At 38.1% G+C, this 140,046-nt stretch overlaps 6 protein-coding genes and 1 non-coding gene across 9 annotated transcripts; 2 read left to right on the top strand and 5 right to left on the bottom strand.

Annotated features, from left to right (window-relative positions):
* The first annotated feature begins 1,327 nt into the window (after window positions 1–1,327).
* Window positions 1,328–12,701, top strand: LOC105696033. Of its 2 annotated transcripts, XM_012418171.1 has the most exons (8): window positions 1,328–1,919; window positions 2,819–3,220; window positions 3,401–3,535; window positions 3,825–4,454; window positions 4,524–4,831; window positions 9,543–9,918; window positions 10,393–11,226; window positions 11,968–12,701. In XM_012418171.1, exons 2-8 carry the CDS (start codon window positions 2,857–2,859, stop codon window positions 12,573–12,575), a joined length of 3,255 nt encoding a protein of 1,084 aa, XP_012273594.1. In that variant the 5' UTR covers window positions 1,328–1,919; window positions 2,819–2,856; the 3' UTR covers window positions 12,576–12,701. The 2 variants fall into 2 exon arrangements, with proteins under 2 accessions (XP_012273594.1, XP_012273593.1); XM_012418170.1 differs by having other exon boundaries at window positions 3,825–4,831.
* Window positions 12,702–25,061: 12,360 nt separating this feature from the next.
* On the bottom strand, window positions 25,062–43,544 carry LOC105696015 (ATP-dependent RNA helicase p62). 2 transcript variants are annotated; one of them, XM_012418136.2, is made up of 8 exons: window positions 43,466–43,544; window positions 43,251–43,342; window positions 40,675–40,713; window positions 37,732–38,781; window positions 36,915–37,093; window positions 36,370–36,429; window positions 30,848–31,090; window positions 25,062–27,116 (listed from the first exon to the last, which is right to left on the bottom strand). In XM_012418136.2, coding segments are annotated over exons 2-8 (1,674 nt in total). In that variant the 5' UTR covers window positions 43,253–43,342; window positions 43,466–43,544; the 3' UTR covers window positions 25,062–27,015. The 2 variants fall into 2 exon arrangements, with proteins under 2 accessions (XP_012273559.1, XP_012273560.1); XM_012418137.2 differs by lacking the exon at window positions 40,675–40,713.
* On the bottom strand, window positions 38,869–39,011 carry LOC111673969. Its single transcript, XR_002762189.1, has one exon. It is a non-coding gene; the product is annotated as a small nucleolar RNA SNORA57 (small nucleolar RNA).
* Window positions 43,545–65,514: 21,970 nt separating the features above from the next.
* On the bottom strand, window positions 65,515–88,224 carry LOC105696021 (DEAD-box ATP-dependent RNA helicase 20). Its single transcript, XM_012418150.2, has 5 exons — window positions 88,175–88,224; window positions 87,893–88,014; window positions 84,443–84,911; window positions 81,552–81,813; window positions 65,515–72,559 (listed from the first exon to the last, which is right to left on the bottom strand). The coding sequence occupies exons 2-5, from the start codon at window positions 87,922–87,924 to the stop codon at window positions 71,121–71,123; spliced, it is 2,202 nt and encodes a 733-aa protein (XP_012273573.1). The 5' UTR covers window positions 87,925–88,014; window positions 88,175–88,224; the 3' UTR covers window positions 65,515–71,120.
* A 1,836-nt stretch (window positions 88,225–90,060) lies between these two features.
* LOC105696010 lies at window positions 90,061–113,016 on the bottom strand. The gene is made up of 2 exons (XM_023432382.1): window positions 112,678–113,016; window positions 90,061–90,813 (listed from the first exon to the last, which is right to left on the bottom strand). Exons 1-2 carry the CDS (start codon window positions 113,014–113,016, stop codon window positions 90,418–90,420), a joined length of 735 nt encoding a protein of 244 aa, XP_023288150.1. The 3' UTR covers window positions 90,061–90,417.
* Window positions 106,334–107,282, top strand: LOC111673967. The gene is made up of 2 exons (XM_023432380.1): window positions 106,334–106,574; window positions 106,693–107,282. Exons 1-2 carry the CDS (start codon window positions 106,419–106,421, stop codon window positions 107,005–107,007), a joined length of 471 nt encoding a protein of 156 aa, XP_023288148.1. The 5' UTR covers window positions 106,334–106,418; the 3' UTR covers window positions 107,008–107,282.
* A 7,897-nt stretch (window positions 113,017–120,913) lies between the features above and the next one.
* LOC111673968 lies at window positions 120,914–121,619 on the bottom strand. The gene is made up of 2 exons (XM_023432381.1): window positions 121,236–121,619; window positions 120,914–121,157 (listed from the first exon to the last, which is right to left on the bottom strand). The coding sequence occupies exons 1-2, from the start codon at window positions 121,593–121,595 to the stop codon at window positions 121,065–121,067; spliced, it is 453 nt and encodes a 150-aa protein (XP_023288149.1). The 5' UTR covers window positions 121,596–121,619; the 3' UTR covers window positions 120,914–121,064.
* Between the last annotated feature and the right edge of the window lie 18,427 nt (window positions 121,620–140,046).

The raw sequence follows: 140,046 nt of genomic DNA, 5'->3' as shown, positions 1-140,046 counted from the left end.
AAATTCCTGATTTTTTACTGAATTTTTTGAGTCCATCGAAAGTTTATTTCTTTATCTGTAGCAAAGAATAAATTATATTTTCATTTCCCCCACTCCTGAAATCCTAATCCTTACTGTATATAACTCTGTAGCGTCTCGCTCGAACTCAACGCGCAGGGCGCGTTTCTCGCATCGCTCAACACTACGAGTTTCTTGATAATACTAACGATAAGAAAGATTGATACTGTTATTTTACGGTACGATTTTTATTAATTTTACATTACTTATTAAAGTCACCTTATGGACGGTGAAACAAGTAATGAAAAGCTGAACTCATAATAAAATATTACAAAACTGTAATGTGTTTCGTGCGATTGCTATCAACTGTAAAACGTGCCGAAAAAAATTTGCCTAAAAAACCGTATCCACCCTTCCCCTCCGTCAGGATTTCATCTTGCGACAAGGAACGTTACACCTGACGTCATATCGACTACGTCGAACCATGTTGTTGGGTATCTCCTTTCATCTAGGTTTTATGTATTCCCTACGGAACATTCATAATTTTTTATTAATTTTCGTAGCTTATAAAAATCGTATCTACAGTATAACTCAACTCTCGAGCACCCACTTTGTAATTTTGCCTGTATCATTTGCGGATGAAATAAATGAGGTAAGTGAAGGGTACAGTCAAAGAGGGCGCCACGAGTGTTCTTCCCTTACCATTAAAAGTGATCAGTGTCGGTAAGCGTAGGAAAGCCACCACCGTGAACTGCTGCATGGCATTACCATCACGAGTACGTGAGCCGCCAGCGGCGACTGGTAGATGGCACCGCCATCGCGAGTGCGGGAGCCCCTACCAGAAATTCGTTGCGCCGCCCTTGGGGGCAAAAACGATGAAAGCTTAAGTTCAAAACCAGAGGGCAGCACACGATGCGATCGCGCGCCCTGTCCGTGAGCAATGTCCCAACTCATCTTTGTAATAAACGCCCTGGCTTGGGCTCCGTCCATATGTTCTTAGGTGCATGGGAATCGGACCCACTTGTGTGTTCACTATTGGTATTTATTCAAAACCGCCTGGTCACCACCTTACTAATTCGGTATTAAATAATATTAGGTGGTGAAGACGTACCCAAAGTCAGATTTATCTAATAATATTGAATAAGTACCGACGGTGGAGATTTACAATTAGGCCCGGTTTACAGCAGGTTTAAACCGGATGTAACCCGGTTAAACTCCGGTTAACTCGAGTTGTGGAACCGGGCCTCAGTCGGCTTCAGTTGGATTTACGCAATGCAATAGACATCAATCATTTTGATGAATTCATTATTTATCCATCTACATGTAGCAACACTTTCTCAGAGATTTTAGATTAATAATACGCTTAATTCCGAAGTGAAACCTGGGTCGATAATCACGACACATCAGGGTTGATGTGTCGTGATTATGGCGTATCCCGATACTCGGGTGGGTTCCCGTGTTTCTTTCATAGCATTTCGTAGGATCCCATAGAATCCCTACGATGGCACTTCTTCCAGTCCAGACGTAATATTTACGCTTTTATGGCTTTCTTTTACGGAACAGAACGAAATAAAGCATTAGAAGCGATTACAATTTAACCCATGTAGTGTCCGGGTAAAAACAAGAATCTCTTGAGGATTAAGATTTCCATGTGTCTCGATGTGGTAACCTGTTGCGTCCCACCCGGTCCCACCCACACTCAGCTCTTCGAAATTTAAATCGGCTGTTCCGGGCGTCGGTTAGGAAAGAAAACAAGTGCAAACGTTGGTGCAATTTAAAGGATACAGGTGGACGCGAGCAGGTACAACAAGTGGGTTACAAGTGCAGGAACTCACGTTTAATTGGATATGATTAGATTAACATACAGATTGTATGTACGTGCGTGAGCTTGTTATTTGCAAATTAGATACGCAAAAAATCAGGTAATTTATTAAGTTGTAAAAAAGTGTCAGTGTGTAATGCTGCTAGTGAGATTTTTTTAAGGGTTATTAAGCTACTTTGAGTTTTATTTCTTAAAAGTCCTCCTCGCGTCAGGATTTATAAAATATATAGGTTGAAAAATATAAGGGAGTTAAGGAAATATTTGAGAAAATTTCAGAGTAAGTTATAAAAGAGTTTCAATATCGTAAGGTTATCGATGAGTTCTTTTAAGCGTCACTGAGGATATTCTCTACTTTGTTTCGCAAAAGTGCTTTTCTTTGTAATTTATAAAACACCTGAACTGTAAATTAAAAGGGGTTGAGGAAGTATTGGAGAAAGTTTGAAGAGCATTTTGGAGATAAGGAAAAATAAAGTAATCCATTAGCTTGTGAAAAAGTTTTAATATTGTATTTTCAAGGACTTATCGACTTTGAATTTTGCTTTTTAAGATATTGGCTATGTCTCTAAAATGAAATATTTGTAGTAATGTAAATATTTGTGTTTTTTGGAATCTTTCGCAGCAAATAAATTAAAACTGCTCCTGTAGCGATTTAAGAAACATATAGATAGTCAAATTAAAAAGATTAAGTAAATAGAGGAAATTTGAGGAATGTCTTGAAGATGCAGAAAGATTAAGTGCTTAATATATTTATGAAGAGGTCATTTTAATATCCAGCTAGTTGTTGTAGAATTCGATAGAAATCGGTGTTCTTTGAACTATGTTTCGGGAACTCGCACACCATTCTTGTATTAAACAAATTTGCTGTACATATTGAACTTATAGAATATTACATAATCGAGAAATTGTTGTGTTAATGTTGTAAAATTATGCACCCATGAATTCCATTCTATAAAATAAGGTCCATTCCGTTCTGTTATTTACCAAATGTACAAATTACAGGAAAAACAGGAGTGAATAAATATTTGCCATTACACCCTATGAGAAAAGGAAATGAATTAAACAAAATGAGTGATTCCAGTGATAGTGGTAAATACAAGTGGACACCAGATAGCACAACGCTGTTAGTATCGGTATGGACTGACAAGCAAGTGCAGAAACAGTTACAATACACTACTAAGCCGCAATTAATCTGGGAAAGCATTGCCCGTTACATGAGGAAGAAGGGCTACAATGTCAATGGTAAACAATGCCGTTCCCGAATGAAACAAGTTTTGGTATGTTATCGTGAAGCAAAGAGAGCTGGTACACGAGCAGGTGTTGAGCAGTATTATGAGTCCATCGATAAGGTTCTTAAAACCAAACAAGTGGAACAGATCAATATCAATGGAGTGGATACCGTTGGTGAGAGACTTCTCTTTAACAAAATAGAGATAAATTAGAAAATTGAACATAGAAATTTATTTACATCTGTATATAACACATTGAATATATTTTTTAAATATACTATTGGCTTAATTAGCATTATTTATAAAATATTAATCAACATGATTTTTACATGTAATATATTTTTTTTATATTTAGATACAACGGCAAATGTTAAGTCACCGCCAAAGGACGTGAAGACTAATAAGAATCTTCAAATGAGATACAAGTATCAGGAGCCGATAGGTACTATGTTGCGCACGGAGGCTCTTTCCCCTGCATGGCAATGTGCAAGTAAGTGAAACTTATTTTAAGGAAATTGTGTAATGGACAATTAAACTGCCTTAAGTATTTCTTTACTACATAATTAAAAATAGTCCAACTATAAATTTCATTATTATACCAAGAAATGAATACAGCGAAGATAAAAAAATCTTAACACTTTAACTATAGAATCTGTGGTTATCAAGTTTTTAATCTGCATACATTTATCTATCTGTATAAATAACAGAGGCAAAGATGTAATTTTTAATACTCTGTCAAGTATTAAGTTTAAAAATTAAACTTAAATTTATTCTTACAGACGAGGAAGACTATCCAGACTCCCCAGAGTCCAATGAGACGGTTCTTGCTCAGCCATACCGAGCCCTATCTCCAGTAAGAGATGCAGCAACAAACACTGGACAACAACTTACTCAACCAATCAGAACAACGACTCGTCCCAATTCATTACCTGTAGACGATTCTCCAATACGAGAGAACTACAGACCAAATATGATGACAAACAATCGTTTTAGCGAGATACCTTTCCAGAATGCGGTTCAAAATGTGCAAAATCAGATCATTCAGGAGAATATGCAGCAGAATCAAGCAATGTTGCAGCACAACATCCTCCAGAATTATTTGCCCCAGCAAGAAGTGACGAAACGAGACCCCATTTACCAGCAAAATCTACTCCGAAGCGTAGATCAAGGACTCTTGTACAATCAGATGAGATTAAGACACGAAATTCTCCAGGCAAACATTCCAAACGCAGTTCCGGAATCGAACCTGAGAACACAAAACCAATTGCAAAGGAATGTTGCGACAAATAATGGCGCTATGCCTCAAGAACCGAAAAAGCCACATTTCAGGCAAAATCTATCGGTTGCATTTAAGCAGTATCAAGACACCATTCCTGCTCAACCGTATACCTCGAATGTCAACCAGATGGGTACGTTATCTCCTCGGCATTCTCCAGAGATGTGTCCCAACCTGAACGAAGGGTTTTGCCAATCACCAGGTAACGAGAAATCTCATAACCTCAATGAGACGTATGTTCAGCCGATGCCTACGGAAGAGCCTCAGTTCTTACCAGCAGTTAACGATACTTGCGTCACTACCAATGCTACTTACAACGACGACAATCTTTCCATCGAGTTTCTTCAAGAGTCTCCGACTCCTGAAGAGAATGGAGTTACCAGATTGAAGGAGTCTCCGACAATGGAGAACACTACTGTGCCAAATGCTCCAGCTAGGAAAAAGAAGACAGAGAAGCTGGAACAACTTATGATAAGTGCTATTAATTCACAAAACGAAGTCGTTAACAAGGTAAGTTGTTTGACTACAAGCTTTTGAGTGAACTTCCAATTATTGGGTTTAGTTTTTTTTTTTTAAGTCTAGTAGGTAATCTAGTGTATAGAAGAAAATGAAAATAGTGTACAATAGATATACTTAAATAGCAGAATCTAATTTAACATCTCTCGATTGACGAATGTGATTAAAAAAATTTATTTATTAATTTTTATTAATAAATAATAGTTTTAGAAATACGCCCAGCAAACAGACTCACGTCGTCTACACGTAAATTTAAGGTCACTTATAGACCTACTAACGTCATAAAATGATCAAATCTAATGTCCGTTTTACGTACCTCATTAGGCAAAATGTCACAGCCCAATAACGTCACATGATTACGTTTTCGTGACGTTCCGGTATCACGTCAAGGAAAATTAAATCTAACGTATGTTTGATGCATTTTTGACCAACGTATGGTATATGTAAATAAAATACTACAATACGTGTCAACGTTATTAAAACACAAAAACTTTTGAAACTTTTTTTCAAAAAGCTCAGTATAAGCGTACTCAGTATAAACTTTTTAAACATACAAAATAATTACAATGCAGTCTTATAATAATCCATAGCTCTGTACGTACAATTAGAACCAGACAGGTACTTAACAAAATTACGTTCTATAAGAAATTGAAAACTGGCAGATAATATTCACTCCATTATAAATGACCCTACAATTGTTATAATTAGGTTCAAATAAACATTCGGACTATAAATTATATGGATTTGTATGATGACTGACATTACAAGTTTCCTAACCAGAAATGGATACAAAATGGAAAAAAAAAAAACGCGTATTAATACGTAAATGCGTTCCTCCTTCTCCCAAATAGTCAGCAAAAAATAGTCTGTGCAAGCTCGTAGGTACACATTTCTATCCAAGGCAACATTTAATGGAAACATGACACAGTCTTAAATTAAATACTGCATTTGTACTGATTATATCACTAATTCATACTGTTGTTACAGTTATAACAAATTTGAGAGGGAGTGTATAATTGGTAAAGAAATCCATCTCTTCTTACTTTCATCTAGAGGTAATACAATACACTTAGACACTATATTATCTACTGGGCACGTATCAATATCTTTTCCTAAATCAAAAACTATACGAATGTTTAACAGTTCAGATGAAAAGGTATACTTATATAATGGACGGGATGAATAAAATCCTCTGCCGATAAGCCATGATCAGAACTTACTAAAATATTAAAAATTTGCATCACAGTGTCCTCGACCAAACAGTAACAATCTGCTTTTGAATGAGAATAAACTAAAAATGTTACATTTTGATAATGCAATTTTTTAAACTGTTTGTAAGATAAACAAGGGGCAGTTAAAGATAAAGGACCATTATTGTGTTGCATTGTAGCATTCATTTTGTTTTCTCTCATTCTTAAAACGTTTAAAGAAAATTTGCTTATTTCATTGATTCGATTATACACCTCTTACAAGGGATTAATGATAGACTTTACCATCCATTTAAGGAATCCGAGATAATTTTCAAACGGAAATGAAGAGAAATTATCGAGTGAACCATGCTTTTTAACATCAAGATAAAGGTGACATAGCATGTGCACATTATATATAAGAAAAGCTTTGCCATACATGTGTATGCAACGGTAGACAAAAAGATTTAGCAATTCACCAGCTCGATCACATCCAAATATGGATAAATGTTTTTCAAAAACCATAATCGTAATTCCCGTGTGCAATGAAAGATAATGTTTATAAACTGCTACATCTGAAATATTTTTCAGGACCACTGGACCCAAATAAAGCAAAAACGTACGTAATTCAGTAGCCGTCCATCTTGCTAGTTCTGATAAAGTACGAGGTTTCCTATTAAACTCTACAGGAAAATAAGTTTTGAAAGATATTAAAGATTTTGATATTTTATGAATATCTACGCTTTTTAACCTAACTTGGAGTGGCCCACCAATCCATGCATGCAGTCATTTTCTCATTACACCTAAGCAACAGTTGTACATGTAATCAATGGGAAAATTCATTTTCATCCCTATAGGCAGATTAAGGTGAAGTGAAACCCCCTTCAAATCAGTCGATTCGAATACAACACTTTTTTTTAATGGTATTAGACCAAACTGTCCGAAACTTTAACAGATCACTCCTGATCATCTAAGAATTGTCCTGACACATTTAAAATTGAGATTTTTGGATACAATTTTTTAACTTAGCCCAGACCAGAACCAAAATGGCGTCGAGCTCTCACATTTCGATCAATATACAATTATCGAAGGCTCTGATATGAGAAACGAAAGGGTCAGGACAATTTTACGACAATTTAGAACACTCTGGTAATTGATAAACTCGCATTTGAACGGGATAAAGGCAAGAAAAGTGTTGTATGCGCTTCTATGCCAAAACGATGGTAATACGAGGTCTCGGAGTGAAAATTTAATTGACCTGGTAATCACAGATGGCGCAGGGGGTCCCTCTGCAGTTAATTTGGGCCCCAGAAAGCATGAATCCAGAGGATTTCTGGAGTTATATTCAATTTCTTTATAATTATTGTATGAAAACGACAGGTGGAGTATGCCATTTGGTACAATATCCAATATAATTCGACACAGCTGTCAATATAAAAACGAACGTCGGCAACGTAGGCATTTAGAAAAATCTTCTTTATCGACGTCGATCAAGTTCCTCGACGTGTTTCACTTCACCTTAAGTAACGGAGTTATTCTTAGATGATGATCTTCATCTACTTGTTGTACAAAACTCAAACCTGTTCTAAGAGAGGAATTTGTTGAAATAAAAATTACTCGCCTTTCAAAGAACTCTCCCGATTCGATATATTTTTCGGAGGAAGAGTATCCACTGTACGATTTTATGCATTTTAAATAAGACCTAGCTGGTGCATCGCATATGAAACTATGTATCTTGATTTAATATTTTTGAAAATTATATTCAAAACCCTCTTCCAAAATATGATTTAAATCATTAATAAAATCTTCTAAATAATCTTCTACCCAGTGAACACTGTTATATAACTGTTAGGTAAATGTTACGTTTTCGAAACTAACACGTTATGTAGCATAAAAGTAATGTGGAAGTTAGATGTTAATTATTATTTCCCACACAGTAAGGTAACATATTATGTAACATGTTATATTAATGTTATATCAATGTTGTAATTTCAGTTACCTTAAAGTAATATTAATTTTTTCATACCTTTAATTAAAAAGATCACGCAATTTTATCCAGTTATATAATTTTTTATTTTTTATTATTTTTTGGTAAAGTAATTGAAATTAATTTGTAAATTGTATTAAGCTGGAGATTGTGATTCATTTCGGGGGCCAATATAAGGCTATATATGTCTTTTTAGTTTTGTGACTGACGTAATTGCGCCATCCTCACTTCCACTAGAACTTGAAAAACGGGATGGCTTTCGAGTAATTCTTTTGCGTTTCAAAGGGATCTCTGCTTCACCTTGCAGGTCTGAAGTAGACTCAGCTAGCTTCATTTTGCGACGAGCTTTAATATAATCGTCTGAACATAATAATTCATTAGCATTCAAAACACTTATCTATTGTAAAACAGAAACAGTTACCTGTATCAAAAAATTGCCGTGAAATAGAATACAGTTCCCAAGTCCCTTCATCTGGTGTACCACCGTTTTTTTTTAATTTTTTATAATTATTTTATTGTTTTATTGGCGGCCAAAACACTTATTTCTTCCGCGACGTTAACCATTTTTCGTGGACAACTGCCAAACCTTCACCATCTTTTTCATCGAATTGAATGCCTACAAAAGTCATTTTTACCTACAAGGACACATTTACTTATTAATTTTAGAACAGAATTAGATGTTACTCTACCTAAACATGAAACACGTGGCGCAAGCTAGCCTAAAAAATAAAGACGACAACACTTTATATAATTATACGAAAATATTCCACTTAAAATATTCGCAGATCACTCACCGCATTGAAAGAGCCACACGATTTTAATTCCGCAAAAATGGGAGCAATACTATTAGAAAAGACGTACTTAGTGCGATATCCAACGGTGTCGAACGTAACAACGAAAAAGAGATATTGGCGGGAAACGGAAATTCGCCTGCGCATGATTCGCCGTGATTTTATATACGTGCTGCTACCTATGAACAGCGTCAAATTGAAAACCACTTGAATTTGCATGAACAATAAACGTTGCTAATGTAGGTAACACTTTAAATCTGCTTTTACCCTAGTCGACTTAATATTTTATTCTGTTACTCTACATACTAGTATCGTAGAAAATACAAAATGTTTCATAATACAACTGATGTAATAAATTAGCAAAACTCGCATTATTAATTAAATAATATTTATTTAGGATTATCAAGTAAATAATACAATGTAAAAATACATTTATTAACAACTTTTGCAAGGTCACATATGTCATCCGAATGTAACGCCACAGTAACGTACTATTGTATACATTAAGAAGACAACTCACAAAGGACGTTCAATGTACGTGAAATGTAGAGCATGTGACGTTACCGACGAAGAAATACGAGATAATGACGTGTAGATAACGTGAATCTGTTTGCTGGGACAGTTTTTCAGGCGTGTGTGCTTTGATTTAGAGCAAAAAGTATTTAGAACGAATCCTCTGATACTTGTTATGTTAATAAAAACCTTTCCAAATGATATATCTAATGTAAAAATAATTTCAGATTCTTGCGGCCCAGACGGATATGGTAACGAAATTTCTTGATTTGGATCGAGATCGCCAACAAAGGCTGGAAAATCGTTTGGATCACTTATTACATGTTGTACATACTTCGGTATTGAGCAATAATCAGGAGAAGGCAGCTGAAATAACTCCACCGCTTTCGGAGCCGATGATAACGAATTTGGATCCACCTCCAAAGCCAGGAGTAATCCCACCGAAGCTGGATTTAGTCCCTCCGAAGCCTTGCAGAGTGCCTTGCACCGTTGCAAACAGCAATGTCCAATTAATTAATCAAAACCCAATTCAGACGAAACCAGGAGTTGTCTCTCCTCTAATGAGTCCGAATAGAAAGATGGGACAGATATGGACAAAACTCGGTATACAGTTATTATAAATATTTCATGGATAACATTCTATTACTGTGCAACCCCTTCATTTTAATTTGAATTAATTGAAAATTAAGAAATCTATAAATTATTAAGTACTATTATTTTTGAAATGTATGAAAAGGCAGTCATTTCAATAATCCGTGACTTCATGGACATAATCTTAGTTTTTGAATTGTTTTTTCTGTGACAATTCAATAATCTTTTCTTTAAGGTAAATTTACGAAGGCTATTCTGGTATTAAAAATATTTCAATAGTTACCAGAGTCCAAAATCAAAGTAACAAGAGATTGAAACACGTGTTTCTCTTCCTTGAAGTAAATTAATCGACTTCATTCTAGTATGAAAAATACATCAAGAGTAACTAGATTTCAAATATTCTCATGTTAATAATTTATATTCCCTGAGTTTTCCGTGTTTTTTATGCAATGTGATATAGAACTTTGTATATTTCTGTTTTATTAGGACCGGTCTCGCAGTCACCCTTTGTCAAGGCGCAACAACAACTTGGACTTCGACAGAACTCTAACACAGAGGCTCGTACTCAGTCCTCTGCGGAGAGACGCATAGCAAAGCAGATCGAATTCCTTACGGACACCAAGAACTTAATATTTGAAACGACAGCTTTCCTGGGGATGGAGAGGCAGGTTGAAGAGAGAATAAAGAACTCCAGGATTCAAGAAAACATGAGGGAAGAACTGGCAGCCCGAAACAGATTAGTCACCGACCGCGAACCAACTCCAGCTATGATCCTCACCGCAGCGTTTCTGGATGCTGAGTGTAAGTCTTCGGAAGGTTTGCAACAGAACTGGACCTGGAACAGATACTCATCAGAGCGAAGGGAAACTCAAAACGTGCCAACTCGAGATGTCAAGTTCAACTTTAAGGAGACCGAGGGACAAAGGAGAAAGTTCCGCGAAGACGATTTACTCACCGGTCACGGAGAGAGCTATGAACGCCTTCGACAGCTCAATATTGGACCAGGATACGCCAGGGATCCGATGGACTCCTCTACTCCTGCAAAACCCCCTCGACGTCCAGACCTTCAGGGAGCAAGTGCAGAAGTTCCTCGACAGACCATTCAGCAATTGGCTCAGCTCGTAATGAACAGTGCCAGGTGGCGAAATAACGCTACTGAAGGACAACATGTCCCCTTTGCTCAGACCGTGAATCCTAAGAACGAGGATCTCGTCATCCAAGATCAAAATTTACCTGCCAATCGTATTTCGAATGACAATCCTGTTCCTCGACCTAGATTCCCAGGAGATTCCGAGGGGAACCCCACTACGAAGAGTACAGGTAAATTTGCATTGCAATGTTTAAATTATGTAAAATTAATATCACCACACTTCAAATGATACGAGTGAAGTTGCCCTACACATGTTTATGTAAATTCGAGACTTGTAAAACGGTGACGTGTAGGTAAACGTGACGTCTTCGGAATCACCGTAGGTTTATGCGAGGTTGAATCAAAAAGGTAATCACTTTGAAGAGACGTAAAATTTCTTAGATTTGTAAATATCTTTGATCAAATTCTCTATCCAAATATTTTTGTCGCCTACATCTTATTTCTTTCCGAGTCAACAACTGTATGAAAGTCTATAAAAGTGAATTACAGTTTCAAAAAAATGCATAAAATCTTGGATATTACACTTGCATAGAACAACGTTTCTTAAGGGCGATTATATTTAATCGTTGAGTAGAGTTTTAAAACTACGTGTTTTTCATTTTAATTATAGACATGTAAATACATTGCTCGTCAAAATCTGTAATACCTGAAAATCAATGTTGTGGATTTCTAATAACAGTATACATATATTGTTTGGCTTAACAAAAGAGAACTATGACGATATCTCGGTAACTGCAAGTATTTTTAAGCCAAAATTGGTTCACTGTCTTTTTGTATTATCCTGAACGATATATGTTAGCCTCTGATTTGTACAACTTTTATTCTTAAATTTGCAATTTTTTTTGTGAACAGTATACGTCAATTTAATTATTATTCCCTATCATTAATTCCATATAATCTTGATTTTACAGCACCATGGAGTGGACCGAGTAGTGGCTCTCTGGAAAGATACTCTTACGAAGGACAAACGACAAATAGACACTCCGATAACGCTGGAAAATTATCGAACAATGTCCAACGTTTGTCTTACAACTCCAGACCGACAAACTCGCTTTCTATGGGATTCACCACTGAGATGTTAGATGCGGAAAATCAACCAGAGGTGGAAAATAGGGCCGTGCTTACCAGTAAACAAATTGGTTTTGTAACGAATAATGACAAGGCATCTTGGATGCAAAATATTCGCTCCACAGAAAATGACAAAGGACCTTTCACTGAACTGCAAAAAGTTTACTCGAAGAGAGCCCAACTCGATCATGCTCTTCCATACATGACGAGTAATGGGAATCCAATTACTCCTCAGGAACAGAACATGATTGATCGTTACGTCTATCAATTAAAGGAGAAAGAAGAAAAGGAAAAGGAAACGGACTCTGACAAGGACGAGGAATTCTTGGATACTACAGGGACTTTAATCTTGCATCCCGGACCTTCCAGAAGAGAATCCTTGACTTCCATTGGGACTGCAACCTCTTCTAAGACAGGGCAAACTGCTAGATCTAATTGTGTGATATCCTAAACGCTGCCAAAAATTATCTCCTTTCGTTTAACTTCATTTCATCTCGTTAATTGCATTTCATGTTAAGGGGATGTGAAAGTGGCATCCGAAAGGCCAATCGTTCATGAAACTTTTCTACGACTGGATATACCGAATTGTTTCAAACTTTACAACGTGAACATGGAGGGTATAAGGAAGGTCTTGACATTCATAAAATTTCATATTTTTTATGACAAATTTTGAAAATATCTATAAACAAATTTTTAAAGAATTGAAATGTTAAGGGTGTCAGGACCTTCCTTATAGCCTCCATATTCATATTGTCAAGTTTAAAATGATTCGGTACACCCGATATGGAGATAAGATTTATAAACGGGACCTCTTTGACACCATTTTCACATCATCTTAATTGATATTCGTCACAGTTAAATTCATGAGGAATATTCAGTTAACACAATTATTAATATTCAAAATGTCTCTGTTAGCAAAGTTGTATCTTGCAGGAAAACACAATATTTAACAAATTAAGTGTTAGAAAGATAGCAACTAATTAATTATGAGAAAAGAAATGAGAGCAAGAGTGAACGAACGAAATTCTATACAAATTAGGATTTCATATCCGTTCAAAATGATCACTGATATGATGAAAATAACTTGAACAAGCTGAGCAAACATTCTTGGTCAGTAAAAAAACTTATTAATACGATAAATACTCATAACGCGTTTTCGACATTTTTTTCCCTCTTTTGCGGTTATTACATTTAATGATATTTTGTACTAATTTATTCTCCCAGCAGCTTACTTTACTAAAGATATCTGGCAAATGCAGTTATTTATATTCATTATGATGTCTTGCTGGAAGAGGTTGCTTCTTCAAGTACCTGCAAAAATCGGACAGCTAAATAAATACAGTTATCAAGACACATTACTTAACACAAATAACGCGTACAGAAAGAAAAGGAAGCTAATTGATTGATTATCTGATAGAATAGAAATGAGAAAAACAGAGACGACATTCGATACAAAATTTCATTTTATTTAGATTAAAGGGATATGAAAATGACATCTGAGAAGTTCTTGAAACTTTTCTCCAAGCTGGATGTATCGAATCGCTTTAGACATTACAATACTATTATATTTTATTTTATTATACTTCAGAATATTACTAACTTTAGAATATGGAAACTATAAGAAAGGTCCTGACAACCATGAAATTTCATAGTTGTCGGGATTTTCCTTATAACCTCCACATTCACCATGTGAAATTTGAAACGATTCAAAATATCCAGTTCGAAGAAAAGTCATAAACGAGACCTCTTTGACGCCACTTTCATATCACCTTAATCATTAATACATTGAACATAAACCTTGATTGGTTGAACAGGTCATTCTTGATTGATTAACAAATTGATTTTGTTATGGATAATGATAACACAATTTGCATAAATAGTTTTCTCTTTCCTTCTTCGACTTTCACTGCATTTTATTACGTTTTCCTTAATGCAAATTGTAACAGCTTAGTTTATCAGAGATATTAATACGATATATCACGAGATTTTGTAACCATGTGTAATATCACGAGAGAACAATTGTAACAGCTCTTTAAACTAATTAAAGAAAAAACAGGGTCCCGATTCTCGAATTCATACGAACAACTTTTGTGTACGAAATTGACATTGCTGTATACGACTTTGAAACGTTGACCACCCAGATAGATCAAGTGATACAAAATTTACATCAGGTTTGCCTCATACAAGATCATGAAATAGTGAGTCATGAGGGTGTTGCTTATGAGTCCTCATTTGGTACTCATATCTGCAATACACGATGACGAACCAAAAATACTTAAATATGAAACAAAGTTAAATACATGCAATGTCTCAATGTTTGTACGCATATGTACAGCTAAATTTATCTCACGCATTGCTGATAAACAATTGCAGCATCTGTAGCTCATATTTGAAGCATGGCGTGATAAATTTACCGCAAATTTTTCTTTAAATTTATTGTTTAATATACGTACATGATATTATGTACGTATATTAAATAATTTACGTACAAATACGTATAAACAATTACGTATAAATAATACGTACAATAATATATGGCAGACATTTCATACAGCAAATGATCTGCAAATTGTTTGTAAATCGATTTGCCTCATCATACGATGATCGTGAATTTCAATCTGGACAATGACTCAATTTCTCAATAATGCAAAATTTTTTATACGAATATATTTGTATACGAAAAAAATCCATATAAACTCGAGAATCAACCTCCTAGGCTCCTATTCCCGAATTCATATGGATTTTTTTTCGCATACGAATAAATTCGTATACAAAATTTTGCATTGTTGCGAAGTCGCGTCATTGATGAACATTTGACAGTCGTGTACGATACTATCAATTTTGCATGCGAAAGTTGGTCGTAAGAACTCGACAACTGGGTCCCTGGCAACTGATTATATGATAAGAGTGGAAATGTGAGAAATAGTATAACAATCATTCATCTTGCTATCTCTCGTTCACCGTGAGATCAATTAAAATGTCGATAGTAAACCATAATAATCCGAACAATTCATGATAAATCATGAAATCCATTTATATTTTCATTTTGCGTGTCAAAAGTTAAAAACAATGCTATTCAAAATGTTGAACGGGTCAGAAATCTGTATATTTATATGAATTTTCAGCCAACAGGCCAGAATTAGCAAACCGAATATCTTATTTTATGAAATATAATCAGTAGAATTAAAGAGGTAGAAGATGTTTCTAGCTATAAAAATAATCTCTGAATATCATATCAAATACGACGTAACGCGTTTATGTGTACATATGTACGTATATGTATGCATTTAATGCAATACTGTTGATATTCATCTCATTACATCTTTCGATATTTAAACTGAAATCTTAGACTTCATTAATTAAAATCGGTCTTTTCATAATTAAAAGATCCTTCGATCAGAGATCAACCCAACTTTATTTTATGTTTTCATTCCATTTAATTACATTTACCATTAATGTAGACATACAGGCTTAGAGGCATAACATATTCTGTACACACATTAAGAAACCAAAAAGTTCGTGCAGGTTTTTCATTACAGAGAATTCGACCAAAAACCGCACGAACTTTTTTGTTAATATTTTACTTATATTAATTATCCATATAAATGCACTAATGTACGGTTTTCGTACATCACAAGTAGATTAGCTTTTCAAATGTGCTATTAATGCGAACTCAAAAAAAAGATCTTGCGATCAAGTCGAGGGTTTCTTGAAATTTGTTCTTCAATTTAATAATGTAGGCATAAACTGAATCATGAGCATTTTCATAAGTAGAAAGCAATTAGATGAAAATTTTGTAACATTATAATTCGGTGTATGAAAATGTGAATTATTGGGTTGGCAACTAAATGATTGCGGATTTTGTCGATAGATGGTATTAAAAAATCCGCTATTACTTAGTTGCCAACCCAGTATAAGAGCAGTCAGAGCTGCAAAAGGTATCATAATGATACATTTCTATGCATTCCGAATAATTAAAATAACAATGGAATTATTTTGAATAATTGGATATGAATATTCCGAATTAGATCAACATATGATTACTATTAATATTCTGATCGCGATATTCGTAAAATGGTGTTAAATTTATTACCGATTTATTGTGATCTGCACATTCTAGAGTCATCAAATTTGAATTTGTGTTTATCCGGTTTTATTTAGCAATATTTAAATGTTGCCGCGTATGTTTGAGAGAAACCCCCGAAATTTATTTGTACATTTGCGTAGTTCGTAGGAAAATATGTTTTTGGTACCTTTCAACGTTAAGAGGGATGTTATTCACGTTTATTTAGTCTATTTACTTAGGAAGTACAATTGTCAAGAATTACGAAGTCGATTTGACGAACAGTCAACCGTAAAATTTATTTCAATTTCGATAAACGATTATCCTCGAAATTATTCTACTTTCTGCGAAATATTTCGCGAATTTATGTTATTAATTAATTATAATTAACATTAATCGCTAATGTTACAACGCTTACTTTTGACATGACAATTACGTGAAATTTTTCATTGCGAAACATTCATGTCTTCCGAGAATTATGATTTCTTAAGTTAGGCTTATAATTAATATTGTTTTATCAATTGACAATTATGAAAAATTAATGTTGCATCGCGATCCTATATTCCTGCGACAGCTATTTTTTAGAATAATCCATCGAACGCAATATCACAGGGTCTGTTACATTTCTGCGTTTTCAGTAGAAGAGCTTTTATGATAACGTTACATCAAATCTACATTGCACGTCGAAAAAATGGCTAAAAATCAAGAAAAAACAAAGTTATACACGTCTGATAACCACGTGTACCGTTTAGTATAATGAAATGAGACTAAGACCATATCTCCGTAATTGCAAACGATGACAAACACGTTGACTAAGCCAACCGTGACCTTGAATATTTTCAAATCAGCGTAGCGTATAGCGGATGGCATGGAAAAATCTGAAAAAAAAAGACAGGTTCTCGAAAACGGAACGTACTTTCATTATGCCCAAACATGGGTCTGTGATAAGTTCTCTTAAGGTGAAGTGAAACACGTCGAGGAACTTGATCGACGTCGATGAAGAAGATTTTTCCAAATACCTACGTTCCTGATGTTCGTTTTTATATTGACAGCTGTGTCAGATTATATTGGGTATTGTACCAAATGGCATAGTCCACCTGTCGTTTTCGTACATTAATTACAAAGAAATCGAATTAAAACTCCAGAAATCCTCTGGATTCATGCTTTCTGGGGCCCTAATTGACTGCAGAGGGACCCCTTGCGCCATCTGTGATTTCCAGGTCAATTAAATTTTCACTCCGAGACCTCGTATCCCCATCATTTTAGCATAGAAGCGCATAAAACACTTTTTTTGTCTTTATCTCGTTCAAATTCGAGTTTATAGATTACCAGTGTTCTAAATTGTCGTAATATTATCCTGACCATTTCGTTTCTCATATCAGAGCCTTTTAGAATTGTAGATTGATCGAAATATGGGAGCTTAACGCCATTTTGGTTCCGGTCTGGGTTAAATTAAACAATTTTTTCAAAAAATCCAAATATTTAATGTGTCAGGACAACTCTTAGATGATCACGAGTCATGTTTCAAAATTTCGGATAGTTTGGTTCAATACCCTTAAAAAAAGTGTTGTATTCGAATCGACTGATTTGAAGGGGGTTTCACTTCACCTTAATTGAGAAATACATATTTATCGAATTGATGTGCCGAATTTTGGCGCCGTTCGCGCAGGCTTTTTATGGTATTTGGCGCGATACTCTATGATATCTCGTAATTACAAATATTTTTCCATATAACAATATTAATTGGTACAATATTAATTAATTGTAATTCCATATGGCGGTTAAATATTATTAGTATTGTTTCAATGCCGAAATGTGAACATTTGGATTTGTTGGCAGATTATTCCATTGTAATATGCAAAAGTTATATTATCCAATTATATATATCAAATATTGTAGACGAACCATAACAGAGTTGCGTGTCTTTAAACACATTTGTTCTATATTGTACCAATATATTGAATTTAATATATACTGGGGCGTCGAATACTATTTTGGCTCGATATTAGCTAGTAATTGATAATATCGTACCAATTTTAAATCAAGGTATTACCAATATTCATTGCTATAGGAGTTTTTAACCTATATTGAACCATTATCCCTTTACATTAACCTAAACAATATTCCCTTATTAATCTCTGATTTATGCGATTTTTTTAACGAGCAATGTATATAGCGCTTAAATGTTAGCAGAGAATTATTATGAATTATTAAGAGTATCTCTGACCCATTGCCATAACTAGAAATTTTGCTGGGCAAAACATCTATCGTCGATGAAAATGTTCATTTGTTATGAAGATACTCTGACGTTCGCAATACTAGATTATTTGTTAAAATATCAAACATGATTTACATTGAAATAGAACGACAGAAATTAAGTATGAATATACGTAAACAACTGCAGAATTGTTTACATTGATATATCTTATTGCTCATCTGTTTCGAGTTTGCAATGTTAGATTATTGATTTAAATCGTAAATCAAGTTTGCTATGAAGATTCTTCAATCTTCGCATAAATAATCATATACAGATATATCCACGTACAGATCATATCTCTTGAAAAAACCTTGCAAAAAGGTGCCTTAAATTCCATTTATCAATGCTATCACTGACTAAACACAAAATTTTTATTTAGCACTATTCTCAAACTTTATCGACGATATATGCGTTCATTTTCACAGATGGCTGGTTATATTTTATAACTTTGATAACAACAATTTGCTTGGACGTGCCTTATGAGAAAAAACAAAGTATACGACAATAATTCAAAGTTTAAGCGTGTATTTTTACACATTAGCTTCTTATCAAAGTCTATTGTGAATTACAATTTAATGTTTACTTTCAAAATAGCAAACTGTAACTCCTACAAATGTAAGATTATTAATAGTAATAAGCATAATTTTTCTCGATGTTATTAATACCGTTTCGCTAAATAAGGTCAATTGAGTCTTCCACAATATTACATACACATTTGTTGTTACAAACAATATATTATAACTTGTAAAGTGCCTTAGAATTTTTGTTAATTAAAGTGATGTGAAAGTGGCGTCAATGAGGTCTCATTCATGTAACTTTTCTCCAACCTGGGTGAACCGAATTGATTCAAACTTTACAATATAAATATGAAAGATATAAGGAAGGCCCTGAAACTCATGAAATTTTAATTTGTTAAAAAGATTTTCATAGATATTTTTAAAATTTGTTATAAAAGAATGAAATTTCATGAGTGTCAGAACCTTCCTTAGAGCATTCACGTTCACGTTGTAAAGTTTAAAACAATTCGGCACACCCAGATCGGAGAAAAGTTTTATGAACGATTGACTGTTCAGATGCCACTTTCACATCCCCTTAAAATGTATCTTAAAATAACCCTCAGAAATGAACGAAAAATATTATTTAGACACCACCGAGATAGATAAAGTGATGCAAAATTTACATCAAATTTGCCTTATAAAAGATCATGAAATGAGTGACGAGGGTGTTACTTATGAGTCCTCATTTGGAACTCATATCTACAGGACCCAATGAGAGAACCAAAAATACTTAAATATTAAATAAAGTTGTGTACATGCAATGTCTCAATGTTTGTACGCATATATATATATAGCTAAATTTATCTCACGCATTGCGGAAATACAATTGCAGCGTCCGTAGCTCATCTTTAAGTCATGTCGTGAAGGAAATAAGAACATGGAGCAACATCATATTTAGCTCACATTTGTAGCATTAAGGTGAAGTGAAACACGTCAAGGAATTTGATCGACGTCGGTAAAAAGGATTTTTCTAAATACCTACGTTGCCGACGTTCGTTTTTATATTGACAACTGTGTCAAATTATATTGCGCCATCTGTGATTTCCAGGTCAATTAAATTTTCACTCCGAGACCTCGTATTACCATCGTTTTCGCATAGAAGCGCATACAACACTTTTTTTGCCTTTATCCCGTTCAAATGCGAGTTTCTCGATTACCAGAGTGTTCTAAATTGTCAAACAGTTGTCCTGACACGTTCATTTCTCATATTAGAGCCTTCAGTAATTGGATATCGATCGAAATGCGAGAGCTCGCCGCCATTTTGGTTCTGGTCTGGGCTGTAGACAATCTTTTTTCAAAATTTGGATTGACAAACAATTTTTTTACTTAACCTAGACCCGAACCAACATGGCATCGAGCTCTCATATTTCGATCGATATACAAGTATTGAAGGTTCTGATTTAAAAAATGAATGTGTCAGGATAATTGTACAACAATTTAGAAAATCGTGAAACTTGCATTTGAACGGCATAAAGGCAAAAAAAAAGGGTTTTATGCGCTTCTATGCTAAAACAAAGGTGACACAAGGTCTCGGAGAGAAAATTTAAGAGACACTAAAGTCACAGATGGCGCAGGGTGGCCCTCTGCTGTCAATTAGGACATAAAAAACCATGAATCAAGAGATTTCTGGAGTTTTACTTCTATTTCTTTATAATTACGACATATGGAGGATGCCATTTAGTACAATTCCCAATATAATTCGACACGGCTGTCAATTTAAATACGAACTTCGGCAACGCAGGTATTTAGAAGAATCTTTTTTACCGACGTCGATCAAATTTCTAGACGTGTTTCACTTCATCTTAACTAACTTCATACGATATCCGTAAATTAATGTCATGGGACGATGTTACAGCTCCTCAAAAATGTTTCATAAATTTTCCGTTCATAAATGTCGATTGTGGCATAACTGGCATGCCTCCAGTATGTGGTAAATATATTGCTACAACCATTTATGTTAAATTTACCGCGAATTTTTGTTCAAATTTATTGTATAATATGCGTACATTCATTGCAAACATTTCATGCAGTAAATTGTTTGTAAATCGATTTTCTTGATCATACGATCATCATGAATTTCTATCCGGGCAGCAATTTTTGCACATTTTTTTAACTTCGGATTCACAATGGATTTCCTCCAGCTGAAGCAAACACTGAAATTAAGAAATATTAGTTTTATCTAGTTCAGTAAGAAACACTTTTATTTATCGTGTTAAGAGAGCTTCTATGTAACAATGTGATTGCCATCAACGCCATGCAATATAATTTTTAACGGTGCAAATGTTATATAAAAATAAGTTATCATGTTCAAAATTAAATTATAAGTTATCTGTTCATGTTATCAATAAATGATCCATATATTTTTTCTCCGAAACAATTTGGTATTACTTGGAAGTCTTTTCATGATTTTCTCTTTAACTTAAGAGTGCGAACAGTGTTCCGAAAATAACAAGGAAAAGAAAAACGAATACTGGTTATTTTTGCACAATTTTTGATCTCGGATTGTTTACCAAACAGCCGAAGTGTATTGTTAAAATATAGACTTTATCGGATTTAAGAATCAGATGCTACTCTCGTAGTTATAAATAATTACCATTGTACAATTTAACCGTTAAGAGTGCCAATATTGTGAAAAAACAATGCTTTAATATTATCACGTACCATCGCTGATACAGTTTACGTAAATGTTACTACCAACACCCATTGAGGGATCATTTGAATATCTTTGTTTTTTATAAATAAATATATTTACACGCCATTTACATGTTTTATTTAAAAAAATTAAAGACACGAACGTTGGTAACAGTTATATTAGCAACAGTAATTGCATTATATTTCTTAAATTGCATCCTTTTTGAAAAGTTCATTTAGTTAAATAAGTAACAATCATTAGCTTTACTTTTTTTCTGTATTTAAGTAATCTATAAGTACAATTCGTGCAATTTATATCAACATTAATCATGAAAACGGCAAATGAGTCGAGATTATTTTTCAATGAAGACCGTTTGTTTAAACAGTATGGGTATTTCAACGAGTTGTTAAATATTATTCATCAAAATTTCCAACAATATCACCTTCGGGCATTTACATTCACAGAACGGGTATTTCAGACAGAACAGATATTTTCTAGATTATAAGTCAGACATTATAATGTATTATTCTACGGGCATACAGGTGAATGAACTATTACTCAATTTGGTTGTATTACAGTCAAGAATGTTTAACGGAAAATGTGTTAATATTATTTTCCTTAAAATTTGCTACTTTTAGAATTTTACAATACCTTAGGTTTCGAATTTCTCAGATACATTACAAATGAATCTTGAAACTCGACGCACGCATGTAACACTAATCCGCGTAAATGGAAAAGAAGGGAACAAGAACACCAAACAAATTCTCGTAATGTCAAGGATGAATAAACAAATAGTCAATGACTTTTACCATTTTTATTCTTGGTGCAGTAAATCATAACATATGTCGCTACGGTTGTGCACGCTAAACAAACGTAAATGCAGCAAGCAGCATCGAAAAAGATAAATAACCGACTTGTCCCGCAACGAAATGGAAAAGGCAAGTCATTACGAAATACCATCCCACATTTGCATACTACTTGCCTTTACTAACGTCTTCGCGAAAGAGAAAATTAATTTAAACGTAACACCGAACCATTGAAAATTGCTAGTAAATGCGATCGGAAGCTACGCCACGTGTGCATTGATCAGCTGATCCGGAGTCACGTGGCCGAAATCTTAGACAATGTATAATCTAGACCTCGCACTTCAGTGGAAGGGGGGTAAACTCAAAAGCACTACATGTGCATTATGTACGTACAAAGATCGGACCCAGGGTTGGATAGGGATAATTCGTCACGTAATATACGTATTTTCTACGTGTATATTACCACGTATAATACGTTTATAATTTTCTACGCGAGCGCGAAGTACATTACACCCCTTTATTTCTAAATAGAAAATGATAAATCCCGTTAAAAATGTAATATCAAACATGATTAAGTCGAAAGAATTTTGAACACAAGGGCCAAATTATTTATTCCTTAAAAATACTGACGGGCTTACGTGTAAGCTAAAAGACGTTTATAACCTGGCGGATACATGTATCACGTAGCTGCGGCATCCGCTATATTGCAACCGTAAAATTCTAAACAATTTTAAGCATACGCGTCGAATTAATGTATTATTCCTCAAAAGTATTTACGTGTTTATATGTGTGTTAACCTCTTCACCTACAATATCGTGGAGGGACGTGGTATATCAATCGGGTCAAACGTGTGAGACGTGGAATGTCAATCGGGCCAAACGAAAACAAAACGTATGAGAGACGCGTGAGACTTTGAACGTTCAGCCAAACCGTGAATGGCCCGATGTATGACCGACATTTTTCTTTATTTATGGCACGCGCCATTGGAATTTAAATCGTAAGGCAAGGGATTAAAAGTCATTTATAACATAGCAGATGCCGTATGTATCGCACATCCGCGGCATCCTCCATATTGGAAACGTAATTTACTGGTTTTCTACGATTTTCTACGGTACGCCACGTGGTTTACGTAATGTACGTCAAAAACTTTTAAAAACGCAAAATTACCCAACCCTGACCAGAGTTTAGACCATATATGTGTGGACTATATTGCTCTGCAGTGGAAGGGGTAAATGAATATACCACACGAGACGACTCTCACTCACACACGGTTAAAGCCATTCCGCTTATTAAGGTGAAGTGAAGCCCCCTTCAAATCAGTCGATTCGAATACAACACTTTTTTTTAAGGGTATTAGACCAAACTATCCGAAACTTTAACACATCACTCCTGATCATCTAAGAATTGTCCTGACACATTTAAAATTTAGATTTTTGTATACAATTTTTTAACTTAGCCTAGACTAAAACCAAAATGGCGTCGAGCTTTCACATTTCAATCAATATACAATTATCGAAGGCTATGATATGAGAAACGAAAGGGTCAGAACAATTTTACGACAATTTAGAACACTCTGGTAATTGATAAACTCGCATTTGAACGGGATAAAGGCAAGAAAAGTGTTATATGCGCTTCTATGTCAAAACGATGGTAATACGAGGTCTCGGAGTGAAAATTTAATTGACCTGGTAATCACAGATGGCGCAGGGGGTCCCTCTGCAGTCAATTTGGGCCCCAGAAAGCATGAATCCAGAGGATTTCTGGAGTTATATTCAATTTCTTTATAATTATTGCATGAAAACGACAGATGGAGTATGCCGTTTGGTACAATACCCGATATAATTCGACACAGCTGTCGATATAAAAACGAATGTCGACAACGTAGGCATTTAGAAAAATCTTCTTTATCGACGTCGATCAAGTTCCTCGACGTGTTTCACTTCGCCTTAAACATTTGAAAGTGAGAGGTCCAATGCGAGATATAGGTATACATGATCTAAGGTCGAAATCAGCTGACGCGAAGGTCACGTGGTAAATGCCTCCCGATAAAATCAGCTGATCGGAGAGACCACGTGGTCACAATCTTACAGCGATCGAAGGCATTCGGACTACTTAATATTTAAGTGAATACTGAAATTTAGTTGAACGTTCGTCATCGAACCTTCGGTAGCACTATATTTATCGATAAGAACGTATCGCAGGCGCAGAACAACTCGATTTGTTTACTATAATCCTGATATCATAAGGTGCTATTAAGCATTTACAAGCGTCGAGAATTTGGTCACTGCTACACTTCGGTGCAGATGCATACGTGTGTCCTAAAAAACATATATGAATATATTTCAAATACAGAAAACAAAGATATGCCTTGAGACGTTAGAATTAAAAATAAAAATCCATTACTTCAGAAAAAAACAAAATTGTACAGCTGTTTCAACCTCATTGAAAGTAATATAACGAAACTATGAATCTCAGTTGTAGACACAGCAGTGGCCAAAACCTCGAAAATATTACCAAGACGGAACAGTTCTACGATCGTATCATCCAACAGTGTCCGGTATGAAAGAAGGCTCGAAAACTGACCCACGGAGTAAAATCGAGGGGGAATAAACACGCCATATCCACCTGGCTTTCAATTCTTTTTTTATTCTTGGTACTGTAAATCGTGACATACATCGCTATAGGTGTGCACGCTAGAATCTGCATAAAATGCTGCACACGGCACGGAAACGGGAAAACTAAATAACCGACTTGCCCAGACCGACTACGGATTCCGATTATTACATTAATCTCGAAATGTTCCGCGGACCGACGAATCGTTAAGGGTGAAAAATCAAAATCCGGCGGCGCCGCCGAACGTATCCGAAGGATATCCCCCGCGAGTTCCGAGTTACGCAACGTTCGCTTTTTTTTTTTGTTTTCCGGTGTAACAAGGGTCTGCACAAGCTACGGATTATATCAAAGAAACAGAAAATTCATTTAATCGTTACAAACCGGAGCTGTAGAAAACTGCCCGCGGAACTTGTCAAGCCCCGGTCGAAGAACGATCGGCCGATCTCGGATCACGTGAGTCGTGTCAATCGACCACCTGACCCTCCGTCACTCAGCTGATCCGGGGAGTCACGTGATCGCCACCCATGGAGCGCATACAAATATAAGAGACAAAAATGGTACTCGAAGAGTGCTCAACGGAAGCGATCCGCAGCGCCATCTAGGGCGTACTTTAGCCTGCGGTATCATATCTGGACACCTTCGGTAACATTCAAAATCTCGAAAGTTGCGTTAATTTATCTTCGCTACGCGGCGATTCTATACATTAAACCCATCCAAGTATTGACCGCGCCTAATGTTGTTCAACTTTGATGATCGGACGAGAACCAGCGCTTTCAATACGAGTTATAATCGTTGATCAAAAAGATATCTTCCACCTGTAAACATTCCTGGTTCTTACCGCTCAGGTTTACAACGTGTAGCATTTATCACATCTCTAGTGATGCCACAAATAGAACAAATTTCTCATTGAAAGTAAGGAATCAATTCCTTCATATTTTTCATTTACGTTATCGCTTAAATTTCGCTCGATTCGCAGTGCGCATACTTCCGGAAAGGCTTGGCAGGGGAAGATTATTCTTTTTGTTTAATCGTCTCCGAACCCTCGAAATGTACCATAATACACCTCCTCGATTTCTGTAAGCTCCAGGGTCGAAACCAGGCGACCGCCGACCGGGGCCGCTGCCCGGGCCATTCCATTTGATCCTTGGAATGAATACTGAAAGTTCACGAGAGTACCTTCTCTCTCTCGGGCGTCCCGCCCGAACACCCGAAGATCCGAATCGACTCTTTTGTCGACGCTTTCTAAGCCACGAGTTCCGGGATCGGAAAGATCCCGCGCACCGCGTCGTCCTCGCGGCGGGGCGGCACGCTCTCGCACATACACACATACTCTCTTCCGCCGTATCTCTGATACCTTCTCTACAGGTACTCGACGGTCCTACCAATCCACGTACACATAACACATTTAATCCCAGGGTAAAAACGCGCGCAGCCCCGAGGAAGAGACTCGCGATTTGCTAAAAACACATTCTCTCGGGAGAGGAATCGAGAATTCCACCGCGGACTTTTCCTTCGCCCTCGGAGGGATGCACGCTTCTCCCTTTCCCATCCTTCTTTTTTTTTCTTTCTTTTTTGTTTTGTACTTGATCGGTCGCAAATCCTCGCCAGCATCCAGTTGCGGAGGAGGCGATTCCTCGCTCCTTTTTGTCACCGAAACACGCGGGGCTGGTGTATTTAATACTCGGCCGTGCTTTCGTTCTTCCCCCTCTGTGCGCGCGCGCGTGGATAGAAGAGAGCTCCCGGGGCAGGATATTAAATAGAAAAAGAGAGAGAGAAAAGGAAGGGACACAACGGCGTGGATGATCCTTGGTTACTGTCCGACTCGGGTCGCGCGCCTTTTTTGCGTTTTTCTTCTTTTCTTTTCTTCTTTCTTCATTTCCTACGGATGGCGAGTCGGATCCGGACCCCAGGGGGTCGCGTTTCGCGCGATACCACGACCATCGGCAGCGAGTACTCCGCCGAATCAACTGTAGTTGTTATAGCTGTTGCGTCCAGTGTCGAAGCGCTTGTGCACGCCGGCGAAGGAGTTCTCCCTACCGCGTCCACCGCCATAGCCCCAACGGTCTGGAAAAGCGAGCAACGAAATTAGGACGCGCTCTTTTCTCTTGGAACCATTTTCTCGGAAGAGAAATAGCGCGATGGCCCTGCATCTTCTCAAGATCCACCTACATTTCCACATTTCTGCTGTACGCGAATTAAGGTGAAGTGAAACCCCCTTCAAATCAGTCGATTCGAATACAACACTTTTTTTTAAGGGTATTAGACCAAACTGTCCGAAACTTTGACACATCACTCCTGATCATCTAAGAATTGTCCTGACACATTTAAAATTTAGATTTTTGCATACAATTTTTTAACTTAGCCCAGACTAAAACCAAAATGACGTCGAGCTTTCACATTTCAATCAATATACAATTATCGAAGGCTATGATATGAGAAACGAAAGGGTCAGAACAATTTTACGACAATTTAGAACACTCTGGTAATCGATAAACTCGCATTTGAACGGGATAAAGGCAAAAAAAGTGTTGTATGCGCTTCTATGCCAAAACGATGGTAATACGAGGTCTCGGAGTGAAAATTTAATTGACCTGGTAATCACAGATGGCGCAGGGGGTCCCTCTGCAGTCAATTTGGGCCCCGGAAAGCATGAATCCAGAGGATTTCTGGAGTTATATTCAATTTCTTTATAATTATTGTACGAAAGCGACAAGTGGAGTATGCCACTTGGTACAATACCCAATATAATTCGACACAGCTATCGATATAAAAACGAACGTCGACAACGTAGGCATTTAGAAAAATCTTCTTTATCGACGTCGATCTAGTTCCTCGACGTGTTTCACTTCACCTTAAGGTGATAACGAAAGGCGCTGAGAAATTCATTCGACGTCGATAAATTAAAATTCATCTATACCCTTTTTGTTGGTAACGTCATTTTGAATACTCAAATGGTAATATAAACTGGCGCGTCACGTTACCAACATTTATATTTATGTTGAAGTCTTTTACAGTCTACGTTGATAATTATATGAACCGAAGCGTTCCATATGACATTTTCAGCAAAGTAATAATGAAGAGATCAATGTAAAACTGTCGAAATTCCGTGAATTTATTATTCTAACCATTGTTTAAGACTAACGTCGCCATCTATGATATCCAGCTGCAACTATATTTTCGCTCTACAGACACGTGTTAGCCCCGAGACAAGCCAACAATCTCTTGCAATCGTTGGTGAAAGTATTTTCCATATTTTCACAACTGACTCTGTAATATTCTATTTCTACGGTATTCTGAATTGTTCGAAGTAGGTGATGAAACTCTTAATTTTCGATTACAAATCTCCAAGAAGCGTAAAACATCGAAAACGTGCACGTACCACGCCATGCGGGTCTAGTCAATGATAATTAAATCAATTTTTGATGAAAAATGAAAATTCGTGAGTTTCAAGACCTACTTTAGGGCCTCTATATTCACGTGGTGAATTTTGAAACGAATCGGTACATCCAATTCGGGGAATACATTCACAAACAATTAGAGTTCCTGATATATATAGACTGAATTTGACATCACCTTGAGGGGGCTAATAAGTTGCGAAATTATTGATTAAAGTGGGCTTAATCTTTCAGATACTACGGATGATCATCGTCAACCGTTAAAATTTTCCACTGATTCATCACTCTAATTGAATTTTTTTTTTACTATGCATCTTTCTTTTCTCTATTTGTCTTTTTGACTATGGTGAACGCGTTTGTCGCGATCGATCCGTAGAGCGGAAACATACCGAGAAAAGGCATGATCATATCGAAAGGATTAAAAAGTGAATAAAAAGTCATAAAAAATACATTCTACGAGACTACATTATTTCGCGTTCTACAGAAAATTTGCGTTAAAAATAGTGCATCGTACAGAAGGGCGTAAATATCATTTTTAGAGGTGTAAATTTTGCCACTCACGCGAGACAAAAGTACCTTACCGCGATATGCACGATAACTTTTGTCCGACTCTTTTTGAAAACGAGGCCTTCAAAAGCACGTAGAGCAGTAATTTTATAAAGTATAAGATGCAGATTTCGGCTTCAGATGCGAGATGGTAGCACATTGCCATCGCTTATCGAATGTAAAGTTTTTGTGTATTCACTCGCAAAGAGCGCATGTGCAGTCGTCACCGGCCTGAAAATGGCTGCGCTTTACATCTGCTTCACATGCATCCAAAATTTGTCTTCAGAGAGAGTCGGGCAAAGACGTTCAATAACTCAAAATGGAGAATTTATAGAGGCTGAAAGATTATGATTTTATTATCAAAGTGTACCCGATTCCAGGAGAATGGCAAGTCGGTAACAGAAAGTTAAGGTAATTTTAGAAAGTAAAACAGATTATTTAAGGTGAAGTGAAATCCCCCTCTCAAATCAGTCGATTCGAATAACACTTTTTTTAAAGCGTATTAGACCGGACTGTCTGAAACGTTGATACAGGACTTGTGAGCATCTAGGAAATATTCTGACACTTTCAAAATTTGAATTTCTGAAAAAAAAAATACCTGTTGACTAACCCTTGACCAGAACCAAAATGGCGTCGAGCTCTCATAATTTCGACCAATACATTTATTGAAGGCTGTGATATAAAAAACGATAGTGTCGGAACAATAATTTAGAACACTTTAGTAATCGAGAAACTCGCATTTGAACGGAATAAAGGCAAAAAAAGTGTCTTATGCGCTTCTGTGCTAAAACGATGGTAACACAAAGTCTCAGAGAGGAAATTTAGTTGGCACTGAAATCACAGATAGCGCAGGGTGGCACTCTGGCAGTCAATTACAGTATCGAAAATCATGAATCCATGGTGATTTCTCAAGGTTTACATCGATCTCAATATAATTATAGCACAGAAACGACATCTGGACTGTACCAGTCTGTACAATCAATACGTGAGAAAAACGTTAATATACGTACAACTGTCGCAACGAAGATTATTATCCCAATTACATGAATCTTTTTTTTACCGACGTAGATTAAAGTTCTCGATAGGTTTCACGTCACCTTAACCATTTAAGGTGAAGTGAAACACGTTGAGGAACTTGATCGACGTTGATAAAGAAGATTTTTCTAAATGCCTACGTTGTCGACGTTCGTTTTTATATCGACAGCTGTGTCGAATTATATTGGGTATTGTACCAAATGGCATACTCCACCTGTCGTTTTCGTACAATAATTATAAAGAAATTGAATATAACTCTAGAAGTCCTCTGGATTCATGCTTTCTGGGGCTCAAATTGACTGCAGAGGAACCCCCTGCGCCATCTGTGATTAGTAGGTCAATTAAATTTTCACTCCGAGACCTCATATTACCATCGTTTTGGCATAGAACTTTTTCTACACTCTACACTTTTTTTGCCTTTATCTCGTTCAAATTCGAGTTTATCGATTACCAGAGTGTTCTAAATTGTCGTAATATTATCCTGACCATTTCGTTTCTCATATCAGAGCCTTTTATAATTGTAGATTGATCGAAATATGAGAGCTTAACGCCATTTTGGTTTTGGTCTGGGTTAAGTTAAACAATTTAAAAAAAAATCCAAATATTTAATGTGTCAGGATAACTCTTAGATGATCACGAGTCATGTTTCAAAATTTCGGATAGTTTGGTTCAATACCCTTAAAAAAAGTGTTGTATTCGAATCGACTGATTTGAAGGGGGTTTCACTTCACCTTAACCATTTAACATTAGTATGTCCGTCTAAATGTCAGAAACGAGGGAAAAGCGTAACGATACGCTTCTTCTTCGATGAATACTTACTACGTCCACCGTAGCCGCCACCACCACCCCTCGCAGCCAGTTCGGAGAGTTTCGGGTTGACAACCTGGTTAGCCTCTTGGAGAACGTTAATGAGATCCTTAGCCTGTCGGCTGTTCTGCGGCGTGAAAAATGCGTAGCTGGTGCCAGTGCTCTGGCATCGCCCAGTCCTACCAATCCTGTGGATGTAGTCCTCCGACGATGAGGGATAGTCGAAGTTGATAACGTACTTGACATCGTCGACGTCTAAGAGAAGAATTCTGTTATAGCACATGTTCCATCATATCGTTCAGGTGTTAATTTTTCAAATGGCCCTCAATGAATCGATACCCCTCCCCAAGTCCAGAAACCTGGATCGTGGAGGTCAAGGAATGCAATGAGAGCCAAAAGTATTTCATTAACCAACAGGAGTATTTTAAAAAGCTTTCAACGCTTGTTCTGTCATGTCCGACATATAACAATAAAGAATTCATCTTGTCGGCGTTGATCCTCCCTCTTTTCGGAACACGGAACAGGAGAATCGACAGACAATTTCATTTACAAAGGGACTTGTTTGCGAAATGTCTATACACAGACATTATTCGCAAATAATTCGCAAGATTAAATAAAAGAGAACCAAAGAATCAGAAGAAATGTCATAGCAAACAGTGGTACAAAAATCGAAGTTAACCCCCTTCGGTGACAGCGAAACCATCCGAGATGTTTTCGCAAGGCCTCGACAAGGTTCTTGGTCTCGTATTGTATCTCCTAATCTCTTACGTCAAAACGACCCTGCAAACCGCCGTAATTTGAACTTCCTACCCAGACATGGCGCAAAGTGGATATCGAATTTGGCTGCCTGCAAATGTGACCGAACTTAACCCAATCGCGTATTCTTTGCACATCCCGTTAACGAAACTTTTCCTCCTTGTAAATCCGGTTAGAGTAAGTGATAAACGACAACAAAACAAAAGAAGTAGCATGACCAACTATCACTTCCACATAAAACTAACCCTATATTTCCTTATCAAGTTAGTCAACGGTGACACTAGCGGCTCTTGCGAAAGAAACCAATACTTTAAAATTTTTACGAATGGCTGTCAAAAAATACTTACATGATAATCACAAACCATTTAACCTCCATGATACTTATTAGTAATAAGTTTATTAAATTAGTAATAAGTATCGTTAAGTAAACATCTTCCAAATATTAATAAATAAAAGCGACACGCGCCGACTTTTGCATCTGTACCACATCTGGCACATTCTAATCGCCGCCATGTTGCATAATCGAGTTACACAATTTTTCCGCAAGGATCGCTAGTGTCACCGTCGGTTAATTTGGCAAGAAACACGGGATCAGAATGATCTGGAAAAATCCCCTTTAGTGGGAGTTCCCAGGGTTGGATAGGTATAATACGTTACGTAATATACGTGATTTTTTACGCGTACATAACAACGTATATCTTTCTAATTATCTACGCAAGCGCGAAGTATGTTACATTCTTTTATTTCTAAATAGAAAATGATAAATCCAGTTAGAAATTTGATACTAAACAGGGTTAAGTCGAAAGAATTTTAAACGTGAGCGCTAAGTTATTTATTCCTTAAAAATACTGACGTGGTTACGTATTAGATAAAAAACGTTTATAACCTGGCGGATACATATAATACATCTGCGGCATCCACCATATTGGAAACGTAAAATTCTAAACAATTTTGAGAATAAACATTGAATTATTTTATTATTCCTCAAAAGTATTTACGTGATATATGTGTTAAAAGACGTTTATAACATAGCGGAAACCGTATATATCCGCACATCTGCGATACCCTCCATATTGGAAACGTAATTTATTGTTTTTCTACTATTTTTTTACAGTAAACCACGTAGTTTACGTAATATATGTCAACCTCAAAAAACGTGAAATTATCCAACCATGAGACCTCCCTATGCTACTTTATTCCGCCTAGATACACGGGTTAACCGGTAAATCTCGATCGACATAACCTCCAACCCTGACATCCCTCCGAGTTAATACCGCCCCTGAAGCGTGACAATTTCCTCCCTTTTACAGGCGCCATGAAAACACTAATACAAACCCTGGTAGCGTTCCAAACTCTGTATCGAGAGGGTCGCTAGTGTCAAATCGGTCCTACAGTGAGATCTCGTCCCCATCGAGTAGCGATAGTAGCAAAGTCAATGACTGACCAGTTGTCTCTCGCACCGGCTGTGGTAAGTTGACTATGGAGTTGACGTTGGTTACTCGGTGTAGCACACGACGTGTCACCGGAGTGTCACGTGCTAACCGGAGTCGAATATATCTCCCTTAGCCAACCAGCACGAAGGACGATCATCACACCCTTGCACCACACAGTCGACGAAACTTGCCAAGGATTCGGACAGTCCGTCGACAAGATACATGAGGTACATGTGGTACACAGGTGAGTACGCAGAGGCACATTAGGTTATATGCTTCGCTTGACATTTCTTTCCTAGACACGTGTACTGCATATATATATATATAAATATATATACATTTTTTGCGTTTCCACGTTCGTGTTTTGTTTTCGTTTCTCTAGGCACACGACACTTCCTCAAGTCAAGTAATATCGCTTGCATATATCATCTCTTTTCTAGAACACAGCGGAGTGAGTGAGCGATGGCCTCTCAGCATTTTACTACGACTGGACTCTACGCTCATTGCACACTCAACACCAGACTGTGCACCATGTGCCTCTGAAACAAAGGACAACCAGACTGATTAACATAAATTACAAGATGCCCACACTTAAGATCGCTAAAGATTAAGCCCTCGCAGAGACTCCCCGGGGAGCCTTTGCGAATCGACCGGAGAGACAGAACGGAAAGTCGAAGGATCACAGTTCTCAATCGTTCAGCACAAGCCCTTCGCATGAGGGATCTTGGCGTCTTATAGACTGCATTAGATTGCTTTATATATATAATACAATTTGTTGTTAGTAGTTTAATTCAAAGTGGCATTAGTTGGTTCGATAGTTGGGATAAGTCGATGTATTTCTCTGTCCATGATAGAAATGTCAGTAACTATAAGTGTAATAGTTAGTTAATTTATTGTCTTGATATTATTCCGTTAGGTTCGTCAAATAATTTCTTATTTCAAGTAAGTTTTCTTCAAACGAATCCTTGGTACTTAAAACATTATAAACGTAATTACTTTACTTTATGAAATCAAGACCCTTGGCAGTGGCATTGGCCTGTTTATGTATTACCGTTAACAAACTTCGTTCTTGTTAATCGTTTTAGGTCTTTGTGAATTCAGTTTTGAAGAATAATTGCAATGTCATGTAAATCGTAGAATTCAAGATCGTTTATGTTCGTCTGCTGTGAGTTGGTCTCCCGGCATTAGCAAAACTTATTATTTAAGTGAGTCAACTTAAAACTAAGGAAGTACTACTATAATACTATGAAAGACTGAATTAAATTGCCATCGATTATTAATCCTTGAGCTGGTACGTACATGTGTATATTGATGCACTCCTTATTTTGATAATTAAATATTCCGGGTCAATCCCAAAATTGTTGTTAATTTGCTAAACTAATTACATTCAACATTCCTTTCAGTAACTTATTTTATATTCAAGTTAACAAATATTTAAACAAATTGCTTGAGTACCATCTTATTTCATTTTTGTTCAAATAAATCAGTGCATCATACAATTTGGATCAATGCAATTTTCCAGCGTACTGAATACAATGGGTGCATTCAGAGGGAAAAACAGTTATGGATGAGTTGGGAACATGTTGCGATTTTCTGCTGAAAATGGCGATCAGAATGGTCTGATCAGTAAATATGTTGAGTAAACGTACCCATTCAGCAGATGAGCGCTAACCGATCACTCAACAGTTGTCTCCTCTGAATGCACCATCATTTTTAATAACAAAAAAAAAATGTTAAGAATTCAGTAATGCCAGATCGGCCATATTGAATTTTGACATCAGAGACAAGGAAAACGCATAATATTCCTAATCGATATTTGGCTACAATTTTGATTGCATAAACACTTTCTGATTAAGGTGATGTGAAAGTGGCGTCAAACAGTTCTCAATCACGGAACTTTTCTCCGAACTGAGTGTACCAAATCGATTCAAACTTTACAATATAAATGTGGAGGGTACAAGTAAGGTCCTGAAACTCATATTTCAATTTGTTAAAAATTTGTTCCAAGGTATTTTTACAATGTTATAAAAAATAAAATGTCATGAATGTCAAGACCTTCCTTACAGCCTCCACATTCACGTTGAAAAGTTTGAAACAATTCAGCACAGCCAGTTCAGAGAAAAGTTTTATAATCGATTGACTGTACGGATGCCACTTTGACATCCCCTTAACAAATAAAACTATGCACTTTGATATTATTTCATTCAATTTTCCTTTTGACCATTCAGTAAACATCAAATTCACTACAGTCGTAACGAATAATTGTAATCACATCGAATTTCTCGATTATGTTTATTATGATTGTTGTTTACCCAACCGTAATTCTCTAACTTAAATCAACTTTATAGAAACTAAATTAAACGTTTAAATAATTTCAAGCAAGTGTATGAAAAATAAAAAACCTAGCAGAATTCAGGACTGCGGGCTCAGTTTTCGTATAAGTGGGGGGGGGGGGGAATGAAGGAAAATGAACGGAGTGACTCAGTTCTTCGAACCAACAAACTAATGCCTTCTATTGCACAGGCTGCAAGCTTATGCGAAGTTTGAGAATGTTCAAGGTCCCGAAATTGCAGGCTTCGGAGTTAAGCCGAAAGGTAGCATGGTCACCTTTTCCTGCTGGGAGTACTTCGACTGCAAGAATACACCTTTTTCCTTACGAAAGGCCTCAACCAGCACTTGCAGTGAGTGTCATTTATCGTAACACTTCAAAGTACACTGAAACCTCAGTTTACCGAAGCCCTTACGCAGAGGCACAACTGCTTATGCAAAGTTCAGACCACTACGATAACCAGTTCTATCCTTTGGCTTGATAGAGGTGCATCGAAACGATTAGATCTTCCACATTTATTTACCAAGCAAGTAAAAGTATATAAAAATAAATAATCTACTTTAATCCCCAGGTCTCGATGAGGTCTTTTCGAAGTCCTCACCCAGCATTCGCAACACTTTCTCATCACAGAGGTTTCAATGCATCAAAAAGCCTCTTGCACAGAGTATCGTGACAGCGAACATCAAGATTGGACATCGTGAAACCGTTCGTGCTCTGGAAACTTATGGTTTTTATCCTTCGCAGTAACAGTGGTGTATCAAATCGAATGGATGTTCCGTACCGATTGAACGTATGGAGAAAGAAAAAAGGAATTAACGTATTTGGCTCTTGGATTTCCACTAGTGAGGCATCACCTTCATATTACCAGTCTGTGCTACATCGCCACTCATCCTAAGTCCCCTGACCTGGCCCAGTCGAACCCCCGACACGTCACCTGGCCTTCGATCTTTCATCGTACCAAACTAAACTTTGCGAGTATGCACTGAAACCTAACCCTGTTTCTGTAGACAACTTACCCAGTCCACGAGCAGCAACGTCTGTTGCTACAAGAATCGAACCTTTCTTGTTCCTAAACTCTGTAACAGAAAAATTACAACACAATTAAAATCCTTTATCCCTTCAGTAATTCATTTATAATATAGTTAAATTAAATGTTAAATATCTGGAAAGGAATTTAAGCTAAGCATGCACTTTATAAACGCTATTTTATTAATTAACCCTTTACTGACACAATTGATTTAACAGTCTACTATATCGATAGCTCATAGATAAGCAGTTAAACGATTAATTCAATAAATAATACCCTCTTTTTTCCAGTGGTTATTTTCTCTTATTGGTCCATACGAACAAAATGCATAGAGTTTAACATTGATTGAAACAAATCTTCAGTTAAAAACAGGTACATAGTTGGTGTGTAATCTCGACTTGGAGGTTATAAGACTCTCCGATGGAGAATTCTCGTATCATGAGAAAAACTAGAATTAGCTATTATGTGTAAAACTGAATTTATTACAGAACTATTAAATCTGTGAAGGAAAGGAGACCAAAAGAAATCCTCTACCTCTGAGAACATGATCACGTTCCTGTTGCGATTTGTCCCCGTGCATACACACTGCGGGCCAACCATAGCGACGAATGTTCCTCGTGATGTTTTCTACTTTCTTCTTGGTTTCCACAAAAATGATCGTTTTTCCTCCGTCTTCGTTAACGTTACCGATCTCCTGCAGAAGGTTACCCAATCTGCAAATAGGAAAGAAAACGTACAGGTTAATAAACGGTTTATCCATTCAAATGTTAAAGCATTTGTTCTAGAACAGTCAGATCTTCTTAGAGAAAAGTGTATAGTCAAAATCACAAAGTATCATAAAGAACATATCATCATAAGTATTGAAAATTAAAAAAATTTTTAAATCCAAATTTTTTTAGCTTATCTCAGCTTAAGAAACAAATTATTCGACCTTTCGATGTATGCTTATTGTTTTGCTATAACTTGATGTACTCAAAAATTATTATGGAACATTGTAAAATAGTTGTAGGCACAAATAATCTAGCAATTTAGAGAACTCTAAACCTTGATCAAACAGCATTTATGGATACCTTCCAATATATAAACACAATTGGATTAGAATACACTGTTTTTGTTTAGTTTTGTTTAACATAACAGCTTTGTTTTAATAATTATGGAGTCAGCATTGAATCTTTTCCTATCATAGATTAAAAATACCTCACTTATAATAATTTGAATTTACTTTAAATTAAGCCCCTTAACTGAAAAAAGGGCATTTCTTTAAATTTAAACCATTGCCAATGAACGGTCCCTATAAATTTCAGTTCATAAAAATTAAAAAAAAGCGTCATATCAGGATAAGTTAACTTACTTGGATTCCTTCTCGTTTTCTTGGCAAACATCGACGATCTGAAGAATATTGTGATTGGCAGCAAGGCTGAGAGAACCAATATTGAGCTGGGTGTAGTTGGTAAGATATTCTTCAGCAAGATTCCTAACCTCCTTAGGCCAAGTGGCGGACCACATGAGCACTTGTCTGTCTGGTCTGATCTGCTCAATGATCTTTCTGATCTGTGGCTCGAATCCCATGTCTAGCATGCGGTCCGCCTCGTCAAGGACCAAGTAGGTGCACCTACGGAGATTCGTGGTGCCTCTTTCGAGGAAGTCGATGAGTCTGCCCGGAGTAGCAATGCAAATCTCCACGCCACGTTCCAGATCTCGAGCCTGCGAGGCCTTGGGGGCCCCACCAAAGATGCAGGTGTTCCTAACATAAGACAGCGATCCAAAGTCATTGGCCACGGTCTGGATCTGCTGCGCCAGCTCCCTGGTGGGAGCGAGCACCAGGGCTATCGGGCCATCTCCTCGGTTGAGAGGCTGCTGGCTGTTGATGTGCACGATCGCTGGTAGAATGTAGCCCAAGGTCTTTCCTGAGCCAGTCTGGGCGATGCCCACCATGTTCTGCCCCGACATGGCGATCGGCCAACCCTGGGCCTGAATGGCAGTGGGCTCTGAAAAGCCCTGCTTGCGAATGCCCTGCATCACATAGTCGGGGAAGTTGCCCTCCTCGAAGAACTGGATTGGGTTGGGAACCTTTTCGCCCTTCAGGGTGATTTGCTTCTCCTCTCGGTAGATGTCCACCTCCCTAGGATGACGGGTCTGGACGTTCGGGTGGGGCACGTAGAAGTCCTTCTTGAAGGGCTTCAAGTTCTCGTACTCCCAGTTGGGCTTGCGAAGGTTGCTACCTACTCCGACTCCGTTGCCTCCTCGCATGTTACGACCTGGTCCTCCACCTCCGCCACCCATAGTGCCTCGGTTGCCGAACCGTCCTGCTCCTCCACCACCTCCCCCAAAGCCATTCCTCTGACCACTGATTCCTCGACTTCCTCCATTACGGTAACCACCGGACGAAACACCGTAAGTCCTGAAAATAGAGTGAAAGCTTTTCGTTAAAATTTGCACGTTTACTTTCTGACTCGAGCATTTAACTTCGAGGAATGCTTCAAATGAATTTTGTAGTGAACTTTGAGGATGGAATCCAGACATAATGTGTGTGGACACCGAAGGCATTAGTTCACAGATCTTTTTAATCTACCTCCCACAAGCATTTATGCTCTGCCGAGATTCTAGGCACAGGCATGCCAAAATGAGAGGGGTTCGATCGGTATTTTGTTGACTTATTTTATTGAACACAAAAAGTGACTTCATTAATGAAGAACATTGCATCTGCCAATGTTTTATATGGCCTCTTTCAGATGAGTTAGACCAAGGATATCGAGCAAAACGTTTCGAGTGCAAGCAGCGCCCAAGGCTTGGAATGTATACTTTGCTCGTAACAAGTCATTATCAAACTCAAACTTAAAAGTGCAATTTAAATACTGGAATTGAAAAATGGAACACAACACTTTGTTGCATTAAGGTTCTTATAATCATCTACATCTAATTTTGGTAAGATTTTTTTAATAGTAGTAACATTATTTAAACGCATAATTTAGTACGGTAAATCAAGTAAAAAAACAAATTACATGAAATTGGAAAGAATTCATGAAAACACATTTTTTTTTTATCCCAAGCTTAACAGCACTGCTTACAAATACGCTATACCCTTCTTAAAATGCAAGAAACGAGCACACTTGCTGGCATAACTGTTACTAAAGGGGATTCATATCTACTGATGGTGTTAAAATACCCGTTTTTCTGACAGATACAGACAAAAAATGAAACAGAAATTGTAAATACAGTTTGTTATTATCCATACTTTTAGGTACATATTATCACTTTATGTTAAAATTGTTTTGAAATTTTAAAACCATTTTCTAAGCTTTGTTGTGAGGTATCTCAAGTTTTAGTCTGCATTGTTCACTTTGTATACAAGTTGATAGAATACATAACTACAGTGGCTACTAACAATTGTGTAGAAGCATAATTATCCAGAATTACACTTATCTATGAAGATTTTTTCCCCAAATTTTCCATACTTTAACACGTTGACTGCCGCGCGCATTTTATTTGACTGGTATGTCACCCAAATATGGGTGACGTGGCAATCAACGTGTTAATAATAAGATTTTTTATAACTATTGAATGGTATCGGAAATTAATGAAAAAAATTATTTCTGAACAAGTACTCATCATGATCCTTCCAAAGACAGAATACTCTGGAATAATCCGTCTGCTTGAAATTTTTTACAAACTTCTGACATACTCCAAAGTATGGTTCTTTACAATGGAGCATAACTCAGTGTTTTATATAAGATAATAAATAATGATATTAATACGTATCTGAAAGTTTTCTGGGTACGTATGGGCCTGGTATGGTTATAATAACGTGCTTAAATTGTATTTAACCCTTTGCGGTCGCATTTTCCCAAGATCAAAAGAAATTTGGTGGCTGAGAGTAGACATACGACCGCAAAGGATTAAATGTAGTTTAATGTTTCCTGCATTTGTTTAAAAAATGGGTAGTTTTAACACCATTAATAGATACGATGCCACCTTAAATGAAATTCATTGATATTAGTGTCACAATTCAAACGTTTCTACAAGCTGTAATACACTATGCTTAGGTTGTATAATACATGGGGGGCAAACTGTGCGCTCAAGTACAATGAATAAAATTAATGAAATTTGATTGACACAGAAAAATGTGAAATAAGAAAGAAAGAAACTATTTAAAAGCATAGCCTATGATTCCAACGTTTTTAAGTTAGGCTACCTGGTGCAAATAGGAGCTTTCTCATGATGCAGTGGTACGCAAGAAACGAGCTTTGCCCACCCCTGTATTACAAGAAAACACAATCTGAACTTTAATACTAACCGACGCAAAGCCCCAAGTACACCTGTAAGTGGGCGCAGCCTTGAAATGGAAATAAATCTCAACTATTATCACTCGCCTATGATCGCTTGCGATGGTTAGAGTACCGAGAAGCCTTAGTCATAGCCCTCAAGGTATCCTCGTAACAAAGAAAATTAGTTATCCATGTAAACTTCCTGAATTCTTAAAATAAAAACCTTGATATCTCTGGATTGAAATTTAGGAGAAAACCAATTCAATATGAAGAATGACTACTCTGACAGAATAATATTACCGACTTGGTATATTCTTTTAACAATTGATACTATACACGAGGCTTCAAAGAATTTTTAAATAAACTGAAATATCAACACCAAAGGTAGCATCAATTGGATGTTTCTTGACATCTGCGGATTAAAAAATACATAGACAATCAATATTTAACAGCGAAAGAAACGTTTTGAGGATTCTTCTATTTTACCATCGGGGCTATATGTAATATGTTGTGACAATAAGTATTTGTACATAAGCTTATAATTTTCTTGATAAAAAAATATGAAATGTCAGTATGATGTGCAATGTATATTAAATCAAACGTTAAAGCATAGTATATAGGCATTAGTTACTTTTAATCACTACCAATAACATTTCTATGAAATGAAAGATTAATGCATAATCTTTCAGAAAAGGCTATATGAACTATTTGTTCTACAAGTTGAGAAATTATTAATAACTTGTAACTTGTATAAAAGCACTGAACTGTTGTAATTGAACTTTGATTTAAAAAAAGCATTGCGCCTTACAACTTTCTTAAAACAAAACACATCACTATGAGACTGGAATACATTATAGCACAGCAGACTATGGTATAATACGAGCTGAAAGTTAAAACCTTGAATGCTGGTTTTATACGATACTCTCAAGGAAAGCAGCTAGTAATTTTCAGTACAATAATCAGTGACTGCTCAATCAGATAGTCTTCCCTTCCAAAAAAAAAAAAGCAAACTTTCTCAACATTCACATTAGTAATAGTTTACACAGAATATCTCGGCAATGTTTATATCTTTAAATATCACAGTCACACACCTTTATGATTCTATCCAATTTTCTTAAAAGCCTTTATCAAATAGCAAACTGATTCTATTTCTAATTTTTATACTTCTTTAGTTCCTAAATGTTTCCAAACCCACATCAGTTATCCATGTATGTACACTAAATTCTTAGTAAATATTTTGTTTTCCTCAATATTCACTCACTCAAAAGAACCATTTAAACATTTTTAAACCCTTTACATTTGTAATCTTTAAATATTTGTTACATATTATGTATATTTAAAAACCGATTGCTAATCGTACGTACACATTTCATGAAAACGTTCAACAAATAATAAATTACTTTAAGCCTGAATAATTTCTGTTTCTAAAACTATATGAAAATAAATACAAGTTCAATTACAATTAGTAACAATATTTCTACACGTATGCCTAATACTTGGCATATCGATAAAGAACCAAACAGTTAATCTACCTACATCTCTCCCAATTTTTTATAAAATGCACTATTAGAGATGATAGACTATATTATTTATAATTTCATCCCCTCATATCTACTTAAGAACATACAATACTAAATTATTTGTACTAGATATAGTGTACCATATCAATGATACATGTGTTTATTAATGATGCAATCACATGTACTCAAGCACAATTACTACAAAGGAAAAGAGTAATCAAATGCTAAAACATTTTTTCACTAGAAATTCCTACTCAATACACTCCAAATGTTACAATTTCATGTTTAAACTACATTATTTAATAGTATATTCACCTGTTATAATCATTCATATCCCTACTAAATGTTTTTAAACATTTTAATCCGTTTTAAGTAAAAAAAGGAAACTAACTACACGTTATCTTGTAACATTTATCCTATTTATCTACATTTGCTAACTGCTGTATCTTGACATTTATTTGTCTTAATTTTCTTGAAACAAAAAGGAAATTAAATATGCATTATTATGCAATCCAACAATTAACCATTTTTAGTTAATCATGTTTCCCAAATACTTTACATTTTTAAATGCATTGTAACGAATGAACTCCACTGCATTATTAAAAATCGAAGATAATGGAAACAAAGAATATAATAATTCGTATAACGTTTTGCACAATTCGTATGCGAAACGTTTCGTCCCAGATTCGCGAAAGCGGAAAATTCCATTGCACATCGCGCGTGCAGATTACATGAGCGGGCACGAGCGACAAGTGCTCGAATGGTCGACAAAAGTAACAACGAAGGGAAGCCCCGTTAATAAATGTTGAAAACCCTCGCGTTGCTAGGCCGGGCTAGTAAAATCCGCAGCAGCGTCAAGAAACGGGCGCGGGTCAATAAACCGAGGCACGCGCAGAAGAGGCATCTAGAATCGACTAGAAACGACGGCCAAGGACAAAGATGGCGGCCTTCCAGCAATTGCGCTCGCCAAAGGACAAAGGGTACCGTTATTTCACGAAAAACACTCGAAATCGAGAAAATTAACACGTGCCTCGCTTCAAAATCCACACGCGGCAGCTAGAGATAAATAATTCCGTGATACTTACATGGTTGGTTCTGCTTGAAATGCTTTCCCGATCCCTAAATGATCTTTCCAACAAGTCTTGCTTGCGTCTGCCAATTCAGCGGCTAAAGGTCTCTAAAACGTAACAAGACGAGACAAGTAAGGCGACAGCTTCACTGCGAGGATGGCGAGACGCTTTTCGAAGGATATTTCGCAAATTTCTGGGATATTTGAGGAGCGACGCGCAGCGTGACTTACCTCTGCCGCTGTTAGGGACGGAAAGGCCGAGTCGCGGAGATGCCGGATGTGACTCACCAAACGTCACCCGGATTTGCGATAGTGGGGGGCCAGGGGCTGCGTAGTGACCTCTGGTTGGCGCTCTGCGCAGGAGTAATGATTTTACAAGACGGTGAATGGGAAGGAGCGCTCGGGAGACTGAGATCTGAAAATGGCGGCAAGTTGGGCGACTGTTCTTCGCAAGCCATCAATTTCCTCGGCGTAAATTACAATCACTGATATGTACATATAGTAAACTGGAATGCTTGCCACGCTTAAACGTAAACGGCAAATTTTTTTCAAAGAGAAGTAGATTTAGATGCATTGCATCCTTGTCTCACGCAGTTTAGTAACCATTTATGTGAGAAAGATGAAACGATGGGAGACCTTCATACTATTCCACTTCCACGTTAACCAATCCGTGCGCACCGTTTCTACACTGGATTCCATCGATGGTTTCCTCCTGTCCGCACTGCCCTCTCCGGCCGCGCAGCGTACCAGCGGCGGGAGCAGCGCGGAAATCGAATCGCTCGAGGGGCAGAATGGGTTTCCTAAAGAAATAAATATTTAACAATTAATGAAAATTATTTTAGTATTATTGTGGAGCGTCCTTGACCCACCTAACGTAGTTTTTGTTAAATGATAATTTACAGAATTTTATAAAGAATATAATAAAACATGTTCTATTAAATCTTAACAAGTTTCTTAGCGATTCAATTGTTCTATCCACTGAACCGAAGTTAGAATATTATCTTAGCTTAAAAGAAATAGTTTCTAAATATATATATAGTGAAATACCGTAGGAAAATTTACGATGCATCAACTATCGGACATAGAAACGAAATCGTGATTTCATGTCTCTTATATATTTATGTTCTACACCATTCTTCGTATCCCTCGAATAAATGAACACCTGTAAATCATTAAATGAGCGTGTAAATGAGCACCCGTAAACATAAGAAAGACTTTTCTTATCCGAGTTTTTTATAAACGCAAATCGGAGTAACTCTTATGAATTGATTTCATTCGAAATAGGTATCCAAAACGTAAAACCCCATATCCATTTCATATTTGAAATAAGAACAATAAACTATTATGGATTTCCAATTTTAAATAGATTTTGAATCTATTTGCGTTTGAAATTAAATACTTCCAGAGATATTGAGAATATTAGAAAAGAACCGATCAGAATGATACTTGTTCTATCAACTGAATCAACTCTCGAAAAAGTTAAACACCATGCGTAACTCGAAATAGCCACATTGGCAAAAACAGATGAGATTAAATTGTTTATTTGCATTTTAAATACAAATGCAAGTCCGAAATTACGTGTCCGAAAAAGGCACGGAGAACGAAGGGTTAACATTACGACTAGATGGCATAGTTAATTCGAGACAACATTTTTCGTGGAGGAATTGATCCTCCATTCCCTCTGTTAGTTACTTGATCACGATCGCTGCAACATGACAATCCGCCTTGCAAGCCGCGGAAGGAAGGGGCGATAAGGCCGAGGGCGAACGACTGCAAGCGAGAACGCCGTCGGGAGGCATTAGATCCGCGAGAGAGCAATGGAGAATGGAGCTCCGGTTGGGGCGAGACCGCAGCCCGGAGTAGAGCGAGAGTCTTTCTCGCCGGCGTGTAAACATTGATGCTAATCCGATTATCGGAAGCCGATACCGAGACGCCCACAACAATGAGTGGAAGGCCCGAGACAGGAATTTTGAGAGTGGTAGAGGAAGTCCGGGGCCTATGCGACCCGTAGGAGTAAGAGAGAACGCCACGTCTAGGACCCTCGAGCCCTGAGCCGGCGGCCGAGCCTAGCCGGCCCCGACGAAGGGTCGCCTATTCCTGGTCAGGGACTGAAACCCGGCCGCATGAGTCTATCTTTCAATTTCTAAGTATAGCGCATCATATTTGATCTATCTCACTCGGCTATCTTACTCGGACACACGGCCACTAGGGCGGATATAGAGACAAGTATGCAGTCCACTTACCCCACCGATCCTCTGTCCTCGTGTTACCGCCGAAGTTGAGTGTCGATGGACTTTCGCTGTTCGGATGGCTTACCGTTTTTGGGTGAAGTTCCGGAAGGGCATGCCTCTGAGTAATTAAGAACTTCTTATACTTACTTATCTTGACCCATTGATTGTTAATATGATAGTGGAAATTGGCGCAGTGTCATTTTCAAGATGAAAATGATTGTTAATAATTTTTGCACATTTTGACATTATTTCTCCTTAGCACAGGTATGAGAGAAAAATGTTTCCTAGATAAAAGTTGTTCTCGAAAAAAATGCATCTTTTACGTTATATTCATTTTTTTCTCCACAGCCGACACTTTTAGAGAAAAATGGGATACATTCCTCAATTACAAAAGTGTAATTAACTGTGGGAAATCTTCAAACAGTAAACGAGCTAAAGCCGGGGGGGGGGGGTGGTCAGGTCAGGTTACTTTATATACCTTGGGGTTCGAGGTGGTCGAAGCCTTCAGTCCACGCAAGTAATGGTCGAGGTCGTTTAGATAAGTTGTACTAATTACCTGTTTTAGGAATGTATCTCATTTTTCTCGATAAATGACAGTTTTCGAACAAAAATGTATAGAACATAAAGAATCGATTTTATTCAACAGTTACACTTTTTATTTTTATCGGTTATCTTTATTGAACAATATTAATCAAAATAATGTAAGGCGAAAAATTATTAAAAACTGATTTTACTTTGAAGACATTTTTGTCAATTTTCACCATCATATTCGTAATCAGCGCGTCAAAATACGTAGATATACGAAGATTCAAATTATTCAAAAGTTATGCGCTTTTCGGAACTACATCCCCGTTCTTCTTCCCTTCCGCTACGCGTGTCATGTTTGGCAGAAAATTCATGCTACGAAATATACTGCAATCTACTCCTTCGGGTCACAAAGGCCTCGGAATTCCACTACCTCTCTCAAAACTCCAGTCTCGGGCCTTCCACCCCCTATTGCGAGTGTCTCGATGTCGGTTCCCCGATAAGCGGATTATTGTCAATGTTTTCGCGCCAGCGATGAAGACTCTCTTTCTACCCCGGGCTACGGCTTCGATCCTTCCGGAACGGCGTTCTCCCTTCCTCTCTTGCGGGTCTTATGTCTCCCGACGGCGTTCTCACTCGGACTCGTTCACCCGCAGGCCTTATCGCCCCTTCCTTCCATGGCTCGCAAGGTGGATTGCCATTTTGCGACGACTGCGATCAAATAATTGACAGAGGGAAAGGAGGATCGATTCCTAAGCGAGAACTGTCGTCCCGAATAAACTATGCCGTCCACTCGTAACTCTAACTTTTCGTCGTCCCTGCTTTATTAAGACATGCAAATTTATAAACCACGTGGAAACTGAAAAATGATGAAATTTCAGAGTTCCGTAGTTTAAAATAATACAAATTGAAGGAATTGACATTCTTACAATATGATATTATATGTAAACAAGTTATAGCATATTTCACGACGGTCGAACAGCCCTGTACCACCTCAAAGTAAATTTAAATGGCCAATATTTCGTTATATGAATTTTCTGACAAACGTGACACATTGAGGGAAAAGGGAAGGAGACCAAAAATAAGTTTCCCTTCGTCGGGGCCGGCTCGGGGCTCGAGGGTCCTAGACGTGGCGTTCTCTCTGACTCCAACGGGTCGCATAGGCCCCGGGCTTCCTCTACCACTCTCAAAACTCCTACCTCGGGCCTTCCACTCCCTGTTGTGAGAGTCTCGGTATCGGCTCCCGATAATCGGATTAGCATCAATGTTTACACTCCGGCTAGGAAGTCTGTCTCTCTACCCCGGGTTACGGTCTCGTCCCATCCCGACGGCGTTCTCGCTTGCAGTCGTTCACCCTCGGGCCTTATCGTCCCTTCCTTCCGCGGCTTACAAGGCGGATTTTCATTTTGCAGCGACCGTGATCAAGTAATTAACAGACGGAATGGAGGATCATTCCTCCACGAAAAATGTCGTCTCGAATTAACTATGCCATCTAGTCGTAATATTAACCCTTCGTTGTCCATGCCTTTTTCGGACACGTAATTTTATGACTTGTATTTGTATTTAAAATGCAAGTAAACAAGTTAATTTCATTAGTTTTTGCCAATGTGGCTATTTCGAGTTACTCGTGTTGTTTAACTTTTTCGAGAGTTGATTCAGTTGATAGAATAAGTATCATTCTGATCGATTCTTTTCTAATATTCTCATTTCTCTGGAAGTATTTAATTTCAAGCGCAAATAGATTCAAAATCTATTTAAAATTGGAAATCCATAATACTTTATTGTTCTTATTTCAAATATGAAATGGATATGGGGTTTTACGTTTTGGATACCTATTTCGAATGAAGTCAATTCATAAGAGTTACTCCGATTTGTGTTTATAATAAACTCGGAAAAGGAAAGTCTTTCTTATGTTTACGGGTGCTCATTTACATGCTCATTTAATGATTTACAGGTATCCATTTATTCAAGGAATACGAAGAATGGTGTAGAACGTAAATATATAAGAGACATGAAATCACGATTTCGTTCCTATCTCCGAAAGGTGATGCATCGTAAATTTTCCTACGGTATTTCACTGTATATATATTTAGATACTATATATTTTTTAAGCTAAGATAATATTCTAACTTCGGTTCGGTGAACAATTGAATCGCTAAGAAACTTGTTAACATTTAATAGAACATGTTTTATTAAAAAAACTACGTTAGGTGGGTCAGGGACACTCCACAATAATACTTAAATAATTTTTTTTAATTGTTTTTGTTTATAAATATTTATTTTCTTTAGGAAATCCATACTGCCCCTCAGGCGATTCAAATTCCGCGCTGCTCCCGCTGCCAGTACGCTGCACGGCCGGAGAGGGCAGTGCGGACAAGAGGAAACCATCGACGGAGTCCAGTGGACGTCGCTCTCTCGCGTCCTCGCCGAAATGTGTATCCTCTCCGGCCGGTTCGGCGTCTCCGAGGCGTTTCGGAGTCGCTCGAGTGCGCGGGCGCGGTGATGGCGGCGCTTGACCCATAGCATAGGAATATGGTGACAGCAAATGCCGGGGGGGGGGGGGGGGGAGCTACTGAGGGGAGGGTGACGGGTTTGGTACTTAACTTTGATTAGCTAATGTTCTGCGCAAGCGTAATGACGTAAAATGCGTTCGAAGTAGGTTATGATAAACGTGGTAAGTAGTTATGTATTTTTGTGAGGTTATAAAAAAATAGTTTTTATAAAAGTAAAATGGTGCACTATATTATACCGTCCCGTAAGAACAGGTCGGACTTTCAAAATTGAAAAAAAAAGACGCTTGGAAGTAATAATACGAAAATTACATTTCACAGGTATTAAAGTTGTTTACCGTATTTACAAATGATAATTAGCGGTACTGAGCATGCGCATAAATTTAACCAATCCGATTCAGGCACCAAATCCCCCCGCAATTTGGCTTCACTTTCCTTGTCTAAGACTGTACTTTATGCTATGTCTCTATATTCCTAAGTTTATGGCTCGACTGTGGCTGGTGCGGTTGCGCGCAATTTAAGGTGAAGTGAAACCCCCTTCAAATCAGTCGATTCGAATACAACACTTTTTTTAAGGGTATTAGACCAAACTGTCCGAAACTTTAACACATCACTCCTGATCATCTAAGAATTGTCCTGACACATTTAAAATTTAGATTTCTGCATAAAATTGTTTAACTTAGCCCAGACCAGAACCAAAATGGCGTCGAGCTCTCACATTTCGATCAATATACAATTATCGAAGGTTCTGATATGAGAAACGAAAGGGTCAAGACAATTTTACGACAATTTAGAACACTCTGGTAATTGATAAACTCGCATTTGAACGGGATAAAGGCAAGAAAAGTGTTGTATGCGCTTCTATGCCAAAACGATGGTAATACGAGGTCTCGAAGTGAAAATTTAATTGACCTGGTAATCACAGATGGCGCAGGGAGTCCCTCTGCAGTCAATTTGGGCCCCAGAAAGCATGAATCTAGAGGATTTCTGGAGTTATATTCAATTTCTTTATAATTATTGTACGAAAACGACAGGTGGAGTATGCCATTTGGTACAATACCCAATATAATTCGACACAGTTGTCGATATAAAAACGAACGTCGACAACGTAGGTATTTAGAAAAATCTTCTTTATTGACGTCGATCAAGTTCCTCGACGTGTTTCACTTCACCTTAAGCGAAGATGATGACTGGCTCGCCCATGTACTGAAAAAAACCAACAGAAGAGAATCCGAATGTAGAACGGCAATTCTTAGATACGAACTGCATTTCCATAATGCGGAAAAGAAGCCAACAAGGAATTAACCACACCGCAAAAGTAGACAAAAAATAATGAAATAAGAAGGAAAAACGCAAAAGGTAACAAAAAATCGATAATCTTTCCTAAATCTAAACGGAAACGCGAAAAAAAAGGAAGAGAATGGGGATAGGGAAGGTAATAAGAACACGTCCCCGCAATCTTTAGGTTTACCGTTTTATTTTCTATCATAATACTGTATAACATACAAGAAATGCACTTTCGTGAAACCTACAGAAGAGAATCCGAATGTAGAGCGGTAATCCGTGTCTCTTCCGATCGTCGGAATCGCGTTGGCGATTCACACATAGACTCGGCAACTAAACATAACCCCACTCCCTGATCTTTCGTGTCTCTCCATCTTTACTATCTCTCTCCTTCGCCTTCGTGATAATTAATCCCCCCCAAAAATTCTACAATTAACCTCCCTCTCGCGTGCTCCCCCTCTTATACGGCGTAAACCTCGGCAACGGTCGACCGACCGATCGATCGATCGATCGATCACCATCGTGATCGCGTTCTAATCGAGCAAAATGCGGTGGGGCTTGCATACGGTCTTGCATTCCGTCTCTTGATTACTCATTACCGATTATTCACCCTCCCCTTTGTGTACCTTCGAAGGACGTAACATTGTTATACTCGCATTATACATCTCTCTCACTCTCTCTATATATTTCGTTCACACATTCAGCAAAGGTTTTCGCAGCGATATATTCATTGTTACGTTTTAATATATATTAATAATTGTAATATATCACTTTGCTCTCTCTCTCTCCCTCGAATAATGTCATGGTCAAAAAATAAATATACGCCTCTCGACAGTAATAATCTCTCTTTCTCTCTCGCTCCCTCCCTGATTTTCTTTATTACTTCTCTCTTTCCATCCTGTAAAAACTAATTAGTTCGTCACTGAAATATAAACCTTCGGCTAAACGACCAGGAAACAATTATTCGTTATCGCGCCTCCCTTTTTTCACGTTTCTTTTTATATAGACATCTCGTTGCTCTTCCACCTCCTAGTTTTACAGGTAGAATTCCCCTCCTCACTCTTTCTACCGTCAAGTAGTATATCAAATATAAAAACTTATACATGCTTGCTCTCTTTCTTCTCGTCTTCGAGTGTCGCTCGATATTTAATACAATACGCCCCCTCGGCTTTTTCTTTATTGTTACGTTTATAATATCACTTCATTTATCAGTTTGATTGTATTGAGCAATTATTAATTGTGGTTATTAATTGTGCTCCAAATCAATGCGAAGGCCTCTTTCGGAAAGCTATATTTATAGTTAAGTGTAGAGCGTATATTTATTATCTTTCTCCTTTCTTTATTCAGGCCCGTTACGAAGGCGAATTTTCTATGAAGAAAAATATGTATGAAATTAGACTTTTTTTGTCCGAACTTTGACAGTTCAATTTGATCGATAAAGAAACTCGTAGCGTTTGAGTTTCAATTTCACCGTTTGACTTTTTCAAGATAAAATTAAAAAGAAAATGTACGATTTGGAAATAATTGTTCGCGTTAATTTTAACTATTTTTTTAATGTGGTTTTCAGTCACATAATTTTTCAATTGTATTCTCATGAATTGTCATATTCGATAAAAAAAACTAGTAACGAGAGGTGGCGTTATCTTGCCTCTCTCTAATCCTTTTGTTTTTAACGACCTCTCAGAAGTAAATGTTTAATTTCATGTGGATAGATAGTCAAATTCCATCAATTATCGATAATACCAAACCAGACCTTCATCAAAAATGTTCATACCGGCACAAGTAGTTGCATTAATAAGCGCTTTAAAAGAAGGTTTACTCTTTGAGACTCCAATACGCGGGAAAGCATGAACAACTAATATCACAATTACCTTCATACAAAATATAATAACTTTTCTCTCTTATAGAAATATCCGCCTTAGATCCTGAATCGGTGAAGAAGAAGAAAGAGGTCTTCGAAGATCTGTCGAGAAAACATCGGCACGCATAAAAATCCGTCCCGGTGAATATCGAAAAACTCGGCAGGGTTCCGCGCCAAGTACATTTCGAGCGATACGCGTTATCGACCGACACGTATATAAATATCCGTCTCTCGTCACGTATTTCTGCAGAGACTCGACATCTCATTGTATTGTATCGATACAAGTGATATTATAAAAATTTTGACTAGACATTCGCCCTCCTCGTCCAGTCCGGGCGGAATGTGCGAGAGGAAGCGAGACGACGCTCGTTTCAAGAAAGAGCGACTCGAGCTAGCTTTTTCAACATTTACTCTTCTGTATACTACTCCCGAATTCTGTATATTAATCTTCTAGACTTCGAGTGAACGTTTCAATTCGAACGAGTCGCCACGAAGTGTTTAGCCCGGTCGACGACTTCCCCCTTCCCGTCCTTTGACATTATTTTCGATAATTCATTCGAGTAACCTCCGAAGAGCCGTTTTACGAATCCGAGGAGAAGAGAAATTCCAAGATAAGATTCTCTGATTTGCAAGACAATTTGCGGATACGAGACGGAATCACTTTTACTTCTATTGTGGAACATACGGGAATTTTTGAAAAATTATTAAAATTACTTATATGGCAGAAATGTTATATGTCGAAAGAACTTTAAATCCCTTTTATGTGAAGCATCAAAGACAATTTTATTATATCTCTGTATAAATACTTTGTAGAAATAATTTCCTACAAGGATGTTTGATTTTTACCTTTTCACAGATCTCTCGACTAAAAAATACTTCATGTTGATAACTGAATTTTCCACTTGATCTTTATCTTATGTGAAAGTATGAAATTATTTACTGATTATTTTTTTAACCAAAATCCTGTATGCTCAAGAATTACCGTAAAAATTATGGGAACGTTTCCTGCATCTTTTTCGTCTAGATAAAAAAAAAAAAGAATCCACTTTGATTCATGAAACCCTATTTTTTTTAAAGCGAATTAAGAGAACAAAAGTTTAAACAAAAATACCATCAGCATTTCAGAAGTAATTTCAACTCGTTTGAAATTCTTCAAAAATAAAATTGTTTAAAAAAAAAAATGCTTTCTTTCTTTTCAATGGTCGATTATTTTACTGTTCTGGAAATGAAAAACGAATAAGTGACGTTCCCCCACTCCATTGTCGAAATCAACAAAACTGCGGAGAGTCATCAATAAGTCAGAGATGCAATTGTTCGTCCACAGGAAAAACGACCGTTTCTAATTTCTCGTAAATTTCCTCGTAATCTTGGAATTTCGATAAAAGGTCTCCTCGTCGGCCTCCCGGAGTGTACCTAGGGCTCTGAGAGGATCGAGCAACGAAACGATCGCAACAATTACCCTAATTGCGTCCGTACTAAGACTCACTCGCTGCTTTTCCACGCATACAACCGCGAAAACATTCACACGCGTGCCCCGCTCCATTCTGTAATACGTTTACAACATTACGCGACGACGGAGTGAAAACGTGGAACCGAGAAAATGTGAAGCTCTTCTCGGCCATACTTTTCCAATTCCCCGCCAACTGTATAATAATTACGGGATACATTTATCATAAACGTGTCTTTATTGCATGAGACTCTTGCGAACTAATTAAAGGTTATCGTTAATAAATGATAATTAATGTTAAAAACAGTTAACGAAAATGTAACGGTTTAAGAGAACTACCCCCATCACGAGCCGGGAGTTGCGCGATGGAGGGGAGGTTCGCGTGCGTGCGCAGGATTGTCGTGCTCTAATTGGTCGGCGCAGTGTTGCCAGCTCCAAGTCTGTTCATTCTAGTACAGTCGGGCTAAAATAATAGTATAAATTAAGAAGTTGAAATATTTTCATCAAAGATTTGCCTGCACTTTAAAGAAAAAATAGTAATTCAATATGTCTAATAAGTTATAATATTTTATAAAGTAACTGAAAGCACGTCATAATTTCTAGTTACGGAACGCCATGTGTCGAGTATTATGACTGCGCAGCCCTGCAATGCGTCATGTCACGTCAAGAGCAGGAACCAATCAGAAGAAACTCATAATTTCTGATGATCAGGATGAATAGTTCTAATTAGTCGTTGTTTATTGGCACGCTGCGCGCGCGTAGCAGTTGCAAACTGTCTACTCAGATTGTCCCTTTCGTTGATCATGATAAAATTTCTTCGGAAATAATAGTATAATTCGTGGACTATTATTGTTCGAAAAATGGACAGTACGCTGGACTAGAATAATAGTACAAATACTGTAATTATAGTATGGATGGCAACACTGGGTCGGCGTTCCTTCCTCCGCCGGTAACGGACTAATCACGTGAAGGCGTGGTGCCCGTGGTGGGGGAAGAAACGCTTCGGGACGAGGGAGTCGATTTTGTATCTCCGGTGAGTGTTCACTTCCCACATTTTCGTCTCACGTGAGTGTACCCGATTTTGTATCCTCCCAGTGAAAATGCGGAATTCCTCGACTGAAAGTATAGCATCTCACAAATGTACTCTAGTGAAATTTCCAAAATCGTAAGAATTGCTCCCTTTTAACATTTTTATTTGATTAGAGTTACAAAATCGACCCCAAGACATGTCACGATTTGTCTACATTTCAGAGACAGAATGTCGCAGTTAATCCAATGTAATCATTAATTTAAATATAATTCCAATTACATCAAAGGACCCTTGCAGCAGCATTGAATTTTCATCATTATAATTCAATTCGTTGTTTTTCAAGCGGTTGTATTCGAAATATCCAGACATTTGTAATAATTCAAGGCCGCCAAAATGAAACGTTCACACATCTTATGCAATAAAGACATCTGTATGACAAAACCGTTGATAATGACTCCAGATTATGCCACGTTTCGTCTTCGTAATGTCCTTCGATGCTTCATTTTTCTTTTTTTCAGAGGATATACGTTTCCTTTTCATTTGACAACTTCAAAGTGGCCATTCGGTGTTGACGGTAGATTGAAAGAAGAGCGATGATGCATTGTCTTGGTTCCACGCGACCTCATGGCGTCTTTTCGATTCGGGGGCGTAATCGACATGCCCGTCATTGTTGATAACAATGACCGCTTAATGTACAACTTCATACGGCGGATCCGATCTTAGACTTACGAGGCGCAACTTCACCGGAAAACGTCCTTCGCCCGAACCTCATCTAATTTTTTTCAGAGAATTTCCAAAAGCGGTGGGGAACTAAACTCCTCCCGTTTTCTTGTTTTGTTTTTCCCTTTAAATTGACCAAATTCGACTTCACCTGCACTTCAAAAGGGTTCTAATTTCCCGAAGTGCTTCCGTGGCTCCGGAAAACGATCGAAAATTGAAAGTACACGAGATTAATACAAGAAGAAACCGGAAATGCGCGAGAAAATGACTTCCATGTCGGATGAAGTCCGCACTTCATCTACGTACTTCGCGGGGAAAATCGTTCGCTAAACGCGGACTTGCGCCTTAGGGAGGACAGTTCTTCCCTGCTTCTCTTAATCGCGGCGTTTTGAAAGGTGCGACAGACCGAGACGGACATTGTTAACGTTAATGCTTAACCGATTAACGCAAAACGCAAGTTCCCGCAATTAATGGATAAGTTAATCCTTCTAGATAGTCTTCCTCCTCGAGTTCTTTTACAAAGTTCACTTAAACACCGGCAGTATGAGAAAGATCATACAAATAATCCACAAAGAGGTGCGCTTTTTTTCTTTTTCTTCGTTAAGATGAGTGCACTTCATTTATACATGAAGAGTAGCACTTCGCGGGGTAGTTGTTCATAAACCGCGGGTTAACCTCTATTCTGACTGGCGCTTTCCATGGTGCAACAGTAACGAACCGAGACAGATACTGTTAATGTTAATACTAAACCAATTAACGCAATTAACGCATGGAATCCCTCTTTTACAAAGTGCGGACGGTCAATTCGCTTTGAACCGGTAGTACGAGAAGGACAATTTAAATAATCCGCAAAAAAGTTCACTCGGTTAAGTGAAGTGTACTTCATTGAACAGGCGCACTTCGTACGTGAAACCGCATATTCGATTACAAATGATTTCCATAAGCGCGGCATTTCTAAATCCGCAACTGCGACGAGCCGAGATGGACATCCTCGATGCTAATACGAAACAAATTAACGCAATTAACGTGCATCGTAATTCCTAAGTCGATATTATAATTCGCGCTCAAGCTAGGCGCACGAGAAACTTAACGCAAAAAAAAATTTCGCAATTAACATAGCTTTATTATTACCCGAAGTGCACTTCATTAGTCAATTTCAATCGCACTGATTTCTAAGCTATATTTTTTCCTCAATTGCAACGTCTTCAACAAACCACATTAAACACTGTTAATGTCAATACCAAATTAATACGACATGCAATTTCACGCAATTGAACATACACTATAATTCCTATCCAGTTTGACAAAACTCGCACTTTGGTTCGCTTAAATCGCCGATACGAGAAACTCAACGTAAAAAAATCCGCAAAAAATAGCTATCATTAATTTAGATTCTTCCCTATCAATCGAAGTGTACTTTATTACAAACTTCCTTCTTTCAAGGAAGTTTTCAAAGGTTTGAAATAGTCTTGTATCCGCAGCGTAGCCGAATTCACCCCTAGAATACGCATTCGGATGAATCGGAGCAAATGTTAACCCTTTAGCTAAGAAGCACCACTATAAAGGCTTCTCTCTGAATGACGTTTTTCGATGATTGGTCACTATAATGGTTTCCCTCTGAACGTTTTTTCTGACGAAACGTCATTACAGGGACTTCCCATTAAATGACGTTTTCAACGAATCTCCCCATTAGTGGCTTCCCAGTGAATAACTTTTTTTTCCTGATGAAACCGTCATTATAGAGACTGCCCTTCAAATAACGCTTTCAACGAAACTTCATATTAGTGACACATTGAATGACTTTTTTTCCTATGAAACATTACTATAGTGGCTTATTTTTTAGTGCCATTTTTTTTTTCCCGAAATGTCTGTAATGACTCTCGTTTAGCTGTCAATCAAAGTAACGGGCGAATATCATCGGCTCGCACAGGTCCAAAGAGTAGACTCGCCATAGCTAGATAATTAAGGTGATATAAAAGTGTCATATATACATACCAAAAAGTTTAAATATTTATAAGACTTTTCTCCATACTGGATACACCGAATCATTTGAAACTTCATCACGATCATTATGAAGGCCATAAGAAATAACGCGATGCTCGTGAAATTTCATTTTTCGAAAAAAAAAATTGGTATTTATTTCGGACAAGAACCAAAAAAGACATTTTTCTTTTTTTAAATGAAGTTTCATAAACATCGCGTACTTCTTTAGGGCCTCCATAATCACGTGTTAAGTTTTAGATAATTCAATGCATCCAGTTGACGAAAAGTTTTATAAATATTTTCACGTTTATATATATATATATATAAAATGACCCTTCTTTCATATCACCTTCACCCTTTGTATAGAGGTCTTTCGACATATGGGCGAAATTCATGAATACGTGCAGGCAATATTGGACCAAACATCGGACGCCTTTAGGTGCTCTTAGTGGCCAAAGGATTAACGATGTCGACGCTGAATCTTGGTGGAATACAATGTCGCAAGCAACGCAGTTCCTTCGCTTCGCGAATTAGTCCTCTCGGCTCGTTAGCAGGACGCGCAATTAAAGGTAATATCCTAGGAAATCGGCTCGATAAATCGCTGCGTGTCACGCGCACACGAGAAAGGTAGGAGTCTTTGCAGTACCACCAAATCACTTTCACTTGAAAAATCCCGTCGTCACGTTAATCAATCAATTAAATCGATTAGCGCCGATATTCGCTAGACAAGCAATTTCTCCCCTGCGCGGATAATAATTACAACAGCTGATGACGTGACACATAGAGGGAAAAAAAAATATATATATGTATATAAAAATCCCCTCAGACTACCGAGGCTCTTTCCGATTCCTTTCGAAGGGCGAGAAGCTCGCGGGATTTTCGTTCCCCCTCATTTCTTTCTTCTCTTTTATTCTATTCTCCCACGAACGAGAAAAAAAAAACCGAACGAGCGAAACGACAAGGGAACGACGCGAGATACGAACAAAAAGTGAAGGAAAAAAAAAAGTGTAACACTCTCTCCCTTTCTCTGTCCGTTCCTCGCTCTCCGACGAACGGAGGAAAATAATCTCGCGGTTTTGCGAAAAGGGAAAACAGGATTAACAACAATTCGCACGCGACAAATCTTTCGCGAATCCGAGCGAATCCCCGCTTGCCGATTTTTTGTTTTTAGCCTATGTAGAAAATGGGGCTTTTTCTTATTCTCTTTCTTTTTCCTGTTCTCGATAATCGCGAGAAAATCTCACACATTTGATGTATAATCCCTGTTCTTTATCTTAATCGTACGTGACCGTTTCGGACGTGAAACTGTAAATTGCGACCCAAAGTGCCTGTTTAACTTAACCCTCCATTTTTTAAATTAAACTTAATTAAACGGAATTTTTATCGTATTTCGTTATTAACGTAGGTTCGATGTTTTGCGAGAGTTTATGTTTAAAGGGGATTTCGTAACGTTCCTGCAACGACAAGTGGAACCTAGATTATCATAAATTAACTAAATGTAATTTATGTAGACGAAAAAATCAAATTAGTTGGAATCACCCGAAATAATCCCCCGAGTTTCTTTCACTTTTTTTAATCATTTTTCCTATTTTTGTAACATTTTAGCTACGAAGAGTCACTATAGTAGTTTTTACGTGACACGTTTTTTTTTTCTTTTTTAACAAAGTGCCGCTATAGTGGCCCCTTTCATCATAGACCATATATATCTAGATCTTGCATTACTCCCAAATTTTCAATAAGCACAATAGCTTTAACCGTACGAGTGAGTGGTCAAATCACGTGGTGCACTCGTTTACCTTTTCTACTGCAATGCGAAGTCTCCACATACATGGACGTGGTTTACACCGATCACTTGGCACGCGTACTAAAGGTGTAGTTTTATCGAATTCCCTGTATAAATAATGGTGCACGAAGTTGGTACGCTACGTACTTTTCGATCATATCGTATCAAGTCAATGTACGATCGTTTATCCTGACAGTTCGATAAATCCACGAATTTTAACGCTTATCAAATGATCGGTGTGAACCAAGCCTCGGTCTAAGGTCTGATCGTTACTTGCACACGATGTACACACGAATTTAAACGCGTATCAAATGATCGGTGTAAACCAAGCCTCGGTCTAAGGTCTGATCGTAACTTGCACACGATGTACACACGAATTTAAACGCGTATCAAATGATCGGTGTAAACCAAGCCTCGGTGTAAGGTCTGATCATTACTTGTACACGATGCACGCTAATTCGTGCGGTCGACTCACGCGATACATTCTAGTTTACCTCTTCCACTGCAATGCGAGGTCTAGATATCTGTGTTCTAAGCCCATCATCCCCATGTATTCAAAGCGACAAATGAATATCGTATTTATATAAAATGTTAGCACTCCGAGATCGAGCTATCCCATACGTATCAATCCCAAAAAATCAAAAGACTTCTCTCTGTTAATAATTAACCCCAGAGTACATTACAGAAACCAAAAGAAATCAAATGTTCCGATTGATTAAACGTAAAAGTTCCTTCTGACTTTGGTAAATCTCAATTTCGACGTGACGAAAATGGAGGAGACAAACTAACATTTCTCGAAAAACAGGCACCTCGGGCATCGTGGAATCTCGAAATTCCTAAAAAGAACTCCCCTCTCTTGAGAGGTCCCTTTCCTTCGCGATCCCCATAAAAACATCTATTCTCATTTTCCCACTAAACGTTTAAATCACAGAAAATCAAATCGCGCGTTCTGGCGACTGGTGAAAGTACGAAAAACCGGAGAAACAACCAAAACCAACAAAATCAGGAAAACCCGAATCTATGTGTTTCTCCCGAGTAAAGAAAAATCCTTCAAACAAATTGGCGACAAAACAAAAACAAAGAAAAAAAAAAAAAAAAGCGGAAACTAAAGTCGACCCTCGATTTCTTCCAAAATCCGGAAATGGAATAAAAAGGAACGAACGACGAGAAATTAAATGAAACATCCATTTCTCTGCAATCCCGAAGAGGTTCGCGGATTTTCTCCTCGACCGATCGATCCGGAATATCGGAAGTTTCCTCAATCAAGAGATGACATCGAGAAAAAGCCTAACCCGAGTCCTCTCGCAAAGCTAAAAATACGATACTTTTGACTAGTACCGTTAATGAGTAACATACAAAGTGATCGTGGGCAGGAGATTCGACCGCCGCGACCGACGAATGAATAAACAATTAAATTAATTAAAAAAAAGAAAAAAAAGAAAGAAGAAACACGCACAACGCCAGGGCGGTGCCACAAAAAAACACGCCCTGTAAACGTTTAAATCTCTCCCGGGGCGTGTCTTACGTTTTGAAAGGTGAATTTATCGATTTATTGACTCGCCGCATAGGACGGCAAATGGCGGGCTCGCTCTCACTCGGTTTCACTAATAATATACAAACTGGCGAGAGAGGATTCAGTCTTCGTGTAGAGGAGGATATATATCGCTTTAACGATCGACGCGTTCCTATACGAGGGTAAAAAAGTTCGTGTACGCGAGTATCACAGCGCTCAGTAACGATTAATGAAGGTACAACGTGTGTGCTTAATAGCCAACCCCCAACCCCATCGGTTGGTTTCTCGGCTTCTTCCGACGAGGAAGATCGACACCCAACTCCAACCCCCCTTGAACGCGACCAACAAGAGAGATAACATAAATTGGAAACGTGCCGAGGCTGCCGTGATAAGGGTCACTGTCGACCTCTGCCATTCTTCTTTTTTTTTTTCTTTCGCATTTTTCGAGTGCCTGCCGAATCTTGGGCAAATTCTTCTCGCTCAGTCGGGACTACTCGCGGTAATGAACATCGATATACCTCATTGGAACAAAGACCTCCGGCTGTCTGAATATTCATGAAGTTTTCCGATTTCTTTTCTACTAATTTTTCGCAATATACTTTAAGGCTTCCGAAAATATCTTTCCGTATTCCCGATTTACGGGATTTGAGCAGCGTCGAGACTACTCGCGCTAATCGATAACGACGAAAATAGGGTGTACCGATAATTAGGATAAAGACCTTCATATTTCCGAAGTCGTCCGAGAGGCGTGCGAATCTTTTTCATTTCTGGAATGTATTTTTTCTAGCGGAGGAAAATATCCTTTCGACGGGAGGTTACTTATTCGGGTTATCAAAAACAATCAACATTAATAACAAAGAAATCGTTGCCTTTCCTTATAAATCCACCGAAAATATTCGCCCTGAATTGTTACGTTCTCCCTGCGATGAGGATCGTTACCAAGAAAGATAACTTCAATTTTCAAAATTGTTCAATTTGAAGCAAGAATTTCTTTTCCATACCTATCGAGGTCCCATCTATGACATTCGCAATACGTTTATGCTCGTATTACGCATTGCGTAATTAGCGTCGAATCGGGATGAAAAACGGCAACTTTTCCAAGATTGCCATAAAATTGCGGATAGTCGTTTGAGGTTTCCAGCAACCCTTAAACCAGTGGCCCCGATTAACCGTGAAAGCTGGGTACTTTCTGAGATCACGCCTATCTTTCTCATAATTTGGCGACACGACGGTTTTACAGAAGTAGCATGTATAAAGATTAATAATCGCATACGACTTGTAGGAGGTTGTCCGTTATTCGGGCCGCGTCGCGACCGCGTCCGTTTCTTGACTTAACCGCGTTAACCGCAAATATAAGTCGAGGAGATCGGATAATAGATCCATCGTTCGCCGCTGATACAGTGGAACCTCTATTTTAACGTCGTTGGGCCCGGTTCCGATAACACGGAGCGGGACCTCCGTCGACGCTCCTCGACTCGGGTGTCGATACAGCCGATCGTTCGATTAACATCTACGCTGTTAGTTCGGGTGCGAATACAGTGGAACCTCCGTTTAAAGGTAGCTCGATACAGCCGATCGTTCGATCGATCCTAGATCTACCGAATCCATCGTTAACGGCGTTCACCACCAAAGTGGGGACGAGGACTTCCACCGCTAGATGGCACTAGCATCGAATTCGGTGGGAGGTAACCAAAACGTACTTTCTCGCTCGGATGAGGGAGACGCGACGCACAATGGGCGGTGTTTAGCAACGGGCGAAAAATGTGTGCTTATTTTGCACGTATAGGACTCACGCAACAGCTAGACGCCTCTGGACCAGGCGCCGAAACGTGTGTGACGCCCGACCGCCCGCACACGCCAATTGGACGCTCCGCCTAGAGTCGGCAACGGTTGCCAAGGAATGCCCAAATTCCTCGCGAGAAACCCGAAAATCCCGAAAAAGGTGCTCCACGGGGACAACGATTTTGAGCGTATTTCTCAATCGATCGAGCTCAACGAGTGCTCGTTTTAAAGATAAAACGTTGACGTGTGTTTATATGGGAGCGATTTTCGATCAAACACCTCCTTCCTAGGTAAAAAGGGCATTGAAATTATGTCGTTGCACCTTTTTACATGAAAATGACCACTTATCGAAAATCTCTCCCATATAAACGCGGGTCAACGTTTCATCTTCGATATGAACACTCGTTAAGCTCGATCGGTTTAGAAATACGTTCGGAATCGTTGTTCCCGTGAGGCCCTGCAAAATCGCTGGAGTGGTGAGCGTCCTTAACGCATTTCAGATGACAAAAAGAATCCACATATCCGTACATCCGTAAACTCGAGGTTAACGGGAACACAGTTCGTTTTGTCATTCATAATACCGGTCGAAACGATTGACACCTTGACGGGTAATGATGGTGCTTCTTTTTAAAACGACTGGTTTGGTAAATCTAGCATTCGTATCGACGATGTTATCAGCTGGGATGCGGATACGGTGGACCCTCTTTTGTGAAACGGTCGAGTTCGGGTAGGAAGAAAGTTCGACGCAAGTCGGTTCGGAGTGGATACGATGAAACCTTTCCCAGAGCTGTCGGAATAAAGGAAAAATCCCTATTAGGACGTTCTCTAAGGGAAAATCCTGGGGAATTTCCAGCAGCGCTGACTTTTGTCTTCCATTGTTCTTTTTAGGGTACGGTAATATTCCCATTTTTCACATAGTTCACGTTGCAAATCCGAAGTATTGAAACAACATTTACGTTCAACGCCGTCCTCTGTATACCTAGACCATTATCAAAATCCGATCGAGTACACCTGGAATAAAACGATAAAACTCCCACAACCCTTGCGAGGTTGCGATGGTGTCTTTTCGCAGCGCTTATCTTGGCTTGCAATATCCGATGGACACTTTAGCCAACTCAAATTCTAGCGTTTTCTGCATTTCTTTAATTATTCCGTCTGATCCTCCTTGATTTCGTTTTTCGAGTTTGTCTTCTATGTAGGTTATATACACCAACCACCCTTTCCTTAGAAAGAAGATCAGGATACCGCACACCGATCTATTGGGCGGTCGGAAAAGTCATGACGCATTTGCGTCGCGGATGGCATAGAAAAAATATGTCATGACTTTTCCGACAACCCGATATAATACATGGTCTGGGGGTACAGAAGAACTCATCTCCACTATTAATATCCACCCCTCCCCGACAAGCTCCCACCGCGATACAATGAAACTTTATAGCGTTTTTAGCTGGGCTTAACTATACACTAGTGTTGCACGAGTGTAATGCAACTGCGTACCAACACGGTGTCCGTGTCGAAGAGTGTACGCCCTCTTCGTGTATCGTTACGCCATGGCGGTGTTATCGCATCGAACGAGTTTAAAATAGTAATTGCCAAAAACGAGAAGACGAATGCCTCGAAATTCGGCGACGCAACTATTCTCGTTAATTGTCGCAAGCATTTCAAATTCGGCATCTTCACAAGCCGAGCTTTAGGTGATACGAAAGTGTCATATATACATACCAAATAGGCCAAATATATATAAAACTTTTCTTCAAATTGGGAGCACCGAAGCATTTGAAACTCCATCACAAGATTATGACGGCCCTAAGGAAGGACGCGATGCTCGTGAAATTTCATTTTTCGAAAAACTGTATTTATCGCGGACAAGAACAAAAAAGAAAAAAACATTTTTTGGCGAAAAGTGAAATTTTACGAGCATCGCGTTCTTTCTTAGGGCTTCCACAATTACGAGTTAAAGTTTGAGATAATTCAGTACACCAAGTTTGGAGAAAAGCTTCATGAATGTTTTGACGTTTTATGTACACAGAGTGACCCTTTCGTATCACCTAAAAAATCCAGGATCGCTCGTTCGTGGACGCCGATATGTTGCACTTTTGTCACCCTCGCTCTCTTCAACGGCGATAAAAGTGTAACAAATCGAGGACAAAGTAGTATATCGTCAACTCGAATACGATTTACCGACACAGTAGGCACAACACCGACCAGTCGAACACATCTTATGATAATATTCCATACCAGTGGTGTTCAGCGCGACCAGCTGAAAACGTTATCAGTTACGACCAGTACGTCGCTCGAGCAGTTGGTTTACAATTGTCTTCCTAATTGGCCGCACCGAAATTTTTTACAACGTGAGGTCACGCATTCCACGTTAAATTCGCTCGTAATCGGGAAATTCGCCAAAGGACCGGCCCCATGATAAACATTCCTACGATCGTCCCTCGCGCGCCATCTTGTCTTCCCTCGTGTCTCTCTCTCTTCTCTATATATATATAATATTTGTCTTTATATATATATATATATATATCTATATATGTGTGTGTATGTATAATAATAATAATAATAGTAATCATAATAGTAATCATAATATTAATATGTACCCCAGTCGACAGCAGGTTCGTTATTTTCCCCTCTCTGTGTTCGCGTGTCCGTGTCTATCTCTCTTTCTCTCGTTTTCGCGAGGTTATAACGCCGAGATAACGCGTGATATGACGACGACCATAACTTAAGAGGGATCGATACTTCGTCTCGTAGTTTCTCTCTCTCTCTCTTTCTCTCTTTCTTACTTTCAGCGCTCTATTGCGGCTTTGCGTCGCTGTTCCGCGGCACTTCCTCCAATTTCCCTTTCTTTCGCGAGGATATACGTCCGTGTTGCATATGAAACGGTGTGGAGCAATTTTCCTTTAATAACGCTACATCTTACATATCACAGAACTACGCGTACACCCGCCATCAATGTTTAGCCTCGTTCGTGCCCAGCTCGCCCGTTTTGTATTCCGTTTTTTTTTTTCACGTCTCTTAGTACGGTGTAAACTTTCGTCGACAGTTTCCGACTTGAAACACCTCGAAAGAAGTTTCACGAAGAAATAATCACCTCTTCGTGCCTTTTGGCCCTCCCCTCGCCCCCGAATTTTCTGTACTTTCTCTGTATCGTAAGACCGCAAGAGTACTCTGCACCTCGTTACAACAGGTTCTATCGCAACAAGATTTTGATTAAAGGCAGTATTAAACATTTCTTAATAACAATAGAAATGGCCCTGGAGGTTTTATAAATGCGAGGTAATACTTTAACAATGGAAGAGTTACGTTACCGTGATATGAGAGTGTCATATATACATACCAAAAAGTGATAATATTTATAAAACTCTTCTCCAAATTGGGTGCACCGAATCATTTAAAACTTCATCACGAGATTATGGAGGCCCTAAGGAAGAACGCGATGCTTATGAAATTTGATGTCGAAAAGAAAAAAAAAAATTGTATTTATCACGGACAAGAACCAAAAAAAAAAAGACATTGTCTTTCAGAAAATGTAACTTCACGAACATCGCGTTCTTCCCTAGGGCCTCCATAATCACGCGTTAAAGGTTTCAGATAATTCGGTGCACCCAGTTTGGAGAAAAGTTTTGTAAATACTTTCACGTTTCGATATATATATATATAGAATGACCCTTTCATACCACCTTAAAGAAACGCGACTACAAAATTGCTTTCTTCGCCGTTCTAATGCAAGAAGGTTTATTATTCAAAGTCTCCAAGCTTCGAAATCTCGAGTCGAAGAGAAAAGCTTCTTCGAGTGAAACTTTATCAAAGGCTCGAGTACTCTTACGGATAGGTTTGCCCGGCTTCGGAAACCTCTGCAAAAGAGAAAGACCTCGATTTTCACGAAAGCATGAACTCTACATAAATCGAACACCGACGTGCTAATATTTTTCCAGAAATCTCAGCAGAACGTCGAGGATATTCGGTCATCCCTTTCCTTAGAATTTCTCGGGCGAGCCAGGTGTCCTCAAAAAGTCTTCGATTGATTAGCGCTCCTTCGCCAGGTGACGTTTAATCGAAGGGGGGAAAAAAAAAGAAGAAAAAAAAGAGATGGCCCGGTAGTTTCGCGCCAAGCGCACGAGCTCGACCGAGTTCCTGTACCGCGAGCACCCCGGGGCGACGGAGTCTATCTCGATGGAGGGCGTACGCAGGGTGCGGGAGCCTCCAGTTTTATCTATTTATTTATTTATTTAGTTAAACGCGTCCCTACCTCATTGCCCGTGTTATCGTCGTTTCTACCGCATAAAACTTGGTTCTCTCTTGCGTCTCCGTCGAGTAGGTCGACATACCGTATTTCCCCGTCTTTTAATATTCCATTAATAATTCGTACTTTTGATCGTTACCCGATCTTGCGAAGGGAGACCGAAGCGTGTTCCCGTCAACGCGGCGAGAATCAAGACTCTACCGATATCTTTGAATTGGCATATCACAGTTGGCACGGCACTGAAATTTCGCCATTTAAAAACGTAGCGTCTCACTTTGGTACTGTAGGGTGACTGCTAAAAAAAGAACAAAAGAAAGAAAAGAGGGCAATAAACTGGCTCCTTTGATCCTAGGCAAAGACAAGAAATTCAAGAGGACGCGGGTGCTAAGGAAATCCCGATGAAAACTCAGAGACTAGTCGATTCTCTCGGTCCTTCCCGTCACTGACGAGAGGCAATTGCTTCGATAATATCGATAATACCTCAAGGGGGTTCAACGAGAGCCCAGGCTTGCTCAAATATTGAGAAAGGAGTCGATGCACTTCCGGTGCATGGCATGTCGAAGCCAGAGAACAGGCTTCGCAGGGCATCGCTACGATGCCGGAAGCAATGCCGGCCTATCGAACACTAGATAAATAGGGTACGACCCGAGAATCCGACCATCGAAGGGTGATGAGAGTCCACCATCCAAAGAACTGAGATTTTCAACAGATTTCCCCACACTTGGCTGTGCTGCTTCCAAGCAAGACACAGGAAAAAAATCTGCTCTACCGCGATCCCATCGATGGGCCTCCCTTCGAACTGACTCGATGCTACGTAACAAAGTGTCGTACTTCTTGAAGACTGTCGCGCGTTAAGCTACTGTAAGGAACCATGGAATCGAAGCGCTCGGAGGGAATGCCTTCCCCAGGAACAGATCCTTCCGGAGTCGAAGCAAGCTACGGAAAGCAGGGGTCCTGTCCTTCGGGGCGTTTCCCCTCGAGTCGAGGCTCCTCGAGACAAAAAGGCAAGAGAGAGTTCATCGATGCCAGGGAACTGGCTCGTGCCCTGAAACCATCATCGGTGGTCGGTAATCCTAGTCGAAAGGGTACCACGCAGACCTCCCGATACAGGCAGTCGAGTTTTGGATCGTCTCTACGAAATTCTAGAGGCTCGCTGGGTGCTCAACGGAGCTCGAATGGAGCGCGTTTCCTCTTTGCTTCGGCTCCTTGAGATAAATCGCGGGAAGGAAGTATACGCGCAACGAAAAGGGTGACTAAAAAGTGAAACAAAAATAATAAAACGGTACACATGTACGCGACGAAACAAGAACGAAAACTTACGAGGAATACAATTGACGATAGTCCGTTCGAAATCGCGAGGGTCGGTGCGCACGGCGACTGATTAGCCTCGTCTTCTAGGACAGTTTTTTCTTTTTTTTTTACGCGTCTCGCATACGCGGCCTATTAAACATTTACAACGCGTAAACAATCTAGACGCTCGCATCGCTCTACTCGGACGCAGACAAGGCGACGGGAAACCAGATCGTTCCTTTTCTTCCGACTAACCGAAGAAGCGCGCAAAGGTCGGCCAATTATCGGTGCTGGGCGATCCTTTTTCTCCCTATCTCTCAGGATGTTGTATTTCGCCTCGCGAGACGATTCGCAAGCATCTATTCGAGGCAGAAAACGCGCAGGTGCGGCATCAAGCTGGAATGGTTCAAAATTATTTGACCATCGTTCAAGTCCGTTGCAGATCATTACACGTCTCACCCTTGAGCAATGGAAACGGATTTGTTGGGCACTTTAATATTATCCTCTCTCCGAGAACCCTTTTTCATCTTTCAAATTTATCAGTGAGTATAGAATGAGCATCAAAGCCCAGTTTAAGATTCGAGTAACTTCGAATAGGTTAAATACATTCCTAAGCAGCTTTGTCTAAAGTATCGAAGAGCTGCCAATTGCCCCAAATGTATTCAAATCGGATACCGAATGATAGGATATTGGCCTACCGTTCGTCTCCGATAATTTTCATGCAAATCGTAAAAACATGAGGTATTCCAACGTCTCATCCCAAAACCCGACTCCAAGGAATCCATTGGAATCCTAACTTCCGCCTCCACCGTTAGCAACGCTCCTCGACAAAGACGTTCCACCGGTTAAATCTCGAGTCCACGCACAATGGAACTTGAATTTCTCGAGAAAATCTCTTGCCCAGCACCGGCCAATTTCACGGCTCGAACGCGAAAAAAGCCCGAGTACGGATTATATCGACATTAGATTCGCGTCCGTCGGCGGTCACGTGGTGGTCAGCTGACTCAGGCCACGTGACCGACCATGTGATACGCGAGCCGGATACGCAGGGTGACGCGGGGCCTCTCGTCGCCGCTCGTCGGAGTCGTTCCCCGATGAGCGAACGTGTGCGTCGCACGCCATTAGGTTAATTAATTAATTAATTAATCCCCCGTGTGTCTCGATACAAAAATAAACTCGCGAGAGCTTCGCTCTGGGACGTGCACAGCCATATGGTGACGTGCGCGCGCGCGGGCGGGCGGGCGGGCGGGCGCGCGCCATTCCCTTAGGCCCCCCCTTAAATCGAATCTAGGATAATCTTGGGCTCGTCCTGGGTACTTCCTGCGAGACGTCGGTTAAGGGTCTCGCCGAGGAGCTCGTTAACAAACGCATGCCTCTAATTATTAATACGTTAAGCAACGGTGTGCGCGCGCACTGTCGAGAAGAAGGCTCTCGCGGCAGTCGAGTTTCGGCCGCCCTGGCGAACGGATCTCGCTAAGCGTCGAAAGTCACCCACCGGGTGGCCCTTTTTTCCCTTTTTTTTTCTTCTTTACCGACGCAAGTCGCAACGAGCCCCTCTCCCCGTTCCTCGTCCTAGCTCCTCCCGTTAATTAATCGTTAATATTTGCTCGCATGTTCGTTTCTTCTTCGTTTGTTAAATAACTCGTTATAATTCATGGCGGATTTATCTGCCACTCGCGTTGGGGTCCCTCTTGAGGAGGACCGCATTCTCTGTCCTCTTCCTCTTCTATCTCGCGATTTCACGCAGAATTATTAATCTCTCTCTCTCTCTCTCCCTCCCTCTCATCCTATCTCTTTCTCCATCCGAGTGCGAGTACACAGTGTCGCGCGTGTGTGTGTGTGTACCTCTTAGAATGCGTGTGTGAGTCCGTACGCGAGTATACATGTATAAATAAATTATAAATTATTAACCCTAAGTTGCCCCGCCCTTGGATATTGTCTCCCCCCTCCCCGAGAGAAACACCCCCTTCTATACGTTTCGTGCATTTCGGAAAAGCATACAGCTAGTTTTACGATAGGTTTCACCCTCCCTTTCTCTCTCTCTCTCTTTCCTCGCAGTGTGGAACTTTACTCCCATTTTTTCCCTCTTCTTCGTGTTCTTCGTCCTCTTCCGCTTCCTCTTAATTAATTATTCATCTTATTTCCTCAGTTATACCATAACAAGCACGGCCATGTTTTTTTTCTTTCTTTCGAGAACTAGTATATCGTGGCTTCCGGAAATCGAATATTCAATATCTTAAGGATTATTATTAGAGCTTATTATACCAACGCTAACGTGCTAGTTTCCCTGCGAGAGGAGCCTCGTTTTTCGGAAAGGCAACCCCGAGGCTCGACGACGACAAGGAGCGCGATTGGAGGAGCCATATTCGCGTCGATCTTCGCTAGTTTCCCTCTTTTCCAATAGGTGGAAATGAACACGTCCGATTAACTTCTCGACGTACCCCGAAGTTCATTAGAAACGAGGGAAACCCGCAGACACCAGCTCGTTATTTCATCGATCAAGTGTCCTCGATTTATCTACTTTAATATCTCGAATGACTTCGATTACACCCAATCCTAAGGTGCGTTCGCAATTATGCTCACGATTCGTCCTACCCTTCCGATATAATGTCAGCCTCAATTAATTTCTGCCCTTTCGTACGACGTAACTTCGTTACGAGTCCACCCGGGTTGCTCGACAAAGAGAACTTCAGGATTACTCGACAGTAATTACGATAAGCACCATCCCGATGGATGGCACTGAAGGCATCGAAAATATCGGAATAAACGAGGAAGTGATCACGTTCCCATGGGGTGTAACGACTCGATAAAGTTAGTTACTCATAAAAGTTAGTTATGTGTAACGCAACTCGATACGGCGAGAAACACTACCCAACCCAACGTGGTTCCTCCAATCGCGCGTTAATCACACCTTGTGTCGCATCGTCATCCATATATTAGGACGTTGAACACGAAGTTGTGGATTTTAACCGTTAACCCTTTAGCTACGAGGCGCCACTATAGTAGCCCTCTCTTTTTACACTTAAAGCGACGGATGAATATCGTATTCGTAAGTAATATTCGCATTCCACGGCCAGATGCACCGTAGCCAAAGGGTTAACCCATTTACATCATGGCCCTAAATACGCTAATAACATCATAAATCATAAAAAATAAGTGAACGTTGTATCTCGCGGATTATTACGCGCTTGGTGATAAGTGATCGTGTGCGGATGCAAACGGAATAAAAAAATATGGCCAATACCCACATCGTCATGAACGAACGACCGAATACTTCGATGAATTCCCACCAAGGAGTGGACATCGCCACCCGGCGCGGGTCCCCGTTGGTCGAGACCTCGCGCCGAGTGGCGCTATCTGCCAGGTCGTCGGCGAACCTTCCAGTCATCCCTCGTTCCCATTGGCGGAGACGCCACCTCGAGTCTCGCCGCCTGCAGGGACGCCCTGAAAGCCCCGGGGCACCGACTCCGATCGCGAGGCCGCTCGCATCAAGAAACCGATATAAGGAAAGGTGAGAAACAAAGCAAATAGACTAATCGTTACTTCAAGAACATACTCAACGGCGTCAGGCCGCACTCGACGAGAGCCCGATCCCGCCTGGCGAGGAGATAACGCGAATCGCGTCCCCGTTCAGCGAACGTAGGCCTCGAGCTGCGGCTGCGGCGCGTCCTGGGTAAGGCGTCACTGCTGCACCGGGGTCGGTGGGTAGGGGTATCCGTACGGCGGGACGGCCTGGAACTGTCCATATCCCATGGACTGGTAGGCGCAGGCGTTGGTTGCGGGCGGCGGTCGATTTGCCTGGAAGAACTTGTTGTTCACCAAGCTCTGGATGCCGCTGTCGGTGTGCCCGTTCGGGGGCATCATGAAGGGCGGCGGCATCGAGTAGACGCTCTGGCTGCTCTGTCCGCCGACGTAACCGTTCTGCTGCTGCCGGCTGTTGAAACGGTTGCCCTGGTATCCGTTGGTGCGGTTCTGGTAGCGCGGAGCCCCGCCCGTCTGGTACCCCGTGGCGGTACCGTTCTGATAGGGCGGACTGCCCGACGACTGGTAGCCGTTTTGGTACATGTTGGACTGGCGCTGCTGCTGCTGTTGCTGTTGTTGTTGCTGTTGCGGTTGTTGCTGTTGAGGCTGCTGCTGCTGCTGCTGGGCGATCTGTTGCTGCTGCTGCTGGTGGTAGCTGCTTTGGTAGCCGTTCTGTCGGATGCTCTGGTAGCCGTTCTGCTGGCGCTGGAGCTGCCGGTCCTGGTGCTGGGAGACGTGTTGCTGGCCGTTCTGCCAGCTGTTGCCGGCATTCGGGCTGGAGTTGTTCCTCGGGCTTGAGGACGGGTGGCCGTCGTGTTTCGAGCGGCTCTGGTTCCAACGTTGGCGGCCCTTGCCGTAATGGTGCCTCTGCGAGTTGGCCAACTCGGCCAGCTGGGGATTGATGACCTGGCCGGCCTCCTCCAGGACGGCGATCAGCTCCTTCGCCTGCCGGGCGTTGTTCGGCGTGAAGTACGCGTAGGCCGTGCCCGCGCTCTGGCAGCGCCCGGTCCTTCCTATCCTGTGGATGTAGTCCTCGGAGCTGTTCGGGTAGTCGAAATTCACGACGTACTTGACGTCCTCGACGTCGAGGCCGCGCGCCGCCACGTCGGTCGCGACCAGGATCGCCGTCTTCCCGTTCCTGAACTCGGAGAGGACGTAGTCTCTCTCGGGCTGCGACTTGTCCCCGTGGATGGCGATTGCCGACCAGCCCTCGCGCTTTATCGCCTTCGTGATGTCGTCGACCTTTTTCTTCGTCTCGACGAAGATGATCGTCTTATTGCCCCGCTCGGAGCCGATCTCCCGCAGCAGGTTCGACAGCTTGGACTCCTTCTCGTGCTCTTGGCAGATCTCGATCACCTGCCGGATGTTGTGGTTCGCCGCCAGGGTCAACGACCCGATGTTGATTTGGATGTAGTCCGTCAAGAAGTCCTCGGCCAGGGCCTGTACCTCTTTCGGCCAGGTCGCCGACCACATCAGTACCTGTCGGTCGGGTCTGATCTGCTCGATGATCTTCCTGATCTGTGGCTCGAAACCCATGTCCAGCATACGATCGGCCTCATCTAACACCAGGTAGGTACAACGGCGCAGGTTGGTCGTGCCTGGAAATGCAACGAAACGCGCCATTATGTACCAGCATGAAAAGTCAATTTAGAATTAAATTTCATTTCTTTCACTATCACCCGTTGAGTGAAAATAGCGGTTCAGATCACTTCCGGAGCATTAACATGGATATGGAGTGACGTATTCGTACTCGCATGAACAGCCTAAGGTAAATCTAATAGTGTTTTCAAGGAGATATGAATGAGTTTATTAAAATTTTACTACGTGAATATGGAGGCACTAAGGTAGATCCCGACACTCATAAAACTTCATTTTTGATAAAAAATGTATTTATTTATCTTGTACTAGAACCAACATGGAGTGGTCCGTGACCGTTTTCAATGTTTTATGTTTCTTGGAGGCTTAGAATAGAAAATGAGGAGTTTCAGGAACTAGTTCGAATAATTTAGAATACCGTAGAAATGAAATATTACAGAGTCAGATGGGAAAATATGGAAAATACTTTCACCAACGATTGCAAGAGCTGCTGAGCTGAGAGAGGTGCTGGCTTGTCTCGTGGCTAACACGTATTTTTACAGAAAACATTTAGTTGTAGCTAAACGCCACAGATGGCGACGTTGGTCCTAAACAGTCGTTAGAATAATGAATTACTGGGATTTCGAGCTTTGCATCGATTTCTTCATCATTACTTTACCGAAATGACATATGGAACGTTTCAGTTCGTATAATTCTCAACGTAGACTGTAAAAGACTTCAACAAATATAAATGTTGATAACGAGACCCGCCAGTTTGTTACCATTTGAGTATTCAAAATTACGTTACCAGCAAAAAGGGTATAAATGAATTTTAATTCATTGACCTCAATTAAATTTCTCAGCGCCTTTCATACATCATGTTAACTGGTTACATTGCGTACCACTGGTGTAGAGTAGTACCACAAAACGTGTTCGACTGGTTGCCTAGTGCGTACCGTGCAAGTGTATCATGTTCAGCTTCACAGTGTCGGATTAACGATGCTATTATTCTGCAATCGAGTCCATGCACTTTTACCACCGTCGTAGGGAACAAGTGTGGCAAAAGTGTAACATGTCGGCACCCCTGAACGACTAACGAGAATATTTCCACGTAATTTTCGATTTTCCAAACTCTTCAAATAAAGATGGAGATGTTAAATTAAAAATGTTTGAGTTAGATAACGAATTTTGTCACGTCATTGACGTAAATTTTCAAAATATTTATTTTTTAATTCCTGGTAAATGTAATTTTTAAAAGTTTCAACATTCCATCGGTATGATAGAGCGTAACAATACCTGAAAAATTATGTTATTCAACACGGACATCGTGTTGCTTATGCACCTGCACTCACGCAACACTAGAAAAAGAAAGGGTAGCTCAGGTAAAAACGCTAGAAGAAGACGATATGTCCATCTGTCCACGAACATACACAGCTCTGATTAGAAAGGATGTGGTATGGACATGTCCGAGTACTTAAGGTGATGTGAAAATAGCGTCGAAGAGGTTTTGTTTATAAAACTTTTCTCCCAATTCGGTTTACCAAATAGTTTGAAACTTTACAACGTGAATAGGTAGACTATAAGGAAGGTCTTGAAACTCATGAAACTTCAATTATTTTCAAATTTGTATATGGGTGGTTTAAAAATAGTTTATAGAAAATGAAATTTTGCGAGTTTCAGGACCTATCTTAATGTCTCCATATTCATGTTTTAAACTATGACACGATTTGAGAAACCCAATTCGTAGAAAAGTTTTATAAACAATTGAGCTCTCGGATGCCGCTTTCACATCCCCTTAAGGTGGAATGAAACACGTTGAGAAATTTGGTCGACATTGGTAAAAAAAATTCTTTTAAATACCTACGTTACCGACGTTCGTACTTATATCGACAGCAGTGTCAAATTATATCGGGAATTGTATTAAATGGTATACTCCATGTGCCGTTTCCATACAATAATTATAAAGATATCGAAGTAAAACTCCAGAAATCCCCTGGAATTATGGTTTTTGATGCACTAATTGACTGCAGAGTGCCGCCCTGCGCCATCTGTGGCTTCAGTGCCAACTAAATTTCCCCTCCGGGACCCCACGTTTAACATCGTTTTAGCATAGAAACGCATAAGACCCTTTTTTGCCTTTATCCCTTTCAAATGCGAGTTTCTCGATTACGAGTGTTATAAATTGTCGTACAATTGTCCTGACACTCTCCTTTCTCATATCAGAGCCTTCAATAATTGATAAGCGATCAAAATATGAGACCTCGACGTCATTTTGATTCTGGCCTAGGCTAAATCAGCAATTTCTTTTTTAATCCAAATTTTGAAAGTGTCAGGACAGTTCTTAGGTACTCACGAGTCATATGTTGAAGTTTCGGACAGTTCGGTCCAGTATCCTTACAAAAAGCGTCTTATTCGAATCGACTTATTCGAGGGGATATTCACTCAGGAAATCATGGATTTTAACGCTTAAACATCCTACGGAAATCAGGTGAAAATCACAAGCAGAAATCACTGGAATTCATTAAAAATCACCGAAAAAGTGTTACAATTTTAAGCCCGAACGTCACTTTATTACCGAATCGCATTGTCGTTTATAAAATCAAAGGCAATCGGCTCTCAAAGATGGAAATCGTTTTCTCTGATTTCCAAGTAAATAGTCCCTCGGACTGATTAATGTAGGGACACTTTACCATAAGGTGATATGAAAAGCGTCGAGAAGTTTAATCGGCGTGGATAAAATTACAATTCATCCACACCCTTTTCAGTGGTACGCCATTTTGGATACTCGAGTGGTAACACAGACTGGTGCCTCACGTTACCGACAATTATATTTATACCGATGTCTGTTACACTCTACATTGAAAATTACAAAAATGGAGCACTTCATGTTATTTCAGTAGAATGAATATAAAAAGATCGAAGGAAAACTCAAGAAATCTCTTAGATTTATAGCCTTTGATACTGTAATCGACCAACGGCGCCATGTGATGAATTTAGCGGCATCTACATTTTTGCTGTAAAAACAGTTACAGGGCACACATTGTCCTCACGGAACATTCAAGAATTTCATTACACAAATTTATAAAACATTTCTCGAAACTTCTCACAAGAATCCGTTATGTTTGATTACTACAGTGTTCTAAATCGTACAATCTTCATTAATACCTCTATAATCACATACTAAATTTTCAAACGATTCGGCGCATCCAGTTCGAAGAAAAGCGTCACCTTATTTTCCTACCTCTAGGTGCGTGAAGTCCCTTAAGGTAATATGAAAGGGTCAATCTATATATATCAGAGAAGTAAAATCGTTGATGAAAGTATTTTCCGAATTCGGTGTATACCAATTCATTCGAAATTTTACCACGTGAATATGGAGATTCTAAAGTATTGGGTTGTTCGGAAAGTAATTTCGTTGTTTCCCAACAGAGGACTTAATTTTCTTTTTTACGGCCAAATTCACACTTAAGCCGCATAAACATTATATATTTTGACAGCTGATCTAGCAAGGGTTGCTTGTGAAAAAGTTTGATTGATTCTACGCAGTAGTTTTTGGTTGGTACCCTTTCAAATATGGAAAGTGAAAAGCGGCATTTTCGGCATATTTTACTTTTTTACTATCGAAAAGGTAAAAATGCTGTTCAAGCAAGAAAAAAATGATCCGATGTGTATGAAGATGTATTGACAGAACGCCAGGGTCAAAGCTGGTTTGCAAAATTTCGATCTGACAATTTTGATATTGAAGATGCCCCACGTTCTGGAAGGCCACTTAAAGCTGATGAAAACACAATAAAGGCATTAATTGATGCAAACCGGCGAATAACAACTCGTGAAATCGCTGAGAGATTAAATTTATCGAATTCGACCGTTCGTGATCATTTGAAACGCCTAAGTTTAATTTCAAAGCTCGACATGGATTTCTCATGTTCTTACGGAAAGAAATTTGTGTCATCGCATTGACGTCTGTGATTTGCTTCTCAAACGTCAAGAATATGATCCATTTTTGAAGCGCATCATCACTGGGGACGAGAAATGGGTTGTCTACGACAATGTTACACGTAAGAGGTCATGGAGTAAAAAAGATGAACCGGCTCAAAGAACTTCGAAAGCCGAAATTCATCAAAAAAAGGTGATGGTATCTGTTTGGTGGGATTTCAAAGGAATCATTTTTTTTTTTTGAGATTCTACCGAACAACCCAACGATGTCAGGACAATTCTTATATGATCGGGAGTGATGTGTCAAAGTTTCGGACAGTTTTGTCTAATACCCTTAAAAAAAAAGTGTTGTATTCGAATCGACTGATTTGAAGGGGGTTTCACTTCACCTTAAGCCAGGCACACATCTGAACACGACCGTGTATGAGTCAATTCGAACGTACGAGGATAGACAATCAATCGAAGTGCGACTAACTGCTTCGGATCATTCGACACCCTACCCGAGGCTGTTCGTATGCCATTCGTCAAGATGTCCGTCCATTGCCTCGGACGATTTAAATCGTTACCACGTGCACATCCGAATACGAGGCATTCGTTTGACCTCACCTTGTCTCGTACGCGTTCGTGTTCAGATGTGTACCCAGCTTTAGTCATCGGACGTCGGGACTTAATAAAAATGCCATACTTCACGCAAGGAAATAAAGACACTGTTACCAAAGAAATTCTACAAAAAAAAACAGGCGTCTGTTGTACACCCAACAAAAGAGCTCGATATTTACAAGAACCGGGGCGTTTACGTAATAAATCTAATAGGAAATCGTATAAGGGCTCGGATAAATAGTCCTGTGTTAGCTGTTTCTACCACGTCGCATATATAGTGTCTTCTCTCCATCGCAGCGACGTCACGTGGAACACTAACGCTCGTAGCCGAAATTCGCACAAGTTTTATGCAAGGGAAATCTTCAAGTTGACAGCTTTGCATGTTTGCACTCAAACATGTTGAGTTTGACTATACAACAGCAGTTCCCAATGATAGATTGTGGGATTGACAAGTGTACGACTTTGCCTGCGCAGCCATGTGTGTTTATCAAATATGTACAACTTTGGTTTTTAACCGACTTCCAAAAAGGAAGTTCTGAATTTGACCAGTATTTTTTGGGTAGTTGACGCATAATTTCGTACCGCGTATAGACCGAACTGGACGATTCTTTCTTTGTTTGCTTGAAAAAGAATGTTTCCCCGATGCACGGTGGGTCAATTTAAATATTCTTTTTCCAAAAACATATATTATCTTTCATTATGCATTTTACATCGCAACAAATATGAAACATTAACTTAGAAACTTTTTCACATTTTTCTTTAATCAGTACAACCGTTTGTAATCATTTTGCCGTATAAACATTATTTTGGGGGCGCGAAACATCAACGCGCAACATAACAGTCGATATAATTGCTGGTAAATTTTGGACAGAATTTAGAAACATTAAACATGGGCAATTTAAATGTTATGATTTTATTGCTGGAAAGGAATAATTTTAGATAGGTACAGTATTAAGTAAATATCAATTTTTATTTCAAAATTGCAGGTTGTAGCAACTGCAAATATCATTAACGTAAAGGAGCATTATACACGATGATTCGTTTAACTTGAACCGAACCGAAATATCTTGAGAAATCCGCATCGTATGAAAAAATTGTTCAAAATGAAAATTATTCGTACCAGAGGGGCACTATCCAGGAAGAATATTTCCAACAAAAGTTTCTCATTTATGTATGTAGAATATGAATCTGCAATAAAAAAAGGGGGTTGTCATTTAAGAAAATGAACCTAACCTCACTTTCACCGACAAGAGCGCCATCTACGGTCCGACTGATAACTCCTCTTTGTGTGCCTCGGATACGAATAATTTTCGTTCTGAACATTTTTTTCGTACGATTCGTATTTCTCGAGATATTTCGGTGTCTCAAGTTAAATGAATCACCTGGTAAAAGAACCGTCGGAAATTATTTCACAGCGGCGATTTTTAAATATTTTATTTTATATGTATCATTGTATTGTGAAACAAATAATTTTTTGTTTGGCTTTGTATAAGGATATTTATGTTCTAAATGATAGGATCCATTAGGAAATTACGTATGAGCTATAAATATTAAAGAATCAACTGCTTACGTTTGATTAATCTTTTGTAATTTTTGTTTATATTGTCCAAAATCACATTTATTTCCATTAGAACGAGCCTAATGTTATATGGTAATTTAAGAAAAGATTACGTACGAAGCTGAGACCCTCCAAACAATTTTTAGATTATTGCCGAAAATTGTTTTTTGGCAAAAGAATATTTAATTTGACCCACTGTGCGGTAGTACCGAATACATGTCGTCAATCTGATTATGGAATCCTAAGGTGGATTATTAAAATCCTAAACAGTTAATAGTACACATCGCCATAGATCTAATTTACTACGGCACAGCAGTTTTTATTTAGCTGAGTCACGTAATATGATAGAACTGATGATGAACAAAAACTTTCTTATATAAAAACTAAAGGTCCCAAAAAAAAATCAAGAGAAATCTCTAAAAAGTACCGCTAAAATGTATGAAATAATATTTATCCATCTAGTTTACTTTTCTAATAAAATCTTACCTATGTAGCAGTAAGAAGAAAAAATAAAGTGTATTTCAAGACTGACCATCGGTTTGAAGTCGGCGGAAAAAAAAAAGAAGAACACGGAGGAAAATAGTGACTTCAGGTTTATATTGTACTACCCTCCATTTCTTTCTTTTCGCCCACTTTAAACTAATCGATAGTCTTAAAATGCTCTTTATCCTCTTCTCAGTTCTAGACACACACCGTTTTACCATAAAAATAAACTCCGTAGATAAATATTATTTTACACTCTTTAGAGATACTTTCCATTTTTCCGAAGACACTTCACACTTCTTTTGAACTGTTTCTTTACATGTCAGTCTGTTGGACGATCAGTATATTTTCAATCGAATGTTCCGTGGGACTATTCCTCCGCAGGAAACATCAACGTTATTCGCACTTAAATAAAGTAAATACGCAATGTGTAACCGATACGTGCAACAAATACAAAAGCGTAGAACACGGCATAAGCCAAGTACACATCTGAACACAAATGCATACGAGGCAAGGTGAAGCAGAACAAATGCCTCGTACTCAAAAACAGGGTTGGGTAAATATAATACGTCATGTAATATACGTGATTTTCTACCTGTATATTACAACGTTTTATGCGTCTCTAGTTTTCTACGTGAGCGTAAAGTATATTACGCTTTTCTATTTCTTAACAGAAAATATTAAATCTAACTACAAATTTTATATTAAACAGGGTTAAGTCGGAAGAATTTTGAATGCAAGCGTTAAATTAGTCATTAATAATTTGACGCGTTTGGATGTACGGTAAAAGGCGTTTATAACGTAGCGGATACAAATATTGGGCATCTGCGGTATCCGCCATATTGGAAACGTAAAATTCTAAAACAATTTTGAACGCAAGCGCCAAATTAATTCATTATTCCACACATATTTACGTGTTCACATGTGGCTAAAAAATGTTTATAATCTAGCAGGTGCCGTGTATTGCGCATCTACGGCATCCTTTGTACTGGAAACGTACTTTACTAATTTTCTACGATTTTCTACGGTAAACTACAAGAGTTTACATAATATACGTCAAAAGCCTCAAAAAACGCGAAATTACCCAATGTTGAACCATCTGATTGGAATGAGGCGGCCTGAAGAACATTTGAGCAACATTTAGCTATGGACAATGCGAAACACTTTCTCAAAGGAGTGTCCCGCACGTGGTCAGAAAATAGTTAAAGAAAGGACTCAGAATTCATGACCCCGACCAGGGGGGTCTTCAAAGTGGTCACTTCAGGGTCTGCCATGGCGACGCATTTTCAAGGGATATCGTACAGCTAACAGACAACCCGGACACGCGACTGTACCGCGAATTCACATCGACAAATTGTATTCTCTATCCGTTATATTAGTACAATAAATTGTTATTGTTCTTCTTATTTAAACTCGTGGGTGGTGCAAATTCAATGAACTCTGAATTTACCCGCCAGGAACTTATCTCAGCGCTCATTTTCAAGCAGCGCAAACACCCAACTCTGCTCAGAAGTGTCCGCGACAACGAACAAAATCGTCTGAGGCAATGAACGGACATCTTGACGAATGGCATTCGAACAGTCTCGGATAGTATGTTGAAATGATCCTAGGCAGTTTGCCGCACTTACAAGGAAAGTACCTGAGGTGTCCCCCTCCGATTTTGTTCATTTTTAAATATGTTATAGAGGACTAAAATCTAAGTGACTCGTGTTTTTTTTTTATCAGCGGAAACACTTTTAGGGGGTAAAATGAGGCTTCAAAGTTGGCCGTGCAAGGGGGTGAGTTGGCTGTTTCATATAAAAGCACTCGACCGATTTTCATGGAACCGTCAAAATGTAGGGAATGAAGAATTATGAAGGATGCATTTGGAATTTCTCGAAAAAATTCTTTTTTAAGGGGTGAGCCACCCCTTTGAATACTTCTTTTACCCCTTACGCAAGCAGTAATTATTCTATCCAAATGAAACTATTTTTGTATTGTTATGCTCTATAAATGAACCATGTTTCATTTGGATAGAGCAATTACTGCTCGCGTAAGGGGTAAAAGAAATATTCAAAGGGGTGTCTCACCCCTTAAAAATGAATTTTTTCGAAAAATTCCTAATGCATGTTTCATAATTCTTCATTCCCTACATTTTGACGGTTGTTTCATGAAAATCGGTCGAGTGTTTCTATATGAAACAGCCAACTCACCCCCTTGCACGACCAACCTTGAAGCCTGATTTCACCCTCTAAAAGTGTTTATCCGCCGATAAAAAAAAACACGGGTCCCTTAGATTTTAGTCCTCTATAACATATTTAAAAATGAACAAAATCGGAGAGGGACACCTCAGGTACCTTCCTTGTTAGATTGATTGTCCGCCCTCGTATGTTCGCTTTGTCTGATGCGCGTTCGTGCTCAGATGTGTACCCGGGTGAATTTTGCCCAGAATCCCTCACCTTTTTCGAGGAAATCAATCAAGCGTCCGGGGGTGGCGATGCAGATCTCGACGCCGCGCTCCAAGTCGCGAGCCTGGGGTCCCTTAGGGGAGCCCCCGAAGACGCAAGTGTTGCGGATGCAGGACGACGAGCCGAAGTCACGCGCCACCGTCTGGATTTGCTGAGCCAGCTCGCGGGTCGGTGCGAGGATCAGCACGATCGGTCCATCTCCGCGGCTCAACCTGGGCTGGTTGTTGATGTGCACCGTGGCTGGCAAAATGTACTGAAACCAGAGGCAAAGTTCAGATAGGAAAATCGAATAGAGCAGGACATACATACAGCCACGTTTAAAATAACTCGTAGAAATATTAGTGAAAATAATCCTTTATGTATGCCTTCCTTCATAACATGTCGCACCCTACACCCTACCCCATATATATGTAATGCGAAACTCTACAAAGTTTCTTAATTAATTTTCTATTATAACCTAATCTTCATTTAAAATAATCCTTCGGCATAATTATTGTGATGAAGGTGATACATAAGTGCCAATGAAGGATTATGAAATTTTTTCTCTGCAAACTAGGTGTATCGAATTTGACATTTTTTTTTTTTCGTGAATATTGGAGGCTGCGAGAAAGGTCATGACACCCGTAAAATTCCTTTATTTATTTTTTTATAACAAATGAAAAAGGTTTGTAAACTAATTTAAATTAAACCTCAAGGGTGTTGGGACATTTCTTAGGGTTTCTACATTCACGTAGTAAAATTTCAAACGAATCGGTATGTCCAATCCGGAGAAGTTTTATAAATGAAACCCTTTAGGGTGATGTGAAACACGAGGAACTCGATCGATGTCGCTAAAAAGGATTATTCTAAATACCTACGTTGCCAACGTTCGTTTTTATATTGACAGTTGTGTCAATATATATTGGGTATTGTACTAAATTGCATACCCCACCTGTTATCTTCGTACAATAATTATAAAGAAATCGAAGTAAAATTCCAGAAATCCCCTCGATTCATGGCTTCTGCGGCCCCAATTAACTACCGAGTGACCCTCTGCGCCATCTGTGATTTCCGTGTCAACTAAATTTTCACTCCGAGATCTCGTATTACCATCGTTTTAGCTTAGAAGCGCATAACACACTTTTTTTCCCTTTATCCCGTTCAAATACGAGTTCATCAATTACCAGAGTGTTCTAAATTGTCGTAAAATTGTCCTGACCCTTTCGTTTCTCATATCAGAGCCTTCGATAATTGTATATTGAACGAAATGTGAGAGCTCGACGCCATTTTGGTTCTGGTCTGGGCTGAGTCAAAAAATTATTTTAAAAAATCCAAAATTTGAAAGTGTCAGGATAATTCTTAGGTGTTCACGAGTCACGTGTCAAGGTTTCAGACTGTTCGATCCCGTACTCTTTAAAAGAAAGTGTCTTATTTGAATCGTCTGATTTGAGATGGGTTTAACTTCACCTTAAATGCCACTTTCATATCACCTTAATGCTACACATTCTCGAAAGTAAAAAATAATTCAAGTGCGGTAACTAATTAAGTACAACATATGCAAATGTTACATGAAATATCTAAGTTTCCCTTGATATGATAAATTAGTATTTGTCGCAGACGTAGATATGAGGAGAACAAATGCAACTGTAATGACAATTAATTTGAAATTAGTGCACATTAACCCGATTCTCTTTTGCACATGTGCGTCATATGTATATAAGAACTGTTCTCAAATATTTAGTACATAGTGTAGTATGCAGTTTACACTACGTGCTAAAGTAAATTCGAACCCGACTCCAGCTCAAATTGGACAACTGAATAACACAGGATATACGGGATGTAGTAGAATTCGTTGCCACGATTTACACATCGCTATCCCCATTAAGAGTTTAGTCAAAAAAGTCCTGTACAATTTTAATCGATGCGCCTGGTTAGCAATTTTTCAATTAGTCGTTGCAGGCAAACCATGTATCATAGAAAAAAGTGTATAGGATCTTTGAACTTCATTTTTAACCGCAATGTGGAAATAATGGACACAAATTGTTATACCCTGTATATACAGCATTACATACATTTGAAATAATTCTAAGAAATAATAAACCTGTCGCATTTAAAATATTTATAGCTTGCCCTGTCCGCACGACGGTTGGTCCGATGTATTGATATCAGACGGAATTCAAATTGGAAATTTAAATGAAGCAAGAAATATATACAGCCACGTTTAAAATAATCCTAAGAAATAATGAATCTGTCACAACTAAAATAATTCTAAAGCTTGTCCCGTCAACACCACAATTAGAATGATCTATCAAAGTTAAAATGTGAATTCAAATTGAGAAATAAAAATTGAATCTAAGGGAACACAAAGTAAATCCTACTTTACATTTTGCTTGTAACAGACGCTTGCAATGGATAATTGATGGCAAATAATTCTCATCGATATTGGACAACTAATTAGCTAGAATCCCAATAAGGTTGATTAAGCATTGTATGTCTAATTATGTCTGGAAGAAACTATTTTGTTAACTTAATACCCTCATTAAAGTTAACAATCCAAGGTTAGGAGTAAACCACGCAAAATGAGATTCAACTGGCTAAATGATATGAAATTTGCTTGAAAAGAATATCAAGGGAACTTATATAAATTCACACCCAGATATTCAATTGAAGTATGAAACGAACCCTATTTCATTCTGTGACATTCTTTCAGGCTCATTTAAAAAAGGTTAGCTCGATTCAAATATCAATTCTAACCTAACCTAAAGTGCTTTAAACCACTTCGGCGACTACTCATAATGTTGAAGCCCTTCCAGATCAAATGTTCCTTGAAAAAATATCAGACTTAATTATTTCTACTCTTTTAATAAACAATATAATCATAGCAATAATGTCAAAACACTCACCGCTAATGTTTTTCCAGATCCAGTCTGCGCGATGCCAACAAGGTCTCGACCGCTAAGAGCAATCGGCCATCCCTGGGCCTGAATGGCAGTTGGCTCGGCGAAGCCCTGCTTCCTAATTTCCTCCATGACATAGTCGGGAAAGTTGCTCTCTTCGAAGGCCTGAATGGGGTAGGGAGTGTTGTTGCCTTTGACGGTGATCTCTTTACCAGCATGGTACTTGGTTACTTCGTCGGTGGTGCGTTTCATGACGTTAGCATGAGGCACGTAGAGATTCTTGGTAATGACGGGCAAAGACATTAGTTCCCAGGACGGTTTCTTCAACAGTTCACCAGGCGACTTCTTCTGATGCTGCTTCTTGGACCTATAGTTGTTCTGACTTTGTTGCTGGCTGTTCCAGTAGGTTCCACTCCCGTTCCGGTTGCCAAACTCTCTGTTCCCTCCTCTGGGTCTCAGCTGACACTTGTTGTAACTGAAACATAACGATTAACGATGCATATTATATACCAGTAGCGATAACCATCAATTAATGGAGATATATTGTAACAAAAAGTTAATACATATATAACTAATAACAAATGGTTATTAAATGCTATTGCATAAAATTCTTACATCACTCTGCCGCTATAGTTCTTAATTCATATCGTATACGATTTTTATGTAATTCTTTGCTAAGATTCAAGTAAAATAAGTTAGGTTTCTTCGAAACTGCTATAAATCAATTCAATCCTCTATAATGCCATCTGACTTTGAAATCACACACCTATATGTAAGTATTTTTAAAAAACTTTTTTGATTTTTCTGTCAAACCTTAATATAGTACTTATTATCGTGCTACGATTTTGTAACAGGATTTGTGTATAAATCGTAAATTTGTAACGAAATTCGTCTAAATTGTATGTTTATAACTAAATATTTTGTTAATATTAGAAAGTTAATTTTAACAAATTTCACATTGTATCAGTTTTTCCTTGACGTGACAAAAAATTAGGTTACAAAGGAGACAATATGACGAACTTTATGAATTTCAAAGAATAAACAAAACATTTAATAATTTCTTTTACATTTAATAGTGCCCACGTGAAATTATGGAGAACGAATCAAAAGTAAATCTAGAGATACAATCGAATTACATAATTGTGATTTGAATTGCATTTTCAAATTACTATAATGTTTGTCTGACACAAATAGATTAAGTTGTTATATTGCGTATTCAAATGTTATCCAAAAATAGTTGGATAAATGGGGTCACATTGGTTGAGTAGAAAATGAAACATAAATCTGCCTAGAGCTATGCTTTATCTAGAAACTGGTCTCGACTTTGAATTGTGCATCATTTCACTGCCTCGTCATGCAATTACTCTTTTATTGTGAAAACGTTATTGTAATTAACAAAATAATGACTTTGTTTTAAACACATTCTGAGAGAAATCTTTAAATTAACGTAACAGCATTATAAATCTTTCCTATGGTATATGAGACAATTTTTTTATAATTTAGTCACCTGAATAATCCCAATTCAAATTAGGAAAACAATGAACACTTAACAAAATTATCTTGTATTAAATTTTGCTGCACATACAAAACATGAAGGAAATCTATTAAGTAATACAGCAGCTTTATGAAGACTTTGTGGGCAGTAGAGTTGGACGTTTCCAAGAATCGTTTAAACAAAGGTGTAATTCACAATCTATGTGTATTTATTTTTTTTGTTACAATTTTTCACAACTTAATTTTCAACAGAATGTTTCAGTAGTTTACGTGGTGTGCAGTTTCTGTAAAATTTCCCCAAAAATAACTAAATACAATTAATCTCCTGATTACAACAGATCATACATTTCTTGTTCTTAATAATACAGATTATATTCCGTGACAAATTTATGTGTTTTAACAGGCAATTCTTTCGGAGTTGAAATAGAAGCTTTTAATATTGAAAGTTTCAATTTTATATAAAACAAAATTTAGAGTCAAAAGCCCAAATATGAGACATTCCATCAGTATGATGAAAAACTTCTTAACCCTTTGCCTATTAAAGCACGTAAAGACAACGTTTGATCCAATATTGCCTGCACATTCATCCATGAGCTTCACCCATATGCCCAGAGGGATCCGTACTCAAAAAGTTAATGTAGTTATTTTCTTTAAATTACAAAAAAGCAAGAACATTTCAATGCCGAACAAAAACTTAATTTCTTGAGAATTCGTTTTCCAAGATGAAAAACCAAAAGTTCGCAGCTTCAATATTGCAACAGTATTTATATCCTTCTAGTGAATAATAAAAACAATTAATTTTCAAAAAATTCTCAAGGTAGGTAGTTTTTATACGTATTGAATTGCAAGCATTTCAATGCTTGACAAAGGTTTGTCTTCATTCAAAATGAGATATCAAAATCAAGATGACAAGATCTTAATTCCATTCATAAAATAATTTGCTATAGTATTTTTAATTGAAAATAAATCATGTCTAATTTAAATTGACACCTTGCTTGAAAAAATAACACGATAACTTTTTGCATTATTCAGAATAAATGTCTCCTTGGTTCCTTAATTACTAAATCAAAATCTTTGAAATTTTGGAATTTGAATTAAGATTTCAACATTGATAAAATTTCATAGATACATGAATTTCATTAAAAAAAAAAAAAAAAAGAAGGGACCAAGAGATTTAATAATTTGCAACTTTATTCGGAAATGTCCCAAAACTACGAAGAAAATTAAGATCTGCAATATCGTACCAAAATATTATGTCATAACACCCTGCAAAGTAAACTTGCCTGGCCAACCTGATTCTCGTTTCATTCCCAAGAAAAGAACCTCCTAAGGTAAGAGAAATTTTCCATTCAAATTAAAACACCGAAAGCCAAGATGATTAACACACCAACTCTATACAAAAGAAAACCAGAGAATTATTTATGCACAAATCACTTTTCGTAACAGCTGTGTGATTTAAGTCACTGGTCGGCTTAATAAAAAAGAAGATAACAAAAGCATAGACGTTCAGGTACTTCCTGCAATAATCAAAATAAGATCTGCTATACGTAGATCTTTAAATCGTCCAACTCAAAGTTACAGAATTGGTGCAAAGCCTTTATTAATGACAATTTAGTATAATCGCAGAAACATATGCAAAAAAAAGTCTAAGCTGTAATTTCATCACGAATCGTCCAGCACGTCGAAAGTCATCGAGGCCGACGACACATTAACGAAACGTCGTCTCGCGTTGGCTCGTTTCGCAAACTCGGCCGAGCGTTCGGCCTCCTCTCTCGTCCCCTTTCCTGGCAAAAACGCTCCAACGCGTAACGGAATTTCCCCTCGGTGTAAAATTTCGCGAGGCAAAATGGCGGCGCGCCGTATCGCGACTCCCCGGTACAATGCCGCGGCATTATCGATCGGCTCTCCTCAGCGACCTTGATATCGCCCAGCGGCCCGAATTAACACCCAGAGAATACTCACGAGGTTTGCGCGGGGTAACCGTTGTTGTACATCTCGTCAGTTTCCTCGAAACGGACGTACGTAGACGAGAGTTCTCTCCGGTGCTTGCCTTCAACAACGGTGATGCCCTGCGCCGATCGAACCTGCGAACAGCAGCCAGATCAGCTCGAGAATCTCCTCTGTGAGGATCGAAAACCCGCGGCAAGCGCCGTCGGAATCTCGCCAAGAGAGCTAGGCGCGGTGCTTCGGGACTTTGAAACCAAATCGCGGGACCCGAGACAGAGAAAACCCGGAGAGACTTACCCAAAGGACCCGGCGAACAGAGCAGCAATGGCTGACAGGCGACGGGAAGACGGAAGCGAGCGACTGGTGGCGTTTCCGCCAGGCCGCGGATCACGTGGGCCGGCGCGCGACGTCACGTGAGCCGCCGGCCAATCAGGAGCCGCGGCGAGACCTGCCGGCCAATGGGGAGTGCGACCCGCCGCCGGCCAGCCAATTACGGCTTGCCTCGTCACCGCCGGTTCATCGATCCATCCTCTCTCGTTCCGTGCGCGCTTTCGTTAGCTCCGTCTCCCTTCCTCGCGCGCACCGTCCGCTCGTCCCCTTCCTTTCCCCCTCACGGGGAGCGAGCTGCCCTGAACGGGTGCCCGGGGACCGCGGCCTTCGTTGCCAGGGCGATGCGAGCGAACGCGCTAGAGTTTTCGCGAATTCCGTGCGCGAGTGTGTCCCTATCTCTATATATATGTTCTATGGTTCTTTATACCGCGGCGCGCAACCTGGAGAACTATCGATCGGCCGCGAAGCTTTCCGCTGGGCTGTTCCGATGGACCAGCCAATCGGCGCACGAGGATGGGTGGTCTCGGTACAGCGAGCCAAAGTAATTGCACTCGAGATGAGCTTCACCCGGGCAGCTGAGTACAGGAAGGAACGTTAATTAATGTTACATACTACGAACAAAATTACACCTTTGTCTCGATTTCGATTGCGACTTGGACTGACTGGAAGCGTTCCTACTTATGTCAATTTTCTTTCATTAAAAGGAGATAATACCGAATAATTAAATTTTTTACACTAAACATGACGCAAAAGTCACTTACCATTTTAGAAATTATATAACTTTTTTACGTGTAGTCAATCTTATTTCTTTCTTTCGGAGATGTTTTATAAATATGTGGGAGATTGGCCATGAAGAAATACACGATCTAGTAAAGAATAAAAATTGTGCAATTTTATTTTGAAACAACCATTCCAATTTTCTTCTCCAAAGAGCATATAGTCACTACTTTAGTTACTCAAAATTGTAACATCAGAAAAAATATCAGCCCCCGAGTTTTTTCTTTAAAGTTATCTGAAGGAAAGAATTCACATTATTCATTCATTAATCTAAAACAGCCCAGGAATTAAAGGATAATATTTGACATGAAATTTTGCGAACTGGTAATAAAACATTCTAGGAAGGTTTGACTCCGTGAAGTTGAAAATGCACGGATAAAGAGTATTACATTCCACAATTAGTTCAAATTTGTAAGAGTTTAAATAAATATGATTAAAAGAAAATGTTCTCCATCTTTTTGTGCTTAAAAGCTGTTCAATTTTTAATATGGTTATAAGTGTACTGTTAAAAATATTCATAAAATGCGTACACTTTTAGTACATAAGGTTGCAGTAAAATTATATAAACTCGATGTATTAAAAGTAATGTGAGAGAAATTCACAAAATTTCATTTCTACAACGATCATCTATGACCAATGTTAAAAGTGAATCGAGCACTTGCAATGTCACCATCCACGCATTTTGATAAAACTGCAAACGCAGTTGGTGCAGATAACTCGATTAGTAAAATTAACCTATTCCGACGAATTGTGCAAGTCAAAATATCACCAAAGATCTGTTATCTACATATCAGTTAAATCTGCGCAGATCGGTTTGCGCGGATTCATCACTACTACATATCGTCATGGTCACCTTTAACAAAAACCACCAAATCTCCGAAAAAAATATTCGATCTCAACTTACGAAGCGAACAGATGCGAACAAACAGAAAATTACATATTAGTAGTATAATGTTAAAAAAAAAACTATCGTAATATGTAACATTTTTTTAAAGTCTATTCAGATATAGCATACTAATTTTATAACATTTTGTTTCTATATATTTTATAAACTTCGTACATAAGTGTATTAATTTTCCTGTATAATATTACAACGTTATAACATGTTACAAAATTATAAATTCATTTAGAAGTGTATAACAAATAGGGAGTAGTTCACTTTTTCAGACATTAACTGTAGGAGGCGAATCTACAATCTTATGTATTAAAAGTGTATAAATTTTAATAAACATACTTAACCCTACCAATCATTGCCAACAACGCATTTAAGGGTAAATCAAGAAACTCGGTAGAGTTTCGCGCCAAATACATTTACAAGCATGCGCGATATAAAATACACCTTTAATTCTAATTAACTTTATTATTAATCCATAAAACAGACAAGTTTAATTCGGTAATAAATGTAGATAATAATCGATGAAATCAATAATTAATTATGGTTTCGAGGAGACAGCGGTATTGACAAAGTTCGAAGACAGCACAGAGTGCGACAATGTTAAACTACCTAAATCAGCCAAAAATAATGTTTCATTGATAATTCTTTCAGCAAGTATTCTTTGTTGTTTGGGAAGATCACGCAGTTTCATTCCTACATATTTACCATAAATATCGAAACGATCTTCGACGTCGGGACGTTTTAAATTGTCGGTAACAGTTCTGAATGATTCGTCCGTTAACTCCGAGTTCAATCTTTTTCCAGGCCTGGAACGCAAGACTGGCGTGGATGTGTGTTGTCGTTCCGAACTTCCAGCATGTGAGGAGACTGAACTAATAATAGGCGTCACAGGGATGAATGAGTCCTGTGATTCCGGTGATTCGATCAGTGGTATCTGTAATAACAAAATAATAATGTATACCTTCTTATTTCAGTAACTAAAACAAGAAAATGACTGGAAGAAAATCGCAAGCGAATTTTAACTTTGCAGAACTTTCCGCACTGTCTACATTGTAAACAATAATCTATACCATTAAAAATAGTCTACAGTAAGAAAAATACATTCGTACACTTTTAGTACATAAAATTGTAGTTAAATTATAAATTTGATGTTTTAAAAGTGAATTAGTGTATATTTATTATAAATTTCAAATTTTATATCATGTTATAGTTGGGTCAAATTGGGTAGGAAAATCAATGCACTTCTACCATAAATTTATAACATATGTATTAGTAATTTATAACGTAGGTTTATTAAGTATGTAAATAAAACGTCATAAAATTAGTATACCATATCGTACTAAAACATCCAAACAATTGTATAAAGTTACAACATATTTTAACGGTGTAGGAACTTTTGACGGAAAAGACGTTAAAATAATACAACTAAACAACAGTGGCTCATTTCTGTATGGTAAGAACAGATTTAGTATTATATCGTCAGCACTTGTTAACGCTAATTATCTACATAAGTGTATTAATTTTCTTACACAATTTCACGGAATCATAATATCATGTTATAAAGGTATAAATTAATTTGGAAAAGTTTGATAAACGTATTATGAATGTATAGATGAATACTAATTTACATTTAAGAAATCCTTGTCCATAATTTTACTGTAATATACAGGGTGTCCCATAATAGATAATTAATCTTTCAAAGGGGGAAAGAGGATGGAATTTTGGACTAAAAATTCTTGTTCCATTTCCAGCTCAGAACATCTTTTATCGCGTTATTAGCAATTAAGGTGAAGTGAAACACCCTTCAAATCAGTCGATACGAATACAACACTTTTTTTTAAGGGTATTAGACCAAACTGTCCGAAACTTTGACACATCACTCCTGATCATCTAAGACTTGTCCTGACACATTGAATATTTGGATTTTTCAAAAAAATTGTTTAACTCAGTCCAGACCAGAACCAAAATGGCGTCGAGCCCTCATATTTCGATCAATATACAATTATCGACGGCTCTGATATGAGAAACGAAAGGGTCAGGACAATTTTAAGACAATTTAGAACACTCTGGTAATCGATAAACTCGCATTTGAACGGGATGAAGGCAAAAAAAGTGTTGTATGCGCTTCTATGCCAAAACGACGGTAATACGAGGTCTCGGAGTGCAAATTTAATTGACCTGGAAATCACAGATGGCGCAGGGTATCCCTTTGCAGTCAATTTGGGCCCCAGAAAGCATGAATCCAGAGGATTTCTGGAGTTATATTCAATTTCTTTATAATTATTGTACGAAAACGACAGGTGGAGTATGCCATTTGGTACAATACCCAATATAATTCGACCCAGCTGTCAATATAAAAACGAACGTCGCCAACGTAGGCATTTAGAAAAATCTTTTTTTATCGACGTTGATCAAGTTCCTCGACGTGTTTCACTTCACCTTAAGGTGAAGTGAAATCACCCTCAAATCAAACGATTCGAATACAACACTTTTTTTTTAGGGTATTGGATCGACCCGTCTGAAACTTTGACACATGACTCATGAGCACCTAGGAATTATCCTGACACTTTCGAAATTTTTAAAACAATTTTTTTAACTTACCCCAGACCAAAACCAAAACGGCGTCGAGCACTCATACTTCGATCGATGAACAGTTATTGAAGGTTCTAATATAAGAAACAAAAGGGTCAGGACAAATGTACGACAATTTAGAACACTCTTGGTATTCGAGAAACTCGCATTTGAACGGGGTAAAGGCAAAAAAAGTATCTGGTGCGCGTCTATTCTAAAACGATGGTAATACGGTCTCGATCTCGGAGTGAAAATTGAGTTGCCACGGAAATCACAAAGATGGCGCAAGATGTCACTCTGCAGTCAATTGGGGCCTCAGCAGCCATGAATCTAAGGGATTTCTGGAGTTTTAATCCTATTTCTTTATAATTATTGTACAAAAATGACAGGTGGAGTATGCCATTTAGTACAATACCCAATATAATTCGACACAGCTGTCAATATAAAAACGAATGTCGGCAACGTAGGTATTTAGGAAAATCTTTTCTACCGACGTCGATCAATTTCCTCAACGTGTTTCACTTCACCTTAAAGTTGACCAACGAGACGGTGCCATCAGAGTACGCAGAATTGTAACACGCTAGGGGGCTCCTCGCTCATGCCTTACGTTCCTTCAGAAAACATTTTATTTTAATATGTAAGACTATTTAATAAATAAATAAATAAGAATAAAAACAGTTATAAATTAATCAAATCATTAATTTATAAACAATTATTCGATCAGTCAGTAATTTTTTGATTTATTATGTAGTTGAATAATGATTTTCACATTAATCTTTTAAATCAATTTATAACTTTTTTAATCTTATTTACTTATTTATTCATTTATTTATTAAATAGTCTGACATATTAAAATTAAATGTTTTTTAGAGGAACGTAAGGCATGAGCGAGGAGCTCCACGGCGCTCCGTCTTTTTCGTCAATTTTAATTGCTAATAACCCGATGAAAAATGTGCTGAGCTAAAAGTGGAAAAGGAACTTCTAGTTCAAAATTCCACCCTCTTTCGCCCTTTGGAAGATTAATTATCTATTATGGGATACCCTGTATATCTTATGTATCAAAACTGTATGGATCATGTGAATATTTTTAACAGTGTGCATATGGTTAGTGATTCGCAATTCGTGGCATGTCAATTCGAACAAATTCAGCGATGCGACGAACTAGTACCAAGAGACTCGGCAGAGTTTGTTGCCAAGTACATCGTAAGCAGGGCTGGATAGGTATAAAACGTCACGTTATATACGTGATTTTCTATGTGTATATTACAACGTATAATACGTCCCCAGTTTTGTATGCGAGCGCGAAGTATATCACGTCCTTCTCATTCTAAATAAAAAATATTAAATCTTATTAGAAATTTGATGTTAAACAGGGTGAAGACGAAAGAATTTTGAACACAAACGCCAAATTAATTTAGTATTGCTTAAAAATATTTATTTACGTGTTTACATATGTGCTAAAAAGTGTTTATAACCTAACGGAAACCGTAAACTCGTACAGTAGAGAATACGGATCAAGAGACTCGGTCGAGTCTCGCGCCAAGTACCAGGTACACCACCAGGTGAGACCATGTACATACGACGGTAAAGGCGCGCAGCCGACCGTAGTCACTATACACTGGCCGACTATAGGCATGCAATGGCCGGTCGAATACAGTGGCTCAACGACCGCGACTATTGTACTATCAATATCATTTCATATTATTTTATAATACAAAGAGTCAACGGGAGATTATGAATTAAAAAATGATAACGATTGCATTCAAATCAATTTTAAACGTTTTAAGTCAATTATCGGAAAGTTATTAGCTAATATTAACAAGGACTAAACATAGGAGAGACGTCTTTCAGTTCTGTCGTCATCTTCGCACCACCTTCGTGAATGTTTCCTGCCAGATGGCGCCAGTAGTGGCACCAGTATGATTTTCTTATTCACTTCTTTCACGGCGGATGGCGGCACCTCCTCATTTTAAACAGTTTATTTCATCAGCTGATAAAGCTGTGTCGTCGTCATATGAGTCATATGCAAATAATAGGGTGAGACGTCCGGATTGACCGATTGGTGAATTGAAGATTGTTTCTGGCGCGTTGCGGCCAGAAATAAATATTTTTACAAACAGTTGTGTTGTGAAAATAGGGTAGGAATGACAATTGTATTAATTAAATTAATGTTATAACGATATCGTGATATTGTAATGATCTAATGAAATACAGTTTAAGATCTAAGCTGTCACTTTTCAGGCAAAAGATTTCACGACAGAGAAAATTAAGAATCCTGTTCAACTATTTGAAAATGTTATTTACGGTTAATTATATTGTAATGATAAAATGTTGACTTGAATATTCAAACCGTAAATAGTTAAAAGTCTGCCCGGTAAAAAGGCTTGAATAGAATAGGATTCAATGTCTCACGATTTCAATGTAAAAGTGATGATTTTTCTATTCTGTTGAATATCTGTGTTCAATTCCGGGTATCAATACTTTTATTTTTCCGAAATTACAGATCTATGTTCCGATCGTCAGAGAGACGACGAGATTTTCGCAAGAGCAAGAGTGTCAAGAGAGAGAGTGTTAGAGTGTCAGAGTGCCCGGTCCTGTCGTTCGCATCGTCTTAACGGCGTTCACCACCAAAGTGGGGACGATGACTTCCACCGCTAGATGGCATTAGCATCGAATTCGATGGGAGGTAACCAAAACGTACTTTCTCGCTCGAATGAGGGAGACGCGACGCACAATGGGCGGTGTTTAGCACGGGCGAAAAATGTGTGCATATTTTGCACGTATAGGACTCACGCAACGGCTAGACGCCTCTGGACCAGGCGCCGAAACGTGTGTGACGCCCGACCGCCGCATACGCCAATTGGACGCTCCGCCTAGAGTCGGAAACGGTTGCCAAGGAATGCCCAAATTCCTCGCGAGAAACCCGAAAATCCCGAAAAAGGTGCTCCACAGGGAGACGATTTTGAGCGTATTTCTCAACCGATCGAGCTCAACGAGTGCTCGTTTTAAAGATAAAACGTTGACGTGTGTTTATATGGGAGCGATTTTCGATCAAACACCTCCTTCCTAGGTAAAAGGGCATTGAAATTATGTCGTTGCACCTTTTTACATGAAAATGACCACTTATCGAAAATCTCTCCCATATAAACGCGGGTCAACGTTTCATCTTCGATATGAACATTCGTTAAGCTCAATCGGTTTAGAAATACGTTCAGAATCGTTGTTCCCGTGAGGCCTTGCAAAATCGCTGGAGTGGTGAGCGCCCTTAAATCTACCTTGAGTCCGCCCTAAGGGTGGTAGCTAAAGATGAGCATGGCCAATAGCATTGCAGGAATTTTGTAGGAACTAGGAAGACGAGGATTTCTAAGGACCTAGAGGAGTGGGAAACTATCTCGGGAAAACAGGGTTGTAAAAATGAAAATCTCGGCTTTAAATGAAGATGAATAGTAGTAAAAACGTTCAGTTAGGGTTATTGCAGGATCTCCAAGGTCCAGGAACTTATCCGGTAGTTTTTATGGAAAGAGATTCGTGATTTTCAGGAAGAGGAATTTTGGGTCCGCGTGACTCATAAATTGTCGTTATCTAACACCTGATTTTTCTCTCAAAGTATAATTCCCGTAAGAGGAATATCCCAGTGAACACTGTTATATAACTGTTGGATAAATGTTACGTTTTCGAAACTAACATGTTATGTAACATAAAAGTAACATGGAAGTTAGATGTTAGTTATTATTTCTCACTTGGTAAGGTAACATGTTATGTAACATGTTATATTAATGTTATAATTTCAGTTACCTTTCGCGAGGCCTTAAAATAATAGTAGTTTCATACATTTAATATAAAAAAATAGCACAATTTTATCAAAAATTGTATAATTTTTTATTTTTTATTATTTTTTGGTACTTGATAATAGTTAGATATTAAATGACAAGTCAGACTTTCAACGAAATTATGTAAATGATAAACTATCTGATTTTACTTAAAGACTATTATGATTTCATTCGACTAGCAAACAATTACTGATAATGTATATGCGCGTATGAATTAAAGTCACATTTTTTCATGCGAGTAGTAAACAAAATATGACATATATTAATCTTATGACATTTGACGATGAATTATGACAATGACGATGATGTAATAAAATAGATAACAGCACCGATGTAGTTCTGTTTTGTTACAAATATGTGCTGCATATACACAGTAAAATCAGGACAGTAACATAATGTAAGATGAGAGTAACAAAGTTACGCTACATTTATATAGATATGATAGTAACAAATGTTATGTAACCCGTTAGCTCCATGTTACATAACTGTTAGGTTATTGCGTTGTAACAAATGTTATGTTATTTGTTTGTTTTATGTTATGTAACAGTTAGGTTTAGTGTTTAGTGGGATACTTCTGCTGTGTTTAATTCCTTCTAATCCGGCAAGAAATATCGGTATTAGATTGTTTTGCATTACGTTCAGATATATTATAGGAGTGCCTAATTCCTTCCAGTTCCTTTAAAATATGTGTGCATTCAATGGTCTTGAATCCTTTTTTTTAGAATATAAGTTTATAACTTCTAATTTAAATCAATTCCACTTTATATACCCGAGAGATTAAGTATTGAATTCCAATATTTGAGAGTGGTTTCATATGTATTGCATTCTCCTGAATTCCAAATATAAATTTGATTAAACCTCATGCATTTTAAAAAGTAATAATTAAATAAACATAAAATTTCAAATTTTTTACATGTGAAAGTGAGGAGAAAATATCATTGGAAAGAATTGTAAATAATTGCCATTGTAATTTACGCATTAATCAGTTATCCTTGAAATGTCAGTATACGAAAAAAAAAAGCTTGGTTACAATTATTATAGCGACATGGTTAAAATACTGTGGTAAATGAAACCGCACAACTACTGAAATTGACCGCATGGAATGATAAACGTGACCTTGCCAATAGGTACTGTTCCATGGCACTGCGCTTAAAAGGTGCAGTAGTGATCAACATTTGAAATGGTAATATTGTCTATATGAAGAGGTTATAATAAATACAATAAGATATAAGGTTTAGCTGTGTAAGATGTAGGTGTAGCTGTAACCACAATTATAGTAAGATTTTAAACATTGCAAGATTATTTTATACTTGCTTATGTAATTGCGGAAACAATGGTTTAGCACTATTAGTTTCAACAGAACTACCAGATGCCCAGACTTCTTGGAGGCGATGCAGACAGCTTGTTTGCATATAAGACCTGTTATTATTCCTTACGTTTATGTTTCTATGATCCTACCCCTCCCGAAGGAGAGTATAAAGGGAGGTTATCATCGAGAAACCACCTTTTGAGCATCAAATGGTATTTTACTACTCAAGGTAGAAATGTATGAGAACACTGACAGGAACATAAGTATAGCATACGTAACCCATATGTAATCATAAAAAAACGAATTTTGTTCATTTTTTTTTAATGTGTAAGTAAAAAATTTGTTTCAATTCCACAGAGAGTATTGAGATTCATATTCCTTTGTTCTATTCCTATTCTCGTATTTTTTAATACCTTTGAATCCCGTTCCATTCTATTTTTCAGAGTGAATTAATTGGGATTATATTTTGCCTTTTTCTTTTATCACCAATGGAATGAAGGGCAAAGGAAAAATCAAATATTCACTGGAATTAAAATTTTCAATTCCAATTAATTCCAGCCTTCTTACCGGATAGTTGTAATTAGAAACAGATAGTCGATAGATGTTAGTCCAATGTCAATCATGTATCGACTCTTCAATATTGATAATAGTCGCAAAATAGTTTTCCCAAATTCATTTCATTTACACATTTACAAATGCCTTTATATTTCAGTCTAAAGATTCAAGACCGCACATAGAAGAGCAACTGGTGGCAGGGTTTCAAAGGAAACTGTTCTTAATGTTTACTGAATTCTTGGAATGAAATACATAAAAGAGACTAAATAGGTTCGAAGCTTTCGTCTGTTAATACTTTACCGACCGGAAGCCTATTAATCGGTTTTGCGATACCTGTAATCGCCATTTACTTTCCAATTCGCCGGTCGGTAAAGTGTTAATTACCTATATCATTAAAAATTATGCAAGATTTTCTGTTGACATTGTTCAAAAGGTTGTAGGAGATGAAATTACCGAAGCGAAACCACCGTCAACGAGTCTATATTGTTGTAGATTTACAGAACATTAATTGGATTATTGTCCAAAACCGTAGATATGATCCTCGAGGAGGCGTATATAAAAAATGGATCCATGTGCTCCGTTCTAAGATCCTTGACCAAGTGCCGTCCCGTCCACTGTTCGCAGGGACCGTCTTGGTCTAGCCGCATCAGTTGTTTAGGCCATGCTCATATGTGCTCATAATTATGAAAGTGGCCTAAGTCATATATTTTTTGTTTCGAAATTACATTGAATTGATTTCGTTTGAAATAATATGGCGTGAAATAACTGATAAACTCATTTTTTTTTTTTAATTTTGACTTAGACCACTTTTATAATTATGGGCACATATCTTGTAAACATTCTCGCCTTTCCTCGCCCATGATTCTGGGAATAGGTTCGCCCATGGACCTCCGATAATTTGCCTTGCCTCTTCGAAATATTTCCTTCAAGGTTTGTAACACAATCACATTCTTCCGTTGAGCACCGGAAGATTCGCAGCGAAGGTCCCCGCAACGATTCCAAAGACTTTGTCCGCCGCCGCCGATTTTCCGGTGACATCCGTTATCTCCCTCGTTGCAGGAATCCGTCGGCTCTCGTCAGCCGCGACGAATTTCTGGGAACTTGTCAACTTCGGAGAATTAGGAATCCGTTGGCTCTCGTAGACATCGGACGATAGCACTTTGGAACCTTCTAGAACCTATTTACCTCAAAGCTTCTTTCTCTCTCTCACCGTCAACGATTCCAGGAAATTTTCAACCATTTTTTTAAACAGAGAGGACCACGCATAAAAGGGCGAGCTGCATCGGGATATATTCATTATTTGAATGATCACAGTCAGGTTATGCGGAATAGTGAGAAGCAGTGCGAAGTTGCAGTCCGCACAGAATTGCTTCTGAAAAGCATCAAGGAAGTGAAGCCGTTAATCGAATCGAGGATCAAACGGGATCAGATTACAAGAAACTTGAGAAATCTTCATCTTGATTGAAAGCAAATGATTTTTCAAAAATCAACTAAGTGGGCCGCCTGGGGGATCTTCTACCAACAAAGAAGTTGTCCGAGTTGGAAACTAACGTAGATTATAAAATTAGCGGCATACGACAAGTGTAAACCAAATATGGGATGAGATTGCTGGTAAGCATGGAAAAGAGCTTTTCGGTATTTCTACCGGCAAGGATGGCGAAGGTGTTGAAGGATGACGACGATACTTTTCAAAACATGACGCGTACCGCCGAGGGGAATGAACTTTTCATGTGGTACCTAGGTGGGGACTATAACCATATCGAGTTTCAGTTTTTGGAGTGTGGCGAATGATGTTTGGAGTGTGCCAAATAAATACGCATAGCGGGTTATTTCACTGTTATTTTATTTCCAATAACCAGATCCTTAAGAGCTTAACATTCTCGATCGAACAATTAAAATGCGGAGCATTATGATGCAAACATCGCGTGTTTGTCTTATTTTTGTAACTTTTGCAACGACGGACAATCCAGATCTCTTAACAAGGAAGGTACCTGGAGGTGTCCCCCTCCGATTTTGTTCATTTTTAAATATGTTATAGAGGACTAGAATCTAAGGGACCCGTGTTTTTTTTTATCGGCGGATAAACACTTTTAGGGGGTGAAATCAGGCTTCNCTCCTTAAAAATGAATTTTTTCGAAAAATTCCAAATGTATGTTTCATAATTCTTCATTCCCTAGATTTTGACGGTTGTTTCATGAAAATCGGTCGAGTGCTTCTATATGAAACAGCAAACTCACCCCCTTACACGGCCAACTTTGAAGCCTGATTTCACCCCCTAAAAGTGTTTATCCGCCGATTAAAAAAAACACGGGTCCCTTAGATTTTAATCCTCTATAACATATTTAAAAATGAACAAAATCGGAGGGGGACACCTCAGGTACCATCCTTGTAAGTCAACGATGCGATCGGGTTGTCCTGTAAGCTTCTCTAACCACTTCTTCTTTTCCAATCCATTAACGTAGGTTTTGGTAGCATCTCGCAGAATGCCTCGAAGATTATTCTTAGCTCTCTTATACGGTATGTAGCCCGGGGTCCAAGATATCCGTGAAAATTTCCTTCCAGCTACAAGTTCATGCACTTATATTTGGCTGGAAGACGCTCCCATGGACACGGTGGTTGAAACAGGAACGTTACAGGCTCGATGAAACAGTTATCGATTCCAATGAAAGAAAACATTTAAAACAAACTTATTCGAAGGTTTCTTAAATCCCTGTAGATCTACGATGACCTCCATTTCTTTTTGCAAACTGCGTAGGAGGAATCGATCGAGGCTTTTTATACTAACTTCTTCACGCCACTACTGATCGGATTGTACTCAACGATACGATCGTGCAGGATTAAGAAAAATGCCGATGTTTCGACAGGGAAATTCTTTTCAGTCTCAAATTCTAGGCGAATGTCGACCGGTCTGAACTTGAGGGATTCGTTTTGTTTCGAGCAATCGATAACGATCAGAGGTGCCTGTTCCAAAAATTCATGTTTTCTTAACTGTAGCTCAGGATCCTTACCGTAGTACGATGCTTGAAAGTTTGCGCACATGTCATATAACAGAGCAAACTGTTTGCGAGCAATGTCAAGATTCAAACATCCATAAGGGTAACATTGCGAATTCAAGAAGAGTTTAACATCTCTAACGTTAAAATGATCAAAGTGACTCGCGTTCTTGTCGTTCTTATTCTTTCTGTTCGCCTGGAAACCCAAGACGACGTATCGAGGTTTTTCCAACTGTGTCGACGTCTTGACGGTCCATACGTGTTTCGAAGTGTTGGGAGAAAAGGGTACTGGTACAACTCCCAGGTACGAAAGCTCATTGGAGATGGATGCATCTTTTTCGATAAACTTCAACAATTATGTCTTTCGTCGATCCAAGACCTTCACGTACGGTATCAACCACTCCAACTTCTGAATTAGGACTTTGTATTCCTCCGAAACAGTTTGCATGACCGCATTGGTGTCGCTCTTCGCCCTCGTCAGAATCAGTTCGTGTTTAGCGTTGACGACGGTCTTGCGATAATCCTCCGCGAATCCCAGTATCATGCTCAGCGGTCTGGAAAGATCGAAGTAACCGACTGCATCGGTCAATTTCGTTTGCTTGGTGAGCGAACCGGCGATTTCCATCAATGCGCGTTGATCGGGTGTTAGGGAAAGGTAGCCCTTTATGAGACTCGTGAGACCAACGTTGTTGTTTCGATCGATCTCGATGGCGTTCATTTCATAGCGAATTTTCTCGAAGGGATGACAGATGGCGTTATTGACCAGAGACGTACTAGCAGTCACCGTAGACCCATCTTTCTTAACCAGCTTCCCGTATACGTGTAACGAACTTCTGCTCGGTAGTAAGCACAGGTCTTGGTGTTGAACGGAGATTCGAATCTCATCGCTGTTGTTGAACGTTGACGAGGCGTAAGGCTGGTGCGCATGCGTCTCGCAGTGCGCTATGGACTCATCGAAGATGACGGGCACCCGAATATTCAACGTTTCTTCCTCCATGGTATACAGCATATGAAAACGATGCAACAGCAGAACGAACGTTTTACTTTCCTCTTCCGACGACCTTGAGCCCCAGGCTTATCAGGAACAATTCGTTTTGACGTGTTAACGCTTTGAGAAGCGGTAGATGACTGATTTCTTTTCGGCATATCGGCTTGCTATTATAACCGCTACCGATCTTTCTATTATAAACGATTCCCATTATTGCATGGATTTAACGTGTAGCTTTATCGTTATGACTTCTCCTTGAAAATTCACCAAGTCTCCGTCCTGATCGACTATTCGAAACTGTAAATGATCTATGGTCTTGGTCGCGATCGGTAGGTAAATGACGTGCGATGGCACCTCTATGATCCCGGTGGTACGACCGGGAAGAATTCGTGCATGGTATGCACCTTACGATCGTTAATGTAGGCCCCAGCGGTAATGTTACATTCGACTCGCAAAGCGTTTACTTTGAGAATGGTTACAGGTACATCGGACGTATGCAATATATTGGTTTTCAAAACGCGTGGAGTGAAGCCCAATAGACGATCTATGGAATCGTTCGATAGAAAATTAATGTCACGGTTACACTTAACTTCGCTGCATAACGTATTATTGTTAGGTCTAATGTAAACGAATGAAGTGACGTCATGAAACTATGCACTACGTTTATATAAACTGTACTTATTCCTACGATTTAGTTGCCCGCAAAGAAACTTTAGACAAAAGTGTCCGCATTCGAAAGTATCATACTTCTGATATCGTTCATAATTGTACTCTACACTACCAACACCGAGATATCTCATGAGATCCAAAGGCGGTCGAAGATTACCGAAACTATCGAAATAAACGACTCGATCGTTCGTATTCTTGTATGCGACCCAATATGTCCGGGACCACCTTCGTCGTCGAGATTAACAATCCCCGATTCGTGTCTGGTTGGTCCATCTTTCGGCATAGCGTTCCGCATAAAGACCCCGCAGAAATGCGGTATCTTAACGGCGTTCGCCACCAAAGTGGGGACGATGACTTCCTCCGCTAGATGACATTAGCATCGAATTCGGTGGGAGGTAACCAAAACGTACTTTCTCGCTCGGATGAGGGAGACGTGACGCACAATAGGCGGTATTTAGCAACGGGCGAAAAATGTGTGCATATTTTGCACGTATAGGACTCACGCAACGGCTAGACGCCTCTGGACCAGGTGCCGAAACGTGGGTGACGCCCGGCCGCCCGCACACGCCAATTGGACGCTGCGCCTAGAGTCGGCAACGGTTGCCAAGGAATGCCCAAATTCCTCGCGAGAAACCCGAAAATCCTGAAAAAGGTGCTCCACGGGGACAACGATTTTGAGCGTATTTCTCAACCGATCGAGCTCAACGAGTGCTCGTTTTAAAGATAAAACGTTGACGTGTGTTTATATGGGAGCGATTTTCGATCAAACACCTCCTTCCTAGTTAAAAGGGCATTGAAATTATGTCGTTGCACTTTTTTACATGAAAATGACCACTTATCGAAAATCTCTCTCATATAAACACGGGTCAACGTTTCATCTTCGATATGAACACTCGTTAAGCTCGACCGGTTTAGAAATACGTTCGGAATCGTTGTTCCCGTGAGGCCCTGCAAAATCGCTGGAGTGGTGAGCGCCCTTAACGATTTTCGCGTACTTGAGCAAGTCTGCATCGGTTAACGCCCGGTGTGGTAGTTTTGTTTCAAGTTTTTTAGCTTCACGTGAATACCCAGTCCTTTCCTATAGGGTTTCAAGTATAACCCCTTGTTCAGTGCATTGGCTTCCATCGCCTTGTTATGCCTCGCTTTCCTTCAATTGTTCTTTGGATGCGTTCGCATCGTTTACAGCTTTAGCAATTCCTGCCGCTCCACCAACCAACGCTCCAGCGGCACTGAGACCCGCAAACACGGGAACGAGAAACGGTAGGAAGCCTCCAATTTTTGATGGTACGGGTAGAACGCGCGGTTTACGAACGTTGCGTTTTCCACCCGCTTGTTTAACGACCATCTCCGCCCTCTTGAGGGCAGATTTGATAGCGATGCTCGCATCGTTACTCGGAATCATCGATCGTATCGCCGCGTCGATAACTTTTCGCAGCGTGATCGCTTTAGGCTTCTTCCTCTTGTTCTCCATTCAAAATTTCGAGTTAGCTTTCATTACGTTCGTGACGGTCCAATCGGCCGCTTTCTCAGCCATACTCGCGTCTTTGGCTAAAACGCGATTCCAAGCTTTGTCGGCCAGTACCCTGTCCGCTACCCCTTGCTGCTCGAGATTTCCTCGATTCTTCGCGTAGGCGATGTCCTGCTCTTTGCAAGCAGCGTCGAGGGGGTTGATGCAAATACGTTTGGATTTACCATGCACGATCATATCCACCCTCTGTCGCAAAACCTTTTCAACTGAACGGCGATCTTTATAAATCCGGTATTTATAGTTTTTTTATTAATCGCAAGAGAGATGAGGTTCGAGATACAGTCTTCAAAGTTGCCTGTGATGAATTTCGACGAATTGGCGCGAGTGGAGAAAGGAAGAAAGAGACACGGTGAATTATTACCGAACAGCATACGCGGTATTTTGCGGACCATCCAATTGTGGCAAAACGAACGCGTTACTCACTCTCATAACTCACCCTAATGGATTGAGATTCAAGAACGTTTATGTATATTAAAAATCGTTGGATCAACCGAAATACAAGTTTCTCAAACGTTTACTCGATTCCGTGAATGGTGTTAGATATTTTACGAGCAAGTGATGTCACCAAACGAAGCTCGCCGAAACTCGATAATTATTTACGACGACATAGCTTGCGAGAAGCAAGATAATATTAGATCCTTCTTCAGCATGGGTCGGCACAAAGACGTTGACTGTTTCTTGTCACGCTCGTAATCCTGAACACGTTATTCGCGATAGCGCCAATCCGTTGGCACTCATTAAGCAGGATGAAATGAATCTCAAACATGTGTACGACAAGCATGTAAACACGGACATGACCTACGCGCAATTTAAAGACCTACGTTCGGTATGCTGGAACGATGATAAGTACGGGTTTCTCGTTATCGGTAAGGACAGCGAGCTCGACGGAGGTAGATACGGAACAGGATTTGACTGCTTCATGCGGATAAATAAGCGATCATTGAAGAAATGAACACAGTAGCGTTTTAGATTTAGCGACAACAATATGCAACGCGAAAAATTTCAGGAGCAAAAAATCGCTGTTTGCGATCGCTTTAGCTATCTGACGCAAGATATTTTTGCAAAAAGAATCGAATGATAAAATTAGGTAGGGTAAGTCCGGGATATATGGACCACCGGTATAGACGGACTAGTCGAATATTTGGATGGTGCGTCACAGCAGCGCTGCAGTCGTTGTCAGAAGTTGTTCTTCTTGAGTAGACGGAACCACGCTTAGTTTTGCTCATGAGTTTCATGCGTATTTTAGAAGAAAACTTTGTTTATTTCTTTTGGTGAGTTGACAAATATTTTGTACTGGATTTATTTGATATGTGGTTAAGTTAGTTTAAATGATTTCGACGTAAGATCAATCCTATAACTCAAGTGTATACTTGAGTACAATCTTGACCTAAAATGGCATGCCGGTAGCGTTGTTTGTCTGGACGGGAAACTGGTCCATCTTCCCCCGATAATTGGGATAGATGGACTACTTGAAAAAACCTGGGATAGACGGACCATATCTCCTACTAGGGCTTTACTTTCTATATAAATGGATGTATGGATGGGTGGATAGATGGATGGATAAATGGAAATCGAAAGAAGATGACTGCATAATGATTAAATGTTCTGAACCATGTGAATATAAATCAGACTACCTATATATTCTAAGTATATTGACTATCAAATTTACTTATCCTTTTTCAAATAGTTTATAACTCTACACCCTGATTTAGTAACGTATACCAGAGGTCCATCAATCCCTAGGAGGTGGTCCATCTAACCCGAGTACCCCTGGGATAGATGGACTACCGAGTAAAAAAAAAAAGAAAAAATCATAACTTCAAGTGTGACTAGTGTAACAGCTGGAGAAGTGCTTACAATTGTTCAAGATCATATATACATATTATAAAAAATATACCAAATCCTAGACATTGCGAAATTTCAGAAAAAATGACTTTAAAAAAACATGGTCCAACTATCCCGGACTTACTCTAAAGAGAATATCGAACGAGCGATGAGTGATGTCTTTAAACCGGTAGTGTCCCCACTTCAGAAATTAGTACATGAAACGGAGCGTAACCTTGTCGAGGATGAGATAAAACAAGAAATAAAACGAGATGATGCAGTCGATGAATCCTTCGAGTCGACAAAAGATGGTTTCTCAGAAAAAAAAAAAGGATACCGAAGGAGCGGATAAGAATGACGATTCGATGCAACAGTATCTCGATATGTTACGGTCCAATAAAGAGAAAACTCTGGATACGGTCTATGGTGTACGCAAACTTGCTAAGAATAGGCTACTGATCTATAAGCTTTGAGGGTGATCGAATTCATGTAGAAAAGAAATTACACGTTGACAGAGGTCGAAAATGTTATAATTTCGAATTCTAGGATCTGATGCAAAATTATGGTATTACTCTGTACTCGACATTTAGCAACTTGAAGGCATCGATCTACGAGCGATTCAACCGGACTCTGAAAAGTAAAATGTGGATGCAATTTAGCCTACGGGGCAATCATCGGTGGTTGGATCTTTTATCGGGCTTGGTATCCTCTTACAATAACAGCAGACACCGAACCATTGATATGAGGCAGATGTTACCGCTAAGAATGAGAAGATATTACTGCAACGGGTGTTCAACAATTTTAAGACTAAATCTACGCTTAAACGATCAAAGTTTAAAGTGGGAAATAAAGTGCGAGTAAATAAATTTAGACACGTTTTCAAGAAAGGCTATACACCTAACTGGACGACAGAAATTTTTACGATAAGTCAAGTTAAAAATACGTGACGTATAAACTCAAAGACTATCAAGATCATCTCATCGAAGGCGGTTTCTATGATCAGGAACTCAACAGCGTTAAATATCCTGACATTTATCTTATAGAAAAGGTGCTCAGAAAGCGCGGAAATAGGCTTTTTGTGAAATAGCTAGGGTTTGACGATTCGCATAATAGTCGGATTTGTAAAAAGGTATGAAAATAAAGGGTAGGCAGTTTTATACATTTATTGGTTTATTTCATTCTTTCTGTACCCCCATGGAAAAGTAACGGTTATACCTGGTACAACGATTCTTTTAACGTCCCGCCAACGTAGTGGTACTCTTCGTTGTCGAACTGTGCATACTGTATGTTTCTTGCTTTGAATGAAATTCTAAGTTTTAATTAAATCAGTATGATTTGAAAGGCATTCAAAATAATTGTCAAATGTAATTTTCCTTAATGTGGAGCTTTTAACCCCCTTCGCACGCTTTTTATCTTTACTTTCACCTACAACTCCAAAAGCGTACAGTTTAGCTCGCAATCCTACAAATTCACTCATTACTTTCCCATTATTTTTATCCTTCATTAACCCTATAATTTTCTTATTTACCAATGGTATTCCGTATACGTTATTCGGAGGATAATCGGAAGTGTCGAATCTATGGAAATCGCACTTAATCCATTCGTATATGTCGGAGACATTAAAATGATCCAACAGACTATCCGTGTCGGTATTCAGTAATTTTGCTCGTTCCCCGTATGTCGACTTGATATAATTATAGTGAAAATCGTAAATATATATTTTAGAAATATCTCAAGTAGAGAATCCTACGTATATAGGTTTGTTAAATTTAATCTTTGTACGACCCATTTCAACTATAATCATATCTTCGTCGAATATGGTGCAGCTATGAAAGTTTGATTTTGCAATAAGGGCTTTTGCACCATATCGTCCTTTTCATTTGGTAATAAGTTCCTCATCTTTCTGCTTCCTAATATTCCCTATTGTTTTACCAAAGACCGCATTGTTCATGAGCTTATAAAAGTTCTTCTCGAAATCATTTTTAGACTGTTTTCTCAATTCTGATCTATATATTTTTTTAGCCATGCTGCGTGATTAAACTTTAGAACTCTGTGAATTTTTGTTAACTTCATGCCGAGATTTAAATATTATTCTAAATTTTGTTAATGAACAACATAGTTTTTCTTCGAGAGATGCGTTGTCATTAATTTCGTTGTATTACCTCCTGAGAGAGGAGGTAAATAATGATCAGGGCATGGTGGCAAATTTTTGAAAACGTCTCAAAGTGTTTCAAGGCACTCTATGTCAACCTCGAGGACGTATCCTATAGGATGATCATCGGAAATACTGAGAATGTCAATCTGAGCAAAACTTTCCTCCCACTGCAATGAATTAAGGTGAAGTGAAATACGTCGAGGAACTTGCTCGACGACGATAAAGAAGATTTTTCTAAATGCCTACGTTGCCGACGTTCGTTTTTATATTCACAGCTGTGTCGAATTATATTCGACATTGTACAAAATGGCATACTCCACCTGTCGTTTTCGTACAATAAATATCAAGAAATCGACGTAAAACTCCCGAAATCCCCTAGATTCATGCTTTCTGGGGCCCAAATTGACTGCAGAGGGACCCCCTGCGCTATCTGTGATTTCCAGGTGAATTAAATTTTCACTACGAGACCTCGTATTCCCATGGTTTCAGCATAGAAGGGCATACAACACTTTTTTGCCTTTATCCCGTTGAAATGCGAGTTTATCGATTACCAGAGTATTCTAAATTGTCGTAAAATTGTCCTGACCCTTTCGTTTCTCATATCAGAGCCTTCGATAGTTGTATATTGATCGAAATATGAGAGTTCGATGCCATTTTGGTTCTGGTCTGGGCTAAATTAAAAATTTTTTTCAAAAAACCCAAATTTTCAATGTGTCAGGACAATTCTTAGATGATCAAAGTTTTAGATGTGTCAAAGTTTCGGACAGTTTGGTCCAATACCCTTAAAGAAAAGTGTTGTATTCGAATTGACTGATTTGAAAGGGGTTTCACTTCACCTTAAAAGGTAAGAAATGGCTCATAGCTGCACTGTACAAATTATTAACATCGTAGTACATGAGATACGATTCTTCCTTATTTTCACCGAAATCCTGTCCCATAGATCTGTTGTTAGCCTTGGCATACCTGTTTGAACATTGAGCCACGTCACCACTGATACCTTTTTCGATAAACAGCAACATCTCCACATCATCGAAAAGTTCCAATTCGATACCCGTACACTTGAGCATGGCATCGAAAGCAGGTCTGGATGCAGTATAATAAGGTAGAGAATCTAATTTATATGTGAAGAAGCAGTTACGCCGAATATTTTCAAATATATCAGCTAAAAGTGTAACATCAGTCTTCAGATATAAATCGGAATATTCTCCTAATATTGAATACCGAAAGTGTGCCAGACTTTAGATGCATGTTCGTAATTAGTTTCGGAAATTTCGTCATTATTTAATTTTGAAAAAATTACTGCGATGCTGTGTGGAACACGTTTTTGAACGGGTGCCATGTTTCCTGATTGAAGTGTATTGGCAACTGGTTCCAACATACACTCAATGTCGGCATATACAGCGAACGGTACGCCCCTTGATATTTATAATTCTTAAACTTTAACATTTGTTCCTTCTCATCGAGTAAAATTACTCGACATTTATTCGAATTTACGCAATCTAGTTTATGTTTTTCGAATGAATTTTTTGTTTTAAAATGACACAGGCATTGATCACACAATTTAGTCTCATGCTCTCGTTTAGAAATTTGCGAACTTAAAAGTCGCAATAGATTTTGAATCCAAGCGAAATGATACACGTTAGCATTTGCACCGTTTGAAAAAATTGCCGTTTCTAACATGAGTAGATGAATCGTCTCGTTATCCGAATGTTGTTGATTTAGATAAATCGGTACAATCACGCTACTATTTTTCTCCGCGTTCTATACCTAAATGTTAATTTTCAAATTATTCATCCTTTCAAACTTTGGCACGTCCTTCAAACCAATGGGAAAATTTACACCTTCGTAATTTAACACCGAATTGAAATATGGGTACGAACTGATTAACCCTTTCGCTATGACGGGAGACTATAGTCACCGTACGTTTGGTCCAATATTGCCTCCACGGTCAGACGAATTCCTCAAAGAGGTTTATATACGCGAAGATTTCAAGGTCTTCTAGGATTTGTTTAAACGATAAGACCCTACCACTTGCATGACTAAACCTTTCGCGCGTTTCCAGACTATTCGGATAGCAATAAATGACGGCGTAACGAAACCATAGAGTTAGTATACAAACGGTAAACGTTGAGGTGACATTTGGAAACCTAAAAAATGGGACAATCGCACGGAAGAGAACGAGACACGAGGAAGAGAGAGCAATTTCAACGAGATACAAGGGAGAGAACAATTTCGACGAGATCGGTACCAAGAGTGGGTGCGGCGCTCGGATTTACTTGAAAGACGTATCATTTTCGACAACAATAATTCATACGCAACGGTGAATCAAAATCTACCGAATTCTGTCAACGGTGCGAGAGATTCTTCTAGCAATGCAATTTCGAATCAAGGTTCCAGAAGAGGTACCGGATAAAAATCCGATTTGTTATTGGTTTAATGAATAAAATTTGGAGTGTCTGGGTTTTATTTCTGCAAGGAGAATTATTAATCGACCCAACCCTTCCTTCTGATCATCATCATGAGGAGATAATGGCTGTCGTCCGAAAATCGGTGGGCAAAATTCTTAGAATTGCGATCACCCTTTTGAAAGGTAGCGGCTGCCGCTTTTTGAGGTAAAGGTTCTGGAAGGTTCCAAAGTGCTATCGTCTGACGTCTAGGAGAGCCTTCGGATTCCTAATTCTCCGAAGTCGTCAAGTTCTCAGAAATACGTCGCAGCTGACGAGAGCCGACGGATTCCTGCATCGAGGGAGATAACGGCTGCCGCCGGAAAATCGGCGGATAAAGTTCTTGGAATCGCGATCATCTTTTTGAAAGATAGCGGATGCCGTCGTCGCCATCGCCGTCGACCTATACGCGCGTACCGCGAGTCTTGTCTTTGACCGACGAGAACCGACAAATTCTGAGAAATACGTCACGGCCGACGAGAGCCGACGAATTCCTACATCGAGGGAGATAATGGATGTCACCGGAAAATCGGCGGCGGCGGACAAAGTTCTTGGAATCATCGCGGGGAGCTTCGCTGCAAATCTTCTGGTGCTCAACGGCGCCGATTCACGATTCTTGGAATCGAACGGTGGACGGCGAATTCGTGGAATCGAATGGCAGATGGCGAATTAGTGGAATCGAATGGCGGACGGCAAATTCCAAACCTCAAGGTCGAGGATAGGTGGGTCGTTCGTGGGAGGAGGGTGGGGGGGGGGGCAGAGGAAACGTTGCGTCAACGTTTCAGGGTGATGGGGGAAGGGGGTTTGTAAGAAAGTTAGTTGGAGGGAAGGGAAATGGGACTTGTAGGAAAGGACGGTTGAAGGGAAGGGGAACTCACCCGCATAAGCCCACCTGCGTATGTGTGTGTGTCCGTATACGTGTACACGTACACGCGTGTATCTAGAACCGGCCCAATATGCCTACACGTTTGAGGGTTGCTAGAATGTACCGGTTCTCTATAAGGGTACCCTTTTTAGCGAAGGGAGAGTTGAATCAAAAACCACCATAGATTTTTTTTTGTTTCATGTACCTTAGAATTGCAAATTAAATGTCGTGAACTCAAAAACTTCAATTTTTTTTTAAATCGTTGCAGGAATGTTCTATTCTTCAAGTAGCTTCGAGAATTAGGGGCCGACCCTCGAGCAATCAAGATGTCATGTTTGGTTTGAACCCTCTGCCAAAATACCAATTTCATAAGAAAATTCACTTAAGGTGAAGTGAAACACGTCGAGGAACTTGATGGATGTCTGTAAAAAGGATTTTTCTAAATACCTATGCTGCCGACATTTGTTTTTATATTGATAGTTGTGTCGAATTATATTCGGTATTATACTATATGGCATACTCGACCGGTCGTTTTTGTACAATAAATATAAGGAAATCGAAGTAAAACTCCATAAATCCTCTGGATTTATGGTTTCTGAGACCGTAATTGACTGCAGTGTGACCCTCTGCGCCATCTATGATTTCCGTGTCAATTTAATTTTCACTCCGAGACCTCATATTACCATCATTTTAGCGCAGAAGCGCATAAGACACTGTTTTTGCCTTTATTCCGTTCAAATGCGAGTTTCTCGAGTACCAGTGTTCTAAATTGTCGTACATTTGTCCCGACACTTTCGTTTCTCATATTAGAACCTTCAATAACTGTATATCGATCGAAGTATGAGAGCTCGACGCCATTTTGGTTTTGGACTGGGGTAATTTAAATAATTCATTTGAAAAATCCAAATTTTGAAAGTGCCAGAATAACTCCTAGGTGCTCACGAGTCATGTGTCAAGGTTTCAGACGGTTCGATCCAATACCCTTAAAAAAAAGTGTCTTATTTGAATTGTTTGATTTGAGGGGAGTTCCATTCCACCTTAATCGAATAAAAAAAAGAAAAACTTACCGCCAGTAAGTTATAACTTTTCTTTGGTGCGTAAACATCATGTAAAAAATCATCCAGTAACGAGTACAGAGACCACACGGGTTTGTATACATCTTGAACACGGGATCCTGACACTTTACTGCGGTTGATTTTTCTCTTATAATTTCGGTACGTCTGAAATAAATTCTCCTTCTTCTTCTTCAACGACATAACGTCAACTTTCATCTCCTCCGCGATACTTTTGAATGCATCTTTGATTCTATTTCTATTCTTTTTGTCTTTACTCGAGGGATTCCACAAGCACGGGTAATCTTTCATTTTTTTAATAAAATGAATAGCCTTTTCTTCGGTCCACTCCATTGCGTGCAATCTGTAGCACGAATGCTTGACAACTGAACGATACTGGACGACGCACCACGCACCACGAACCATGAATCACCCATCCACCCAATGCGTCGCACCAAGGTGTCTACACATTGTACATGGTGCATGATTTACGATGCATGACACGTCGGTACATCCTAATTCATCGATGCGACGAACTGGCCATACGCACTATGCGCGGGGTGTGGTCGTTATGCGTGGTGCGTTGGTGCGTCTTAAGGCGAAGTGAAACGCGTCGAGGAACTTGATCGACGTCGATAAAGAAGATTTTTCTAAATGCCTACGTTGCCAACATTTGTTTTTATATTGACAGCTGTGTCGAATTATATTGGGTATTGTACCAAATGGCATACTCCACCTGTCGTTTTCGTACAATAATTATAAAGAAATTGAATATAACTCCAAAAATCCTCTGGATTCATGCTTTCTGGGGCCCAAATTGACTGCAGAGGGACCCCCTGCGCCATCTGTAATTACCAGGTCAATTAAATTTTCACTCTGAGACCTCGTATTACCATCGTTTTGGCATAGAAGCGCATACAACACTTTTCTTGGGTTTATCCCGTTCAAATGCGAGTTTATCAATTACCAGAGTGTTCTGAATTGTCGTAAAATTGCCTTACTCTTTCGTTTCTCATATCAGAGCTTTCGATAATTGTACATTGATTGAAATGTGAGAGCTAGACGCCATTTTGGTTCTGGTCTGGGCTATGTTAAAAAATTGTATCCAAAAATCTAAATTTTAAATGTGTCAGGACAATTCTTAGATGATCAGGAGTGATGTGTCAAAGTTTGGGACAGTTTGGTCTAATACCCTTAAAAAAAAGTGTTCACCTTAAGGTGAAGTGAAACCCCTTCAAATCAGTCGATACGAATACAACACTTTTTTTTAAGGGTATTAGACCAAACTGTCCGAACTTTGACACACCACTCCTGATCATCTAAGAATTGTCCTGACACATTGAATCTTTGGATTTTTCAAAAAAATTGTTTAACTCAGTCCAGACCAGACCCAAAATGACGTCGAGCTCTCATATTTCGATCAATATACAATTATCGAAGGCTGTGATATGCGAATCGAAAGGGTCAGGACAATTTTACGACAATTCAGAACACTCTGGTAATCGATAAACTCGAATTTGAACGGGATAGAGGCAAAAAAAGTGTTGTATGCGCTTCTATGCTAAAAGGATGGTAATACGGGGTCTCGGAGTGAAAATTTAATTGACCTGGAAATCACAGATGGCGCAGGGGGTCCCACTGCAGTCAATTAGGGCCCCAGAAAGCATGAATCCAGAGGATTTTTGGAGTTTTACTTCGATTTCTTGATATTTATTGTACGAAAACAACAGGTGGAGTATGCCTTTTGGTACAATATCCAATATAATTCGACACAGCTGTCAATATAAAAACGAACGTCGGCAACGTAGGCATTTAGAAAAATCTTCTTTATCGACATCGATCAAGTTCCTCGACGTGTTTCACGTCACTGTAAGGTACGGCAACATGCGCATTTATTCGCGTACAAGACACACCATGCATTGCGCGACACTCAGCACGCATAGCGTGTAGGGACTATATGCGTTATTGTTTACAGTGTGATAAACATGTTTTTGAACGCATGAAGATTCTCCATCAACACAGCGAACCACCACGTACTGATGTGGACGCACCAAATTTGAACACATCGACTAAATACATTATTCGCGTACAAGACGCTCGATGTATCGCGAATCACGTACCATTCATAGCATGTAAGGACTATACGCGTTATTGTTTACAGTATGATAAAAATGTCTTTCAGTGCATCGAGATCTTTTGCCAAGACGGCGAACCACTATGCACTCATGCAAATGTATTTCACAAAGCACACTATATCATAGTTACATAACACTGAAATAACATAATATATAACAAAAGTTATTCAAAAAAGACATTGATATTATGTATTATCGAATGATTACCGTTCCGTAAAATTGGTATACAACAGCATTTCAGCTATATACTGCTAGCATAATACATAATGTGCTACCGATATGTTAGATGTATGAGATTTGTTTTAAAACAGTATTATATAATTACATAGGAAATAGTAATACAAAATTTACGTACATGTGACGTGTCACAAAGGCATGTGTAATGGCTATATTGTTGTTTTGAAACTGTTTGGAGAGATCAACTTCAAACGCATCATTTTACAATATTAAAACAATATCGCAATTTTATAACATCTTTTAGAAGTTGCATTCAGACATGGTACATTAATTTTACATGATGTTATTTATACGCTTTATTATGAAACGCTTTATATATATGAATGTATAACATTATATACATTTATTACAGGCGTGTATCAATTTTCCTACACAATTTCACAAAATTATAACATGACGTTATAAAATTAGGGGTTTATTTGGAAATTCATAATCAATGCAAACTAATTCATGTTTAAATCATCAAATTTTCAATTTTTCCATAATCTCACATATTGAAACAGTAGAAAGTTAATGAATATTTTTAACAGTGCAGACTATTTCCGCATAAGGCATCCTAGATTCTTAAAATATTCATAAAGTTCCATCGCTTTTAGTGCATATGGTTGTAGTATAATTATACATTTGATATCATAATCGTAAATTAAAATACACTTATACATTTCTAAATAAATTTATGTAAGAAATCATGTTATGTCTACGTTATAATTTTGAGGAATTGTATACAAAAATGTATGCATTGAAGTACTAAGTTTATAACATACGTGTATAAAATGTGAATAAAATATCATAAAATTAGTATACCATGTCTGAATAAAATTAGAAAAAAATATTTTAAAATTACATTTATTAAGTGAAACACTTTATGTTACAATAAGAAGATCTTTCCCAGGCACCGCACGAAGTACAATATTTGTATATTACTCGTATAAATAAGGTACGGCAAACGTAAAGTGTTTATCATCCAACTAAAATATGTCTTTTGTAAATATATAGACCTATTTTATGTAAATGGCTACACAATATATGTCATAGATATCTAAACGACATATATAGGTATCTATATCTCTTGTACAAAAAAAATTATATATCCACTTTTGATCTGCAAATATCTACTTATTTTTTGCCTCATACAAAATATTTTATAGCTCTGGTAGACATCTACCAAAGGTTAATCAGCATCGTTGATAAATGTAGATTTACTATATCTCTCAATATATGCTTGTTTAATATATGAGCCGTTATTTTTGAAAGTGGTATAAATCCATTTTTTTATACATTGATATATTTAAGGGTTTGCATTTGAATTAATTTAAAAATATTGGCAAACGTTAATCAATTCGGGTGATGTTTTTAGCACTATAAACCTGTTAAATTTTATTATGCAATAATAATTATTAAAATTGTTAAAGAAAATAAACGATTTTTTAGCTCCAAATGGGCTTATACCACTTTCAATAATAACATATTATAAGAAGTAAAAACAAGAGTAAATTTAAGTCCATATTTTTATAGACATTGGCTTTACTGAAATGGATTTTTTAATGTAAATAATAATAATTACAATGAAGACGTGTAAATACACGAATAATCAAGTTTATTAAGAATTAATTTCAGTTATATTAAAAAAGAAGATATAAACAAACAAGTGTAAAATATAATTATTTCGTTAAGATAACTAAAAATAAAAAAATGTATATTTTAAACTTATTTCTCCTTTACAGTTAGCATAGTGAAGTATTCATAGTAAATAGGTGGTATGTAAAGCAGTAAAATCATCATATTGTTGTATTCCTCTCTTGTTATAGGTATTGACGTTTTATACAATGGCAACATAGTAATTTTGCTGAGATGTTTGGGTCTTCCTTGTTTTCCAAATAAAAAAATTACTTTAAATGGTACATTTTCTTCCAGACTAGTTTTGTAAAAAATGTTGGGCATTTCATCCTTTGTAAACCTCATCCATCATATGTTCAACCATTTTATAATTTCTCCGTCCGTATTTTTTTTCCTGTTTGATATTAGCCCATAATTATGAAAGTGGTCTAAGTCCAAATTAAAAGAAAATGAGTTTATCAGGTAATTCACCCCACATTATTTTAAGCTAAATTAATTCATTGTCATTTTTACGTTATTGTCAAAAATGAACCATTAGAGAGTGGTTGTAATTTCAACATTATATGGAATTCATTTAGTGTTAATTATGAAAGTGGTCTACGTAAAAAATTTAAAGAAATTATATAAACATAACCTTAAAATGGCACGTGGCCCTCTTTGGCGCGTTTTTGAACTACACGGTAAGCCGACAAATGACAATCAAACGGTAACAGAAACGACAATACTTTCCGGTCTACCTAACAATACATGGAATTCATTTTGTTCTATTTTGAAAGTGCATTAATTCAGTTGGGCTCTTCCGATTTAATTATTGGCGGAAAAATAATTTAGATATTTTACCACTATGTCCGCGGATAGCGGTTCAGGTAAATTAATGACAATGTACATATTATGTGAATATGTTAATTACTATTCGGATATGATGTGATTTGCAGATATTATACGACCACGTAATACTTCTTTAGATGATTCTAAATTCCACGTTTTGAATCTTTCGCCTAAAAGAGGAAGACCAAAAATATACGAAAATATTAAATTACTTCCATTATACCCCACCAGTAGACCAGTAACGGAAGAAAAACAAAGATATAATGTTTACATCTCTCCAGTTTTTCAGGAACATTTTAAAAATCTTAAAAACTCATAATGATGAAAGCCTAAAATGATAAAAATGAATTACTTTTTAAAAATAATTAATAAATGTTCATGAATTATTTCATTAAAATTATCGTTTTTAATAAAACTCGTAGTTTTTTATTACTTTAAGTCATTTATAGGACATTCAGTTAATTTTGAAAATGGTCTAAGTCAATTCACCCTTTAAAAACAACATTTTCCTATGAAATTCACGCAAAATTTCATATTCATAATAAATGTCCATTAATCAAGACTAATAAAACTCGAAATTAAAATGTTGCATAATGTAAAAATATTATTTAATTTATTCAAATGCAATTCATTAAATATCTCGAAACAAGAAATATATGACTTAGACCACTTTCATAATTATGGGCACAATTGATCTTTTTTCTTTAATGCTATTTCCACAACTCCGAAGTCTCTGTTGTTTGGAAGAAATAAATGACCCGACAATAGAAATTTGTGGTCAATAACATTTGCAATCCTTATTTTCGAATATTTTTGCAGGAATAATATTACCAGTTTTTGTATAATATTTTCCGCCTTTATTTCTTTTAACTTTCCTAGTCTTCTGATTATTATTTTCATAATGTGATCGAAAATTAGTAACGTCGTCTTTGTCAGTGGTTGAATCTGTTAGATTCCAAAATTCTAATCCTCTTCTTAGTTTGGATCAATCTTGAATTAATATTGTTCAAACTGCTTTCATCATCTGAATCATAATTTCGTCTTCTTTTGCTTATATTCATGGGTCTTATTTCTATATTAAAAAAAGTTCCAATATTCCCACGAAAAAATTTATTACTCTTACTTACCAACATCACTATCAGACCAAATTGAGATATTATCGTCTTTTTGAGAGGTATGTGAACACATTATAATAACTGTATGAAATATTATTTATCTAAAACTTTGATTCTCTGCTTTAATAACAATTATATTTAAATAATACTCACGCTTCAATCGGTTAGTATCAGAAACGCAAACCATACAGTAGGACTTGCGTAAGAATACTAAACAAAATCAGTGAAATTACTTCTCACCACATCATCATGGCAATAATACTGTTATCTTCTTTACGATTTTGTTTTTAAGGCACTAGCTAATATCTGCTAAAGGGCAATGCACACTGAAGACGTAATAATCAATAATAATTACAATTAGAAAGTTGTTTTAACTATGATTATTAGAAATGGACTTATTCCACTTTAAAAAAAAATATTTTTGCGATAACATTTTATAGCTAAAATTCTTTTGATTACTTTATCAAGGAATCGTGCTCCATTGAATGTATGATTATAAATATAAAAAGAGGATATCTATAACTTACTAAAAGTACCATTAATTCATTTTTTTTCCAAAAGTGGTCTTGTACTACTTTAAAAAAAACGGCTCATATATTAAATTGTACTCATGTTATATATATGACAAATATTCATAGAACATAAATGACATTTAGAAAAATAAAGACACCGAATGTAACCAAACATTTTTAATACATACTTACTATTTATACCTAAATTCCAACTCGATGAAACTGTTAATTTCGTCCATATTCTGATTTTTTATTTGTTTCCTCCTTGGTTGCTGACAATACATCATGATTTTTAACCACTATGTAAATTATGATGCATTACTAGGTCCATATGAAGTATAATAAACTTATAGTGGACGTACAAATTCGGACATAAGTACAGAAAACTTACATCATCTATGGTATGCATAATTAAAATATCCCGTGAATATATATCATAGAAGTCTAGATAACGTATATAGATATGCAAACTATTGGAGAACGTTAAATTAATAGTCTATATTCAAATTAATAGTTTATATTCCACTTCTACAAACTTATAAAAATGTAGTTACACTGTAAAAAATTGTGTATATTAAATGAAATATGTTAAAAATATTCATAAAATTCATACACCTTTAGTATACAAGAGTGTAGTAAAATTTCGAAATTAGTATTTTAAAAATGAATGGGCATACATTTATTATACATTTCTAAATAAAATGATTTTATACCATACTGTTATAATTTTTAAAGTGACTTTAATTTTATAATTATTCATGAGTTTTTTTTAAGAATAAGTTTACAACAAGATGCATTAAGGTGATATGAAAATGTCATTCTGTATATATAAAATGTCAAAATATTGATAAAACTTTTCTCCAAACTAGGTGCACCGAATCATTTGCCACTTCAGCACGTGATTATGAAGGCTCTAAGGAAGAACGTGATGCTCATGAAATTTCATGAAAAAAAAAAACATTTGTTTATTTAGCCTAGACTAGAACCAAGATTACATTTTTTTTTTTGCGAAAAATGAAATTTCACGAGCATCGCGTTCTTCCTTAGGGCCTCCATAATCACGGACTAAAGTTAGAAATTATTCCATGCCCCCAGTTTGGAGAAAAGTTTTATAAATATTTTCACGTTTTATAAAAATAGGATGACCCTTTTGTATCACCTTAAGTATCATTATCGATCGAAAAGTACCGTAGCGGTCTTCACGAGTGCGAAAAATATTTATTCCTTCATAGGCTTTGGTAGCATCATGGTCAGCGTTACTGCTTCCTACCCGTGAGTCTCGGGTTCAAATTCCGACAATTGCAAAAAAAATTGTTCTGTGTAAAAAAACAGTAGGATTTGTCTGGAATGAATATCGATGACATAGATTAACCGTATATGCAATCTATAGACATCTAAAATATGTATAATACGATATATGTATATATTATGTTTAATATCCGGTTATCTGGCCTTTGAGTATAGCAAGAAAAGATGTTCATTCATATCTATATATATCTTACATACATTCAATAGAAATTGATACACGAGTATATTACGTCTACTATACATTCAGCAGTGCTGGGTGTCATCTCTTTGTGGTAGTATTGACACGCGTTGCGTGAACGTTATCGATATTGTTATTTAATTTTGCATTATTGCCTAAGAAATCAATCAGTGGTTGTATTTCCAGCTTGACGAATTTGACATAAAAATCTCTTCTCGTTATCATTGATATCACATTCCAATTCTTTTTTTGCAGTTAATTACGTACATCGCCTTAATGTATTAAGATCGGCGCAATTTATGTAAGCGTTTTCGTTGTTATCAGGGTGTTATCCTATCAATTAATTTCCCAGTCAGTTACTATTAATGTTAATTTTTGCGTGTCAGGATTCTTACGTATAAAAAAGCCAGTATTCAACCCGTAAGGGCATTTCGTAAAAGAATAATAAAGAAATAATTGATAACAATTCGCTTCATCCGAGAAGTTTCACTTCCAACGCTCGTGGCGACAATGTGCCGATTTTTTTAACAGGCCCCAAATGGCGGCTCCAACTATGGATATAGGCCTTTAAGAATGAACAATATAGATAACGTATATTCGAGTTTCATTGATAAAATCATACCTCGCTTTTATCTTCGCTTACATCGGACATCGATGTCCTGGGTGTTTCTTGATCGTATAAAAAGTCTAAAAGATGGAAATACCACAAACGTGGGGTATACGTCTCTTCGGCTCCGGCACCGAAGGTTTGGGATAATTGTTGCTTTTTCAGTTCCTTCTTGTAGGTAGTTCTCAGATTATTTATTTTCTTCACAACGATTTCTCGGTTAGCATGGGGATCGATCGCCTTGTATGTTTCGATTAGCCTACCATACGCGGCGTCCTTTTTATTGCGATCGTGATAATCCTTCGATTTCGTCATCCAGAGGCAAGGCTCGTTTCTGTACGCTCGAATAAATTCCTCTAGGTGCTCTCGAAATCCGAAATGCTCTTCGCGGAACATCGATGTTTTTAGCTCGATCACAGCAGCTACTACGATCACCCAGTGAATGTCGAGCGTGAACTGAGCGGTCGACGTTGCCACCGTCCACGATTCGATAAAACTGTGCAAACGCAGCTGGCGCGGATATGGCGGCTACACCCGGGACGATAAATCGCTACGATAAGTCTGGGCAAACCGGTCTCTACGAATTTAGCTGGCGTGGGGATGACGCGTACGCTATAGTACTCGATTTAACTGCGCAGATTATAAATCGCTACGATTTATCGTTACGTGGGCAGACACCTTAAGCCTGGTTTACAGTAGTAGAGTCGGTACTCTAGCATATGTTTCTTCCAGCTACTCTACTGTATTCATTTTGGTAGAATAACCGTCTTGGATACACGAGGTCGTATCTAAAGCCTCGTTTACATCGGTAGAGTTACGATATAAGCACCCTGGCATAGGTTTCCTCATAATTATTCTGCACTACCATTTTTAGAAGAATAACGGCCGGAATAAATATGGTTCTCTGAACAAAAAATTTACTTTCTAGACGAAACTAATTTGTGGTAATCTAAATGTTCCTTGCTTAAGAAATTGACTCCGACGAAATTGATAATGGAGAAATCAACGAAGTTATATGTTGAACGATGACTTGTATTAAGTAAAAATAATTTTATGAAAAACATTTCTTGTATAAAGTTGACTTTAGGTACTGAATATATTAACGAAACTTATATCATTTTTTAAAATAAAATATTGTATTTAACTCAAACTTAATACTCGATATAGTTCGTTACTAATGACGATTAAACATTGTTCCAATTTAATGCAAAGTTCGTGATTCGGTGGGGTTCGAGAAAAAACCCAGAATTACCATAAATTTATCAAATTCTACATTAGCATTGGAATGTTATTGATTCATTCAAACTTTTTCGCTGTTTGAAGTGAATTAATTTTTTATTCAAAGACGTTTGTATACAGGAAATCTTCTGATAATGATGAATAAAAGCTTGATGAAACTCTGCTCAAGAAAATACAATATCGTTTAAAATTTGTATTAATTTCATTCACTCAACCCTACAACATATTCTGTTGATAACAGCAAGTCAAAATCTTTTTGTTAGAAGAATTTCTTTTTCTTTTTAGACAAAGTGATTCTTTCAGCCAGGGTAGTTAGATAGAGGCATACTAAATACAGTTCTGTAACAACAATATAATCGTTACATATATGCTTTATAACATATAATATAACGTATATGTTACATGTACATAAAATTTATATTATTACTTCCTACACCATTATATAAAACGAACAATATAACGTACATATACATAGCATATTGGTACTTTATTATATGTTATGTTAATAATATATAATTGCAATGGTGATAGATTGATAATAATGTCACGGAAACCATTCCGAATTATACAAAATAATTCGATATTATATAATATAATGTACTCTTCAAAAAACACCTTCGGTGTAAAAAAAACTTTGCCAAATACATTTTTATTTCCGACTTCAAGTACAAAAATAGCTCAACAATGGAAATCAATTATCTTTGCCAAATACAATAGTGCTTTCATACCATTGAAACTCTAATCAGTTATTTTTCCCAAATGTCATAGTATATTTTGCCCCCACATAATACAAGTACATCCATTCCAAAAAATTTGTTTTGCCTCGGAATAATGTATGGGAAAATGTTCAGTTTTCTACTTCATCTAATAAAATAAAAAATATATATAAACTAAATCTAACCATATAAATAAAATTAGAAACTCAATTTGAAAACAATATTTTATTTGGCGAGCACTAAAATAGTGATGATAAGTCGTATGAGTATACTTCCAGTGCTCGCCAAATAAAATGTTGCTTTCAAATTGAGTTTCTAATTTTATTTATATGGTTAGATTTAGTTTATATATTTTTTTTATTTTATAAGATGAAGTAGAAAACTGAACATTTTCCCAGACATTATTCCGAGGCAAAACAAATTTTTTGGAATGGATGTACTTGTATTATGTGGGGGCAAAATATACTGTGACATTTGGGAAAAATAACTGATTAGAGTTTTAATAGTATGAAAGTACTATTGTATTTGGCAAAGATAATTGATTTCTATTGTTAAGCTATTTTTGTAATTGAAGTCGGAAATAAAAATGTATTTGGCAGTTTTTTTTACACCGAAGAAGTTTTTTGAAGACATTCTACATGCACTATCCACTCAAGTTTACCCGCTACTATCTTTAATATTCACTATGTCAAGATGTTTACATTTTGCTGATAGTGAAATGGTACACATTCTATCTCCGTACAGTACATCAGTAAACTCTCCCCTATTAACTCTACCAATGTAAATGAGGCTTAAACTAAACTCTGCTCTACTTCCTTCGTATGGACGATTAAGCCTGGCTTATATTAGTAGATTTATGGCCGGTTCCACCAACATCGATTAAATCACTGATTATATAACCGTGTGTTAATGTAAACACACAATTCGTTGTAACTAAGGATTAATTCATTAGCCAAGTTTGGTGAAACCGGAGCTTAGTGAGAGACTATAGGGGAAAAAGTGTGTACCTACTATTCCGTTACTACGGAAATGTAAACATCTTGGAATAGTGAAAGTGGAGTAGGGAAGATCGGACAAAATTGTAACTGTTGGAATTATAAACCTGAAGATTGAGGTTTATAAATGAAACAAAAACCAATCTATGTTTAATGCGTATAAAGAGAGAGAGAATCTGGCCTGTGTTTAGTGGAGGGTTTTCAGTAACGATAAGAACCGTTGTTTGGATTAAGAGGCGACGTAGAGTCGCACTTCCGCAAAGAGGGTCCAGAGAAAGAATTTAGTCGTCACTGGTCCTGACCGAGATCAGCAGTTGCCCTTTTGTAGTTAGTTCGCTAGAGTGATTGGAGAAGTAATGATGGGTTCTCTGAGCGTTAAAGAAAGAATAAAGTCTTTGTTAAATTTAGAACAATAAAGTGTATCATTCTCACATCCCATTTCCAATAGTGACAATTTATGTGTAAGAACATTTTTAACATTCATCTCAAAAAGATTTAATTAAGAAAATATCGTGTCATAGTTGTAACTTTAGCAAGAAAAAACAGTCACTTTAAGGTGATATGAAAGTGGCATTAAAGAGGTGTCGTTTATGAAACTTTTCTCTGAACTGGGTGTACCGAATCGTTTCAAACTTTACAATATGAATATGGAAGCTATTGAAAAGGTCCTGACATCGATGAAATTTCACTTTTTTTTTTAAATTTGTTTATTGAAATTTTAAGAAGTTTTCATGAAAAATGTAACTTCAAAGGTGTCTGGACCTTTCTTATAGCCTCCATATCCACGTTGTAAAGTTTGAAACGATTCGGTACATCCAATTCGGAGAAAAGTTTCATGAGTGATTGATCCCTCAGATGCTACTTTCCCTTACTCTTATCACATTCCCTTAACTCTAGGTACCTTCGTTATACGTCATGGAAAAAAAATGATCCCCCCAAGTCAAAGTCGATGTATGTTATAATCTGTACTCGTTGCAAATCCCAATATAATGGAAATAATTCGAATTCTTTGACACAGAAGAACAAATGAACTTTCATTCCACTAATACCTTACAGGAAATCAATAAAAATATATTAAAATAAGGAAACCCTAACCATAACTTATCTATTCTGAATCTTCATAATTATACGTTTCACGAGGAGAATTCCAAGGTGTACCTTACCAATTTTGTTAGTTCCAGCATATTGTTGTAGTACATAATAAATTAAGATAAAGTAAAACACCCCTCAAATCTAGTCTTTTTTTCTTAATTGCAACGAATTATCTGAAACTTTGTCGATTAAACTTCTCAACTGGTTTCATTTCATTTTAAAAATATTAATCAGTGATTCAAATATACAAAGGCAATTTTTTCGTACACCTGTGAGCAAAGTTATAATCTTTCATATGATAGTCACCTTAATCGCCAATAAGAATCGTTTAACTATCGGTTAAGGTGAAGTGAAACACGTCGAGGAACTTGATCGACGTCGATAAAGAAGATTTTTCTAAATGCTTCCGTTGTGGACGTTGGTTTTTATATTGACAGCTGGGTCGAATTATATTGGATATTGTACCAAATGGTATACTCCACCTGTTGTTTTCGTACAATAATTATAAAGAAATTGAAGTAAAACTCCAAAAATCCTCTGGGTTCATGCTTTCTGGGGCCCTAATTGACTGCAGAGGGACCCCCTGCACCATCTGTGATTTCCAGGTCAATTAAATTTTCACTCCGAGACCTCGTATTACCATCGTTTTGGCATAGAAGCGCATACAACACTTTTTTTTGCCTCTATCCCGTTCAATTGCGAGTTTATTGATTACCAGAGTGTTCTGAATTGTCGTAAAATTGTCCTGACCCTTTCGATTTTCATATCAGAGCTTTCGATAATTGTACATTGATTGAAATGTGAGAGCTCGACGCCATTTTGGTTCTGGTCTGGGCTATGTTAAAAAATTTTATGCAAAAATCTAAATTTTAAATGTGTCAGGACAACTCTTAGATGATCAGGAGTGATGTGTCAAAGTTTCGGACAGTTTGGTCTAATACCCTTAAAAAAAAGTGTTGTATTCGTATCGACTGATTTGAAGGGTGTTTCACTTCACCCTAATTAGCTGCTTAGTCAAAGTACTAGTAGGAGAAGGATGGTTTGCAAAAAATATGCTGGTATACTCTATTACTAACTCTACTAATGTAAACCAAGCTTAATCCTTTCGTTCCGAAGAACGTACACATATATAAGGGAGAGTGGGGCAGAGAGGACCGGTGGGGCACAAAGGATTTCGCATATATTTAGGCTATGGGTGTTGCCATCCGTTTGGTGTTATTATGCATTAAACGTCTTACATTATTTTATAAGTCTGTGCTAAAAATTCGTAGTGGTGTCAATACGTTCTGATGCATTATCGAAAAAGCTGATTTTTAAAGCAAATCTTGTAATATTTTATTATTTTCATTGCCTCTAAAACGATTGAAGATGTTTAATCTGTGTTGATTTATTACAGGCATTTAAGGTTAAGTGAAACAATCTACAAATCAGTCGATTTGAATACAACACTTTTTTTTAAGGGTATTAGATCAAACCGTCCCAAACTTTGAGACATCGCTTCTGATCATCTAAGAATTATCCTGACACATTAAAAATTTAGATTTTTCAAACAAATTTTTTAACAGCCCCGATCAGAACCAAAATGGTGTCGAGCTCTCATATTTCCATCAATATACAATTATCGAAGGTTCTGTCATGAGAATCGAAAGGGCCAGGACAATTTTACGATAATTTAGAACACTCTGGTAATCGATAAACTCGCATTTGAACGAGATAAAGCCAAAAAAAGTGTTTTATGCGCTTCTATGCTAAAACGATGGGGATACGAGGTCTCGGAGTGAAAATTTAATTGACCTGGAAATCACAGATGGCGCAGGAGGTCCTTCTGCAGTCAATTAGGGCCCCAGAAAGCATGAATCCAGAGGATTTCTGGAGTTTTACTTTTATTTCTTTATAATTATTGTACGCAAACGACAGGTGGAGTATGCCAATTGGTACAATACCCAATATAATTCGACACAGCTGTCAATATAAAAACGAACGTCGGCAACGTAGATATTTAGAAAAATCTTCTTTATTGACGTCAACCAAGTTCCTCGACGTGTTTCACTTCACCTTAAGGTGAAGTGAAACCCCCTTCAAATCAGCCGATTCGAATACAACACTTTTTTTTAAGGGTATTAGACCAAACTGTCCGAAACTTTAACACATCACTCCTGATCATCTAAGAGTTGTCCTGACACATTTAAAATTTAGATTTTTGGATAAAATTTTGTAACTTAGCGCAGACCAGAACCAAAATAGCGTCGAGCTCTCACATTTCGATCAATATACAATTATCGAAGGCTCTGATATGAGAAACGAAAGGGTCAGGACAATTTTACGACAATTTAGAACACTCTGGTAATTGATAAACTCGCATTTGAACGGGATAAAGGCAAGAAAAGTGTTGTATGCGCTTCTATGCCAGAACGATGGTAATACGAGGTCTCGGAGTGAAAATTTAATTGACCTGGTAATCACAGATGGCGCAGGGGGTTCCTCTGCAGTCAATTTGGGCCCCAGAAAGCATGAATCCAGAGGATTTCTGGAGTTATGTTCAATTTCTTTATAATTATTGTACGAAAACGACAGGTGGAGTATGCCATTTGGTACAATACCCAATATAATTCGACACAGTTGTCGATATAAAAACGAACGTCGACAACGTAGGCATTTAGAAAAATCTTCTTTATTGACGTCGATCAAGTTCCTCGACGTGTTTCACTTCACCCTAACGAGGCCATCGAGAGTGGACGATTGCTTAACTTATCCCAGACTAAAACCAAAATGGCGTCAAGCTCCCATATTTCGATCGATATATAGTTATTGAAGGCTCTAATATAAGAAACGAAAGGGTCAGGACAGATGTATGATAATTTAGAACACCCTGGTAATAGAGAAACTCGCACTTGAACAAGATAAAGGCAAAAAAGTGTCTTATGCGCCTTTATACTAAAAGGACGGTAATACGAGGTCTCGGGGTGAAAATTGAGTTGACGCGGAAATCACAGATGGCGCAGGATGTCACTCTGCAGTCAATTGGGATCTCAGAAGCCATGAATCCAAGGATTTCTGGAGTTTTACTTCGATTTCTTTATCATTATTGTACAAATGTGCCAGGTGGAGGATGCTACTTACAAAGAAACATTCCCAATTGTCCGCCGCCGATTTTATTGATTTTTATATATGTTGAATACAAAAATCTAAGAGATACGTGTTTTTCTTTATCTGCAATGGTCCACATTTCTTGGATTATTTAATGGAATTTGTTATTTCCTTTTCCCCGATAGTATACACTAGCATGTAAGTGAGACTACACACTGGGTTCAAAAACAAATCGATGCAGAGAATATCAGTGTCATATAAACATAAACATTGGATTTAGATAGCGAAAGAACCAAGGGTTCGTTTGTATATAGCCGATGACGACTTGTGGAGTCTGTGACCCTAACTTGCGTTGCTGGTCTCCTGGAGAAGTTCGTACTGTACAGATGGTCCTTCCTCGTGAAATTAAATTAAAGAAATCAAATCAACTGTAATATTGGATAATTCATTCCCCCATTTCCATCAACATTTAAGAGGTGAAACAACCTCCTAACGTTTGGCGAGAATTCGATTTTTACATTAATTTTCGTAGAAGCAGTGGAAGGATTTCGATGAAACTTGGCATAAACGTATTTTGTATGAGGACAGTGAAAACAATATTTTCCAGTAGTGTTACACCACCTCAAGGGGGTGAACACCCCTTCAGGTAAGATTTTTGCGTAATATCTATTAAACAAGCACTCCTACTTAAGTTCCACTTACGCCATCTGATTGCTCACGAAAAATGATGAAATTGGTGTTTTTTACTTTCGGCCAATAAACATCCAATCCATTTATACATCGGTCGAAAACAATGGATATAGGTGGTATGTGGGTACATCCCGACTATCTTTATTGGGTTATATCGTGATCAATTCATTGTACATAAATCGTGTGAACGTGCTAATTCACTAAAATGTCGTTGGTTTTCATAACATTTCAAAACGCCATTATTTATAAACAAATTAGAAAAATAGTTTGAGACGGACATTGTTTCGCAACAGATTCGATGACGATATAACCCAATAAAGATAGTCGGGGTATACCCATGTGCCACCTACATCGATTGTTTTCAACCGATGTATAAATGTTCATTGACAAAAAGGAAAAAACACGCATTTCCTCAATTTTCGGGAGCAATCACATGGCGTAAGTGGAACCTAAGTAGGAGTATTTGCTTATACAGAATACGTTTATGCCAAGTTTCGTCGAATTCCCCCCCCTGCTTCTACGAAAATTAATATAAAAATCTAATTTTCGTCAAATTTTGGGGGGTTGTTTCACCCCTTAAATGTGGACCATTGCAGATAAAAAAAAACAGGTGTCTCTTACATTTTTGTGTTCTTCAACATGTATGAAAATCAACAAGATCGGCGGCGGCCACTTCGGAATGATTCCTTGTTAGCACAATACTCAATATAACTCGACACAATTGTCGATATAAGAATCAACGCCTGCGACGTAGGTATTTAGAAAAATCCTTTTTACCGACATCGATCAAGATTCTCGACGTGTTTCACTTCACCATAAGGTGAAGTCAAATCCCCCTCAAATCAGACGATTCGAATAAGACACTTTTTTTAGGGCATCGGATCGAACCGTATGAAACTTTGACACATGACTCGTGAGCACTTAGGAATTATCCTGACACTTTCAAAATTTGGATTTTTTAACAAAAATGTCTTAACAGTCCAGACCAGATCCGAAATGGCGTTGAGCTGTCTCATTTCGATCGATATACAGTTATTGAAGGCTGTAATATGAGAAACGAAAGGGTCAGAACAAATGTACGACGATTTAGAACACTCTGGTAATCGAGAAACTCGCATTTGAACGGAATAAAGGCAAAAGCAGTGTTTTATGCGCTAAAACGATGGTAATATGAGGTTTCGGAGTGAAAATTAAGGTGAAGTGAGACACGTCGAGGTACTTGATCGACATCGATAAAGAAGATTTTTCTAAATGCCTTCGTTGTCGACGTTCGTTTTTATATCGACAGCTGTGTCGAATTATATTGGGTATTGTACCAAATGGCATACTCCACCTGTCGTTTTCGTACAATAATTATAAAGAAATTAAATATAACTCCAGAAATCCTCTGGATTCATGTTTTCTGGGGCCCAAATTGACTGCAGAGGGACCCCCTGCGCCATCTGTGATTACCAGGTCAATTAAATTTTCACTCCGAGACCTCGTATTACCATCGTTTTGGCATAGAAGCGCATACAACACTTTTCTTGCCTTTATCCCGTTCAAATGCGAGTTTATCAATTACCAGAGTGTTTTAAATTGTCGTAAAATTGTCCGACCCTTTCGTTTCTCGTATCAGAGCCATCGATAATTGTATATCGATCGAAATATGAGAGCTCGCCGCCATTTTGGTTCTGGTCTGGGACAAGTTAAAGAATTTAAAAAAAAAACAAATTTTAAATGTGTCAGGACAATTCTTAGATGATCAGCAGTGATGTGTTAAAGTTTCGGACAGTTTGGTCTAATACCCTTAAAAAAAAGTGTTGTATTCGAATCGGCTGATTTGAAGGGGGTTTCACTTCACCTTAACAGAATTAGTGTAGTAGATTGTTTTGGAGAAAAAGTGTGCTTCCGTATGTAGATACTTTAGAGTTAGTACTCTACTAATGTAAGCCAAGCTGCAGTCTCCCTCGTCGGTGGCGGTCTTTTTCTTCGTGACGAATTCCGCGTGACTCATGGTTTTCGAGACCGACTGAAATTATCGTACCACGGCTAAAGATATTTTACGTTAAAATTAAATATTTTTTATATTAAGTGCGTCTGATCCATAGTAGGGTTGCGGTGAGATAAAGTCGAATAAAAATCTCAATTATTTTAACATTAGGAGGCTGAAGCATTGTGGATAAATATTACTATACCTTTTTTTCTATAACTTTTCCAAGGTACTCTGGACTGTTATCAGATTGTTCTATACTTCTTATTAATGTTTCATTAACTTAGAAATGCAACCAAGGCATCAATTTTCCTTTGGCCCGATAGTAGATGAATTTATCGCGATTTTCCCCTGCGAATTAAAACAAATTAGCAAAAAGAACACAACCCAATATAAAATATTTCCAAGCTATCCCAATATTCATGAAATCATGAAGTCATAAATTCAACGAAAAGCATCGCTCTTTAGTTCTTTTTTGTAATGCAGAAATGCCAAGTTAACATTTTCACAGTCAAATTCGATAGAGGGCAATCTTAGTGATTAATGTTTCAGTTTTTCTAAAGTATTCTACGATTTTTAAATGTTGATACTTCATACTTCATACACTTTGATTCTTGATACAAAAAAGCCAATTGTCAACCACTCAGACTGAAAATAATTAATTTTCTACAACTTGCGACCGTAATAATATTTATCCAGTACCAAACTCGTCGAGAAAGCCTTGCTGTTCAATTCTTCACTCTTCCTACAACATTCCATAACTTTTGTTAACACTTAAATTACCAAGGCAGTTATACGACCAGTTTTAAAATTTGGATTCAAAATTATTCCTCTCATATTATCATTTTTCTTCAAGTGATTTCACTACTTTTCTGATAATATACACAGGACAAATTTGGCATTATCTTTGTCTTTTCCTTCATGAAAAAATCCACTTATTTTCACACAGCCTTATTTTAATGAGTGGTACATTATTCATATGTCCCAAGACGTGGTGGGTGTACATGTGCATTGTGCGGGTGTATACGTGGAGATTTCTTCAGTTCCTCTTTTCCTTCCGCTTAGCTGTGGTGGTAGTGGAGAACACTTCGGTGTAAAGTTAAGGTGAAGTGAAACCCCCTTCAAATCAGTCGATTCGAATACAGCACTTTTTTTTAAGGGTATTGGACCAAACTGTCCGAAACTTTGACACGTCACTCCTGATCATCTAAGAATTGTCCTGACACCGTGAAAATATGGAGTTTTCAAAAAAATTGTTTAACTCAGTCCAGACCAGAACCAAAATGGCGTCGAGCTCTCATATTTCGATCAATATACAATTATCGACGGCTCTGATATGAGAAACGAAAGGGTCAGGACAATTGTACGACAATTTAGAACACTCTGGTAATTGATAAACTCGCATTTGAACGGGATAAAGGCAAGAAAAGTGTTGTATGCGCTTCTATGCCAAAACGATGGTAATACGAGGTCTCGGAGTGAAAATTTAATTGACCTGGTAATCACAGATGGCGCAGGGGGTCCCTCTGCAGTCAATTAGGGCCCCAGAAAGCATGAATCTAGAGGATTTTTTAAGTTTTACTTCAATTTCTTTATAATTATTGTACGAAAACGATAGGTGGAGTATGCCATTTGGTGCAATACCCAGTATAATTCGACACAGCTGTCGATATAAAAACGAACGTCGACAACGTAGGCATTTAGGAAAATCTTCTTTATCCACGTCGATCAAGTTCCTCGACGTGTTTCACTTCACCTTAACACAAAATCCAGTACAAATTGCATAAAATTGCTTCAATTTGCTCTTGGAACTTGCACGCCGCCTTCGGAAAACGCATCTACACGTGTCTGGTATACAAGACAGTAAAGTGAAACACGTGGTAAGGGTTACAACTCGCGCCAGTAAATAGGATTGCTTTCTATTCACTCGATTCGCATTGGAACTTGGACGAGTACTCTACCCCAGTACTGGAATGGCAATTTACACGAGACGAGTAATACTCGGTTTTAGTCACTCGTACAAACAATTTTTACATTTAAAATAATTTTTACAATTTTTTATCGCACAAAAATCTTTTTAATACTACAGAATTACGCAAGGGTGTAAAATCGTGTATCATTTTAAAACTTATTTTATGCTCTTTCTTTCATATACACTGAGCGAGCCACTTTCCAGAAAAATGAAATTCTTGTGTCCAATAGGTCTTTACTGGTTTTGACAAACAAAATAAGTTGATGGGTTGATCGAATTATATTAAGAGAAGGTACAAACAATACTCATTTGTTTTGACTCGTACGAGTTACCGTGTAAATTCACCTTTAGATAGGTCATCGTTATATTTCGCTTTACAACTGTTTTACATGAAACGAGAAAAAAAGAGTGGGAAAACAACCTCTCTGTTCCCTCTCTTTCAATTCTATTGTCTTCAAAGTCTAATAAGTGTACGGGCTCTACATATCCTACGTCCATGTGAGCGTAATGAAATTTGCTCGGTCAAACTGTTTGATTAGAGGCAAGGAAGACTTGTAAGGCGACAGACGAAGAGCCTGCATGAAATTTATACATGTGCATATTTTGTAAAGAGATCATTGCCATCAAAATATGACTTACCCTTTGTGCGATTTCATAAGATTGGCGCGATTATATTCATGCCTTCGGAGATTGCAATTGTTGATGACGTTATTTTCATTAAGGCAGCGGAAAGAAAGAGAGCGACCAGAGTGGCACTCCTTTCTCCCCCCTGCTGTTAGATAGATCGTCACAATATTGGGCCACACAACTGTTTCGTATACAAATAGAATGATAAAGCTAAAAGACAGTTATTTCGTTTTCTTTCTTTTCAATTTTGTTGCCTTAAGGTGAAGTGAACCCCCTTCAAATCAGTCGATTCGAATACAACACCTTTTTTTAAGGGTATTAGACCAAACTGTCCGAAACTTTGACACATCACTCCTGATCATCTAAGAATTGTCCTGACACATTCAAAATTTGGATTTTTGGAAAAAATTCTTTAACTTGTCCCAGACCAGAACCAAAATGTCATCGAGCTCTCATATTTCGATCAATATACAATTATCGAAGGCTCTGGTATGAGAAACAGGTCAGGACAATTGTACGACAATTTAGAACACTCTGGTAATTGATAAACTCGCATTTGAACGGGATAAAGGCAAAAAAAATGTTGTATGCGTTTCTATGCCAAAACGATGGTAATACGAGGGTTCGGAGTGAAAATTTAATTGACCTGATAATCACAGATGGCGCAGGGGGTCCCTGTGCAGTCAATTAGGGCCCCAGAAAGCACGAATCCAGAGGATTTCTGGAGTTTTACTTAAATTTCTTAATATTTATTGTACGAAAACGACAGGTGGAGTATGCCATTTGGTACTATATCCAATATAATTCGACACAGCTGTCAATATAAAAATGAACATCGGCAACGTAGGCATTTAGAAAAATCTTCTTTATCGACGTCGATCAAGTTCCTCGACGTGTTTCACTTCACCTTAAGGTGAAGTGAAACCCCCTTCAAATCAGTCGATTCGAATACAACACTTTTTTTTAAGGGTATTAGACCAAACTGTCCGAAACTTTGACACATCACTCCTGATCATCTAAGAATTGTCCTGACACATTCAAAATTTGAATTTTTGAAAAAAATTTTTTAACTCAGCCCAGACCAGAACCAAAATGGCGTCGAGCTCTCATATTTCGATCAATATACAATTATCGAAGGCTCTGATATGAGAATCGAAAGGGTCAGGACAATTTTACGACAATTTAGAACACTCTGGTAATCGATAAACTCGCATTTGGACGGGATAAAGGCAAAAAAAGTGTTGTATGCGCTTCTATGCTAAAACGATGGAAATACCAGGTCTCGGAGTGAAAATTTAATTGATCTGGAAATCACAGATGACGCAGGGGATCCCTCTGCAGTTAATTATGGCCCCAGAACGCACGAATCCAGAGGATTTCTGGATTTTTAATTCGATTTCTTTGTAATTATTGTACGAAAACGACAGATGGAGTATGCCATTTAGTGCAATACCCAATATAATTCGACACAGCTGTCAATATAAAAACGAACGTCGGCAACGTACGTATTTAGAAAAATCTTCTTTATCGACGTCGATCAAATTCCTCGACGTGTTTCACTTCACCTTAAGGTATTTGGGTATTGGGTATTGGGTATTGTACCAAATGGCATACTCCACCTGTCGTTTTCGTACAATAATTATAAAGAAATTGAATATAACTCCAGAAATCCTCTGGATTCATGCTTTCTGGGGCCACAATTGACTGCAAAGGGACACCCTGCGCCATCTGTGATTTCTAGGTCAATTAAATTTTCAGTCCGAGACTTCGTATTACTATCGTTTTGGCAAAGAAGCGCATACAACACTTTTTTTGCCTTCATCCCGTTCAAATGCAAGTTTATCGATTACCAGAGTGTTCTAAATTGTCTTAAAATTGTCCTGACCCTTTCGTTTCTCATGTTAGAGCCGTCGATAATTGTATATTGATCGAAATATGAGAGCTCGACGCCATTTTGGTTCTGGTCTGGACTGAGTTAAACAATTTTTTTTAAAAATCCAAATATTCAATGTGTCAGGACAGTTCTTAGATGATCAGGAGTGATGTGTTAAAGTTTCGGACAGTTTGGTCTAATACCCTTTAAAAAAAGTGTTGTATTCGAATCGACTGATTTGAAGGGTGTTTTACTTCACCTTAAAACCGGTCACCAGCCTCGCCAGGGGCCCTAGCTAACAGAGAGCGTGACCACGACTCAGTCCAACACTACCCTGATTCCGACCGTTTGGTCCCGGCCTCCGTCTTAAAGTCTCAGATCTATATAATATTGACCAAATATCACCCCTGAGCACTTTAGATTTGGCCCTGGCCAACAGCCTCCACGTAGAAGCGTCAGTTGTGTATAATACTGACCAGATATCATACCTGAGCACGCTACATTCGGCCCCGGTCAACTGCGTCCGCCTAGAAGCTTCAGATCTCGTCTGATATTGACCAAATATAACACCTGATCGCTCTAAACTCGGCTCTGGTCTGTAGCCTCGCCAAAAGCTGCTTTCCACACATACTCCTGACCAAGGATACATGCCGGCAACTTTTGACTCCGACTGACATATTAGATTTTTCGGCCAATGTCACCAAACTCCCAAGTTTTTTTTATGGCATCAAAGGTGACTCATTTCCCTAGACTGCCCATCCCTATTGTTTCCATCGTTTTGGCGACTTCTTCAAGTACCTTAACCCTTTGAACACGGAGCCATTTCGACATATGGGCGAAATTCGTCTGACCGTGCAGGCAATCTTGGACCAAACGTCGGGCGCCTACAGGCGCTCTTAGTAGCCAAAGGGTTAAATTATACGAAAAATGTGTATTACATATAAAGTTTTCATACAAAAAGCACTTCAGTCATATTACAGAGCCAAGTACACAAATCACCTTTACATATCAACTTATTTTACCAGTGGACGTTGACATCAATTTAATATATTTATATGCGAGTTTGAAAATGTTGCTCTTCATTCATGTTCCGATATATAATTACATATGATTAATTGTCATTTAATTCTTTGCGAATACGCGTCTGCAGTGGTGCCCAAAAGTCTTTACAAAGAAAAAGTCCCGTCCGCAAAGAATTAACATTCCGTAAAACATTAAGTGATTGTTTATCAAGTACCACTTGGCGGGCCAATGTTTTTTAATATTTAAAGTGTATATGTATTACGGATAACTTTAACAATAGTACGCATACGTGAAAGATGGATGGATGGCAATGTTACATTAAATCGAATAAGCATTTGGAAAGTTTGTGTCTCCTCTCTATTTAATAGGATACAGACCCGCCAAGTAATACTTGATAAACAATCACTTAATATTTTACGGAATTTTAATCCTTTGCAGTCGGAACTTTTTCTTTATAAAGACTTCTGGGCAGACGCGCATTCGCAAAGAATTAAATGACAATTAATCATACGTAATTATAAATCGGAACATGAATGAGTAGTAACATTTTCTAACTCACTTGTAAATACATTAAATTGATGTCAACCTCGACTGGTAAAATAAGTAGATATGTAAACGTAATCTGTGTACTTGGCTTTGTAATATGATTGAAGTGCTTTTTGTATGAAAACTTTAAATGTAATACATATTTTTTGTATAAGGGGTTCACAGCATTCCTGTACTCGGCGAAGTATTTTATACGGAAGTGTTTTTGTGGAGATTTCAGAAATTTTTGTCTATAACATTAAGAGCGAATATGGTCTGAAACAAATGGTAGGCTTTAAATTTGCTTAAATTAAATACTTCCATATTTAACAAAACAGTAATTTGGTACTGAATATAATTTAATCAATGAATATAATAATTTAGAGTAATAATGAATGAATGTAAAACATTATTTAAACTTCATTTAATGTTTTACATTTCTTTATTATTGTATGGAAGTATCTAAGAAATAATTTAATTTTTCGGAAAAGTACTTATGTAGAGACAGGGACATTGTACATTAGAAAAGTAAAATTGTTCGATAGATAGATCTGTACTAAGCATCGATGGATTGCGTAGCTAAGATACATTAAAATAATATACTATATTTAATGTTACTCTTAATTTAATTTCCTTTCGAAAGGATAAATATACATTAGGTGAAAGCATAAGCAATATTAAAACAGTATGCAATTAATCACTACCTATATCTATGAGAATTGGCAGGAAATGAATATAAAAAAAGCATTGGAAATAGTACACAGGGTATATTAAGCAGCCCATCGATTCACAGTATAAAGTATTTTCCTGTCCATTTACATATTTTTCCTAAAAATTAATTAACTTATATACTGGAAATTTTACATTGTACGAAAACGACAGGTGGAGTATGCCATTTGGTACTATATCCAATATAATTCGACACAGCTGTCAATATAAAAATGAACATCGGCAACGTAGGCATTTAGAAAAATCTTCTTTATCGACGTCGATCAAGTTCCGCGACGTGTTTCACTTCACCTTAATAGTAGGATCAGTGTGCAGTTTCCATCCAACGTCCATGGCTCAATCGCGTTAAAATTTACGAATGCTCGTACTTGTCGCTGGACATCTGCGAACGTTTTTCGTTCTCATTTGTCAGGAGGTTGGAGAATTTTCCAGGGTTTCCCAGGTCGTTCCCGGGTTGGCCGCGGGGAATCCGATCGATAAAAAGCAGTCGGCCAATGGCGAGGCTCGGACGCGCTTAGGGCTGCGCTCTCGGATGCGCAGTAGATGCGCTATCGGTCGCGTGCTCGCGCCACCTCCGGCTCGAATCCGCGCAAATCGATCCAGCCATCCCGTATATATCGTACCTTTCCGACCAAGGATCTCCTTTTTTAAGGGTCAATTATCTTCCGGAGGTGAGCCGTTAAAAAAGTGCCCTCGAATTACACGGAACGTATTAGGGTTAATTCCACCCTTTAAAAGAAAAGAGTGCTTGAGAGAATCTGTTTCGATAAAGGGATTTCCCACACGGTTGAAAAAATTAATAAAATTCATACACTGAACAAAATTCCCATTTAACTTTACACCCTAGATCATTGGTTATTTTGATGCCACAGTTAATAACAGTAAAATTACATTACTGGGTAATATCACATTCAGCATCTAAATTTACACAGAGAATGTATTGTGGACGTACATTTGATATGTAAACATAAAGGGTAATATTACATGTGTAGGAAGCGAAATTAGTGAGACGAATATACTATTAACAAGTCTATATTTTCCGTAGATCTCACAGATGATTAATTGGCTTATTGTTTAAAACTATATGCGTAAGCCTCAAGGAAACGTATTGAAATAGATCCAATTGGTCGCTTCTATGGTTTTCGATCAAGTGCCCTTCCTGGTCACTGTTCCTGGGGACAGTCTTAGTTTAGCTGTATCAGTTTAGGCAATGATCACGTCTTCTCGCCCGTGATCCTTGGAATAGGGCTGCCCATGGACCTCCGATAATTTTGCCTTTGTCCCTTGTGAATATTTCTTTCATTCGGCCTACTCTGACCACTTGGATGTCCTCAACTCTATTTTCTATATCTTGTTGTAGATTATAACCACAAACATTTTCGTGTTACCTAAAATGCAAAAATATATTCAATGGGTAGTAACCATGACGCCGATGGACGCCGCACATTGAAGTGATCAGGTCCAAAGTAGGCGCCAATCTTTTCCCAGAGACCATCCGAAAGGTGTTAATATGAAAACAGGGAAAACTTAAGGTGAAATGAAACCTCCTTCAAATCAGTCGATTCGATACAACACTTTTTTTTAAGGGTATTGGATCAAACTGTCCGAAACTTTGTCACATGACTCGTGATCATCGAAGAATTGTCCTGACACATTGAAAATTTGGATTTTTTGAAAAAATTGTTTAACTTAGCCCAGACCAGAACCAAAATGGCGTCAGCTCTCATATTTCGAAAAATATACAATTATCGAAGCCTCTGATACGAGAAACGAAAGGGTCGGGACAATTTTAGGATAATTTAGAACACTCTGGTAATCGATAAACTCGCATTTGGACGGGATAAAGGCAAAAAAAGTGTTGTATGCGCTTCTATGCTAAAACGATGGAAATACCAGGTCTCGGAGTGAAAATTTAATTGATCTGGAAATCACAGATGACGCAGGGGATCCCTCTGCAGTTAATTATGGCCCCAGAACGCACGAATCCAGAGGATTTCTGGATTTTTAATTCGATTTCTTTGTAATTATTGTACGAAAACGACAGATGGAGTATGCCATTTAGTGCAATACCCAATATAATTCGACACAGCTGTCAATATAAAAACGAACGTCGGCAACGTACGTATTTAGAAAAATCTTCTTTATCGACGTCGATCAAATTCCTCGACGTGTTTCACTTCACCTTAAGGTATTTGGGTATTGGGTATTGGGTATTGTACCAAATGGCATACTCCACCTGTCGTTTTCGTACAATAATTATAAAGAAATTGAATATAACTCCAGAAATCCTCTGGATTCATGCTTTCT

This window comes from Orussus abietinus, unplaced genomic scaffold (genome assembly GCF_000612105.2).
Source record: "Orussus abietinus isolate OABI.00-Male unplaced genomic scaffold, Oabi_2.0 scaffold246, whole genome shotgun sequence".
In the NCBI taxonomy this organism is placed as follows: domain Eukaryota; kingdom Metazoa; phylum Arthropoda; class Insecta; order Hymenoptera; family Orussidae; genus Orussus; species Orussus abietinus.
Note: the sequence above shows the minus strand (reverse complement) of the source record. Positions and strands in the feature narration are given on the sequence as shown.

What these genes read in the sequence shown, in the direction of transcription:
- LOC105696033 (XM_012418170.1), top strand. Translation starts at nt 2,857, where the DNA reads ATGAGAAAAGGAAATGAATTAAACAAAATGAGTGATTCCAGTGATAGT. An exon ending in AAAACGAAGTCGTTAACAAG is followed by an intron (nt 4,832 to 9,542) that starts GTAAGTTGTTTG and finishes AAATAATTTCAG; the next exon opens with ATTCTTGCGGCCCAGACGGA. An exon ending in ACAGATATGGACAAAACTCG is followed by an intron (nt 9,919 to 10,392) that starts GTATACAGTTAT and finishes CTGTTTTATTAG; the next exon opens with GACCGGTCTCGCAGTCACCC.
- LOC105696015 (XM_012418136.2), bottom strand. An exon ending in GAAAACGAGAAGGAATCCAA is followed by an intron (nt 37,094 to 37,731) that starts GTAAGTTAACTT and finishes TCCTATTTGCAG; the next exon opens with ATTGGGTAACCTTCTGCAGG. An exon ending in TGGCGGCTACGGTGGACGTA is followed by an intron (nt 27,117 to 30,847) that starts GTAAGTATTCAT and finishes TCGCTTTTCCAG; the next exon opens with ACCGTTGGGGCTATGGCGGT.
- LOC105696021 (XM_012418150.2), bottom strand. Translation starts at nt 87,924, where the DNA reads ATGTACAACAACGGTTACCCCGCGCAAACCTC. An exon ending in GGTTACCCCGCGCAAACCTC is followed by an intron (nt 84,912 to 87,892) that starts GTGAGTATTCTC and finishes GTTATGTTTCAG; the next exon opens with TTACAACAAGTGTCAGCTGA. An exon ending in GATTGATTTCCTCGAAAAAG is followed by an intron (nt 72,560 to 81,551) that starts GTGAGGGATTCT and finishes TTGCATTTCCAG; the next exon opens with GCACGACCAACCTGCGCCGT.
- LOC111673967 (XM_023432380.1), top strand. Translation starts at nt 106,419, where the DNA reads ATGATGCAGTCGATGAATCCTTCGAGTCGACAAAAGATGGTTTCTCAG. An exon ending in CTCTGGATACGGTCTATGGT is followed by an intron (nt 106,575 to 106,692) that starts GTACGCAAACTT and finishes TTCGAATTCTAG; the next exon opens with GATCTGATGCAAAATTATGG.
- LOC105696010 (XM_023432382.1), bottom strand. Translation starts at nt 113,016, where the DNA reads ATGGAGTGGACCGAAGAAAAGGCTATTCATTTTATTAAAAAAATGAAA. An exon ending in AAAGTTATAACTTACTGGCG is followed by an intron (nt 90,814 to 112,677) that starts GTAAGTTTTTCT and finishes TTGTTATTACAG; the next exon opens with ATACCACTGATCGAATCACC.
- LOC111673968 (XM_023432381.1), bottom strand. Translation starts at nt 121,595, where the DNA reads ATGTTCCGCGAAGAGCATTTCGGATTTCGAGAGCACCTAGAGGAATTT. An exon ending in CCAGGACATCGATGTCCGAT is followed by an intron (nt 121,158 to 121,235) that starts GTAAGCGAAGAT and finishes TCATTCTTAAAG; the next exon opens with GCCTATATCCATAGTTGGAG.